Here is a 144,179-nt window from a genome sequence, read left to right on the forward strand (position 1 = left end):
TCTGATGATGTTGTCTGGATTAATCTTCCCTTGGAAATCTTGGTATGTGCAACTTTGGTTGTTTTAATAGTATATTGCTGATGTACATTGAGGGAATACAAGCTAGCTAAAAGATTTTCTGCCCATGTTGCAGAATACAGTCATGTTCGCTTAAAGATTAGACTGAATATACATGCCTTTGAAGCCCTCAAGTCACCTGCAATGGAGACCAGTCCTCTGAACTTTTGAAATTTTGTGTTTGTCAGCACTTAATAAAGACGTGAACAGGTCCACATTTTCACTGGAAGATACAGTAGACTTTGGCAAAGAATAGGCAGGAAAGGTCTCTAAAATGTCATTTAATAGAGTGATGATGGCTCATTTTCAAGGACAGATATAGTCACTCAAGGAGACGTCAAAATTCCACCAGTCCCATGATTGAAGCCAACAATATAGGCATCTCCGAAGCTTGTATGTAGAACAACGTCAGAGGGGTATAACTAATAACTTTGATGAAAATGAACAGTTTTAGGAAGGCCTATAAAGGTGCTTGTTCCCTGCATGTGAATAACAAGAAAGAGTGTAAGAACTGAAGGAGCAGAAAGAAATGCTTGCAAACTTTAGCACATAAGAGAACAGGTTGTAAATGATAAATAGACCTACTTAAAACCTCTGTCTAAACTGCCAAAGTGTGAAGAGAAGATTATATGAATGAGACAAAAGGAACCAGACTAAAACAGTAAGTCATAAAATGAAGAGCAAGAGTATCAGTCTCAAGTTAATATGAAGAAACTCATCAATACTGTTAAATGTTTCCTTTAAAAGAAACTTGAGAGAAAAAAAGAATATTTAAAAGGTTATGTGAATAAAATCAAATGTAGGAAGCACTTGTAGTTCAAGTCAAAATTCTCTAAGCAGAGTAAACACAGTGTGATAATGCACAGTTTGAAAGCTAGATTCAAAAGCTTTAGCTAAAACACCAGACACTGCTTGAACCACATCAAGAACACGAAATGCAACTTTGCAGAAAATCAATAGAGACGGGAATTAACTGCTTAGAAATAGAAACGCCCCGAGGTATATGCAAATATCTAAACATTGACTTCTACAGAATGACGGCCAAAGACTTGGAGAAACTATTGGAAAACACCATTTCCTTCATCAAAATTGAAAAAATAGCTCAAGAGAGTTGCTTGGAAACTGTCAAATGAGAGAAAGCTCAATGATCTAAGAAAATCAAATGATCACAGTAAGTAAAAATGGCTGAGTTAGAGTCTGAAATCCAGCTTTTTGCAGGTGATCTCTTAGAGCCTACTATTCTGTATGCAGCCCAGGGCAGTGGCCCTAGAGGGCCAGGGCATCCCCTGCATCCTCAAAACCCCAAGGCAGTAGGAGGGGTGAGTTGTGAGGGCTCAGGGATACAGGGAGATGTGCAGGTTTGATTTATGTATAAAGCAGCAAACCCCTGAACATGCACAGGTAGAACAGGACATCTGATGTGTTTCTCTTTAAAATAATTCTGATTCATGTCTTTTAATTAAATGTGTTACTTGATGGTGCATTTGAAATTTTATATTATTTTAATTCCTAAAATACTTTCCAAAATATAGATAGTTTTAATCTAATTTTTAACTATATATAATATTAATTCCTGGAACTTATTAGAATGATGTAAGTATTGTATTTTAATTTAATTAACAAATTTAATTATTAAATTTATTTAATTTAATAAACCCACTACTGTTTAAACCATAATTGAAGTTTTACATGACCAGGTGGAGACAACTAAAACATTAGAAACAGTTTCTATATGCCATGAATTGCAATAAGCAATCTATTAAAGTAACTTCATATTTACCTCAATATTGATTGGCTTCAAAACAATACACAACACACACAAAAATAACAAACAAAAAAAACTATAAATACATCCTCAGTTGAACTTACTAGTATTTTTATTAGATTAGCTCTAAATTCATAGGTAAATTTTGGGGAATAGACATTTTGAAAGCATTTGTTTCTTTGTTTTTTCTTTGTGACCTTTGTAATATTATTTATGATATTGTTTGATATATGAATGTTTCCAAATTTTGCAGTGACAATATTCTCTTTTGAACTTTGGACTTTATTTTATTTCTTTTTTTAAATTTAATTTTATTTATTATTTATTTTTTATTATACTTTAAGTTCTAGGGTACATGTACATAACGTGCAGGTTTGTTACATATGTATACTTGTGCCATGTTGGTGTATTTTATTTCTTTATTTTTTAGACAGGATCTCACTTTGATGTGCAGGTTGAAGTGCAGTGGCACAATCTCAGCTCACTGCAGCCCCAACTTCCCAGGCTCAAGCCATCCTCCTGCCTCACCCTCCTAAATAGCTGGAACTACAGGTGTGCACCGTCACACCTGGCTAATTTTTTGTTTTGTTTTGCTTTTTGAAGAGATGAGGTTTCACTGTGCTGCCTAGGTTGGTCTTGGAACTCCTGGCCTCAAGCAAGCTTCCCATCTCAGCCTCCTAAAGTTTTGGGATTATATGTGTGACCAACCGTGCCTGGCTCGGGCTTAATTTTTGACTTGGAAACATCTTCCAAATTTAAGAATTAAAAAAAATTTCCTTGTGTTATTTTTGTTATTTTACTTTTTTATATTTGAGGTTTTGATCTTGCTCTGTTTTGTGTAAGAAATAAATTAGAAATTCAGCATTATTTTCTTCTCAAATGTTTAGCCATTTATCCCGATGTAGTTTATGAGATAATTCATGTTTCCAATTATTTGAGAAGTTTTATTTCTTGCTTTCCAAATTCCCCTATGTATTTAAGGTTATTTACACCTAATTTTAAAGTAATTATTGCTTTATAATATAATTTGTAAGCTCATGGGAATAGCTGCCCTCCATTATTTTGAAATATTTCTTTCATACTTTTGATATATTTAACCATCTAGCATGTTCAGTACTCCCCACCCACACCATAGCAAACTTATTAAGATTTAATTAGCACAAATTTTATAGATTATAGGAAAGTGACTTTAAAATGTTGCTTTATTCCCACAAAATATCATACCTTCATATTTACTTCAACCCTTCTTCATATATTCATGTATACTTAAGCTCTAACTGAACCCTTCAGAATTAGATCATCTAGGTATTTTAATATAATTAATTTTTCCACTGCTACTGAAACCATAATTGAAGTTTTACATGACCAGGTGGTATACTGAAATAGTGCAATGCTGAGAAAATGTAGTCTGGAATAGACTACACCGTGACTTGAAACAACCAGACTCTTGAAAATGCATTTAACTATAGAAAATTTTCTATGCCTAACAGTGCCTAGAGGCAATTAGAGCCAATTTGGAAAGATCATATGTATTAACTAGATTTTCTCTTTGTTTAGTAAGTATTTGAAGGGAACAATTTAACTGAGAGGACAAAGCATTTCCGCTTTTTAGCAGGCAGTTTGGCGCCCTCATGCATCTGAAGCCAGGTCTCGCAGCTGGTGCCCCACAGGCAGCTCTGACTGCTGGAGCTCTGGCCTGGACTTTATTCCTAGCTCCCTTTTGAATCTGCTGAATAATTTTGTCCACTGAGGACACGGACATATCATTCCACATCAGTACAATTCATAGTTTTGCTAGATTCAATTAAATCAGTCAAGTTTGTGTCGAGTAACAGTGGTGTCTCAGGCACTCAGCCAACCCTGGGGATAACGTTGACTCAGAAACAGTCATCTTCACAGACCTCGCAGCTTGGGGATTAGACAGGGAAAGGGAGATTTTTAATGCAGTGGGTCAAAGAGCTGTGAGAATGTTAAGGACAGATGCTGTGAGAATCCTTCTTAGTGGGTCAAGAAAATTCTGAGGAGAACAAGATGTTATAGCTGAGACTTAAGCTTAGGTAGGAGAAAGCCAGGTAAAGATGAAGAAGAGAAATACTTGAGACCAGAGATCCAATACTGTGAGGAAATGCAGGAGGGATTGGTCAGTGTCCATAATCTCAAGCTGTTTATTGTGACTGGAGGGCTGTACTGCAGTAGGAGACTTAAAGAGAAATAAGGTTAAAGAGTAGCCAATGCTGTAGACTCCTGTAGGTTATCTGTGGAGCCACTGAAAGAGCTTCAAGAGGTGTGAGAGCACAAATGAAGAGAAGAAGGCGAGCTAGTATCCTCATCAACCTGGTGAGATGCAATAGTGATATACGATAATGTATTGTCAGAGAAGGCAAATAAGTGAATAGAATGGAGTGATATTAGGGAAAAGACACGTTTTAAAAGCTGAATGGCTACAGGGGTGAAGTAGAGAGGGCCAAAGATGTCTTCCAGGCTCCTGTTTCAGTGGAAATAAAGGAATGATCTCTCAAATAGGAAATCATGAAGAGAAATGTTGAAGTGGGTGTGTGAATGGTGTAGAAGTCCTGATGGAACACATTGGTTTCCTGAGGTTTATGAAGCAGCTGCCCAGTGAGCATTTGGCTTTATAGGTCTTGACTCAGGGTACTGGTTAGCACTGAACAAGCTTTTGCAATCACCTATATACAGACGATTATTAACCACATGTGTTTTTATAAAGTGTCCTTCTCTGTCTTCCATTTCTGAAACCTGTCATAGAGGCAGAGGAAAAGAGATCCTATGGTTGCAACATTAATATTTACTTCCTTCTACTATCTTTCCTCCCTGAGGTCTAAGGTGACAGGAGAGTGTTTTGGGGAATATGATCGCCTTCCTTGGCACATCAGCATCTGAGAATAGAAGGCAAATTACATCATGCGGCAATAATTGGTTCCCTGGTAATAGGTTTGGCTCTGTGTCCCCCCCCAATCTCATCTTGAATTGTAATCTCCACATGTCAAGGGAGGGACCTGGTGGGAGGGACCTGGTGGGAGGTTATTGGATCGTGGAGGCAGTTTTCCCCTTGCTGTTCTCGTGATAGTGAGTGCCAAAAGTGTTTGGCAGTTCCCCCTTCACTCTCTCTCTCTCCTGCCATCAGGTAAGACATGCCTTGCTTTCCTTTCACCTTCCACCACAATTGTTAGTTTCCTGAGGCCTCCCCAGCCATGTGGATCTGTGAGTCAATTAAACTTTTTTCTTTTTTTTTTTTGAGATGGAGTTTCGCTCCCGTTGCCCAGGCTACAGTGCAATGGTGCGATCTCAGCTTATTGCAACTTCCACCTCCCTGGTCCAAGCAATTCTCCTGCCTCAGCCTCCCAAGTAGCTTAGATTACAGGTGCCTGCCACCATGCCCCACTAATTTTTTGTATTTTTGGTGGAGATGGGGTTTATGTTGGCCAGGCTGATCTTGAACTCCTAACCCCAGGTGATCCACCCGCCTCGGCCTCTCAAAGTGTTGGGATTACAGGCGTGAGCCACTGTACCAGGCCCTTTTTTTCTTTATAAATTACCCAGTTTCAGGTAGTTTTTTATAGCAGTGTGAAAACAGACTAATACACATGGGAAATAAGAGACGTAGAAATCTTGTGTTCATTTTTGTTATTAATTTTAAGTTATTCTTGATTATCATATGATACATTAGCAGTATAATAAATAACTTCTTAGAAATTAATTAAGGCATACTTAAGGAAAAGCACTATAACACATATGGGGTAGACAGAGTTTCCCTTGTCAACATAAAGAGCTAAGATACCAAAAATATATTAAACCAACTTCACAGATTTGCTCAGGAACTACCAAATATATAGAAACCACATCTAGAACCTATACATAAAATCTTTTATGAGGAAAATCATCTTCAACAGATACACTAATCTCACAGTGTATCTGTGAGTGGATAACAAAGCCCACTCTATGGAGAATAATTTTGAGGTCCAAAAATTTTAGTTCTAAAGTCTATAGAAAGATTTTTTTCAGAAATAGAAATTTTCAGTAGGCCTTGATAAATTAGTAAACCCAGATGGGATATGGATGCCATATTGTTATTTGATAACTTAAGTGGAAAAATACAGTCTCAGATTTGATGATATGACATTTCATTTTATAAACTAGTTGTTACTTACAGGGTATATCTATATAGGCATACTTGTAATATTGTAGCAAAATGGATTCCTGAGGAAACTGCTGTGTTTACATTAAAATAACTTGTTCATTATCAAAACAAGGTCATCTTTAAAAATCCCATATTGCTTTGTACACTTCTTATAGAATATACAAAGAATTGGGAAAAATAGAAATTCAAATTATTTAAACTGAACTTGTATTTTGCTTTAAATGTTGGTTGAAAACTCTTCATATCAGTTTCTTCTAGATAAAATTGGCACTGAGTTTATACTAAAATGAGAAGGCTGAAAAGAGTGAGGAAGTGTTGTAGGTGAGTCTGAAAACTGAGAAATTAAGGTAGAAAAACATTTCAAAGATCTCCTAGTTTAATGGATTGTATTCTCTTCTCCTTGCTTAATATTTCTGAAAAGTGAAAGCTTATGCAGTTACTATGCATGAAAAGACCAAAATATAAATTAGAACAGGTCATTTTAAGATTTTAACTTCTGTGATTAATTATGTCTAGACACAGACCACTTTCCTCATAATTTTAGGAACTTACTGCCACCTATGGATATGACTGGAGTATTACAATTTTCAGTAGTTAATACAGTTCATCAATATTTATTATCAATATTGAATATTGAGTTAGGTACTGGGTAATCACATATGAATGGCTTATAGTATATTGGATGAGATAAACAGATAAAATTTCAGCATGATGAAATAAAAACAAATGTATTGAGACAAGAGTAAAGTTTAGATTTCATGATGCAGATGTGTAAAGCAGGAAGTATTAGGAGTGGAGGCTGAAGCTTAGACACAGCCCAGATCATGGCCAGGTGTGTAGATTACAGGTGGTATGCCATGAGTTGAATCTTGGTCATTTTGGGTTCATTTGTTGATGGTATGAATATGAAGCTCAAGAAAAAGGTCAGGACTGGAGGAGACACATACGTATGAGCTGGTGGGTATGAATAATAGATACATTTGAGAGTGAATGGAACATATGATAATATAAAGACAAAGTTTAGGTAAAGGAAAATTAGGAGAAACTGAGGAAACTGAGTTGCACTTCTTAAGTATTATAACTGTGTCGCAGAACTCTTTAAAAAAGTGTATTAAAACATATGGTATCTTGTTTTACAGCAACTTAGCAAATGCTGATTCTAGAAAAAGCCAACTTAAAAATAGCACAAAAGCTTTGCATTATTTTTACTTACCCTTGCCTCCCACCTACCCCGACTCAATGGCAGTTTTGAAGCCAGCAGCCTGCATTCTCAATAAAAGACCCTGGCTCCTGGTTCTGGAAAGGGCAGAATAATACAACTTATTCTTAAACATAAATATTATTGCTTTGTTTGGTAGTTTTGACCTGTCATGTAGCTTCCTGGAGAACAGACTCAAGGTACTCACCTTTGTTTTGTGCAACTCAGAACTCTCTTATTAGGGCAGAAAAATGGCTGAACAGAGTACATTCCTCAAAAACATTATAAATCAAATGAAAAAACTTCATGCCATCTGGGGTGAGAGAGTTCAGTTGACACAAATAATAGAGACTCTAAAAGCCTGGGGGAAAAATGTGGAAAGAGTTATTTGGAGAAAATTAGGGCATTGGAAAGTGGCAGTATACTGTGGAGTTTATAAAGCCACATACGTTCCCAGGGAAAAAGGATACTCAGAAGAGACCCGAGAAGACCTTCACCTCTGGCTGAAATTTAGTCTTAGAGCAAGCAAGAAGTAAAAGATAAGGAAGCATTGTGAAGGCCTGGCCAATCATTGAAGCATTGCCCCAACACAGAGCCAACCTATAAAGCCTGGAAGAATTTTTTCGCTTCATTTTTTTTCTTTCTTTTATCTTGTTTTGTCCTTCTTCTTCTTCTTCTTCTTTTTTTTTTTTTTTAATTCCAGGATTTCAGGAAAATGTCTTAAAAACACTAGCTAACCACAGGCAAAAGGAACAGAGATTCCTGAAACCATACATAACAAAGAATATAAACTGTACAAAAACAGTACAGAAAAGTCACTACATGAATAATCACAACTCTCAGAAAACTACACATCCAACATGAGGAATAGAAAGAAACTGATTTCTATAATTAACACATTGTAATATTCAAAATATCTAGTTTTCCACAAAAATTTATAAAGAAGACAAAGAAATAAGAATATATGGCCCACTAATTGGAGAAATTAGAAAGAACCTGATTTCTATCCCTGATGAAGCACAGACATTGGACTTACTTGACAAAAACTTTAAATAAACTGTCTTAAATATGCTAAATTTGCTAAAGAAAACCATATATAAAGAAATCAGGGTTCTGTTCCAAGGTGGCCAAATAGGAACTGCTCTGGTCTGCAACTCCCAGCATATTCAACATAGAAGACAGGTGATTTCTGCATTTCCAACTGCATTACCTGGTTCATCTCACTGGGACTGGTTGGACAGTGGGTGCAGCCCACAGAGGGTGAGCCAAAGCAGGGCAGGGTGTCACCTCACCTGGGAATCACAAATGGATGTCCTTTTCCTAGCCAAGGGAAGCCATGACAGACTGTACCTGGAAAAACGGGACACTTCTGCCCAAATGCTACACTTTTACCATGGTCTCAGCAAGCAGCAGACCAGGATTTTCTCTCCCGTGCCTGTCTTACCAAGTCCCACACCCACAGAGCCTTGCTTATTGTTAGTGCAGCAGTCTGAGATCAAACTGCAAGGCTGCAGCCTGGCTGGGGGAGGGGCCACTTTGGGAGGCCGAGGTGGGCAGATCACAAGATCAGGAGATTGAGCCCACCCTGGCTAACATGGTGAAACCCCATCTCTACTAAAAATACAAAAAATTAGCTGGGCATGGTGGCAAGTGCCTGTGGTCCCAGCTACTCGGGAGGCTGAGGCAGGAGAATGGCGTCAACCTGGGAGGCGGAGCTTGCAGTGAGCCACGATCACACCACTGCACTCCAGCCTGGGTGACAGAGCAAGACTCCATCTCAAAAAACAAAAAACAAATAAAAAAACTATACTACAAGGCTACAATAACCAAAACAGCATGGTACTGGTACCAAAACAGATATATAGACCAATGGAACAAAACAGAGGCCTCAGAAATAACACCACACATGTACAACCATCTGATCTTTGACAAACCTGACAAAAACAAGAAGTGGGGAAAGGATTCCCTGTTTAATAAATGGTACTGGGTAAACTGACCAGCCATATGTATAAAGCTGAAACTGAATTCCTTCCTTACACCTTATACAAAAATTAATTCAAGATAGATGAAAGACTTAAATGTTAGACCTAAAACCACAAAAACCCTAGAAGAAAACCTAGGCAATACCATTCAGGACATAGGCATGGGCAAGGACTTCATGACTAAAATACCAAAAGCAATGGTAACAAAAGCCAGAATAGGCACACAGGATCTAATTAAACCAAAGAGCTTCTGCATGGCAAAAGAAACTACCATCAGAGGGAACAGGTGACCTACAGAATGGGAGAAAATCTTTGCGATCTATCCATCTCACAAAGGGCTACTATCCAGAATCTACAAAGAACTCAAACAAATTTACAAGAAACAAACAACTCCATTAAAAAGTGGGTAAAGGATATGAACAGACACTTCTCAAAAGAAGACATTTATGCAGGCAACAGACACATGAAAAAATGTTCATCATCACTGGTCATCAGAGAAATGCAAATCAAAACCACAAGGAGATACCATTTCACACCAATTAGAATGGCAGTAATTAAAAAGTTAGGAAACAACAGATGCTGGTGTGGAAAAATAGGAACACTTTTACATTGTGGGTGGGAGTGTAAATTAGTTCAACCATTGTGGAAGACAGTGTGGTGATTCCTCAAGGATCTAGAACTAGAAATACCATTTGACTCAGCGATCCCATTACTGGGTGTATACCCAAAGGATTATAAATCATGCTACTATAAAGACACATGCACACATATGTTTATTGTGGCACTATTCACAATAGCAAAGACTTGGAACCAACCCACGTGTCCATCAATGATACACCGGATTAAGAAAATGTGGCACATATATGCCATGAAATACTATGCAGTCATAAAAAAGAATGAGTTCATGTCCTTTGCAGGGACATGGATGAAGCTGGAAACCATCATGCTGAGCAAACTATCACAAGGACAGAAGACCAAACACTACATGTTCTCACTCATAGGTGGGAATTGAACAATGAGGACGCTTGGACACAGGGCGGGGAACATCACACACCAGGACCTGTTGGGGGCTGGGGGGCTGGGAAAGGGATAGCATTAGGAGAAATACCTAATGTAAATGACTAGTTGATGGGTGCAACAATCCAACACAGCATATGTAACAAATCTGCATGTTGTGCACATGTACCCTAGAACTTAAATTATAATAAAAAAAATTGGAAAAATAATTTATGAAGAAAATGAGAATATTAATAAGGAGACCAAAATTTCTGAAGAAGGACCAAAGAGACATTCTGGGATGAAAATAAAATAACTGAAATAAAAAAATTCACTACAGAGCTTGAATTACAGATGTCAGTAGGCAGAACAAATAATCAGTAGACTAGAAGATAGGCAAATTAAAATTATATAGTATTAGAAATAGTTAAAAAATGAAGAAAAACTGTCGAGCCTAAGATACTTTGGGATACCATTGAATGCACCAACATAAAAATGATGGGAGTATCAGAAAGAGAGGAGAGAGAAAGAGGCAAAAATAATATTTGAAAAAATATTAGCCAAACTTTCCAAATTTGATGAAAGATACAAATCTATACATCCAAGAGGCTCAATCAACTCCAAGAAGGATGAACACAGAGATCTAAACTACAACATATTGTAATTAAATTGCCCAAAGACACAGGTAAACAATCTTGAAAGCAGCAAGACAGAAGCAATTCATCATGTACAAGGGATCCTCAATAAAGTTAATAGCCAATTTGTCAGCAGAAATTATGGAGGCCATAGGCAGTGGCAATGGAATACTTATTCAAAGTGCTGAAAGAAAAAAAAATTAACCAATAATCCTACATCCGGCAAAATACCTTTCAAAAATGATGGAAAATTCAGTCATTGCCAAATAAACAAAAGTTGGAGTATGTCAGTAGTAGACTTACCCTATAAAAATCACTAAAGGGAGTCCTTTCAGTGGAAATGGAAGAATACTAGACAGTAAAAAACCAACACAAAGAAATAAAAAACACTAGTAAAGGTAACTATATAGATAAATACCAAAGATAATGTTTTGTAATTTTGGTTTGTAACTCCCTTCTTTTTGTATGTTTTAAAATGCATAAAATAATAATTATACATTTGCAAATTGGCAGACAATCTATAAAAGTGTAATTGTAACAACTACACAAAAGAGGAGAAATGGACTGTATAGAGGCAGAATTTTGTGTACTATTGAAACTTAGTTGGTATTAATTAAGAATAGATTTTTATAAGTTTAGGAATTTAATTGTAATTTCCAGAGTAGTCACTAAGAAAATAATTTCAAAATATATAAAAAATTAACAAGAAAGTCACAACAGTATGCTAAAAAAAAAAAAAAAACAAAAACAAACGGTTAAATACAAGTAGGTGGTAATGGAGGAGTTTAGCATATTAAATAAATGGAAAACAAATAGCAAAATATCAGAATTAAGTTTCTCCTTATCAGTAATTACTTTAAAATGTAAAAAGATTAAACTCTGTTATTAAAAGCAGAGATTGATGGAGTGAATTTTAAAATTGAAGTAATTATATGTTATCTACACGTGACTCATTTTTACATTCAAAGAAACAAATAGGTTGAAAGTGAAAGTATGTTAAAAAGATGTTTCATGCAATTAGTAACCAAAAGAGATCTGGAGTGGGTATACTATTATTACAGGAATACTAAGAAATTATTTTAGGCAGCTAGAAGGGGTAAAGAGAGTCCTCGGTAAGGTTTTTTCTTTTAATAAAAAGATCTGTCCCCAAAACATTTCTTTTCTAACAGAAAGCAGCCTGGAAAAACAGGTAAATGCAAGTGGCTAAGAGCCAGGTCCATCCAATGTGGTGGTTCCGCTACTTTTTCTCTGTTGTCAAGGGTGCGAACATCATGGTGGCCAGCCAAGTAGAGGCCACGTGTATGGGTATCATGGCGACCAGCCAGGTAGCCACATTTACATATTAAAAGGTTAGAGTGGGAGGGTCGGTTTTTTTGCTGGCTAAGTGAATGACACACCTGGTCAAATCAATCCCCTGGGCCCTATGCAAATCAGACACCACCTTCTCGAGCCTCCCAATATAACCACCAGCTTTCTGCTGGCAGGCAGGGTTATTCCATTCGGAGCCCTCCTCCCTCTGTACAGGGGAGCTGTTCTTTCTTGCCTATTAAAATTTCTGCTCCTTAATCCACTCCACGTGTGTTCATATTGCTAATTTTCTTGGTGTGAAACCAAGGACCTTGAGTGTTTCCCCAGACAATGGAGCCATATCGCTATCAGACAAAACGCTTATAAAACAAAAATATGTTACAAGCTACAAAGAAAGATATTATGTATTGATTAAAATGTCAACTCATCAAGAAGAAATTTGATATTGGAATGTGTTGAAATAGAGTGGTGGTGAATCACTAAAGTTGGAGAATGAAAAGATGATGAATTCAGCAATATAAGAAATGTCATTCACAATCTATGTAAATAACTCAGAGATATTTCAGATTCAAGAATAGAAACCTATGGTCCAGATGCTGAAGTTCTCAACAAATGTAAATAGGCAGAAGGTCAGTAATGAGAGGGGGTAAAAAGTGTGTTTAGATCTCATTATCATCAGAATTGGGAATCAGGATATTTTAAAGGAAAAATGGAATAAGAGAGACATTGAAAATTCAAGAGAATGCTGACACTGTAACTTTTCAAACTTGGACTAATAAAATGTTTTCCTTCGAACTGCAACACGGAGCGCTTTCCTCATAAGCAGTGTGGCCATACAGAGACAAGACAAGAGGGTAGAGTAAGGATTCAATGAAGAGTTTGAGGGTAAATGACCTCCATTATAATATGGGGTTACTGAGGACACAGAGAACATTGCTGAGGAAAAAAAGGATTAATTATCAGAAGGAACAAAGAGACAAATGAAAAATGAAATAAGGTGGGGGCAACTGAAGGATTATTGGGTATGGCTAATATTTTGTTCTTGGGATTAGCTGGCTCCTTAACCTTGTCTTGGATATTGTCAGATGGTATTCAACTTTCATTCCCACTTCCTGTTATTCTCTTTTCTTGTACCACAGCAGCTGAAACAATGAAATACTTTGCGTCTACTACCTGGTCTAGGTAGTATTCCAGGTGCAAATTTGATTCCTACCATTTGACTTACTCATGTGGAATTTGAGAGGCACATGTGAAGTCATGTTCATCTTGTTGCTGCTTTTATGTCTCCACACAGAAAAGACTATAGAAAAGTAGGTTTTGTGTAGCAGTGCTCCATTCCAGTGCCCCTTCGTCAGTCTCATGTATGTCTAGGGGCATTTTAGTAAGGGTGGTGGCCAGATTCTGTTCCATTTTCCATTCACCAACGTTGCAGCCACTGAGAACTGTGTGAGTCAGATTCCTGACAAGGGCAGAGGTAGTAGCTCTCATATCAGGTCAGATCTTTGTGCTCTGAAATGCCTGGGACCCAGACTACATTATGTTTCTTAGCCTTTGCAATAACTTCATGATCATCCAATCATTCTATTAAATCCCTTTCTACTTATAATATCACAGTGTTTGTTTCCTGCAAGAACTTTGACTAACACTATTTTTAAGTGACTCATGCATTATCATCTCTGTCTCAGTTACAGTACTGAACAAATCATGGCCTGCATAAGTATTTAAATAAAATATAAAAAATTTCAATTTATTTGAAATTTTAATGCAATTAAGAGGGGTAAAAATTTGTGTGTCCAATTTGGCACCTACTCTATTGCTTTTAGAGATTATCATTAGAAATAGGTCATACTCATTTATAAGAGCTGATCACTGTTTGGAATTGGGGTTTAAAGAGAACTAGTAAAAAGATTTTTTTTTCTGCTAGTACTGCCAGGAATCTTCTTGTTCATATCCTGCCTCTATATAGTGTGCTATACATTTGATTTTAAGATATGAAACCTGAACATAATAATTTATATTCTTTTGAAACCTTTCTTCATTTAATTCAGATAATATCCTCTATCATCTACAAAATCTTTTTATTACAGTGTGTTAGTGACATATGCTTTTTCATGACAGCCTGGAGTTGAAACTATTATTCAATAGAAACAATTTCTGGTTCTGAAAATATAATGAACAGGAAACTCAGTTCCCTAGTGCAAGACTAGGAATTTTCTTTGGTAGTTAAAGGAGAAGCAAGAGGTCTTTTCAAAGGCTTCATTTTATTTGAAGTCTATCATTAAAGCTGTTGTTCAACATGACAATTTACAAGAACCTGCATGTTTCCTCAACATGACAATTTTGTTTGGTTTCACTTTATAGTAAATTATGTTTGTCTCTTTGCTTATTTTGAGTTATAGTTTCTTCCTCATCCAGGTTCTGTCAGAGTATTAAAGGTGAAACTGAGATACAGAATGTTTCATGCTTACCTGGCAGAGAGGTGCTCCTACATGATTTGATTTCACATGGAGAGCTACAATCTTGTCCTTGGACACTTCTACAGAAACTCATATTGTTATTTTTTCTTGATTGCAAGCTAAAAAATTTTAGAAACAGTTCTGATTTATGTAAAAATTTTTGGAGATATTTATTCTATAGACTTAGAAAGACAAAATACATATATGTGCATAGTCACACTTACCCATTGAAGCTAATTAGACCTGCATTTTTCTCCCTACCTCATATCAACACTTAATTCCAAACTAAAATTTAATAGTAGTTCTATTTATCAGGTGATTACCTTATGCCAGGAACTGGGCTAAATGCTTTTCCTTCACTATTCCATTTAATCCTTACCACTGCCCTATGAGGTTTGCATTCATTTCTCTTATGTTACAAGTGAGGAAGCTGAGACATAACAGGGTCCAGAGCTGACATTTCCAGATGAGGTCTGCCCAACGGAAAGTCAGCACCCATAATTGCTACACAATTAGCCCAGTTTTCTTCCAAAATCAAAGACGATGTGCTAGTGACAGTGCATTTCGACAGTGGGGTCAGAGATCAAATCGCAGCCTTACTCAAGAAATGACAATTTATTTGGAGACCATTATTCTAAGTGAAGTAACTCAGGAATGGAAAACCAAACATTGCATGTTCTCACTCATAAGTGGGAGCTAAGCTATGAGGACACAATGGTATAAGAATGATACAGTGGATTTTGGGGACTTGGGGGAAAGGGTGGGAGGGAATGAGAGAAAAAACACTACACGTTGGGTACAGTGTACACTCCTCAGGTGATGGGTGCACCAGCATCTCAGAAATCACCACTAGATAATTTATTCATGTAACCGAACACCACCTGTTACTCAAATACCTATTGAAATAGAAAACAACAATAACAACAGCAGAAATAAATGACAATTTGTGTTCTTTCATCTCTTATCAATAACATAAGGACTTTGATCTTGAGCAGAGGTTGCTAATTGGCAGCTGCTCCCTAGAGTTGCTTCTTAGGTCTGAACATTTCTTTTTCTTTTGTTTTGAACTAATTCACAATTGGAGTTTTTCACAAATGTGAAACATTAAAATTCAAAAAGAAAAAAATGTTTTGACTTTTATTAAAAAAAGATTATCTGGCAAAATAAACCCAAATTCTGTCAGTACAACAATCAGCAGGTGGTAGCAGCTGTTCCCTTTACATGGCCAATGCATTCTTCATGCCATAGTCCCCACCTCTCCCAGCTGCCTTGCACCAAACCATTGCCACACATTTGTCTCCCAACTTGCCTCTGAGGACATCTAAATATCCATCCTATCCTCCAGCCATTTTTCAAACTTGTTTTTGCAGAGCTGGCAAAGTCTTTGATACATACACTTTTCTTTACATAGATTATTCCTAATCTTAAAATTAATCTAGATGACTTTTCCAGCTCTAAAATAGGTAACTTGGATTCAGATACAGATTTTTTTTTCTATTTTTATTAGGCAGATTAGAAAATGCAATGTTAAGGTAGGTTTGAAATGAGTTTCAATTTAAAAAATAATATATTTGGAAATTAAGGAAGAAAATTTGCTATTGAAGGCAAGTAGATAACAATACATCTAATCTTTTAGAGATCCATGCAGGATCTGCAAACTATGGTCAAATTGACTGCTGTCTGTTTTTGAGAATAGTTTTGTTGTAACAGCCATACCCAGTCATTTATGTATTGGCTATGACTGTGTTTCCTGTACAATGACAGAGTAAAATAGTCCCAACAGAGACTATAGTGTCTACAGAGTTTAAAATATTTACTATCTGGTCCTTTGGAGGAAAAGTTTGCCAAACACAGAGAAAAAGTTGGGCAATACTCATAGATCAATGGTTCTGGCTCTGTTGGGCACTAAGTATTTAGACTTGCTAGGGCTAAATGACGACTAGCATGGTGATTATGACCATTGAGATCTCATATTCTAGTTGGTATATTTGCTCTGTCACAAACAACTGAACAGGATGTTTCAGTCACTGTGCTTGTAAATAATACAGAGACACACAGAAAGTATCTCTGTCAACCATTCAGTATTTGATAGGCATTATGCTAAATATTATACATAAATATATGTTGTATATATTTATAATTGTATTTAATTTTTACACCACACCAATCATAGGTACCAGTATATTTTTGTTTTTCAGATATTAATAGCTTTCATATCATGCTTAATGTCACATTTGTACCTGGGCATCAATGTAACAAGGTAGGGAGGCATGAGAGCATATGATAGAATGGGGGCTCTTACCTAGGCTTTGTGTTCAGGATAGTTTGCTAAAGGTGATGTATTGGCTAAATTATAAGAGGTGAGTAGGAGAAACAGGAGAGAGAGAGACAGAGATAGAGAGAGAAAAAAAAAAACAGAATGACAGCGAGAGTGAGAGAGAGAAGAGAGAGTGAGAGAGAGAATTTGTAAAGGCCATATGCCATCTCTAAGTTTCCTGAAAATTTCTTATAATTTCATTTTATTCAGGCTACAATGAAAATATATACTGAGTTAATGGGTTTTCATTGATAGGTACATGATAGATAATAACAAAAGCTTCAGCCGTGTATTCCAAAGTTCCTCGTGCTGTACACGCTACAGCTTCATGTGTGTTGTTTGGTTTAATCCACAACATACATTTATTAGACAAGTACTGTTATTAACTACTTTACACATAAATAAAGAAGTCAAACGTAAATCAAGTATCTTGTCCAGAGTTACCTGGGTGAAAAGTGACAGAGCCAGCTGTCAAAACAAAACAATATGATTTCAGGACTCATGACTGTAACTACTGCACTGAACTTCCTCACATTGTGTCCTGGGGTCAATGGGGTCCTGGAAGGTGACTTTTCATGTTGAGATTTCAAATCCTCCAAATGTGAGGACATATTGGGTTCAGAGAATAAGTATCTGTCTTAAAGCTTTTCATTGGGTAGAATTTTGATGCCAGATCCCTTCCTGTGCATCACGCAGGGTCAACAGATTCACAATATTAGATTCAAAATATTGTTACAGAGGTGAGTATGGCCATCAATTAGATAATCTTGAACACTTCTCTATTTTGGTATTAACTGGTTATGAGCCTTACATTACTAATCAAGAAGTAAATTTATGAGTTGTTAAATAACTTACCTAAAGTTACCTAGTTTTTAAAGTACTAGATCCCAATCTTGAATTCAGGTTTGCCAGTCCAGTAATTTTTTTTTATCTCATGAGAATTCACATATATGCATTAAATATTAGGAAATCCAGGAATTTAATTAAATACACTAAAGCCTTTGGTTTTCCATTTAGTGTTATAAGCAGTATGAGAAGTCTGAAAAGAGTTGCTAATAGGCAAATCATTCGTGTAGAAAAACAGAAATTTCAGCAATTTTGGCAAGATACTCAGGTGGAATATTTATGATAAGAGTTTTAGAATATTTTAGAGATTAACTTCAAAATACGTCATTCAAATTTTACACAAACAGAAATATTTAAGATATTTTACTTAACTTTATTTCATGTAATATCAAATGGAACCACAGTAGACCCCAGATAGCCAAAGCAATCCTGAACGTAAAGAACAAAGTGGGAGGCATCACACTACCTGACTTCAAAAGATACTACAAAGCTATAGTAACCAAAACAGCATGATACTGGCATTAAAACAGATACATAAACCAATGAAACAGAATGGAGAATCTAGAAAAAAAATCCATACATTTACATTACATTCCACTCATTTTTGACAAAGGCACCAAGAACATACATTGGGGAGAGGATAATCTCTTCGATAAATGGTGTTGGGAAAACTGAATAGCCATATGCAGAAGAATGAAACTAGACCCTTATCTCCTACCATATACAAAAATGAAATAAAAATGGATTAAATACTTAAATCTAAGATTTGAAACTATAAAACTACTAGCAGAAAACATTGATAAAATACTCAAGGACAATGCTCTGGGTAAATATTTTTAAAGTAAGACCTCAAAAGTCCAGGCAAGCTAAGGAAAGAGAAAAATAGAAGTAAGACCTCAAAAGCCCAGGCAAGCTAAGGAAAAACAGAAAAATAGAAAAAATGCTTGATTGCTTCAAGCTAAAAATCTTCTGCATAGCAAAGGAAACAACAAAGTGAAGAGAAAACCTACAGAATGAGAGAAAATATTTGCAAACTATCCATCTGACAAAAGGCTAATAACTAGAAAATATAAGGAACTCAACATCAAAAAAATACCAAAGTCTGATTAAAAAATGGGAAAAAAAACCCTGAGTAGACATTCTCAAGACATACAGATGGCCCACAGGAATATGAAAAAATGCTCAACAATGCTAATCATCAGAGAAATGTAAATTTAAAAAAATGAGATATCATCTCACCCCAGTAAGAATGGTTATTATCAAAGAGACAAAAAATATGAAATACTGGCAAGAATGGAGATAAAAGGAGAACTCATATACTGTTAGTGGAAATGTAAATTAGTACAATCACTATGGGAAACAGGATACAAATTCCTCAGAAAGCTAAAAGCAGAACTTCCATATGATTCAGCAAGCCCACTAGTGGATATACATACCAAAGAAAGGAAATTTATATATTGAAGAGATATTTTTACTCTCATGTTTATTGTAGCCAAAAATTCACAATAGCCAATATTTGGAATCGACCTAAAGTACCCATCACTGGATGAATAAAGAAAATGTGGTATATATACATGGTGGAGTACTATTCAGCCAGAAAAATAATAAAATCTTGTCAATTGTAGCAACATGGATAGAACTGGAGGTCATTATGTAAATGAAATAACATAAAGACAACTATCGTATTTTCTCACTAATACCTGAGAGCTAAGAAAGTGGATCTCATGAAGATAGAGGATAGTTTGGTGGTTACCAGAGGCTGAGAAAGGTTAGGGGGGCAGTGAATAAAGAGGGATTGATTAATGGATGCAAAAATGCAGGCAGACAGTGTAATCCCAGCTACTTAGGAGACTGAGACAGGATAATGGCTTGAACCTGGGAGGCAGAGGCTGCAGTGAGCTGAGTTTGTGCCACTTCACTCCAACCTGGGTGACAGAGGGAGATTCTGTCTGAAAAAAAAAAAAAACAAAACACGAACCACGCAGGCAGATAGAAGAGTGTATCTAGTGTTTGACAAATTAAATAGAGTGATTATAGTTAACAATAACCTACTCAAAATAGCTAGTAGAGAATAATACCAGTATATTCCCAGCAAAAAGACAGACTTATATTTAAGGTAATGTATACCCTAATTACCCTGATTTATTATACATTATATGACATGTCAAAATATCATATGTACTCCAAATATATACATCTATTATGTATCAATCAAACAATTAAAAAAACCAAAGAAAACAAAAAACATCAAATGGAGTGTGTTGATATTTTTGAGGTAACCAGTTTTTAAAAAAATACTTAATATAGGCCAGGCGCAGTGGCTCACGCCTGTAATCCCAGCACTTTGGGAGGCTGAGGCAGGCGGATCACGAGGTCAGGAGATCAAGACCCTCCTGGCTAACATGGTGAAACTCCGACTCTACTAAAAATACAAAAAAATTAGCTGGGCGTAGTGGTGGGCGCCTGTAGTCCCAGCGACTTGGGAGGCTGAGGCAGGAGAATGGCGTGAACCCGGGAGGCAGAGCTTGCAGTGAGCCTAGATATCATGCGACTGTACTCCAGCCTGGGAGACAGAAAGAGACTCCGTCTTAAAAAAAACAAAAACCAAAAAAACTTAATATAACATGTGGCTAACACAGTTTTGAAATCAAATCATGGGAAAAAAAACTACCTAATGTTTTAATAAAACCATTTCTGAAGAATTTTATTTTGGAAAAGAATACTTACAAGCTGAGAACAAATGTATGATATGCAAAAATTTTTTTCTATATTAAAACAAGTTTGTTTGGAGTACAGTATGGAAGTTTGTTTTTGTTTTTGTTTTTTTGAGATGGAGTCTTGCTCTGTCACCCAGGCTGGAGTGCAGTGGCGTGATCTGGGCTCACTGCAACCTCCATCACTCGGGTTCAAGTGATTCTCCTGCCTCAGCCTCCCAAGTAGCTGGAACTACAGGCATGTGCCATCATGCCTGGATAATTTTTGTGCTTTTAGTAGAGACAGGGTTTCACCATGTTGGCCAGACTGGTCTCAAGCTCCTGACCTCAAGTGATCCGCCTGCCTAGGCCTCCCAAAGTGCTGGGATAACAGGCATGAGCCACCACACCTGGCTGGAAGTTTCTTAAACAATTAAGCAAAGATTTTTCATATGACACTGCCACTTCACTTCTAGAAATCTACCCAAAATAATAAACATATAGGTTCACACAAAGACTTACATCCATGGCAGCATTATTCATAATGACCAAAAAGTAGAAAGAACCCAACATTTTCATTGACTAATGAATGAATAAACAAAATGTGATCTAACCATACAGCAAAATATTACTTACCAATAAAAAGGAATAAAGCACTAATAAATCATAGACAAACTCAAAAAGTGAACGAAGTCAGACACAAAAGAACATGTATGATTCCATCTAAAAGGAATGTCCAAAAAAAGGGCCAATATACAGAGAAAGATTATTTGTTGCCTAGGATTGGAGGTTGGAATGGAGAGTAATTACAAGTTGGCATGAGGTTTATTTTTAGTGCTGAAAATGTTCCTTTTTTTTTTTTTTTTTTTTTCTTTCGAGACAGGCTCTTGCTTTGTTGCCTGGGCTGGAGTGCAGTGGCACAATTTGGGCTTGCTGCAACCTCAGCCTCCCAAGTAGCTGGGACTACAGGCACATGGCACCATGCCTGGCTAATTTTTGTATTTTTTGTAGAAGCAGAGTTTTGTCATGTTGCCCAGGCTGATCTCGAACTCTTGGGCTCAAGCAATCTGCCCACCTCTGTCTCCCAAAGTGCTAGAATTACAGGCGTCAGCCACCAGGCCCAGCCAAAAATGTTCTAAAATTAAATTGTGGTCATGTGTGGTCAGCTCTGTAAGTATACTAAAATTCATTGAGTAATACACCAAAAACAGGTAAATTTTATTTTATGTAAACTACATCTCAACAGAACTTTTAAAAAATGAGATTGTATATTCTAAAATGTCTGACTCTTTTCAAATTGAATTAGGGTGGGTTTTTGGGTCAGCAGGACAAAATTAAATATGCTCATATTTATGAGATTGTTTTGGAACTATAACTATCCATTTCTAGTTGCAAACTATCCATTATATTACAAGTAATAATTATGAGATTCAAAACGCTTTGTGATTTAGAAAGTGATGATTACATAAATCATATAAACAAAACAGAAATGTCACATAGCTTTACCACCTGCTGCAATGTTTTATTTAAGGCTTGTAGAAGAGTAAATAACATTCAAATAAATCCATGACACTTACTAGCCAGAAACTTTGATTTCAAAGGCATTTTCTAATATATACTTCAGATGCAAACTGTGTTACTTTCTAGTATATATAGACATGGCTGTTGAAAGAGAAATATACATCTTTTCCATCAACATTCAAAGGAACTTTAGTATTCCAATCTCATTTTAAAATCACAATGTGGAAAATATTAAGTTGAAATAAGTTAATTTCTTTAAGATAGCCATTTAAAAATTGCTTTTATTAAATAAAAATGTCAAAAACAAAACATCTGAAAAGTAATTTTTTAGTCTTCTGCAAAACATTTGGTATCATCGGGTTTATTTTTCCACATTCAAATACTCCAGTTTTATAGTAATAAGAGCCTATTGCAATAATATAGTACAATTCTCTTATTTTGCTGATGTGAAAACAATGCATTAAAGGTTTCTATTAATTTTTTTCCTGATAAATAAAACTTATGTTTCTATTTTTGGGCTACCTAAATACTAGTACCTTAATGTGTTTGTGGTAGATAGCTGAGGTTTTGAAATCCCAGCTGTGGTAGACCAAATAACAACCTCCTAGCCCCCAATATGTCAAGGTGTAAATCCCAGGAGTTTGTGAATACATTATTTTACATGGTAAAGGAACTTTGCCGACGACATGAGATGGGAAGATTATCCTGGGTTATCCAAATAAGCACAGTATAAACCCAAGTTTCCTTGTAAGAGAGAGAAAGGAGGATCAGAGTCCAAGAGTGATTTAAGGAATAAAACAGAGGTCAGGGAGGAGAGAAAACACTATGTAGCTGATTTTAAAGATGAAGAAAGGGGCTATGAACCAAGGAAAGCAGGAGGCCTCTAGAAGCTGGAAAAGACAAAGAAAGGAATTTGTTCCCTGGAGCCTTCAGAAGAAATGCAAGCATGTTAACACCTTGATTTTAGCCCAGTGAAACTGACTTCAATTATTTATATTCAATATTGTATTGATAGCCAAAACAATTAAGAAAAAGAAATAAAATGCATCCAAATAAAAAAGGAAGAAGTAAAATTATCTGTTTGCAGATGACACATTTTATATAAAAAACCCAAAGCTTCTACTAAACTGTTAGAACTAATAAATGAATTCCATAAAATTGCAAGATATAAAATTAACATACAAAAATCAGTTGTGTTTCTATTCACCAACAAAGTATGAAAAAAAATTTTAAAAATCCCATTTACAATAGCATAAAAAAATACTTAGAAATAAATGTAATCAAGTATGTAATCAAGGATGTAATCAAGGAATACTTAGAAATAAATGTATGCTTAGAACTATAAAATATTGATGAAAGAAATGAAAGAAGACAGAAATAAATGTGAAGATATACCATGTTCATGAATTAGAAAAATTAATATTTAAAAAATATTCATAATATCCAAAGCAATCTACAGATTCAATGCAATCCCTATCAAAATTCCAATGGTATTTTTCACAGAAATAGAAAAAAAGCAATTCTAAAATTTATATGGAACCACAAAAAACTCCCAATAGCCAAAGGAATCTTGAGCAAGAAGAACAAAACTGGAAGCATCACACTACTTACTTTCAAAATACATTATAAAGCTTTGGTATTCAAAACAGTATGCTATTAGCATAGAAACAGACATATAGACTGTTGGAACAGAATAGACTGCCCAGAAATAAATCCACCATTTACAGTCACTGCATCTTTGACAAAGGTCTCAAGAAAACACAACGGGAAGGTGTAGTGCCTTAATAAATGATGTTGGGAAAACTGAATATCCACATGAAGAAGAATGAAATTGGACCCTTATCTCACACTACACACAAATACAACTCAAAATGAATTAAAGATTTAAGACCTTAAACTAATAGAAGAAAACATAGAGGAAAAGTTTCTTATTGTATATATTTAAGGTGTACAACACTATGTTTATATATGCATATACATAATGAAATGGTTACTATAATTAAGCAATTTAACACATTCATCATCTCAGAAGGTTACTTTTCTTTGAGACGGAGTCTCACTCTGTCTCCCAGGCTGGAGTGCAGTGGTACAGCCTCCGCTTCCTGCAACCTCTGCCTCCCAGGTTCAAGTGATTCTCCTGCCTCAGCCTCCCTAGTAGCTGGGATTACAGGTGCCTGCCACCATGCCCAGCTAATTTTTGTATTTTTAGTAAAGACGGGGTTTCACCATGTTAGCTAGGATGGTTTTGATCTCCTGACCTCATGATCCACCCACCTCAGCCTCCCAAAGTGCTGGGATTACAGACATGAGCCACCATGCCCGGCCCAAGGTTAGCTTTTTATTTTTATTTTATTTTATTTTATTTTATTTTATTTTTTTTGGCAACGGCACTTAAAATCTGGTCTTTTAACAAAAATCCTGAAGCCATCAGTATTATTAACAACAGTACTTATGTTGTACATTAGATCCATACACTTGTTCATCCTACACATCTGCAACTTTGTATTCTTTGATCTGCACATCTCCATATGCTCCCCTCTCCTCTGCCTCTAATAACAACTGTTTTATTCTCTATCTCTTTATTTTTTTAAGATATGACATATAAATGAGATCATGCAGTATTTTTCTTTTTGTGTCTGACTTATTTCACTTGGTCTGAGCAACAATTTTTTGCCTAGGACTTCAAGAAGTAATTTGCTCATTTTTGCAAAGGCATAAAAAGCAAAAACAGACAAATGAGATTGCATTGAACTAAAAAGCTTCTGTACAGCAAAGGAAACAATCGGCAAAGAATCAACCTAAAAAATAAGAGAAAATATTTGCAAGCACTCATCTGATAAGGGGTTAATATCTAAAATACATTAAACATAAGGAATTCAATAGCAATACAAGGAATAAACCAATTTAAAAAATGGGCAAAGAATCTGGATAGACATTTCTCAAACGATGACATCCAAATGGCCAATATATATATGAAAAAATGCCCAACATCAGTAATCATGAGGGAAAGGCAAATCCAATTCACAATAAGATTTGCCCTCACATCAGTTAGAAAGACTGTCATCAAAAAGACAAAACATAAAACGTGTTGGCAAGAATGCAGAGAAAAGAAAGCCCTTGTATAATATTGATTGGAATTTAAATTGGTGCAGTCATTATAAAAAACAGCATGGAGGTTCCTCAAAAAATTAAAAATAGAAATACCACATGATCCAGCAATCTCACTACTGGGTATATAACCAAAAGAAATGAAATCAGTATCTTAAAGAGATATTTGTACTCCCCTGTTAATTGCAGCATTATTCAGAAGAGTGAAGATACAGAATTAACCTGTGTCCATCAACAGAAGAATAAATTTAAAAAATATGATGTGTATATACATATATATTTACATATACATATATATATACAGTGAAATGTTATTCAGCCTTAACAAAGAAGGAAATCCTATTATTCGTGACAACATGAATGAACCCAGAAGACATTATGCTAAGTGAAATAAGCCAGGCAGAGAAAAAAATACATTGCATGATCTCACTTATATGTAGAATCTAAAAACATCAGTTAAACTCAGAAGCAGAGTGTAGAATAATCGTTGCTAGGGGTTGTTGGGGTGGAGGAAATGCGGAACTGTTAGTCAAAGGGTACAAAGCTTCAGTTACACAGGATGAATAAATTCTGGGGAGCATGGTGACTATAGTTAATATACTATAATATACTAACATACCATATTGTATACTTACAATTTGCTAAGAAAGTGGATCTTAAGTGTTCCCACCCCACACAAAGGTTCACTATGTGAGGTGATGGATATGTTAATTAATTTGATTCTGTAGTCATTTCACAATGTACATGTTTATAGAAATGTCATGTTGTACAAATGGGGAGATAGTCAAATAAACAACATAAATATAAACAATTTTTATTCATCAATTACACCTCAATGCTGAGAAAAAATAAAAGTAGGAAATAATAAAACAGAAAATAAATGACAAATAATCAAGAAAATAAAGAAAGAAGAAACCTATTTCATACTTCTGACTTCCAGACATATAAGGTAATATGATAAAATAAACAAGTAAAAAATTGTGTTGTTTGAAGCTACAAAATTTGTGGTAATTAGTTAAAATGGCAATCAGAATCTAACATAGTGTTTGAAGGACTGAGAACCACCATCTAAGATAGTAAATGTAGTCTGAATACTTATTTTTTAACCAAGTCAATTGGGGTGCTTCTGTTGAATTGATATTTAATTTAAAGTACAGTAAAATTAGAGTCAGAGTTTCATTTCTTCTTTTAATGTAGATGTTGTTAGAACGCTATCCTTAAAAATACTAATCTTAGATTCGTTCATGTCAGGGATGCTGCAAGGTGAGTAAAAGAACCATGACCACTATCTGTATGGACCTTATATTCTAGTAAAAACAACAACAACAACAAGAAGCAGATAATAAGCAAAGATACAGATTAAATATTTAGTTTAAGTTCTAAAATGGAAACAAATAGTGTAACGCTAGAGAATGACCTGGCGTAAGCAGCCAATTTAAACAGGGTGTTTGGGAGGTGAAATTCAGCTGAGACCTGTAGGATAAACAATCAGTCCTGCCAGGGGCAATGGTTGCCTTCTTTTAGGAACTTTTAGGAACGTTCACAAGGCTAGTGAGTTGAAGTATAGCACATGTGAGAGCTGAGGAGGGAGAGTGGGAATGGGAGAAAAGCAGTGCATTTGAGTTTGAACAGGTAGGCAGGGGCTAGCTGTTGCACAGTCTTCTGGTATTTTTACCCATTATCTTTGGGAGGCCAGTGAAAGGTTTTAGGGAAGGGACATGGTGTGATTTACAACTTGAAAGCTTATCCCGGTATTATATGGCAGAGATGTAGATTGGATGGGGCCTGAGTGAAGTTCAGAGAAAAAATACGGTATTTTCTGCAGTGATCCACGTGAGTTATGGGGGAGGCTTGACCAGCAGAGTAGCAGAGAAAACACAGAGCAACAGGTGAGTGTGAGATTTCTTTGGACTCCTTATTCATGGATTGAATACAAAGGAGGAGTCATGAATGAGAGAGAAAGGAGGAGCCTCATGCCTTTTTCCTAGCTGGTGATGAGGGATACTCAATAGTGTCATCTTCCCAAACAGGGAAGACTAAAAGAGGAACCAGGTTTACAGGGGCTTTCTAGGGACAACTAAATAAGTGATTTGCTTTAATTCCTTTCCTTTAAAAATTACATGTTTTCCCCTAATTCTTGATCTGTATGAAGCAGATCATTTTTCAGGTAAAACATTTCTATAATGCAGATTTTAGGGCATCCTCTTTTCAACTATCAACTGTTTTTCTTTATTACTATGTTTAATGAAACAAAATTGGTTCGCTCTTCATTCCTATTCAGCTTTTTCTTATTCATTTTCAACACTTTTAAAAAGAAGGAAATTTTCTTTCATTCTGCAATGAACACACCATACTCTTCCCTGAAACTTTTTGATTGGATAGCTTCTATCATGGTCAAATTACGAGTCCATTTCCTCCTAAACAAACCACTGTAATGTTTCAATACAAATCTCAAGTGCATTTTTCTATTTCTTCTGGCAAATGCATAAGCACAACCAAATATTTAATAATTTATACAGTTTATATTTTCAAACAGTTTTAGACAATATTTTTTGGTTGTAAACAACAACAGCAAAACAAATTCAAAGTCACTTAACCTTAATTTATAGGCAGTCTATTGGGAGTATTTCAGGGAACTCCAAGACAGGAAACATAGGCAGTACTCAAAAGATTCTGGAGCTGTTGAATGGAAAGTCATCAGGAATTAGTGTATCTCTCTTTCTGTCTCTCTGTCTGTCTCTGTCTCTGTCTCTGTCTCTTTGTGTGTGTGTGTGCGTGTGTATGGGTGCTTTTCTCTGTTTCTCTATTATTTTCGCATGTTGTTTCTCACCTCACCTTCATTTTGGTCATCCACTTTCATCTTTTTCCTCCCTCAGCTGATTAGTTTTCATTATTGTCCACATTTACAGCCACATACAGTTGAGTCCTCAACGTTGTCCACAGGTTATTGAAAACTGCGATGTAAAGTGAAACAACATACAATGAAACCAGTTTTACTACAGACGAATTGATATCAACATGAGTTAAATTACCATACCATATTTCTGGTTACAAAAACATCGCCAACTTCTAAAAAAAGACCAAAATACTTCTAATATTAAACCTTGAAATAAACTGTACATATATTGAATCAAGATTAATGAAAACAAGATAATTATTTACCTCCTTACTCCAGTTCAGTGTCACAAGTGGCCAGATCCTATCCCAGCAGCTCAGGGCATGAGGTGTAAATCAGCTCTCTACAGGAAGCCATCCCACTACAGGGCGCACTCATACACCCAACCGCAATCACTCAGACACGGCCTATGTAGACACGACACGCCAGTTCACCCAATACAGACAGCATTGAGAAGTGGAGGCAAATGGGAGTACCCAGAAAAGACCCACACAGACATGGAAAGAACGTGCCAATTCCACCTCGACACTGGCCCCTGCTAGAAATTGATTTTTTCCATCAATGTTGTAACAAAGTGACGTTAAACATAATGACCAAGGACCTGCTGTATGTTTTAGTCTCTGCTTCTGAGTGTACTTGTGTTCAGCTCAAGCAAACCCCAGAAGCAATCCTACCAATTTTACATTTCTGGAAACGGGCTCACTCATTTAGTAAAACATGGGATGAGGAATTCATATGTTACATAAATATGTATTTTCCAGGAAGTTTACTCCAAACTATGCAGACACTGTTATAGAGTAGTGCCGAGAAATGATGCACCTTTACATTATAAGATATGAAAAAGTATAATTATGTAGAATTTTACCCCTGTTCTAATAACAGTAAACTGTTACATTCAATCATAATAGCTACTGTGGATCCAACGCTATTCTGAGTGCTCTTTCTCCAGACCCTCTTCCACCCTCACACCCAGACAAAGGCATGCACACACACTTTTGATTCTTCAACTCTATCGGGTACTATTATTGTCATTTATATAGGACAGGAAAAAATGAGGTTAAGAGGAGTTGAGTGTGCTGTTCAAGCCTACACTTCTGTTAAATAGGTAGCGGATCTAGAATTACAGCCCAGGTATTTTTGACTTAGGATTTGTGAACTTAATCACTGGGCTTTTCTGCCCCCTGAATTTTTTTTTTTTCACTGAAGCCCATCATTTTGTAAATTAACCTGACAAGAACTGAGTTATTTCCTTTTCCTAGAAAATTATCATTTGAAATTTTTCTCCTGTTAATCTTTTCTTTTAATTTAAGCTATATTGTACTTATTAGCACTTGGCTTCATTTCATCTTCCCTCTGACATTCTTATTATTTGTCTCAGTGATATTTACTGCATTTTACAAGTGCTGTCAGTCTCTATAATTGGGGTACCATGTATCCATTGTTTTTAATTTTAAAAATATAAAAATATAAAAAAGAATCTTATACCAATTTTTGATTAACTTCATGAGACATAGATTAAAACATCATTTTTATTACTTTTTGTTTTTCATACAGTTCTATAACTAATTTTTTTTTTCTTTTTGAGATGGAGTCTTGCTCTGTCGCCCAGGCTAGAGTAGAGAAGCTATTTTGGCTCACTGCAACCTCCACCTGCTGGGCTCAAACGATTTTCCTGCCTCAGTCTCCCAAGTAGATGGGACTACAGGCAAATGCCACCATGCCTGTCTAATTTTTTGTATTTTTAGTACAGATAGGGTTTCACCATGTTGGCCAGGCTGGTCTTGAACTCCTGACCTCAGGTGATCCACCCACCTCGGCCTCCCAAAGTGCTGGGATTACGGGCATGATATAACTAACATTTAGTCAATACATTCCTGCAGATCCAGGCCAGGTTAGATACATTTTCTACTGAGACTTGAAAAAAATTCTTAAGTTGCTTTTATTTTTTTCCATCTTAACTCTCATGGAGGGAAGTTGTGTTTTGGTCCAAGTCTATTGTAAACTCATAAACTCATAAACAATCAAAAATGAAGAAAAAAATAAGAAACACAATACCTGAAATTGCATTTTGATGGAAGTCAGATAAGTAATGTTGTCCTCCAAGAAAGTATAAAAGTTTACTACATTTATACAGCTACGGCTAGAAAATAAATTCACAGAAGACCTGCTATGATTTGATTCCTATCAAATTACTTTGTTCCTGGTGATTTCACATACAGATTGAGAAAACTGACATTTAATTTCTTATCTCTGTTTTATTAGAATTTTATAAGCGGAAACAAAAGACATACTGTACACTAACAAATCTCTGGGTTTTCATTGTGCCTACATTATATTGCCCTTCCATATTTAGGCCTTAAGATAAAAATCACCTGCCTACCCTCCACCAAAAAGTAATATTTTATTTTTAATCCAGAAAATTGGGTGCCCTTTCTGCATTTGAAAGAGGGCTATACACAAGTGTTGTGTACCAAAAAGAAATTATTTTCCAATATGGTTAACATTTTTACTCTGGAGATGATAAGTTTTAAAATTTTAAATGTTAATTTACCTTTCAAATTAAAAATAAAGAATTATATATAATTAAAAAAATAACTTCTTTATGCATTCGGACACCTCCTGTTTCCACCACCATGCCTAGGCCAACCTTGAGCCTCCAAATTTGTGGATGGAAACTTGGTGCCCACTTGGACCCCCAAACTACCCTCTTCTGACCAGTGTCCCCTTTCCTCTCAGGTAAAGGCTCTGTGAGAACCAAGTGCAAGGTGATGGATGGGAGACTCAAGGAATGAGACAGTCAGGGAAAAACTAGGAAAGTGAGGTTTCATTTCCAGACATAAAAAGATGTAGAATCTGTTGAAAAAAGGACCCTGCTCCTCTGCGGAGGCAACAACACTTCTGAAAACCTTAGACCTGGCAGGGTGGCTCACGCCTGTAATCCCAGCATTTTGGGAGCCTGAGGGGGAAGAATGGTTGACGCCAGGAGTTCAAAGCTCCAGCGAGCTGTGACTGTGCGACTGCACTCCAGCCTGGGTGACAGAGTGAGACCCTGTCTCCAACAAAACAAAACAAAACAAAAGATAAAAACGAGGGTTGGGGGAAGACATTAGAGTCCTCTGAACTAATAACTCCCAGGTCAACCTTGGGAGCCGTGTGGCCACGTGCTAAAGGGTCCTGGGTCATCACTGGACAACTGTAAGAACTCTGGGAATCACTGGCAAATACGGGTGACAAACCTCACGGTTTGGCTAGTGTCTAAACGCAGTCCTTTCTACTTCTGAAAACCTGTCACAGAGGCAGAAGAAAGGGCATCTACTGTTGCAACGTTAGTGTCTACTCCCTCCTAGTGTCGTTCATCACTGAGATCTAAGGTGACAGGAGCATCTTCAGCGCCTTCGCCTTCGGGTGCAAACCAGCAGCGCCAATTACGCAGTTAGGAATCTGTCTGAAGATACAATCATGGGAAACTGCCTCTTCCAACGGAACCTTGTGAAGTTTCTTTTATGGGAGGTCCATCGGAGCAGTTTCTAGGATTACCAAGTTTTCATACAGTCTCTGTTAGAACAGCAAGACGCAGCACGCCGAGAGCTACATCCCGGTAGCTTGGCTCCTGGCTGTGCTACTGCACGGTGACATCCAAGGCGGCGGAGCCACTGCCAGTACACGCTGGGCTATGGGGACAGGTTGGGCGTGGCTTTCAGGTCCGCCGGCCGCCAAAATGGGAAGGGAGGAGTCGCAGAGGGACTGCGCGAAGGCTCTACCCACGAAAGGACTGGCTGCGCCGCAGAACCAGGACGCGGAGCTTCCCTGTTCCAAGCAGGAACAGACTGAGAAAATCCAAGAAAGGAAGCCCGAGGGGCTGCGGTGGCCCCATCCTCCCGTCACCCGCGGCCCAGGCTCTGCGACGCCCGTCGCCCCACCCGCGGAAGCAGCGATGCCTGGCGGAGCCTGGGTGCTGGCGACCGCGCTGATGCTCCTGGCCCCGGGGGAAGGTCGGCGAGGTAGGGCTCGCGGCGGTGGGCGCGCAGGGGCGCCGCCTGGGCGGTGGAAGGACTGGGCCAGACTTCTCCGCTGACATGGGGAGCGTCCCTGTGCGTTTTAAGACCGCATGCGATGTTTGTTCCTCACCCGCCGCCGCTCTGTCCCTCTGCTGTCCTTGAAGTGGTCAATTTCTAGCCTATTACTCTTCAGTTTTCTTTTGCGCACATGCAGTTGTTGCCTCCTCTTACTCTACGACCCTCGGTTCTGTTTTTGGTTGCTTCCTGCTGATATCCTGCTCTTTGATTTTTAATTTACTGTAAGAAACTTTGGCCGGATCTGCCAGGTATCCTAGCCGCAAGTGGACCTGAATTCTCAAAACAGAGTTGAATTCCAAACTGCACGAATTCCACCTCCAACCCGACCCTCGGAAATAATTCATTGGTGAACATTTTATCCCTACAATAAATCACCAAGTTAAGTTTGGTATATCCGTATTACACTGTATTATGGTTTGTGTATATATGTTAGAATCAGTTTTGCCTCTGCAGAAGACTTCTCTGTGGAGCGAATACTCCCCTCCCACTTCTTTAATCCGTGACCAAGCACACTTAGTTTAAAATAAGTGAAGTTAAACCAAAACTTTCATTAGCCCTTCCTGCTTGTTTTTTGTGTTCGTACAGATAGGAATATTAACGAAGGTGACTTGTTCTTATATTGCAAGTTTCCTTACGTTTTTCAGAAATAAGTCTGATCTGTGTTCAGCTATCTGCAGTTTGAAAAAAAAACACTACGTACGTTTGTAACAGTCAGGGGTATAGTTTTGTCTTATCTTTTTTTAATCTTAACCCGTTTTGCCGATGTAAGTTTGCTTTGGAAAAGGGTAATACAAACACTATCCCATGCAAAACTTAAAAATAAAATGCTAAAATCAAATGTATTATTTTCTGCAATGATTTTTTTCTGGTCCTTCTTCAGTTTGCTTACAGATTTGCTAAATCTTTATGAATAACTTTAAAAAATACTTGTAAAAACATATTTCTATTCATTACAGTTAGATAAATATTTCCAGGAAAAAAATGACCGATGTTTATAAATGAAAATGATTTCATGTTTACTATACAGCACATAACCCCTTTCTGCCCCTATATAATAGCTTTGTAATCTCTCTACTGAAGACAAATATTACCCATTACCAGGTTTTAAGTTCATAACATTGGTAACATTTATAAGTTCTTTATGTTTAATAGAGTAAAACTAGAAAACGAGGTGAATGGAAAATACATTTATTGAGACTTCTTTTTTCAAATAGCTTTATTAAGATGTTCATATACCATACAAATCACTCACTTAAAGTGTGTGACTCTATGGTTTTTCATTTTCACAGATATGTGTATATTCAGAGTATATTTACAGGTATATGCAACCATGACCACAGTCAATTTTAGAACATTTTTATCAATTCAAGAAGAAATACTGTACGCTTGGTTATCATGCCCCATACCTTCTATCACCCTCCCTTCCTCCCCAGCTATAAGGAATTACTAATCTACTTTCTGTCTCCTTGCATTTGCCTATTCTGGATATTTTATACAAACTGAATCATATAATAGGTTGTCTTTTGTGACTTGCCTACTTCACCTAGCACAACGTTTTCAACGTTCATTCATCTTGTAGCATGTACCAGTACTTGATTTCTTTTTAAGATAGAATATTGTTCCATTGTGTGGATATACTACATTTGGTATGTACATTCATTAGTTGGTGAATTAGAAGATGAACATTTGGGTTGTTTCCACATTTTGGCTATTATAAATAATGCTGCTATAAACACCGAGGTACAAATTTCGTTTGGATGTATGTTTTCATTTCTCTGAGATATATGCCTAGGAGTGGAAATACCGGGTCATAGGGTAATTCTATGATTAACTGCTTAAGGAACAGCCAAGATGTTTTCCAAAGTGGCTGTGCTGTTTTGTGTTTCTGCAACAGTGTATGAAGTTTCTAATTTCTTCATGTTTCCATCAATACTTTTTATTAACTGACATTTGGATTCTACCCATCCTCATGGTTGTAAAGTGGTATTTCATTGTAGTTTGATCGTCATTTTCCTAATGGCTAATGGTATCAAGCATTTTAGTGTCCTTATCAGACATTTAGCTTATCCTCTTCAGAGAAATACTTACTCAGATCCTTTGCCATTTAAAAAAATGGGTAGTTGACCTTTTTCTTATTGAGTTGTGTAAGTTATTTGCATATTCCAGATATAATTCTCTTATTGGATATGTGATTTACAATTGTTTTCTCCCATTCTATGGGTCCTAGAAATAATCCCCTGTGGATATTGAGGGAATACTATACTGTAGTTTTTTAAGTTGATTCCTTAGAGTTTTCTATATGGAGATAGTATTACTTATTCCTTTCCAATCTGGATATCTTTTATTTATTTATCTTGGCTAACCCCCCTGGGTAGAATTAGCTATTCTAAAGTACAATGTGGAATTGATATGATGAGAGTAGATATCCTTGTCTTGTTCCTGATTTTACAGGAAAGCACCCAGTCTTTCTTCATCACATGAAACGTAAGTTGTGGGTGTTTTGTATATATCCTTTATCAAGTTGAGGAAACTTCCTTCTATTCCTAGTTTGTTGAGTGTTTTTATTGTGAAGAGGTGTTGAATTTTTTAAAAATGCTTTTTCTGTATCTATTGAGATGAACATGTGGATTTTAACTTCTATGCTATCTGGTATATTATAGTGATTCAATTTTAGATATTAAACCAACCTTGTGTTCCTGGAATAAATCTCACTTGGTCATAATTTTTATGTATGTATATTTTATGTTTCTGGATTCAGTTTGCTGAAGATTTTTTCATCCATTTTCCAGAGATATGTTGGTTTGTAGTCATCTTTTCTTGTTATATATTTTTCTGGCTTTGGTGTCAGGGTAACCATAATAACGGGCTATGATACTGGGCTCATACAATGAGGTGGAAAGTGTTCCATCTTCTTCTATTTTTTTTTGGAAGTGTTTCAGATGAATCGGGAGTAATTCTTTTTGAAATGTTTGGTAGAATTTAGCATTATGCCATCTGGACCAAGTCTTTTCTTTGTGGGTAGTGTTTTGACTGATTTGATCTTTTTACTTGTTATAAATCTATTTGGATTTTATTTTTCTTCTTGAGTTCTTTTTGTAGTTTGTGTCTTTTTAGGAATTTGCCAATCTCATCTAAGTTATCTAATTATTGGTGTATAACAGTCATAGTATTCCTTAATAAGGTTTGCAGTGGTGTCCCCTATTTCATTCCTGCTTGTAGTAATTTGAATCTTTCTCTCTTTTTTTCTCAATAAATCTAATTACAGGTCTGTCAGTTTTGTTGATTCTTTCAAAGAACCAGCTTTTGGTTTCACTGATTTTTCTCTATTATTTTTCTATACTCAGTTTCATCAATTTTCCTTCCAGTCTTAAAAATTTCCTTCCTTCTCCTTCCTTTAGGTTTAGTATACTCCTATTTTTCCAGTGTCTTAAGGTGCAAGGTTAACTTGTTATGTTCATATCTTTTTCTCCTATACTATAGGCGTATTCCTGTCTATACATGTCCTTCTATGCATTACTGTAGCAGCATTCCATACATTTTGGTATGTTGTATCCTCATTTTAACATTTCTCCAAGTATTTTTTAGTTTTCTTTTTCTTTTATTCTTTAACTCAGTGATTATTTTGGTTGTTTAATTTCCACGTATTTGTAAAGTTTCTTAAATTTCATTGTTATTGAGTTCTAATTTCATTCCATTGTGATTAGAGAACATACTTTGTATGAATTTCATCTTTTTGAATTATGTTTTAATTTTATGTTATTTTATTTTTAAAAGTAGGCTCTTACTATGTTGCCTAGGCTGGATTTGAACTCCTGGACTGAAGCAATTCTCCCACCTCAACCTCCCAAGTAGCTGGGTTTATAGGAACGTACCACCATGCCCATCTTTCTGTTTAAATTTATCAAGGTTTGTTTTATGGTCTGGCAGATTGTCTATTTTGGTGAATATTCCATGTGTACTTGGGAAAAAATTATATTCTAATATTTTTAGGAATAGTGTTTATAGATGTCTGCTAGGTCAAGTTGGTTTATATTGTTGTTCTGATTTTTATTTATTTATTATGCTACCTGTTTTTAAAATTGATATTGAAAGTGGGATATTAAAGACTCCAATTGTTATTGTTAAAATATGTATTTTTTTTCCCTCAGTTTCTGCTGGATTTTGCTTCATATATTTCAGTGCTCTGTTATTAGGTTCAATTATGTTACAATTGCTTTATCTTCCTCATGGATTGACTCTTTTATCATTATAAAGTGTCCCTCATCTCTGGTAAGACTTTTATGTTTTAAGTTCTTCTTTGTTTGATAGTAGTACAACCACATCACCTTTCTTTTGGTTGCTAGTTGCAGGATATATTATTTTCTGTCCTTTTGCTTTCAATCTAATTGTATTCAAAAGAGGCCCTCAGTTTGTCTTTTGATATGTAAAGAAGGCCAATGTAAAGTGATTTAGCAAACTAGCCACTCTCTATTTTCTCTTGCTTTTTAACCATCTGCGTTGCTGAAGAACCTAAAATTCTATTTTTTTAAAAAAATCTCAACTTTTATTTTAGATTCAAGGAGTACATGTGCAGGTTTGTTACAAAGGTACATCGCACGATGCTGAGGTTTGAGGTACAAATGATATTGTCACCCAGATAGTGAGCATGGTACCCAATAGGTAGTTTTTCAATCCTTACCCTCTTCTTTCCTTCCCCCTTCAGTAGTCCCTAGTGCCTATTTTTCCCATCTTTATGTCTGTGGGTACCCAGTGTTTAGCTTGTCCTTATAAGTAAGAACATGCAGTATTTGGTTTTCTGTTTCTGCATTAGTTTGTTTAGGATAATGGCCTCCATTTGCATCCATGTTCCTGCCAAGGACATGATTTTAGTCTTTTATATGGCTGCATAGTGTTGCATGTTGTATATGTATTACTGAAATACCAGGAGTTCAGAAAAAAGCCAATCATATCTTTTTCTCCTATACTATAGGCATATTCCTGCACAAAAAGCCAATCACTGAGACAATGAGTATTGCTAGGGAAGAGGGCTTTAATAGGGTGCTCCAACTGAGGAGATGGAAGATCAGTCTCAAATCCATCTCTCTGACTGATTAAAATTGGGTTTATATAGCAGAGAAGAGCTATAGCTACATGTAGGAATACAGGAATTAGGGAGGAATAAGGGAGATGAGTTGGTCAACAGGAAGCTGATGGTCAGTTAAGCAATCACGATTGGTAGGGGTCTGGAATCTCGTTTTCCAGATGTGGTAATCTGGTAAGTTTCAGTTCCTTGATACCATCTGGGAGGCCTGATGGTTGGTTTCCTGAGAAAGGAACTCAGATAAGACAGTTGTAACTTTCTGAAGTTTTAAGACTGGCAGGGTCAATTTCTATGTTTATTCAAAAGAAACCATAAACATCAGTTCTGTGGGACAATTGGACCAGTTTCAGGTATACTACATTTTCTTTATCCAATTCACTGCTGATGGGCACCATGGCTGATTCCATGTCTTTGCTACTGTGAATGTGCTGGGATGAACATACCAGTACACGTGTCTTCTTTTTGGTAGAATAATTTATTTTCCATGGGTGTATACCCAAAATGGGATTGCTGGGTTGAATGATAGTTCTTTTTTCAGTTCTTCGAGATTAGTTCTTTTTTCATTTCTTTGACGGCTTTTCATAGTGACTGATTTGATTTATATTCCCACCAACAGTGTATAAATGTTCCCTTTCCCTACAGCCTCACTGACATCTGTTGTTTATTGATTTTTTAATAGTAGTAATTCTGACTGATGTAAGATAATATCTCATTGTGGTTTTGATTTGCGTTTCCTTGATGATTAGTGATGTTGAGCATTTTTTCATATGCTTGTTGGCCATTTGTATGGCATCTTTGGAGAAGCATCTTTTCATGTCTTTTGCCCACTTTTCCATGGGGTTGTTTTTTGCTTGTTGAATTATTTAAAATCCTTATAGATTCTGGATATTAGACATTTTTCAGATGCATAGTTTGTGAATATTTTTTCCCATTCTGTAGGTTGTCTGTTTACTCTATTGATAGTGGAGAAACTCTTTAATGAGGTCCAACTTGTTAATTTTAGGGTTTTTTTTTTTTTTTTTTTGCAGTTGCTTTTGAGGACTTTGTCATAAGTTCTTTGCCAAGGCCCATGTGCAGAAAAGTATTTCCTAGGGTTTTTTTCTAGGACTTTTTACAGTTTGAGGTCTTATATTTAAATCTTTAATACATCTTAAGTTAATTTTTGCATATGGTGAAAAGTTTCATTATTCTTCCTATGGCTAGCCAGTTATCCAAGGACCATTTATTGAATACGGAGTGCTTTTTCCATTGCTTATTTTTGTTGACTTTGTCAAAGATCAGATGGCTGTAGGTGTGTGGTTTTATTTGTGGGTTCTCTATTCTGTTTCATTGGTCTATGTGTCCGTTTTTGATGACTGCTATGATGTTTGGTTACTGTAGCCTTATAATATTGTATGAAGTCGGGTAATGTAATGCCTCAGACTTTATTCTTTTTGCTGAAGATTGCTTTTGCTATTGGGACACTTTTTTTTGGCTCCATATGAATTTTAGAATAGCTTTTTTCTAATTTTGTAAAAAATAACATTGGTAGTTTCATAGAAATAGTCTTGACTCTTTAGATTGTTTAGGGTAGTACGGCCATTTTTATGACATTGATTTTTTTTTTTTTGAGACGGAGTTTCACTCTTGTTGCCCAGGCTGGAGTGCAGTGGCGTGATCTTGGCTAACTGCAACCTCCACCTCCTGGATTCAAGTGATTCTCCTGCCTCAGCCTCCCGAGTAGCTGGAATTACAGGCGTGCACCACTATGCCTGGCTAATTTTGTATTTTTGTATTTATATATATTTTGTGTGTGTATATATATACTATATATTTTTTTGTGTATATATATACACATATTATATATATACACAATATATATATATATTTTTAGTAGAGATGGCTTTCTCCATGTTGGTCAGGCTGGTTTCCAATTCCTGAGGTTTTGGTGATCCACCTGCCTTGGCCTCTTGACCTCCCAAAGTGCTGGAATTACAGATGTGAGCTACTGCATCCAGCAGACATTGGATTCTTCTAAAACATGGGAATGATTTTCCAAGAAAATTCTATTTTGAATGTCAGAAACTAAATTATTTTTTATTTCTCATTATGTTTGGGCATAAAAAATGGCTTTTCCCTTTCTCAAATCTTTGAAGAAGTTATAAGATTTTGAAGACTTGAAATTTTCAAAATACTTGAAATTCCTGTAGGAATTCCTGTAGGATAATATACAGAAGATTTTATAACTACAAATTCAGTTATTATGAAGTACCTGTCACCAAGAGTTACGCATGTTTATCTCTTAAAAATAAAATGATTTATTTGGCTTCTTAATATATTGTGTATCAACCAGTTCTGAATTTTGTAGAATTCTAGTCTTGGTCATTACATTAAACTGGAAAATAATCTAATACAGGTTGCCTCGTATGTAGAAACAGGAAAAGGAAATCATTTGCATATGCTATCACTATGGCTCTATTATTTATAACTTGACACATTCTTCCAAAATACTTGAAATTCAAGTACTGTAAATTCTATTATATATTACCCAACTTTCTTAAATCATATCAGGAAGTAGTCAGGATGAATAGAAGTATAAATTTAATGTATATTTTATGTCTACTTTTTTTTTAGGGGAAAAGTTATATTGTCAGTTTGCCAGAAAGCTCTGTATATCATGCCATGAACTTGACTGATGAATGAGATGGGCTTGTAGAGCTATTCTTTTAGTATTTGTTGCGCAGAGTCCTCAGATCCTCAAATGAGAGCCCAAGCCATCAATATAATCCTCACTCAACTATATCATGCATTCTAGAGCTAAGATTGGAATAAAGCTTTGAAATTGTGGCTTGATTACTGCTAATAAGATTTCTAAACTTTCTATATAGTCCTTGAACAGTGTAAATAAGTAGATTTTTAGAAAAAAGTTATGAAATAATAGATACAAAATATATGAATTTAAAATTATCCTATAACATAAATGTTGAGTAAAAGTAAATAAATAAAATTTTGAGTTAAATATTACACAATTCTCTAGTGTTGTTGATGGCAAGCAGTGATTTCTTTTATACATCTTATATTTTCGGCTTTGTATTAGGAAACAAAGCAGCTAAACCAGAAGAAATGCAAGAACTACAAAGGTGCTGAGTAAGGAGGAATACTACACACAAAAAAGATGGAGTTATTGATTTTTTCCCAAGACAAAATTCTATTGTAGAAAAGAGATCAGAGAAAACATTTTAATAGTTTATGCACACCTTACTAGGGATCTCTTTCAAAATCTCTTTTTTAAAAGATTGTAACCAGGTGCAATGTCCTTGTTTTGAAGGGTATTAGAGATATTTCAAGATTAGATGAAATAATAGCACATCCCTTGACGTCTATCTTTTATTTTATAAAATAAGTATTTTATAAAATACTTATTTCGTGCTGACATTGGAGCCTTTTGGGAAATTAACAACTATGGAGGATTTATAGACAAAAGAAAGAGGAGCCCTTTGTGTTGACTTCCAATATCTTGTACTAAAAAAAATTATGTAGAGATATCTTTTGGAAAATAATATCTTTATATCGTTTAATTGCCATAACTATAAACAAAATAAAAAGCAGAAACATAATTCTAATTATAATGACTTATTTTTCATAGGCTACACTTGTGAGATCCACTTGTAAATTAGTATCTCTGATTTTTTGTTCTCCTTATTAAAGTTGAGAAATTGATTTTGATTTATAAACACTTCTGTAATTTAAAATTATATAATAAGTATTTGATAACTTTTTTAGTTAGATAAGCTTTTTCCACAATCAGGTATTTTTAGTAGTGACTGAATTGTTTCTTTCACCTTTCTAATTTCATAGATGCCATCTTTATTACAGTGTTTTCCATCAATAAATATAATATATAGTATTTGAAGATTTTCTATCACCTGTGCCAACAAGATACTCTAGTATTCAAATACAGACAGTTCCTTGTGGTGCTTATTATTTCAGCAATTTGTGAACACAGGAGCCTCAAACAAGAGCTGCATTTTAGGATAACTGTTTCACTGCCTGCTCTTCTCTCCACTTTCAGTGCTGGAAAGTGGAGCTTTTTGTTTGGCCTCTGTGGATTTCATGAAATAAGTATATTCCAGGCCAAAGACTACTCAGATAAAAGGTTTCCTAAAAAAGACTAAAGAATTCTCCCTTTCGCCATGGGCTTTTCTTGTTTCCCCTTCAAACCTGCTCCCCTCCATCCCATTCGTTTTTCTGTGCTTAGTAGGCAAAAAGATACTTCCAAAATTTTGAAAAACAACTTTAAAAATTTTTAATGTTTTTCTGCATTCAAGAATGCAGGAAACTTTAGTTTGAAAGCACTTTACACATATTGAGTTAGCATTGAAATATTAGTTCAGTTTGTTGCATTCCAGCATTTGGCAGAAATAGAACTTTTGAGGCATGTGGCTACTTTGGGAGAAACTGGTTGTAGAGAAACAATAGCGATATTAAAATCCAGAGTACCAGGCCCAAGAGAAATCCTTGTAGGTCCTGTGACTTGACATCCTAACTCAAGAGCAAGCAACTCTATTGGTTGTTTGAATTAAATGAAAATAAAGGTTTTAAAGCTTACATCTTTCAAAAGTACATTCTAAAGAGTTTTGTTGATTTGTTTATTGCATTTATGAAACATGCAAATTAGTTAAGTCACTTATGACTTATTAACAGACCCTGACATTTCAGAGCGTCTTTATGTGCAAAGTAAGTTAATTTGCTTTATTTTTTGTTATGAGAATCAATTTTAATTGAGGACTGAACTGTGTCAACAAACAAAATGCATTACATAAAAACACCTGTCTTTCCATACTAGCTCAGGAGTGCTCTCCTGGGGGACATCAGTTTCTTCAGAGTCCTTATAGAAGTGTCCATTTTGACTCGTGGCACCTCCAGCAGTCAGCTGTTCAAGACCTAATATGTGACCATTCCCTCTCCCCCGGATGGTATAGATTTCTCATCTTTGACAGACCTGCTGAGATGCCAACCAAATGTGTTGAGGTATGTCAACTCCCTAAGTACTACATATGATTTTCCTTATGTGTTTTTCATATGAGATTTGTATCTTCTTACAGCCAGCTTATTTCTCATGCTAAAATATTGTTTTAATTTTGTATAAGATTGAGTTGATCTGAAAGACTATTCCCACATTACCTAGTCTAATAATAATAGTAATAGTTAACGTTATGTTCCATGCAGTCCAGAAACACTTTTACCGACATTATCTTGTATGAGTTTACAACTCTAGGATACAATGTATCATCATTATTTCCATCAAACAGTGCAGAAAACATATGTTCTTAGGCATAGTGCTCCTACAGTCACAGCTAGCAAGTCAAAAGGCTGAGTTTTGAATACAGGCAGTTGTTCTCTAGGGCTCAGGTGTATTACCTGCAAACAGTAAAATACTGTTTATCTAAAGTGCTTCAGTTTTGTCAGTTGTTGCCTCTCACTGCCTTTCTTAACTGATGGAGTAAAACTTACAGGCTCGGCACCTCCTATTCTAAGACTAAGAAGAACTCAGTCTGGCAGTGAAATCTTCAGGTATTTCCTGATCACAGTTGGAAGACAGTATACCTGTAGCATATTCCATACTCTGGAGGCATATGGCCTTATCTCACTTAAGCTCCCTCCTCAAACCCAAAATTTGGGCAGCCAACATACCCTTTTTTTCTTTATAGTTGTGAACATGTAAGCATATGTCTTTCAAACACATCAGGTTTAAATGGACAAAATTAAAAAGGTTTTATACATGAACTCACATCGGATGTGTTTAATTTGCAACTTAACTTTTCATAAACTTTACTTTTTTTACAACATGATATGATTCTGATCATAGCATTGTCCTTTATAGCATTGTGTAGCATTGACTTGTCTAGCCCAGGTGACTTCTTTCATTCTTATTTCATTTGACAATTACATTTTCTTCCAAAATGCTTCAAAAAATAAGCAGAAGAATAAACATAAAGTGTGATTTCTTGGGTAATCCCTCAGCTAACTTGTATTACTTATCCAAGCCATTCTGAATTTCTATTGACAATTCTACTTATCCTTAGCATGATTTTCAAATGCAAGTTCCCCTAATTCATTTGTAGTCCCCATTCATCTGATGATACTGTCATGAAAGAGACATTATTTCTACTTATCATACTCTGACCAGTTATTCTTTCAGTTCAACTCTTATTATTGCGACCACATTTTTATCCACATCATCTAAAGAATGAGACTAATTCTAAATCTGTCAAAACACTAAGCCCATTAACTCAGCATCCTAACTTATATGATCAAAGTGGAAGAAGGATTTTAATCTGACATTTATTTTGCAACTTATAAATTCCCTGCACTTGTGGACCTTATTGCATATGTAAACTCACTAGTTCTCTCAGTGATGCTTTGAGGTAGCTAGTGTTACCTCATTATAAAGATGTGGACACAGACACTAAGCATGAGTCACATGACCAAAGCCATGTACCTGATCTTCTCCCTTATCACAGTCTTTCTCAGCTAACTGGTTTCCCAAGTGAATTCTGCATAAATAGGTGTTCAGCTGTGATAGGTAGCTAATAAAGGCATGATATTATTGAAGACATATGTCTGTGTAATGCTTCTCAAATTACTAAAGGGTTCATCATCACTCACAATTTTACCCTATATAATTATACACTTATTGGGTGTGATTTCATTCTTAAAGGTGACTTTCTTTTAACTTAGAGGTCATGCAGCTACTATTGGCCCCTGGAGAGAGATCGCATCACATAAGATTTTGTCTTAGCAAAAGGCTTGTTTTCCTTATTGTTATTCACATTTTATAAATACTGCAGAAGCAGGAATCATTTTCCTTTTTAAGCACTAATGTAAAAAGATCTCTGGAAAGACATTGAAATTTTAACAATGTTTAATTTTAAAGCGTGGCATTGTGGTTAAGTCTCATTATCCCTTTTTTGTTTATTTGCTCATTAGTCACTTTTGTGACACTTCATTTGTAAGGGACTAAAAAACAATTAGAATTTAAAAGTAAAGTTTGAGAAAATTGGAGGAACTTCACCACATTTAAAAATATTTGTGTTTTTTTCTTAAGGTTGATTTAGCTACAAGTGTTTCTAGAACCTCACACAAATGTAAAGGTGAACCAGTTTCCCTGGCTGTTTTCCTGGAGATCAGCTAAACTGAGCAGTCTGTGCTCCACGAGGAAGTGCTCTCTATCCCCACCCTTTCATTCCCTTTTTGTGCTAAGACTTTAAAGCATTCAACCGGAAACTCAATGATTTTTTTTTCTCTACTGCTTAATACATGTTGACTTACATAAATTACTATTTGTAATGTTTTAAATAAGAAATGTGCATTACATAAAGCTTAGGAAATAAAGAACAGGAGTGGAACAACATTTCTTCATAATCTATCCACACAGTCATAACTACCGTTATTAACATTTTGCTATTGTTTTATCTTATTTATATTGTTTTGTAATGTTCATGTTATATGTTCAATTGAAAAACATGCTATTCTTTTTCAGTTACAGTTATAGTATTATCATTTTCCTGTTATTATAAATTCATTTTTATAATTTTTGAAAATAATATTATGCCATACATGTATCATATTTATTTAAACCATCACCATATGTGTGGACGTTCAGGATTTTGCTATAATAAGTAATTCTGCAATTAGCAAATGCACATGTAATCATTTTAATTTTAGTGTCTTTAGTAAGATTGATTTTTATAAGTTAGATAAGTAATGGTTAAAGTCTTTTTGAGGCTTTTGATACATATAATTGTTCATTTAAAACATAGTGATAATTTTTAGTTCCAATAGCAGTACATGAAAATACCTTTTGCAATACTGAATATTCTCATGTATGTATTAGGCATTTGTGTTTCTTTTGTGAATTACCTGTTTGTACATTTTGTCCATTTGTAGTCTTAGAGTTTTAAATGGATAATATTACAAGGTTAAAATAAAATAGCAAATATAGTATGATTATAAATAAACATAACAAAATATAGGACTACTTACATATAATTTTATTATTTAATTTTAATCTTATATTTTTAAAATTATAATTCATTCATATATATCAATATTTCCTTTATGTTTTTCCTTTGCTTTTAAGCATAGAAATAATAATAAGAATTATAACCTGGCTAATGATTTTTGAGCCATTGCTATGTAGAAGCTGTATTATATATATTACTTTATCCATACCTCATTATGATACTTTGAGGTGGGTACTACTTCCACCTAATATGAAAGAGAAGGATGTTGAGTGCCTTGTCCAAGATCATGCATTTAGTAAGGGTCCTGGTTCTTCCTGAGTCGTGCATAGTTTCTTCTTATTTTTCCTGGGTTATTTTGCTATTTAATTCTATTTTTCATCTGAAAAATGATTTTGATGACTTCAAGTGAGGTTGAAACGTTATTATTTATTTATTTATTTGTTTTGAGATGCAGTCTCGCTCTGTCACCCAGGATGGAGTGCAGTGATGCGATCTTGGCTCACGGTAGACCCCATCTCCCTGGTTTAAGCAATTCCCCTGCCTCAGCCTCCCGAGTAGCTGGGGTTACAGGTGCACTTCACCACACCCGGCTAATTTTTTTTGTATTTTTGGTAGAGACGGGGTTTCACCATGTTAGCCAGGATGGTCACGATCTCCTGACCTCAGGCAGTCTGCCCACCTCGGCGTCCCAAAGTGCTGGGATTACAGGCGTGAGCTACTGCTCCCTGCCAAATTTATTATTTCTAAATTACTAAACAATTTTCCATCATCAGATTTTGAGTAATACCTTCCTTCTCGCTGATTTTATTGCCTCCTGAACTATGTATTAACTTCTTGTACATACTATTTCAAGCAGTTTTCCAAGAGCTTTCCAAGATCAGTTTATCTTTGTGTTATGTGTTAAGATAACTTTAGATTGACTTGTCTTATTTTAGAATTTATCAGCTATTTTAGTAAGGTATCTGAGATTTAATTTCCCTTGTTTACAATACAAGTGTAATGCATGGAATAAATTTATTAATATTTACAATGAATTTGTGAATGAGTATATTAACTATGAGATTTCTACCCTTAAATTTAGTATTCCTTAAAACTACTTTTTATTGTATAGAACAGGTGCAAGTTATAATATTTTTAATGATTAATAATATTTTAAGGGTTGTTTAGAAGGAAATGCAAAGTTGATATATCTACAATGGATGAAAATAAATTGAATTTTCAACTTTTGTTTTCTGTGCTGCAAAAGATGAACCACTGTGGAACTCAGGCCCCCATCTGGCTGTCTCTGAGAGATTCAGAAACACTGCCATCTCCTGGGGAGATCAAGCAATTGACAGCTTGTGCAACATGGCAGTTTTTGTTTAGCACTACAAAAGACTGCTGTCTCTTTCAAATCCCAGTGTCTGTAAGAAACTGTGGGAACTTTTTTGTATACTTACTACAGCCAACTCAGGGATGTATGGGCTATTGTGCGGAAGGTAAGAAAACATCAGTAATTCACATGACTGTTACTCATGAACCCTGCCATTTGTACCATTCTCTGGATAGGTTGCACGGAGTCAGTGCAAATCTCAGTAAGACTCGTTCTATCATTATTGTTAGATTGAAGCTAAATTTCTGTTTACGTTGGTCAGATTTCTTTAGGATTCTTTGCCAAGATTGCAAAGTACCCCCAAACATTTGATGTGAAAGCATCAAAGCAGACATCTCACATTTTTTCCCCTGGACATAATGATCGAGTGTGTTAAAAATTCTTTGGTTTCCTCAAGTCCATTCCTCTTTTAATTAAAGGATGAAGAAGGGTGAGTAAAAGTTATCATAAAAATATACATTTTATATTATTTCATCTTTCATTCACCAATATTTATTGAATGTTTATCCTGTGCCAGCAATTATTTAAGGCCTCAAGAGTTAGAGTGATGAGCAAGATAAATGAGATCTCTGCCTTCATGAAACTTGCATTCTAGTGGAATGCTTCAGACAATATCTAAGAAGAAACAGAATATTATTTAAAGATTAAAGTAAATATCCCTAAGTCCTTACTATATAAATATACGAGTAGATAATTAAATAGAAGCAAGGAAACAAAGCTTCTTTAAAGAATTACAAATATTTGTTGCTACTACTTCACCTAAAAGATTTTGAATAACTTCCCTCATTTTGCTTGTTGGCTGCATTTGAGTTGTTTCCAAATAATTGGGTATGACAAGGAAAAAAAAATCTACCGGTTTTACAGTGGAGAAACTTGGCAGACATTACATTAATCAAGTGATTGCAGTTAATTTTACTAGTGGTAACACATGTTGATGTCACATGTCTCCTGATAACGTGTAATAATAAGAGTACTTCTGTTTTGTGGTACTCTTCCCCCAAAAGCATAATCCTAGTCCAATCATGACAAAGTTTATATAAACCCAAATTAAATAACACACTAACAAAATACCTGAATAGTATTTTTCAAAAACGTCAAAATTATGAAGAACCAGGAAAGAATAGAAAACAGTCACAGATTAGAAAATGATGAATAACGCAATCGGATATCCTGATTGGGAAAACTGAAAAATTCAGATTGGTAAAATCTGACTACAGCCTTCAGTTTATTTGAGGGTGCAGTCCTAAGGTAAATTTCCTAGTTTTGACAAATATATCATGGCTTTGTAATATGTTAACATTTGTGGAAGATGGATAAGTGCAAATTCTCTATTATTTTTGCAACCTTTATGTGAATCTAAAATCATTCTAAACTAAGATGCTAATATTTGAGAAATTAATATACCACAAATTAAAGAAAATTGGTCAATACAATAGGAATGAACTGGCACAAAGATGCTGTCTTACAAAGGGCATCTGAGGAGTTCTCTTTGAATAAGTGACAAATTTGAGTTGAGCACTGAATGTGGAGAATGAGGCAGTCATGAAAATATGTGGGGAAAAAGAGCTCCAGCAGAAGAATAGACAATGCAGATGTCCTTAAATACACATGAAGAAGGCAGTTCAAGGAGCTGAAGGAGAAACAATGTGGTGGGAACAGAGAAAATGAATAAATCTTGGGGGATGAGGTTAGAGAAGTAAGAAAAGGTCAGCGTCTGTAGGGTCTGAAGTTCCTGGTAAGAACTTAGCTTCAGTCTTTAAAAATCCTGTAAGATTTTTAAAGAGATGAATAATATGATCTAAGGAGTGTATTTGAAAGGTCATTATCCCTGCAGCAAGACTCCAGAGACTGTTGCATTAATTCAATAGAGAGATGGTAGTGGCTTAAAGGAGAGAGGAGTGGAAATGACTAGGACTAGTGGCAAAGAAAAGAGGATATTAAGCTAAGATGTCTTTGGAAACAGAGCTCATGCAATGGATATGAGAAAGATGCAAAGAGAGAAATCAAGGACAAAATCTACGGTTTTTGCTTGAGCAACTAAAGAGGGAGAGACTAGGGTACAAACACATCAGGTTGGGAAGAGAAATCAAGAATTCTGTTTTGGGCTGTTATCTAAGAAGGGGCATGACATATAGATATACACTACGTCTCAGACTCGTAAGCTTGACACTAGTGGTGTTGACTAAGGATGTTGTGGCATGAGAGTCCTGGCTGAGAGCTCCCATAACCCACCATTCTAGAGCTCACCATAGATAGTTGGACCTAATAATTTTTTTTTCTTTTTCTCTGTGCTCCACTATGACTATGAACTCTTTGAAAATAAAGTGCCCTTTACATCAGCGTCTCATGTCCTAGTGTCCTGAACATAATAGAGATTCAACAAATGCATATTCACTAGCGATGTTTAATGGAACTAGTGGCCCAATTCCTAAGATACAAAAAGCTCTAAACAGAAAGAAACTACAGAGTGGCAATTTTTACTTGGACTGTTTAGACAATGGTGAAGCTGATAAATGAGGGATTTATTCTATAGATAGGTGAGTGTGCTCATATATAACCAGTTATAGAAGTAAAACGAACCCCAATTTAGTTACCTGGGTTCAGTCATATATAGAAAGAACACTGAAAGTTCTGGGAGACACTCTTGTAGACAGTGTTCTCAAAGCAGATGAACACTTGATTCAGCAACAATGATGATTCTATGGGTAACACGCATGAACATTTTACTACTGAGGTTGTTAGACTCCCCAAGCTAGCCAACCCCAAATAACACAATTATAGCATAACAAGTAAAATCACTTAGTTGGTTATTATAGTAGTTAAAAGGAAACATAGTTTTAGGTTTAAATAACCCAATATATTTATAAATGTGGGTGTGTATATATACACATATATATATACACATAAATATTTATATAAACACATATATATACACATATGTATAAAATATCCAATCTAAAAAATTATTTTGCTCATCATAGTTTTGGAATTGAAACCAGTATTATTAGAAAAATTGATTCCGTTAAGTTTCTAGCATTCTTATTCTCAGAAATCTGTCCCTTAATGTCAGCAAAAATAATAATACAATAAGTTTTCTCCTATGGTTAATTATTTCTTTGAGTTGAAAATATTAAAATAAAAAATTTAATATTTTGATGAGTTTGTAATGCAGTCTTTTTTCTTTTTTTTTTCCTTTTTTTTTTTTTTTTTTTTGAGACGGAGTCTCACGCTGTTGCCCAGGCTGGAGTGCAGTGGCGCGATCTCGGCTCACTGCAAGCTCCGCCTCCCGGGTTCCCGCCATTCTCCTGCCTCAGCCTCCTGAGTAACTGGGACTACAGGCGCCCGCCACCGCGCCCGGCTAATTTTTTTGTATTTTTAGTAGAGACGGGGTTTCACTGTGGTCTCGATCTCCTGACCTTGTGATCCGCCCGCCTCGGCCTCCCAAAGTGCTGGGATTACAGGCTTGAGCCACCGCGCCCGGCCTCAGTCTTTTTTCTTAAAAACAATGACACATACTCCAATTTCACGTTCTGTTTTTAACTACTGTTTTATTTCCAAATGACCTCTAAAGTTGATGTAAATATATCGTTATTGGCCATAATCCCTAAGCAAATAATGCATTATTGTCTACTTTACATGATAATAGAAACTAAGAAAGATAATGTTCTCAACATATAATTTTATTTCACTGTTCTGAAATACATACTACATTTATAGAAAATTGAATTGTTTAGATTTACTTTATCATTAATTGCAAGGCAGTAGTTCTATCTTTAAAAAAAGGCAAAATTATTGTTTATTATTATAATAAGATCGAAATAATAAACTTATAAAATGTATTAATTCAAATAGGTATTTATTGGCGGTATTCCACAAGTATAATAATAACACACTAATTATTTCACACATATGTACTGCTGGAGTCATGCTTATTTTCTAACCAACACAGCATCTCCTTAGTATAGAGGGGTGACCAAAACAAATGTGGTCCCTGCCCTCCTGGCATAGAGTATTTCTGCAATTATAAATTGCAACTGATGAATGAAAAGATTAAAAATTGCTGTAGAAGAGAATACTGAAGGTGAGAGAGGATGAAATACATAATGAAGAGTCGACCAGTGAAACGTCTAACAAAAGGGCATTGATGCTGAGAGCTGGAGGTTAAATGGTCCTTGGTCAGACAGAAAGCAAGGGGAAGAACAGCTCAAACAGCGGCTGCAACAAGCGACAGGCCCTAAGGCAATAAGAGTATGCTGTACTCAGAAGAGTGAAAGCCGGACAGAAGTATTAGATCTCAACGAGTGAGGGAGAACATAACAAGACGGGGGTTTGAAAGGGCAGCAAGGCCTGATCGTTTAGGGAGCTCTGCATTTTGTTCTGTGTGATTGAGAAGCCTATGGAGAATTATCCTGAGGGAGTGAGCTGGTAAACCTTCACATTCCGTACACAGCTGCTGTCCAGCTAAAACTGGCAGTCTGTTTACTAAGAAAGGGCAGCATCTGCTCAGTTTAGTACAGCTAGTGCCATTCATTAGGAAGGACAAAATCCAGAGAGATGCATCAATCTCATTGGGTGGCCAAGATAAGAGTTTTTGAAAAATCTTAAGAATTTTTTTTGGCACTCTTGTCATAAAAAATATTTAATTTTTATAAATCTTCCTATAGTATTACCAAATATTTGTGGAAAATTCTGTGTTTCATGGAAAAACCATTGATTTATCTATATTAGTTTAAGAAACATTGACAACTACTAAAAAAGAAAACAAAACTTTCACACCAGGCAATACCATAAAATACAAATAATCACTTCATCAGAAATATTTTTTACACTGAATTTAAAAACATAATATTAAAAATTTGTATTTTATGATATCCCTTCCAAATTTAAAATATTTTCTGTTTTGTTAATGTCACTACCATCCACTTAATTTCCTAACCCAGAACACTCAAAAGTATCTTATAATCTCCACATTCAAGTCCTCTAAGCATTTAGGGAGAAGGAATTCTGGGAGACAATTGTTATTTTTTATTCTTAATGTCTGTTAACCAGACATATGCATGAATTATTCTTCCTGATTTGCTGATAGAAGCTTGCCTTGGAATATCATTTAGAACTTAAATTAGACTGCATAGATAGCAAACAAAAATGACAGTCACTTAATCTACTTAAGAGTTTCTTTTTCTTGCTGAACAAATATCTGGAGCAGGTGTTCTCTGCTGATGGCGATTTGGCCACTTTACAATGTCAGGCTGAGGTCTCTGAAAGTCACTAATCTTTTCCTTCATGGTGACAGAATGAAGCTCAAGTTTTAGCTTCTTTATCTGCATTTAGACAGGATAAAAGAGAAAGTTCAAAAGGTGAAAGAGAGCTTCTGCTAACTGAAATTTACTCCCCTTTAAGGAGCTTATTTGGAAAAAGCCTTCTTATCGTAACTACTTTAGAAGAATTCCCAGGATCATCTCTATCTTCGAAGGCAGTCTATTAAATGTCTTTTTTTACTTGGATGTATTGCTGTCTACAACCAATAGCCCCTATCTAGCTAGGAGTCAATATATTTAATTTTAAAATCACCAAAACAGCAAATAGTAGAGAGTAAAATTTCACTTTAATATCATAGTCTCATGAAGACGTTTTGATCCTCACAGAATTCATATGTATGTGTATACACACAATATATCTATCCCTAGAGCCTTCTAGAGGTCAAATAAGAAAAAATACTAATTACAATTAATTGTAATCGAAGCCATTCTAAAAAGGTTATATATTTGAAATATTATTTATTTAGAAGACTCTATGAAAATATACATCTTTGTTATATTTTTTGTATTTCCACTTAGCAAGGTAGTTAGGTCCTTATACTACATGTGAAGTGGCATCATATCAATTAAAGTTAGCCTATGTAGACTATGAGAAGTTAAAGATGTATACAATATCCCCTAAAGCTTCTACTAAAATAAAACAAAACATTATAACTAATTAGCCAACAAGGGGTATAAAATGGAATCATAAAATATATTCCATATTTTTCAATGCAGATAAAAATAAAAAATGGAACAAAGCACTAACAGAATAAATAGAACACGGATAGTAACATGGTAGACTTAAACCTCACAATATTGTTAAATAATTGTGGATATTATAAGGTTTAAGTCCACCATGTTGCTATATATATTTATATATGATTTATATATATATATATATAAAAGGTTGGTACAAAAGTAATATATATAAATATATATAATATATATGATATAAACACCCCAACTGAAAAGCATAAATTGCCAAATTGAGCAAAAAAGCAAGACCCAACTATAGGCTGCCTAGAAAACTCATTTAAAAAGTAAGGAAAATGAGTTCAAAAGTATAAGGATAGAAGAAGATATACGTAGGTAACATTAATCACAAGAAATGTAGAGTGGGTATATTAATATTAAGCATAGTAGACTCAAAAGCAAAACATATTCCTAGGAAAAACAAAGGTCATTTCCTAATAATAAAATGTTCAGTTCAGTAAAAGAATATGACAGTTCCAAATGATGAAACACCTAATAACAAATTCAAAATACATAAACAAAACTGAGAGACCTGCAAGGAGAAATAAACAAATTTGTGATTATTACTGGAGATCAACACGTCATCTGTCAATAATTGATCAAGCATGTAGACACTAAAACAGCAAAAATGGAGGAGACCATAACACTCTTTCAACCAGTTTGATCTAAATGACATGCAGAAAAGACTTCACAAAATAGCAGCATAGATGTTCAAGTACATAGGAAAATATTACCATGAAAAACCATATTCTGGGCCCTAAATTAAGAAAATTAGAATATCACAAAAAATTGAAGTTCATTAAAATTAAAACCCACTAAGTGTCTATATTGAACAACAAGAAAAGTCACAAATTAAAGACCCTAGTTTGTACATTAACTGATTAGAAAAAGAAGCACAAATGAGACTGAAAGTAAGCAGATGAAAGGAAACAGAGTAAAAATAAATGCAATAGAATATATAAAAACAACAGAGAAAATTCAATAGTATAAAAAACTGGTTATTTCAGAGATTCAATAAAATGAATAATTATCTAGCCAGTCTGATCAGTAAAAAAGAAAAAAAAAAAGACAGACATTACCAATATCAGGAATAAGAGCAGTGATACAACCACAGATTCTGTATGTAATAAAAAATAGTTATTATAAACAACTCTATGCCAATACAGTTGAAAACCAATGACATAGACAAATTTCTTAAAATATACAGACTACACATATTCATATAACAAAACTTGCACTTATAACTTCTAATTATATAAAAATAAAATAAAATACACAGTCAACCAATGTTCACTCAAAAGTAAACAGGTAACTTCAGTGGCCCTATATCTATTAAAGAAATTATATTTCTAGTTAAAAATCTATCTCACAATGAAAACAGCATGCCCAGATGACTTCAGTTGGGAATTTTTCCAAACATTTAATGTAGAATTAATACCAATTTTACACAAACTCTTTTCTAAACTTCTGTCGGGCCAGCATTACTCTAACACTATAACTAGACATAGACATTAAAAGAAAACTATATAACAATATCCCTCATGAATAATAAATGCAGATGACCTGATCACCTATTTTGCAAACCTGATGGAATCTATAAAATAGCTACTGGAGCTGTTAAGTGGGTTTAGCAATGTTGAATGAAAAAAAGATCAATGTTTAAAAATCATTTGTATTTTTTCATGCTAGCAATTAACAATCAGAAATTTTATCTAAAAATACCAATTATAGTACCAAAAATATAAGACACTCAGTAATAAGTATGGCAAAGGATGTGTAAGACCTTTACAGTGAAAACTATAAAACTTTGTTGAGAAAAATTATATAAACCTAAGAAAATGGACAGATAAACCTTGTTTGTGGATCAAAAGACATGATATTAAGATGTCACTTCTCCTCCAATTGACTACAGTTCCAAAATTGTCCTAACGAATATCACAACAAACTTTCATGTAGAAATTTACAAACTCATTCTAAAACTCATATAGAAATACGAAGAACCTATAATACCTAAAACTATTTTGATAAAGAAAACAGTTGGACAACTTATATTATCTGACTTCAAACTTACCCTAAAGTTACAATAATGTAGACAATGTGGTAATTGCATGAGGATAGATAAATAAGTCAATGGAAAAGAATAGAGAGCCCAGGAAAACACCGACACACACAGTAAACTGATCTTAAACACAAGAATAGATCCAATTCTATACAAAAAAGAGTTGTGTTTTTAGTAAATTGAATATTCATATGCAAAAATAACTTTGATTCATATCATCAAAATACAGTAAAAAGAAAAACCCACCTCACAATCATCAAAGACTCAAATCTCAATTATAAAAGCTAAAAATACAAAGCTTGAGAGAATACTTTCACTTTCAGGTGAAAATATTTGTGATCTTAGATTAGACAAATATTTTAAAAATATAATACTAAAATTGTGATCCATTAGAAAATATAAATTGGACTCGATCAAAATTGTGAATTTCTACTCTTCTGCTCATTGAAAGACACTGAAGGAAAATGAAGAGAGAAGCCATAGTTTGGGAAAAAATATTTGCAATTCATATATCTGATGAAGAATTGGATCCAAAATATATGAGTAACTCTCAAAACCCAATAATAAGAAAACAATTTTGTAATAAGATTTGAGCAGACACTTCTCCAAAGAAGACATAATAATGGAAAATGGGCACATAAAAATATGCTTAACATCATTAGTCATTAGTTAAATGGATTTATATCCACAATGAGATACCATTATATTATATATAAAATTTAAAAAGATTGACCATACTACAGATGGCAAGGCCACGGAACAACCAGAATTGCTGTATTGTGCTACTGGGAGTGTAAAATGGTACATTCAAACATTAGGAAATAATTTGGCAGTTTCTTAAAGAGTAAACATATACTTCCATATGACACAGCCACTCCATTCTTATATATTTGCCACGAGTAATGAATGCAAATGTTTTTAAAAGGTTTTCTACATGAATGTTCAAAGCAGCTGTATTCAAAATAGTGAAAAACCTGGGGAAAAAACACAAATATCTATCAATGGGTTACTGGATAATCAAATTATGATAAGCCTGTACAATGAAATACTACTTTTTCAATAAAAGGGAAAGAACTATATTTGTAGGATGGCTTCACTGTAAGAAAAAAAGAAGAAACTATTGATAAGCCAAAAACATAGATGAATCTCAAACATATATGAGGAATGAAATTTTCTAGACATAAAGTCCATAGTGTACAATTATATTTATATAAAGTTCTTGAAAATATAATCTAAACTGTATAACAGAGCAGATAAGTTGCTGTCTACGAATGTGGAGGAGTGGCAGGCAGAAGGATTAGAAAAGGACAGAGAAGCTTCTGGAGGTGATGTTATCTTGATTACTGTTAGATTTTAGTGGGTGTATTCATATGTCAAAACATGTCATTAATTACACTTTAAATACGTTCAATCAATTATACCTCAATAACGCTATTAAAAAAGAGAGAAGGAAAGTCCCAAAGTTAAGCAAGCCACGTAGCCATCATGTCAGAGTAAAGCAAGAGCAAAGACCCCTAGGAAAGAGTTTTTCTAGCATGTTGGAAGGATGTAGATGAGACCATTGTGTCAGAATAGGATGCATGCAATAAATATCCCTATTCTATGGACAAAAAGAATTGCTCAGAGAAAACAGGCACTTGACCAACATCACAGGTAGTGACTAGTAAAGCTAGGTTGATCTCAGGACGCTTGCATGCTCAACGAGGATATTCTACAACCCGTTATTGATGTCTCATCATTGCAGTTTTCTGCTCTGTCCTCTTCTCCATATCTTATGCTTGTTCCTCCCTCTGCTTGGATCTCTTACAAATCTTTACTGCTTCATGACACAGGTCAGGCATCTCTTTTCTTTACAATGTTCATTGTGCTAACCCAAGTTAGTTGTGCAGCCCAACAGTGTTCCACTACTGTGCACAGGATATCAAATATTGCACATTTTACATGCTTTGAAACTAGATTTCCACTTGTTTGCTTCCTTTCTTGACAACTACTACTTTATTATAGTTTAATTATTGGTGTATGGTTGAATCAGGAAGAAACAGAAGGTTTTAAGCAAAATGGTTTATTTTCTTCCTTGCTAATGTTTCTAGAGATTCTTAATTGTCTAATCCTAATACTAAATATTTGAGCCAGGGTGCTGGCTGTATTCTATGAAAGAAATCTGGGAAAAGCAAATAGAAGAAAGAAGAAAAAATGATAAACCCCCCAAACACAGATGGGGCACAATTCTTGGGAGTCCTTGAGCAAGAATAGTATTTTGGCCCCATGTTTTATAGGAATATTGCATTCTTTTATATATAAATGTACATGTCTAGTAGTTAAGGTTATTTCAAATCTGTTTGGCTTGCACATAACAAGAAAACAACTGAAAATAACATAAAAGATAATCACATCTAAGGGTTTTAGGATATATCATTGGATCTGAAGAAGAGTTATGTAGGAAAGTCTCAGAAAGTGTGAGAAATAGGTCAGCTTCCAGATATTAGCAACAATAGTAGTCTAGACATTCATATAGAGCTCCGTCATTAACTTGACTCTGCTTCCAACTTCTTGTTTTTTAGTTTAAATACTAAATTCTTTCAAGAAGCAATCTGATGAGTCTACCTTTGTTTAGATAGTTGCTCTTGTATCAATTAACTGTATTCAGCACATTGGGTTGTAAGTATTACCACCTCTGTCCTTGGCTCATTGGTGGTGTAATCCTGTAAACGAGTATAGGGGAATCAATTACCAAGGAACTGGCATAAAACCAACTGTAGTATACGTTTCTGGAGATTATAGTGTGTTTCACTATTATTTTAGATTTCACATATACCCTGTAAATCCCCCACATGCATAGTCCTCCATCCCATTGTCCAAGTCCCCCACCAGAGTGCTACCTTTGTTATAATTGATGACCTACATTGACACACCATTATCACCTAGTCTATAGTTTACATTAAGATTCACTTTTGGTGTTGTAAATTCTACGGGTCTGGGCTGGGCACGGTGGCTCATGCCTGTAATCCCAGCACTTTGGGAGGCCGAGGCGGGTGGATCACGAGGTCAGGAGATCGAGACCATCCTAGCTAACAAGGTGAAACCTCGTCTCTACTAAAAATACAAAAAAAAAAAAAAAAAAAAAAAAAATTAGCCGGGCGTGGTGGCGGGCGCCTGTAGTCCCAGCTACTCGGGAGGCTGAGGCAGGAGAATGGTGTGAACCCGGGAGGCAGAGCTTGCAGTGAGCCGAGATGGCGCCACTGCACTGCAGCCTGGGTGACAGAGCGAGACTCCGTCTCAAAAACAAAAAACAAACAAACAAACAAAATTCTATGGGTTTGGACAAATTTCTCATAACATGTATCCACTATTATAGTGACCTACAGACTAGTTTCACTACCCTAAAAATTCCCTATGCTCTGCCTGTTCATCCCTCCCTTTGCTCAACCCCAGACAACCACATCTCTTTTTACTGTCTCCATAGTGTGGTCTTTTCCTGGATTTTAAATAGTTGGAATCACTTAGTAGGTAGCCTTTTCAGATTAGCTTCTTTCACTTAATATTCATTTAAGTTTCCTACATGTCTTTTTGTGGCTTGATAGCTCAATTCTTTGTAAGGCTGAATAATAGTCCATGCTGTCTATATGTACAACAGCATATCCATCTACCTACTGAAGAACATCATGGTTGCTTCCAAGTTTGGGCAATTATGAATAAAGTTGCTATAAACTTCCATATGCAGGTTTTTGTATGGAAATAAGTTTTCAGCTCCTTTGGGTAAACATAGAGGAGCATGATTTCTGTGGCGTGTGGTAAAAATATGTTTAGTTTTGTAAGAAACTACTAAACTGTTCTCCAAAATAGCTGTACCATTTTGCATTCTCACCAGCACATGCTGCTCCACATCTTCGCCAGCATTTGATATTGTCAGTGTTTCATTATTTAAAAATGCAGATTCATACTTAGAAAATAAGATATTAAAGCTTTGATTGTTTTGAGATATGATTCCTTATCTTTCCATTTGATCTCACCCTTAAAAGGAAAAAATATGTTATGAAATAAGAGAAAATTACGAAAATCTTAGTCTGTATTGAAACATCCTCCAATAAATTGTCATCTTGGATATATGTAGATTTATATCTTCATGCCCAGCTGAATAATTATACAAACCTTAACCTTTGGCAGCTATTTCTGATGCACAATTACACCCATGTGGCTCTGATGAAACTAAAATAGGAGGTGATTGTGTTCGTAAGTATTATATTTTGCTTTTTAATAATGTTTTTAGAAACTAGACTATTTCAACAGATAATTATATTCTGCAGCTTTGGATGTTGAATTATACTGATATTTGACATAACCAAAGTCTGGTAGTTATCAAAAATAAAAATAACTTTATTGTGCCTTTAAGAAGTAGTCCTCGAGTTGGCAGAGGTACAGAGAGTTAGACAAATGTGTGTGTATTAGTAGAATCTTTCATAAGAAAATTTGGCAGTTCATATCAACATTCTTAAAACTCCATATGTGTTTGTACCTAATAATTCTACTTTCAAAAATATGTCTTAGAGAACTATTTAGGGAAGTGTGCGAGCACAATATTTGTAACAGAATTTGTCTAATAATGTTTTAAAAAACCTGCAAACATCCAGTAACTGCTGATTGGCTGATTGATTCAATATTTCTGATACATAAACACTGACAAAATATTTTGTAAACACCATTAAAATATAGAAGTACATTATACAATACAACAGTACCTTTTTTTTTTTAAGGGAATGATTGTATTTGTGTCAAATAAATCTTGAAAGATAAACATCAATGATGTTAATAGTGATCAAAATTTTTCTCTTCCTTTCAATATATATCTTTTATTTTCTATTTTTTAAATGTTTTAAAGGTTTTTCAAGTATTAAGAAATCCTCTTACTATAATATGCCTTAAAATAAATTAAGTACATTATCTAAGTGATAAAATGTATGTCATCTACCTATATTATGGGCAGAAATTGAAATTATTTATTGAAATATTAACCTTTTATGGGATTATTAGCCTTATCATATTTTCTGTTAGCTAAATATGATATTTGAAATGCATGAGAGACTGTTGATATATAATTAATTTAATTAACAGAGGTGTTTTATATGGTGGAACAAGCCATAAATAAATAAAATAATTCAGGATAGATCATATGATGTTCAAATATCAGGCCTAGAAATTATTATGCTTGGTATTTTAAAAAGAGTTTTATAATAATCCTCAAAATTTATCACTCTGAATTGGTTTTTTATGCTCTATTTCATGCCCTATTCCAAATGGTTTTTCTAGCCCCTTTTTTCTGTATATTTTGACAACCTATTATTGTATGTGGAGGTCAGTTTAATTAAGCCCTGTGATTTGAGTTCATAAAGTAATAAAACAATATTCATAATAGCAGCATTAAATATAAAATGTAATTATTTGACTACTCTGCATAATAGATGTAAATTCTCTTTACAAAATATATGTATTATAGCAAAATCACATTTTCCTCTTGAATAAATAATAAATTTCACCTACTTATGCTCTTTAGAACATTTATGCAATTAATTAAAAAAACTCTGCTATATAAATTGTACACAGTTTGAGGAAGTAACACTAAATAAAAGTATTGAGTCGAAAGTCAATAGATAGAGCTTCATGATAAAATGGAAAATGTATTAATATATTTAATACATACTAATATTAGAATTGACAAAGGAATACTAATTTTTATTTTCTAAGCAGAAATAATTTATTTGTTGTTTCTAAACCTTTTCCTTTAAATATAACAAGTTTTCTTTGATATATGCTGTTGAAAGCAATGATCAATCTGCCCAGATAGTTCTCTATTTAAAGTGTTGATTCAAACATTTTAATTGTCATGAATTATTTTTTTCAGTCATTTGTCTTCTCTTATTCTTAATAATCATTTCCATACATAGCTTTTCCCTGTTTTAAAATAAATGTCCTTTTCCTAGTATATTTAAGGATAACTTTTTACTTAGCTATAAGATATTTAAAGATCAAATATATTTTCAAAAATAATTTATTATTTCCTTCAAGTTTGAATATACTGCTTTGGTCTAATGTTTAAAATGTTTAGTAAAATATTCATTTACTAGATAAATTTGAAAATAATTCATTTGTCAATGGGACTATAACAAAATAACACTGTAAAATATCTAAAAGTACATTTTCTCCACAGAAAAGATTTTAAGGTCTTTCCAGAATTTTCCAAAATCTACATGGCAAGGCTGAAAGATTATTTTGTGATTGTCCTGAAATTAGCATATTTATAAAATAGAAAAATTATACATTTTAGAACATTTTAAAATCTTCTTTTACAAATTTACCACTCAGATATTTTTCTCCTTTCTAAAACAGAACAAAACTAAACAAAAAACGTATCCAGAAAACTTTCAGATCCGCAGATTTGATTTTGCAAATGCCCAGAGTTGAAAACTATATAAAATCTTCCTGTGAGTTCCTAGAGGAAACTTCAAATTTCTTTAACCTCAGAAAAATGAAAGGATTAAGATATTTCACTAAGATAGTATAATCACCTCTGCAATGAACAACTCTTTCAGCCCAGAGTAATGATGAGTTGAGTTATAAGAGAAAACTATAAAAGAGAAAGTCATTTTATTGTACATTCTTGTGACTATTTCTCATTATAACAAGGAATTATAATGTACTGAACCTTAATTTTGTTTGTTCTATCTTTTAGAAAAGATAATTGCTTCAAATAACACAAATTTCTTTTCAAGAGCTCGACTTTTCAAAGGCAGATATTCAGCCTGCATTAATATAAGCTTGAGCTCCTAAGTTGCTTGCCTATCAATATTTGTGTGATTATGGGTCAGAATATGAATGTATTACTTTGTTGATTGTTAGAAATAATCATTTTTCTAAATTTAGTTTGCTTTTTCTTAAGATAAAGCCCAGAGTTACAGTCTTTGAGTGCTTTTTCCATAAGCCAGTCTCCATTGTCTAAGATTCCCAGTTACAAGTTATGCATTTTCTCCCCAGGTCAGCTGACTGTCTCATTGCCACCTCCACCTGCAGGAAGGCCAGAGGTTCTGGTGGAGTTGATTGAGTCCAGGCTTTTCTGTAGGTGTTCTTTTGATGTTCCCCCTACAAACAACTCCGTGGGATTTCACATAGCTTGGTCTAGGCTTTCTTCTCAAGAAGTCAAAGAGGAGCTGAAACAAGAGACCACAGTTCAGGCACGCTCTCTTTTAGAACTTGATGGCATAAATCTCAGACTTGGAGACAGGGTATGTTAAAAAACAGTTGGATTTTATTTTCATAAATATACTGATTTTCAAACACAATTTTTAAACATCATATCCTAAAAATAGATTTTGTCCCCAGAGTATAAAGCACTAACATTTTTTTTGTTTGTTTTTTTTCCTTGCAGTTGTGCTAATTCTAGTGTCAACTGGATGAGTCAGTGATCTTAGTGACTGTATATGAATATATCATTTTAGTAATTTGCTGATTATTATTGATTAATCCTTATACATATATGTCTCTCTCAGGTTTTAAAATTATATACATTTATTCTAGAAAAAAAGTTTTAATTTTTTAAATGATAATATCACTTTTTAAGTACTTTTCTTTTTTATTGAGATGGAGTCTCGCTCTGTCACCAGACTGGAGTGCAGTGGCGTGATCTTGATTCACTGCAACCTCTGCCTCCCAGGTTCAAGCGATTCTCCTGCCTCAGCCTCCTGAGTAGCTGGGACTACAGGCGTGTGCCACAATGCCCGGCTAATTTTTGTATTTTTAGTAGAGATGAGGTTTCATTATGTTGGTCAGATGGTCTTGATCTCTTGACCTCATGATCTGCACTCCTCGGTCTCCCAAAGTGCTGGGATTACAGGCATGAGCCACTGTGCCCGCCCTTAAGTACTTTTTAAAACATCCTAAATAAAAAGCCTGCTATACTTTTTGTTGAGGTTTGAATAAGTAATATTTTGTAATGATGGGATTTTTCTCAAATATCAAGTAAGCTTTTAAATTATTTAATTCTTTTATTACCTCTATATACTATCTACGAAGAATTAAAATTAGGATTTTAAAAATGATAATTTACACATGTTTTCTCCAAAATTGAATTGCTAAGTGATTATTTTTTCATTATATCCCTAGATATTCTGTAGCGCTTCTGTCTTTTTCTTGGAGAATCCACATGTACAAAGTATAGCCATAGAAAGCCAAGAATTTTTTGCAGGCATTAAGGTACGTAGCAGTGGGGATGCATCAGAAAGATTATTCCTCTGGAACTATGTTTCCCAAACTGTAATCTGTCCGTGCTGGTTTCTGTACCTCATCACAGACTGAATCAGAATATTGAGACCCATGAGTCCCTGTATTTGAAGAAAAGCCCGAATAATTCTAATGGACAACAAAGTTTGAGGGGTCCTGTTAACTAAAGTTGAGATGTACTTTCAATTTTTAAAGAAATATCTCAAATTAGAGTAAAGCAAAAGGTCTGGTCTTCTAATTCATTCCATCATGTAACTAAAGTTAGCCTAGTGATATTTAGTTATCATGCATTTTGGAAGACAGATCCCAGGCCAAGTAGCAGAGTCTCTGACTGGAGTAGAACTGACCCAGAGCTATGAGTTTTATGGACTGCAAAGATTGAGCTAACTAAACAGAGAAGGAGATTTGGTTGTTGCTGGTAGCACCAGACCCAAGAACTGAAGAGCTATTCTAACAGATGAGCAGAGGTGACAGGGAATTAATAAGCAGTGGAAGATGTGGGGGCAATATCAAAAGGCAGGCAAGCACTGTGAACCTGGAAGGTCTCACACACAGGACTCAAGTTTGATCTAGATTCATTTCTAGTTCAACGACAAGATGAGATAAATGATAAAATTGTGACAATTGGACTTAGGACGAGGATAAACCCTGTTTATGAATAAAGTCCATGTACACACAGTAGGAACCAGGAAAAGAAGTGAGAAGAGTGGACATTGTCAGAATTGCATAACTACAGTGTGAGGGGAAGCAGAGGTCAAGCCTTGGGAATACAGGAACATTTTAGTTTACATTGGTTAGCATTCAGCAGACAGTGACAGGGGCCAAAGGTCAGCACCCCCACCCTTGTACCGTTTCTGATTAGGCTAACAGGGAGAATATTCAGTACTAAGAAACATCTGTTTTGAGAGCTAGCCAAGACTCGAGACGGCACGAAAATATTCCTGCCTCAAAAAAGAATTGGCCTGTGAATGAGAATAGGGCCAATCCTGGGTTGCAGCAGTTCTCAGGAAGTCCAACTCTGGAAATCAGATGCTGAGAAATAGGCTAAGTGTTGAGATATTTCAAGTGACAACAATAATTTGATTTATGTATTAAAAGTACTTAAGTTTCTAATTGAGATAGTGAGTATTAATCCTTAAGGAAAAACAGAGTCTTCTGTTGGTGTGTCAGTAAACATTAGCAATAAAATGGAAGAAAACAGAAATATTTCTTTCATCTTCACTTTCCAGTGTTCACCACAGAACCAGAATCATTGAAGCAGGCTTGGATACGATTTGCCAAATGTGTTGGGGAACCAAAGTGAGTCAAACTCAGAGTAGTGCAGCAGCTCCATGTACTCCTGTGTGTGCTGCTTGTATTTTCGTAGGTTTGATTTTAATGGTCTTGCTTAGTTAAAACATTGTAGGGCTTAAGTTATTACCAGCTCATTTAGCAAAATATGTGCTGTTGAGAAAAATGCCCTTTCAAAATTGTGCCTTAGAAATAAATTATATTTTAACATAATTTTTCTACATATTTTCTCATACCAGCTACAGCCTGAATTGAGCACTATATCAGAGGATGGGAAAGAATACTACCTGAGGATAGAAAGCACAATTCCTATTATTTGTTCTGAATTTAGTGAGCTTGATCAAGAATGCAAAATCTCATTAAAACTGCAAACTATTGATCAAGGTAATATACTAACTTTATTTAATCTTATTATTAGATTGCAAACAATAATGCTTTTTTTCCTGTAGGAAAAGTCACTGGAGTGTACTCATATAATAAATCATGTTGCATGTTGACCTCAAATTGTAGCCCAATCATATTACTAATACTGGGCCAAATTGATGATTGCCAAAGCAATTCGCATTTCTTCTTCTTGGCTGAAAGCATACATTTAAAAAAAAAAAAAGAATTGCGAATAATTTCCTCTTCATTATCATCTTTCTCCTCTCACTCCTCTTTTTTCTCCTATTTTTTTCTCAGTCTCCTGTTTATTCTTCTCTTTGCTTAGTTTACAGAAATCGAGGGAAAACTGCTCTTTAAGATTTTTCAAATAATCCCCAATGAGGGACATTTGATAAGTTACATTAAAAGTTCAAGCTTATGAAATATAGATCTCATAATGCATCCTTCAAGCTTCTCTCCCTAATGTACATTTATGTTTGGGATATCATGTCTTAAAATTCTTTTATTTCAATGACTAATTGTATGGATGCTGTGATACATGGCCACATATGTGTCGACGGGTAGAGTGAGGAAATCCTCCCACATAACAAGATAGAATATGTGAGGACAAACCATGCATAGCCGTGATTGGCTTGACTATGTTCTTTTTCCCACTGAGCCTCTGATGTAGAGATCAAAGCAAGTTGCAGATACATAAATTAAAATGTAACCTTTAAGAGACATTACAATTTCATCGGTATACCACATACATTTTCACCATAGAACATACATTGTCTTTAGTAAATATACCAAACACAAGGTATCTATAGACCTTCATGTCTATATTATAAATAATTAAATCAGAGAAACAAGAGGATTAAAAAAAGCCAGGAGAGAGAGAGAGAATCATTTGGAATGATGCACTCAAGAAAAGAGATGGCTAAAGAGATAGAGGAATTAAGAGAGGTCATCTTAGGATTGTTGACAGTAAACAGGCTCAGATAATACCCACCTACTCACTCAGGTTTCAGAAGCACCACGAGCAACACTATATTTTTAATTACAGCCCAGACATATTAAATTATACCCTCTCTCTTGGACTATTTGACACAATTCTACTTCAAGTTAGCTCTGCAAAGCATATTATGCAAATATTACTACAGTTTATGGAGAGAACAGAAAGAGGATGATGTTAATTGATGTTTTCCAAAATCATGTCAGTCAAAGATTTCCTTCAGTTACAGGTGTACTTTAAAATATATTTTCATGCTTTCAATTCTTTCAACAAGGCATGCATTGCTAAAATAATATAATAATAGCCTAAAAATATTTCTACATTTTAGAAGTTTGCGTGCCTGTTCTTTTTCTCTGAGAATTAAAAATGGCTTTTGTTTTCTGAAGAAAAAATTCTGGATTTCATTCTGGATACTCCTCATTTTGTCCTCTTTAAGTACAGTAGCATTAAATCTTTACTTTAACAGGGAACCAGTTGGTGTCTGAGTGTATTTCTAAACAGACTATGCTGCTATTCACAGGCTTAAAGAGAACAACCCCTCATGTGTTGACTTGGGGAATTGATGTTATGGGCTATATCTAAGCTAGAATTATTCTGTATTCACCTTAGAGAGTTGGTTAAGAGTTTGAATGTTTCTGTTATTTTGTATGTGCATGGGGAAAGTATATATTTCTAAAAAATAGTTCAGTGTGCTTATATCTGATTAACATATTTCATACCTTAAAAATCTGTATGGAAGAAAAGAAGATAGAACATTTTTTAACAACTTTTTTCCTTTTTGATTCTTAGGAGGACTTTGGAATCATTAATTGGATATGATAGTATAATTCCTCTTTGGCCAATTTTGGGGGCAAATCTGTTCTTTTTGTTTAGTTATACAAATTCCTGCAGTTCTTTTCTCTTTTTTTGCTACAATTTCCTTTCCAAATTATCTTTTATTCTTTATTATCGAAGTGAGGGAGCATCTCAAGCTTGTGAATATATTGGGACATTTGGGAGGTGAAAGAAGACAGCTTGTTATCATTATGAGATCATCTTCATTTGTTTTGATTTTTCTATTTTTTGAGATGATAAGCCCCTTATCAATAATTAAAAGCCATTGCTACTATTCAACAATGGATGGAACATGAACACATATGCTAAGAAATATTGCAGAAGTATCTGGGCCCAAGGTGCAAATCTTAGACAGAAAAAATCATATTAGTATATATAATATTGTAATATATGTAATATGTAAAAGAATAAATGTTATTTATTCTTTTCGAATTTCCTTCAGTTGCATACAGGTTTATAACCTAATTGAAAATCGTAATATGTATTTATGTGTACATATGTATACATTATAGTTGATTAATTCTTTGTAAAAATCAGGTAGGTTCAATAGCTTTGACTTAATTTAGACAAAATTTGGAATATGCTTTAAGAAAGAGAAAATAATTTGAGAATAATCTTTCAATTCAGTGCTTCATGTTAATTAATTTATTACATGCTTTGGTTAGTATATTCTCTTGGAAATTTTTAAACCTATTTTTTCATTATATAGGTAGAGAGCACCTAGGCTTAAATTTGGCACTGTCTTCCTGTCATGTGGACCTTCACCAGACATCTTCCTGTGCTAATGGAACCTGTAGCCACACTTTTGTGTACTACACTGCTGTCACAGATTTTTCTCGAGATGGAGATAGAGTTACAAACATTGTAGTGCAACCAATAGTTAATGAGGATTTCCTGTGGAACAACTACATTCCAGACAGCATTCAGGTTTACAAATTACAAAACTATTATTGTAATTGAAGCTTTAAGAAGAAATGTGCATTTTATCATTATGTCTCATAAACTTTTTATGTAAAACATTTTTTGGTAAATTAGTTTTTAAATGATTCAATTTTAATAATTTTGATAAAAACAATACTTAAAAATTTGTTGAGATTGCTAAGCAATTTTATGTATCACTAAGTATAATTAATGATAATATTTACCAAAAATATCTTTGCTTTTAAGATCAAAGTAAAGGATGTCCCAACTGCTTACTGCTATTCATTTACTGACCCACATATAATTACATTTGATGGCAGGTAATTTCCTGAAAGTTTCTTCTTTTAGTAGTTTTGTTTGCTTTGATTTTGTTGTTTTATTTTAAACAGCATATTGTTTTATAATTTTTTAGTTCTAGTCACTGAAATTAGACAGAAAGGCATTACTGACTTGTTTCAAAATACTAGTTTATGTAGATTTTTTTGCCTTAAAATCTAATTCTTAGTAAAAAATATCCATTATTTGCAAGGCTGAACTTGTAAATATTATTACAAACGCAGAGAATCTTTTTTGCTAGACGCTTTTTAAATTTTTAATAATGATTAAATTATTTGCTCTAAAGATGTTTAGAACATTTCCATATGATATTAAAACAATGTTTAAGTTTAGGCAAAATGATTAAACATATTAGAATTATTTTTAAAACTAATTACTCCTAAGCCTTGACAAGAATATTCACGAAAAAAAACTACTATAACTATTATAGATACCTGGATATTTGCCTCTGGAATTTAAAGTAAAATGGGAAAAAGAATAAAAAGTAATCTAAACTATTTTGTTATTAATATCTGCATAGAAAGATTTAAACTCAGTTATATTCTTCTGGGAGATTCATAATTCTGAGATGTCTGTAAGGAAAATGATAAGAATGTCTTAGTGTTGCATCAACATTTTTTTCAAGATGTGGTTTGCCTAAAAAAGTGTAATATGATCATTGTCAGTAAAATTGTTCAATATGTAGAAACTGTTTTATAAAAAAATTGTACTCCAATGGTGTCAACAGGTGTTAAGAACCTGAAGGAACTGATCTCATAGGCAAAAATCCTTTATGGCTATAAGTAAAGGCTTAGACATTTTAGTGGAAAAACTTCAAGAAAGCGTAGTAGTGATGAATTTATTCTGACAATTCAACAAGATTAATTATGCGACAAGTAGGTGAAAAGCCAAGTTCTAAGGACTGGGAGTATTGAACAAAACGAACATTCTCTATCCTCATGGAGCTGGCCTTTGCAAAGGTGAAGAGAGATAGAAACACATTTAATAAGTAAAATACGAAGTGTGTCTGAGGAAGATACTTGCTGTGAAGAAAACTAAATTGGGTGGAAAGGGAAGGCTGAAAAGAGGGGTTGCAATTTATATTACAATAGAGTAGTTATGAAAAGCCATTTGGTGAGGGTGACATTTAACAAGTATTCAAAGATAAGGGAGATAGTCACGTGGGTACATATATGGCGAGAAGACCATTGAGCCAGCCTGCCCTGCTCAAGGACAGCAGCTTGACTGGAGTGGTGAAAGGGAAGAAAGGAGTAGTGGGAGAGATTGAGGCATTTACAGCTACTTTGTTTCCTTCAGTGCACACAACAAAATGCTCATGATACATAAAGCTATTGCAAATCAATAACATACTACTGTGATATTTTACACGATTTTTTAATGCAATTGCCTTTTGTTAATGATAGGGTATATGATAATTTCAAGACTGGAACATTTGTGCTTTATAAGAGTATGTCACGTGATTTTGAAGTCCATGTACGTCAGTGGGACTGCGGAAGTCTTCACTATCCAGTGTCATGTAATTGTGGGTTTGTTGCCCATGAAGGAGGTGATATAGTCACTTTTGATATGTGCAGTGGTCAGCTACGTGAATCACAACCATATTTATTTGTAAAAAGCCAAGATGTAACCAGGAATATCAAGATAAGTGAATCTTACTTAGGAAGAAAAGTCACAGTATGTATGATTCTTTAACATTAAAAGTATTTTTCCTTTCTCTCCTTTCAGATAAACATCTCTATTAAATTAGGAGCTATCATTTTTCAACATTAGTTTGTTTAACAAAATAGCATTTATATTAACCATCATCTTAGAGGGAATACTTTTTTTTTCACTTACCACACACAAATACACACAACATAGTTAAAACCATGTAAAATTTAAACTGCCATATTTAAGATTTTAGTATGACAACTTGGTGGATTATTTAATAAAATTATTTTTGACAATGTGTAATAAGTAGTATATTAGACAGAGATGACAGACATAATTAAGAATGAATATTTAGGAATAATTAACCAGTTTTTGAAATGAATATTGTGTGGTACTACCTAAGGAATGGGCTGGTAGATAAGTGTAATAGAACATGAAGTCAGGAAACAAACCTAAGCTTATATATTCACTAATATTTTTAATTCTTTTTCCTTTACTCCTGGCAAGCTAATACTTTTTTAAAGATTATACTTCATATCTGTGAGTAAACTATTTGTATTTTCAGGTCATAGCCACCTTCCACTCATCTTTCAAACAAGTAATTCCAAGTCAGTGAAATTTAAATTTAAATAAAAGCATTAAAAATTTAAGTTTATGTTTGTATAATATTTACTGAAGTGAAAAATCATTTTTGAAAATACATTATGTATTTGAATTCCATCACTGAAAACCAAAATGCAAATCAAAAATTGGGAAAATATTTGCTACATATAAAACATAGGTCAGATAGAAAAAACTCATGCATCACTAATGTATAATCCGCATTCTGATTAAAATGAGCAAATAATATAAAAAACCTTTTCACAAAAGAAATAAAACTGATATGTTCAAAAGTACAAAAACCAATAAAAATACGAAAAATTTAACCTTATTAGTAGTCAAATAGATGAATAAATAAATAAAGATTGAACATCTCTCATACAATATCAAGAAGAGTAGAGATAGTACATTTAGTAACAGTCTTTCCAGGGAACAGATATATCATATATAACCTGCACCTATGTGTGCTATTTTGCCAAGAAATTTTACTCCTGGAAATTTATTGTAAAATAATAGTTAAGGATGTGCATACCCCCAGTGATGTTTATTGTATCTTTCCTTATAAGAGGAAAAAGTTATGGTTAAGTAGTGATCAATAAACAGGTTTAACTAAAACTCTAAATATAGTGATGTCATATAGTAGAACACTTTGTAGTCATGAAAATGATGGAGTAGGTGAGTGGGTTTATTGACAGGCAAAGATATGCCCAAAATATAAAAGAGGCTTTTGAAGAATTTGCATCAAAATCTTAATTTTAGCTACCTTAAGTTGGTTTGGAATGTAAAATTTGTTTGTTTTTTAAATAATTTAATGTAACTAGCACAGACCATTTTTGTAAAAAGAGAAAAAAGAGCTATTTTTAAATTTTAAGAAAATTAAAAGGGGAAAAACAACCAGAAGAGCAAACACAGTGGTGTATCTTCAGTGATTTTAGAAGAGAGAGCTTCTCCACGTATACAGTACATCAAAGTGGCCAGTCTGGAAGAGGTGATATTCCTGTGATGGGAGAGGTGGTTCACAGTTAGATTTCACAGGCTACTAGGGTCATTCAGCAAACTCTCCTTGCTCAGATTGCCAACTTCAAGCTACCTTCTAGTTATAATTTAGCTTCTGATTCTGTTTGTCTACTGGCAGCTAGAGAATGCTAATTAGCTGTAGGAACATGTAGTCCTCTAAAATTATATTCATCTGTGTAAATTAATTACTTGTCAATCTAATTCTGTGTTAAATAATTATTATCAGAAACATTACTTGGTAAACATCTTCCTCAATATCTGTAATGTATTAATTATATAAATTATCTCATTTTAGTTTAAATTATTTAAAGAAAGAAGTTGCAAGCAATATATTTCAATAAAAAGATCAGTATGGTCCTCAAATTTCAGGTCAGCAATATGCAAAAACTCCTATTTTGGCTTAGAATGTTAAGAGGAAAGTTGTAGTTAAGAAAATCAGTATTTTATTCTCTTTTTATATTGAGGGAATAACTATTTCTTACTTTTTAAATAATAGATTTTTCTTAATCCGGATTGAATATTGCTCAATATCTTTTATTTCTGTATTGTTTATTTCTGTTTTTCAGATCTGGTTTGCTTCTGGGGCTTTCATCCGTGCTGATGTTGGTGAATGGGGCATGAGTCTAACGATCAGAGCCCCTGGTGTAGATTACAGAAACACTCTGGGACTTTGTGGAACCTTTGATGAAAATCCAGAGAATGATTTCCATGACAAAAATGGGATCCAAATTGATCAAAATTTTAACAATTATGTTGCTTTTATTAATGAATGGAGGTAAGACACTATTTTTCCACTTGCGATTGTATTAATATTAGACTTAAAACGGGTGGTGGCTCAACATTCTGCTTTTTTGCAACACATATTAGGAAAAAATGTCTATGTAGAAATTACTATTCTTTCCTATTTTCCATCTGGAAGGATTTTACCAGGAAAAAGCATGTTTGACACACTGCCAATTTCTTTGACGTCACCTGGAAAGCCATCCTATTGTAGCTGTTCAGTGGACACTGCAGCGTATCCGTCTTCCAATGATCTGGGCAGTGTTTCTCAATCAGAAATTGTCTCGGGTTGCAAAGACCTCAGTCATGTCAGCTTACCTTCTTTGATACCAGAACTAGATGTCACTTCTGAATATATTAATTCAGGCACTCTTGTCAGAGAGATAAACAAGCATACATCTCAAGAAGAATATAATCTAAATTTCTTTCCACAAGAAAACAACCACATAAACCTGACTAAACTAGGCTTAAATGTACAAAAACATCCTGGAAATGAGAAAGAAGATGCACTAAAATATTTGGACACTAAGAAATATACACAAGGCCAGGAAAGCCCCAGCCAAGAAATGAGGTACAATCGACAAAACAGACGGAAACGGCAAAACTTTTATGAGTTCCTTCCTTTGTTTGCTTTCCCGAGTCTCAGCCAAACGGATCTGGAGGAACTTACTTATTTTTTCCCAGAGGACCACACTGAGGATGTACAGCAAGAGTTTGTCCCCTCTTGGCCCACACCCTCTGGCCTCACCGAGTACAGCACCTTGACGGTCTGTCAGCAGACTCTAGCCAACTCCAGCATAGGAAGGCTCTGTCTTGCTTTTCTCGGCAAGAGAATAGACAGTGTTATAGATATGTGTGTGAAGGATGTTCTGTTAAAAGATGATCTTAGCTGGGCAGAAGCAGGTGTGGCCCTTTTAGAAAATGAATGTGAAAGGAGGATTGTGGAGGAGGGGAAATATAACACAGAAGAGTATGGAACGTCAATTGAAGACATTCTCTTAGTATTAAAATGTCCCAATTTATGCAGCGGCAATGGGCAGTGTATGGAATGGGGGTGTGCATGTTCCCCAAGCTTTACTTCCTATGATTGCAGTGATTCCTATGGTAAGTAAATACTCTCAAAGTTTGATACTGCATATGATATTTCATTATAAAAATGTATTTGATCTTTATTTCACCCTCAGTATCCTAACAGTGTTTATTCAGATTTTATAGAGAAAACCTCCAAATCATATTAATTAATACACTACTAATTTTCTAACAGCATCTCATCTTATTTGGAGTAAAAGCCAAAGTAACTTATAACAGCCTAGAAGGCACAGTGTGATCTGGCACTCAGTGTCTCTCTAAACTCATTCCCTACTACTGTCACCCTGTCGTTCCACTCCAGCCCCTTTGGTCTCTAAGCTGTCCCTTGAAAATGCCAAGTTCATTTAACCTCAGGGCCTTTACACACAAGTGGGCCCTCTACCTTATAGAGAATCATTATTTTCCCAGAACTCAGATTTAGTATTTTTAAAGCACTGTGTTTATATTGTTTTGCTAATTATACTAATTTGCTTAAAACTATTTTTTTCTCTAACGCATCTATCTATACAGTACAAACTATTTTGTCTTAATATTTTAGACAAAGAAACTAAAAAAACTAATATTTTAGACAAAGCTTTGTTTCCTTTAATAAGTAAACCAGTAACTCCTGATTTCCCTCCCATTATTACCATCTTGCTCTTTTCCACCTACGGCCTTTTCCTTCTTAATAAATGCAAACGTCATTCCTATTTGCTCACATTAAAAACTTGCAGGCATTTTTGCCTGTCCTTTTCCTTCATGCCTCAGGTTTAATTCATTAGCAGCAAATCCAGCTCCAGCTTCAAAGCATTTCATTCCTTTCCCTGCTACAACCATAGTCCAAGCCACCATTATTTCCTCCTCGGATTATCATGGATTCTCTCAAAACTAATTTTCTGTACAGCAGCAACTAAAGTGACCCCACTGAAATGTGAGTGAGATCATATTGCTCCTGTGTTTATATAGCCCGAATGGCTCTCCATCTCCTTCAGAGTAAAGTCCACAATCCCTCCCATGGCGTAGAAGACCCTAGGTAGTCTGAGGTTCCTCTCTCACTGAATTCATCTAGCATTCCTCCCCCAGCTCACTGCTCTTCAGCCACACTGGCAGCTTTGCTGCTCCTCAAAGGAGCCAGGCCTGCTCCCACCTCAGGGTCTTTGCACTCACTGCTCCCTCTCACCGGAGGATTCTCCCACCACAGATCTTTATGATTTACGTTCTTTACTTCTCTGTTCAAATGTCATATTATCAAAAAATCCTCTGTGGTCATTCAAAACAGACTTGTTTTTCTTACATAATTTCATGGTCTTAATCTCCCTTAATATAGTTAATATAATTATTTTTCTATATTCCTGAAAACAATTATGTAATATAATTTATATTTATCTTTTTATTAGTTTTTTTTTATCCTCCCATCTCCATCTAGAATGTAAATTACATGAAGGCAGAAACTTTTGTTTTGTTCATTACTACATCCCCAGTACCTAGAATAATAACAGATAGATAAAAATTACTAAACATTTGTTGAATTTGTGAAAGTATGGACTGAAGTAACCCAAGCTTTAAAAAAAAATTTCATCAAGATTTTTAGGGTTCTGAATACACATGATTTTCTACCCTACCGCTAGTAGAGTTGCATTCACTTAGGTTTTCCCAGTACATAGGCAAAGGGTTTAATAACTTTTACGCACTGCATTTATCCGTTTTGACAACCAGATGTTGCTGATACAGATGACATTTTGAAATTTTAATACATTGCATTACTAACTACTATATTTTATTACGGAAGTATTTTTTTCTATAACCCAGCTATGTGGCACAAGCCAAAATGGCAAAACCAAAATGTGCTTTATTATAGTGGTAATTTCTTAATATTTGTCCTTAATTGATATAAAATAATATTAAACATTAGTGAAACCTGTGTTTTTAGGACTGGTAGTGTCTGTAATATTATTATTGGTTTAATGGTAGATACCTCTTCTAATACCAGATTACTCTTAATATTTAATGGCTTAATTAGTGTTGTAAGTAGCATTTTAGGTATACTTTAAAACATTATTTTCCATATGCTTTTAATTTGGGGCTTGGAAATATTTTTTTTTCTGAAATTAAAGAAATTATGTAGCATTTGTTATATTTTTTTCCAAAGACAAAGCTCCTGAAATTACAGAGCTTGGGAATGCTGGATTCTGTGATGTTCGAAAATCTAATTGTATGATGGTGAGAGTTTTTGGCAAAGGCTTCAAAGAATTACCTTCAATTAAATGTGAAGTTACTAAGCTACAGGTATGTTAATTATAGAGTTGAGAAACAATAGAGTGTATGAGATACTCAGATTAATATTATCTTGGATTAATTTGGTCTATCAATTAGCAACAAAAATCCAAATGATGTTACATCTAGAGAGCTTAACAGGAAAATGATTAAGTTACATAATGTTGACGCTTCTTTGTTAACTTTATTAAAATATCTTATAAACATTTTATTGAAGTATCAGCTCACTATTTTCACTGATATTAAAAAGCTAAAAGAATAATCAGGCTTGATTTATGTAAGCCTCTGTATTTCTTGACATGTAAAAACATAAAGAAGAGACATTGTTTTTAGCCAAGACGTCTTGCATAAACTGGATATGAACGTTTCCCTTTTACAAACCAAAAAATGAGGACTAATTGCATTTATTCTTTATATTTTCCTTACTACGGATTTTAGACAGAAAATACCCACCTCTAAAAAATTAGTATTTATCTTTCTGAAGGCCACAGAAACAGACATGATCAGTATGAACATTAGTATATCAAATTATACCTTATTTTCGATTATTTAAATGGTCTTCCTTGTCTTTGTTCAAATGGAAATTTTATTTTAAGGATAATTCTATGAATTTCAAAAGTATATGTGGATAAGCTGAAAACTTAAGACAGCAAAACATATTATAGCATTCTTCTTACTTTTTCTCTAAATTGATGAAGCCAAATGTGACTCTGAGATTGAGAATTTACAGGAGGTAATAGGTTTGTATGTGTCTTTATCAAGTAATTAAACACAAGTATGCTAACTTCAGGATTTTATGGGTAGAGCCTTTCTAAATAAGCCATGAAATATTTTAATCCCAATGAAGTAATAAGACAACATAGAAAGGTACATGTCAGTAATTTTAATATCACTTAAGTGACTAGACATTATATTAGTCTTGGCAAAATAAATCATATGACATCACATGAAGATTAAGTGATTTGCCAGGAAAGAATTTTGTAGATTTATATTCTCTTGGAAAGCACATTTCGTACTTACCTTCAGATGCATTGTTTGTTGTGATTTACTCTCATACTACCTCCCACTTCCTCCGAACTTCTATAATACAGAGTAAAAACTGGAATCCTCTAACACACTATACACAACTGTATTAGTCTATTTTCACAGTGCTATAAAGATACTACCTGAGACTGGGTAATTTATAAAGAAAACAGGTTTAATTGGCTCACAGTTCCACATGGCTGGAAAGACCCCAGGAAACATAAAATCATGGCAGAAGGCAGAGGCATGCACCTTCTTCACAAGGCGGCAGGTGAGAGGGAGTTAAGAGGGAAGCTGCCACTTTTAAACCATCAAGATCTCATGAGAATTTCCTTACTCTCACGAGAGCAGCATGGGAGAAACTGCCCTCATGATCCAGTCAACTCCCACTATGTCCCTCCCTCGATCCTTGGGGATTACAATTCGAGATGAGATTTAGATGGAGACACAGAGCCAAACTGAATCAAGAACTACGGAAAGAAACATGTTCACTTGCCCAAACTAAAATTAGAATGCATATCTGCCTATTTCACATTATGCTGAAGTTAAGTCTGTCTCTCCTAGCCCCAGTCTTGCCCAGTGCTGGGTTTTAAAGGCTTTTCTAACCTTTCATTCATACCTCCAGTCAAGCCTGTTTAATGTGCCACTATTTTAGGATCCCCAACCCTACCAACATGGGCCCTGCTCAAAGCCTTGCATTCACTTTGTATGGAATGTGCTTGCGCTGCCACTAAGCTAATGTCTTCTCCCAGCTCCCCTGTTACATGTTCAGTCAACATGAATCGATTCCTGCTCACTTTTTAAGTTCAAATTTCAGTTCCCTTTGAAGATTGGGTTCCTCTTGAAAATCTAGCATTTTGGAAATTAGGTCATGCAAAATCCTTAATGACTTCCCATTTTATGAAGTAATTTTTAAAAACTTTTATTTTGGAATAACTTAAGACTCACAGAAAAATTGTAAAAATAATGCAGTTTCCAATAATTCTTCACCCAGTTTCTCCTAAAGTTAATATCTTATATATAAACCATATCCGTAAAACAATTGTTCAAACCAGAAAGTTCACCTCGACACAATACTATTAATGAATTTACAGACCTTGTTCAGATTCTGCCAGTCGTCCCACTAATAATGGTCCTTTTTCTGATTCAGGATCCAATCTAAGATTTTGTATTGCTTTTTGTCATGTTTCTTCAGTCTCTTTCATATTGTGACAGTGCTGCATCTTTCTTTATCTTTTGCACACTTGGTTCTTTTGAATATTGTGACCGTGCTCCATCTTTCTTCATCTTTTGCACACTTGGTTCTTTCGAAGAGCACTGGCCATTTATTTTGTGGAATGTTCCTTTTTTATGGTTAGACTGAAGTCATGCCATGTTGTACAATTCTTAGTGCATCCTTTCATGATGTGATGTATCTAATCACGGGCAATGTAGATTTTGATCACTTACTTAAGGGGCTTTTTGCTATGTGTCTTAACTGTAAGCTTCCTGTTTTTCCCATTGTAACTAATAAACGTGTTGTGGGGAGACACTTTTAGATTATGGAAATATATGATAGCTCCTCAAACTTCCTTTTTCCTAATTTTAGCATCCAACTGTAATTTTTGCTTGTAGCAATTATTACTGTGGTATTTACCAGTGGTGATTTTCTATTTCCATCATTTCTTCTACACATATTATTTGGAATTCTACTGAAAAGAAGAGCTGTTCCTTGTTTCCAACTTATTTATTCATTTATTTACTCATGCCAGTATAGACTAATGGAAACTTATTTCATGAATTATAACTCAATGCTATCATTCTTTATTTGACTGTTTTAATTATTCCAGCTTTGACCATTGGGAGCTATTACAGATTGATTCTCATGTCCTTTTAACTTGCTCCCATAATTTTTTGAACAATTTATCATGTTCTGGCATCATATGATATTCCAGACTCATATTTTTCCTACCCAAACTCTATAATCAACCATTTCTCTAAAGACTGTAGTTCCATTTATCAAAGAGGGTCATTTAAAATCCAAGACTTGGGTGCAAGGTGTGCTTCTTGTTACAGGGTAGTTATTGCTTCTTGGCCCTTTTAAAGGATATAGTTAGAAAATCTATGTATGGACACTTATACACACACGTAACTACCTATCTATCTGTTTATCTATTTGTCTATCATCTCTATGAGTTGATACTGATACTCCTGATTTCAATGCAGTGCCATAAGGTTCATTCTAGCGTTCTCCTTTCTTTATTTGTAACTCTTTTCTTTACAAGTGAAAACTGGCTCTCATCATCCACAATATATTTACCCGGTTTCTTAATCTAAGTGTATATGTAAGTCATTTTCAGAAATTCTAACCCCTTCCTCCGTGAAAAACAAATTCATGAAACAAGGCCACAATATAAAGGCAAATACTAGTTTCCAAAATGAGTTAGATTAACTATTTTCCACTCTGTTTAGAGTGGTTATCTGTTTTATTTATAATACAATTAGGTTTTAGAAATATTTGTCTTCCATTTTGAGTTTCTTCCACACTCTGTTTGATTTTAGTTAATTAATTATTTGGAGGGAATATGAAATATTATCATAGTTCCAAGAGTTGAAGCTATACAAAGGCATACACATAGAATTGTTACTCTCTTGTCGTCCCTGTCATCTGCTTTCCATCCCTCCTTCTTTTCATTAAAGTATGTTTCTACTGTCATTATTTTCTGGTTAATCCTTACTATATTTCTTTGGTACAAAAAATGGATAGATAACTCTTTTTTATATATAAAGTGTAACATGTTTTACATACTTTTTTCTACTTTTGTATTAGTAGTTTTAGGCAAGTTTTTAGCTAGAGATTCAACCACTTAAGCATTTCTTTCACTTCCTCTCTTAAAGCAGTCAAGACTCTACAAAATCCTATTTTAAAGTTGCTAATTTATAGGATTAAATACAAGATGTTATCCAAGAAATGGATGGCACATTATGATTTAGCTCTTGTCGACATTTGTAGGCTTGAACTTCTTGTTTATGCTACTACATACATCCCCGTCTTTTTCATACACTATTCTCTCCATTCGTGTGAATTGCACTCTCTCCACCTCTGCTCCCAGTGTCCAAATAGCAGTCTCCTTTTTTATTTTCAGGAAGAGAAGTATTTGCTTTTTTGAAGCGTTCTTTGACTCTGCTTGTTAGACTTAATAACTCCATTTGTATTATATCCTATTTGAGTCTCTTTTAATGCAGTCATAAAATTATATGTTGTCTGTCATTTTCTTTGTGATCTTTTTGCACTGAGATATTTTCAGCACACGATATATACTCACAAAATGTTGATGAATGAAAAGGAAATAGAACACTGTATATTCCTCATTTTGGGTAGGCCCCTCGAAACAGAAAGTTGGAAATAATCTCTATATTGCCAGTCATTGGCTGCAGTCTTCTTTCCACACAAGAAACCAAGACCCTTCATTCACCTAAGTGTAGATAATCATGACTACTCTGAGAAATCATTGCCATTCTTTCTCTACACGAGGGAAACCACTGATAGATCTGCTAGGCTAGACTCTGCACACACCCTTAAATATGAAGATTTGCAACTCACTCTTTCAATCATCAAATCTTCAAAAGTGTAATTTCTATTAGCGGCAGATTAGAGTGATCATGTTTTCCTTTCCTTTTCCTGCTGGCCCACAATATTGAAGCATCAGCATGCTCTATGACAAATTCTGAGTGGTTGAAAACATTTTACAATAATAAATTTCAAAGAAAAATCTAAATCTAAATTTTGACAGCAAAATACAGCTTTTGGTTTCCTACACAGTTACCAGTACCTGGAACATTATTCTGGCTTCTCCTCTTTTGGCACCAATGCATTTTCAATACTGAAAAATAATGCTAAAAGTGTAGCTTAAGCATAATATGTCACTGAGTTATTAAGTAGGGTGAACTAGATAGAGTTTATTTAGTTTCAAATTACTAATAAACTAACGAGCAAAAATATTTATTATAAGGATGGTATATTTCTTAGCGAATCAAGAACAAGAAAGTAGCTGAATTCTCAAGAAAAATCTTGAACTTGGGACTTGAACACCATGAAGACTCAGTATGTGTGCATTTGTGTGTGTGTGTGTGTGTGTGTGTGTGTGTGTGTGTCTCAATTCGGCTTTTGTTTGTGGGCTTCATTTTCCCATTTCACTATATACTGGCTTTCTCTCCATAGTGAAAAAATGGCCACTCCATAGTTTTGTGTCCTGCAACTCAAGCCATCAGAGGCCAACTGACATGACATCTCCATTGGCACAAAGTTAAAATATCCTGAGTAGTTGAAATATTGGCCTAGCTTAGGTCCGCCCCTGCACCAGTCAGGCATAGTCAGGGAGATTGGTCATATAGGAATATGAGAGACCCTGGGAGCTGTGTAGGGGGCAGAAAGGACAGTTTCAAGTAGATGAGGTGTTGGAAGCTTTTGCAGGAGAAATGAAGGAATTTCTGGGCAGAAAATCAATCCACTGTGTGCTATCTATATATCAAGTGTTTCCTCTTGTTACAAAAGTCATGACATGGTGATCCATTGTAGATGACCAATATTGGTAACTTCTTTGACTTGAACTGCCACGAAATGCATGATTCTTTGGGAGCAATTTGCATCACGTTATCATATATATGTTTTCCATTTTTTCTGAATAAAACTCACTCCCAATATGACTTTAGTTTCCCTGTTATATATTACATAATATGACTTTAGTTTCCCTGTTATATATTACATTATACTAGGCATATATCTTAAATTTATGTTTGATTATATGTAATTTACTAACAAAATATTTCCATAATTTAACAGAAGTTAATTGCTTTCTCACTATGTCTTCAGTATAATAGCAGTGAATGGAGGCCTGGAGAACCCATCTATACACAGACTGTTTTCCAAAATAGCAGAGCTGTTGATTGTCAGCTGCCCAATGATGTTCAGCAGTTTGATACCATGGATCTGGTGGGTGGGAAACCAATTAGGAAGTGGCAGTTGAAGGTAAAAAATAAAAAAGACATCTTCGTATTTATAAACAAAGTGAATACTTATATATAACATTTCATAATGAATTTAGAACACTTAGAACAAATCATCTCAACATGGAACTATTATGTTACAGGTATCTAATGATGGTTATAAATTCAGTAATCACAAAATAATGGTCATATATGATGGTGCTTGTCAATTTTGTGGTCTCTATAAAAATGACTCATGTACTGTAAAGGTATGTATTTTTTTTCATTTATTTTCACATTTACATCGTAGATATTTTCTTTTCCTACGCTCTTGGCACATTAATTGTAGTTTTTTCACTTTCACACCAGAAAAACTAATAGAGAAAAGCCTTCCTCAAGTTTATATAAGGGTAACTGAAATTGTTACTCTGCCTGCTAGGAAGAGGTTCCTGCCTTTAACATTTTGAAATGTCAGATTACTTCTAAACAATTGTAAGAGGAAGTCCAGACTAAATTATTTACTACTTCATTCGTACCTACACTGTTTTTTCAGTAGTAATAATGACTTTCCAATAAGAGATCTCATGTTGTTACCTAGTCTTCTTTGCATCAAATGACGTACATTTGGTTAAAATTTGTAGAATGTATAAAGTTAATATTTTTATGGGGAGTATTTCCTGGCAACTAAGTTTATTGGAGCATGTAAATACCTGCCACTTGATGGATTACAGAACAGCAGCGCAGCCTGAGCTGCGTTGCAATCATAACTTCTTTTCAATCTATATCCAGCCTACCGTATTTATCAGAAGGGCTGTCTCATGTGTGAACTGCTGACTCAACAGACTCCATGGGTAAAATTTCACTTGACTCTTCAAAGCTGAGGTGCATCCAAATAATATTTATGTACATGAAAATTTTAAAGTATTATTTTTTCTAAGTTTAAAATTTATTTTCTTGAGATTAGTCATCAGATCAAATCTCTGGTTTTGAGAAATGGTTTGATTTTTATTTTTTCCCAAATATTTCATTTCTGTATATCCATAAGTACTTTGAAAATATTATTATTCAAGATTGTTTTCTCCTCCTGGAGCTATTTTGCTCTAACTTTTGTGCAATTTTCCAAGTGATGTTAAAGGAGATTTCGTAAAATGAGCTAAGTTTATATCTCCTGAATAAAATTTAGTCTTCTCCTCAAGAATACTTGCTACATTTAATGTTCTTTCTGTGCTTATCAGCATCTCTTTCACATGTTTGGTGTAATGATATCCATTATCAAGTGTGGATAATTATGCCAAGGATCCGGTCTAGTTGACTGTGTTCACAGACCATAGTGGGCTGCTAGGGAAATGGAAGATAACTATAATCGAATGTGATTTTATAAATTGTGGAGGAAAAAAAAAGAAGTTGCTTTTATTTCTTTATGAATAAAGTACTCCCAGAATGAGTTCAGCGGTGAAAAATACCAAAAGAGAGATTTTCTCTCATGTTATTTATAAATTATAAGCTATAACTTTGTAAAGGTAAAAGTTATATATACTTTTATTACCTCCAAATTGATCAGTTTTATAGACATTCAGGTAATTTGTTTTCTTATATTCACTTATGATTATGAAGTAACAACATAGATGTATGTGCTTTCTTTGGAATCATCAGTACATGTATTGCCATCCTTCCTTGCACAGTTTTTTTCTATATGCTAACTAAAGGTGTACTTTATTGATGTTTTCTTTTTAAAAATTTTCCATTAGGAAAATGTTTGCATTATTAATGGACTCTGCTATGTTGAAGGAGACAAAAATCCAACCAGCGCTTGTTTGATTTGTAGACCCCAAATTTCAAGATTTACTTGGTCATTTTTAGAAAGTAAGTTATTCTTTATTAATCCAAATATTTCCTATATGAGACATTTTAAAAGTGGTTTTCAGCCAGAAGTTACATAAATGTGTTTAAAATGAATGACCTCTGTGTTTAATTTAGCATCTCTCCTAACTGCAAAATTTACTTTGAGGATATAGGATATTTATTTTAATATTTGATTAGGAAAGCATATGTGATGTATTAATGCAAGAAATGGGAATTATTAACTCATTTACACACAATTTCCTATGCTTAGCTTTACCTCTGTTCAGTTTTGTGATGTTATTAACCATTTAAGCTCAAAGGCCATGGATTCAGCGCCTGTTAAACAAGGTATCTGGACTCAGTAATCTATAAAGTGCCTTCCAGCACTACTGTTGTGTGATGTGATGAGTATAATATTGGGTACAGATAATGTTGAGATACTTTGTTTCAAATAATACCCCAAACTGCAGTCACGTACCATATAACTTCCTCACTTTCATAAATAGAGTTATGTTGGTTCCATGTAGGTGTCCAAGTTCTCTTTCCTCATGGGGAGATCAGACATTATTAGAGACAATAGGACACAATTATTTCCTGGCCCCATGTAATTTTATTTAAGGGAGTCATACAACTTTATATTTATACTATGCTTTGTAATATCATTATAATTGTATGTGCATATTTCATTACTGTGTTTCATTACATTTACTAGATGATTCACTGTTTAGGTTTAAGACTCATGGAATGCTGTGGAAAGACAATGGAAATTTGAAGAAAAATATAGTACAAGAGATGAAAAATACAATACAACTTCTGAACTGGTGCCTCTGTTTTTTCAATGGCTATTGTTTGACTGACTGATTCATTATAGTCTCATGGTGTTCAAAGTCATAAAGGGCCATAAAAATATCATGTCCTTTAAATCTCTCATACTGAGGATGAGGAAATTAAAATCAATAAATTAGGCTGCTAGTGTAAGGATATGCAGGGGCAGAACAGGAGCCAGAGCTACAACCTCGGGGCATTAGTGCTTTGTGGATGCAAGCAGGGTGTTTGTGCACAATAGAATGTAATGGGGCTATTTGTTCCAACTGTTAAGCCAGTGGGCTGAAAAGGTAGACTTTTTTTTAATATAACACAATATAAAAACAAGTTTTCAGTTGTTTCATGAGTGTAAAGGGAATTCTGCCTGTCCTCTAAAATAGCCTTTTTTTTTTTTTTTTTTTTTTTTTGAGACAGAATCTCATTCTGTCTCCCAGGCTGGAGCACAGCGGCACAATCTCAGCTCACTGCAACCTCCACGTCCCAGGTTCAAGCAATTATTCTGCCTCAGCCTCTGGAGTGGCTGGGATTACAGGTACCCACCACCATGCCTGCTAATTTTTATTTTTAGTAGAGGTAAGGTTTCACCATGTTGGTCAGGCTGGTCTGGAACTCCTGATTTCAGGTGATCCACCCGCCTTGGCCTCCCAAAGTGCTGGGATTACAGGTGTGAGCCACCATGCCCATCCTGAAATAGCTTCTGTTTTAGTGTGTGCACTCAGCCACTGGAAGAATATCTGAGGAGCAGAAGATGAGTATGACTAATGGCTTCCACGTATTATAGTTGGGGAGGCAAGTACAGCGAGAAACGTTCAGAGGAGCCAAAGAAACGGAGCAGTCATGGACAGTGAGGGAGGAATAGAGAAAGGGAGTAGAGGGAGAAAGTGAGGCTGAAAGAAACAGAGTGCAAAGGATCCGCAGCCAGAGAGAGAGAGAGAGAGTAGTGAGGCAGTCAACACCAAGAAGTAAGTTAAGACAGAAGAGGCGCAGCATCCAGTGTGGACAGTGCATGTGTATTTATATATTCTGTGCTATATCCAAAGTGCTTTCACACTTTCATAATAATGCCTGAGGTCTTGCACCTGTCAATTACTTTCAGATGTCTAAGAATGGAATTGAACTTACTCAGAATGTTAAAAAAAAAAAAATGAAAACAGCTAATAGACCTTTTAACAGAGTTCAGTCTTTATCAAAATTCATATCTCTGTGGGAGCTCTCAGAAGTACACTTCATTCCTTTTTCTCACGGGTATAAAGTTAAGTGTTTCCTCTATTACAGACAACCAGCCCCCGGTAATTCAAGTATTGCAAGACAAATTACAGACATTTTATGGTGAAAACTTTGAGTATCAGTTCGTGGCCTTCGATCCGGAAGGTTCTGACATCCACTTTACGTTGGACTCTGGTCCTGAAGGAGCAAGTGTTTCCTCTGCAGGGCTTTTTATGTGGAAAACAGAGTTACTAACTCCCCAGCAATTTACTCTACGCCTTAATGATGACTGCGATGCTGAAACTAGAGTCACAATTGAGGTAATCTTTATAATTACATAAGTGTCACTGGATTCTTTTGCAATTTTAACAACTTTATTTGAATTTAAAATAGCCATATTCCTAGTTGTAAAGAGCAACAAAGTTATTAAACATCGTATGGAAAATTAAACTGCCAAAACTTTTGACTATTCTTTGTAAGAATTTAAAACCTTAGAGAGTCTCAAGCCCAGAAGCACAGATATAAATTAATAATTTCTTTACTGTTTTATTTTGCACTTCCCTGTAACAAGGAGAAACTCCATCTTCATGAAAGATGTGTGATTAATCTAAGATTGATAATTATACCCTCTTCCATCACGTGAAAGGGCCTGAGATGTTGAATTAGAAGTCAAGATTATAAATACGACTTGAGATAACTAATTGGCAACTATAATTCCTGTCTTTATTGGGTTTTCTTTTTATTATGTCAGTCATGAGCACTTAATACTTACAAACCCTTTATGTGTCCATTGTTTGTTTGAAACGTGGAACACACTTTTACACGGAAGTAATATTGTGAAGCGCAGCTGCATTCTATGCCATATTAACCCAGTAATTCAGGAGATCATTTGCTCTCTACGTTTGTGAATAACCCAGGTGATTAACTGCCGTCCACTTTAATGATTTTTTTTTACGTTGTTCTACTTGCATGCAGAAATTGATCATCTTGTAACTTTTTTTTTTTAAGACAAGTTATCCTTAGTATTATATTGTGGTTTTGCACCTGAGAGTGGGCGTAATTGCCTTATTAAACTATTTTTAATATAATTTTATATTACATTTGTGTGTGTGTGTGTGTGTGTGTGTATCAAACATAAGTGATTTGGTCATACTTGTACATAAACACACATGCCTGTCATGATTTCTGCGGCATAAACGGAAGATAATTTTATTGAAAAATAAGACATTTCCTTTTTTTTTCTTTTGTAGGTGACTGTGAAGTCTTGTGATTGCTTGAATGGTGGATCGTGTGTGTCTGATAGGAACTTTCCTCCAGGGAGTGGTGTGTACCGGTGTGTCTGCTTGCCTGGCTTCCATGGTAGCCTTTGCGAAGTCAACACTAGTGGGTGCCAGTCCAACCCTTGTGGTCTTGGCAGCTGTATTAGTGGTTTTCACAATTATTCCTGTGATTGTCCACCTGAGCTCAAAGGTAAGATTTTGCTCCTCATAACAAATTAGAAAGAAAAACTCATTGAAACACACATCTACAGATCACTCAAGCAAATGTGTGGTCCTAAAGATTTTAGTACACATCTTTACAATTTTAATAAAAGTTATTACAAATATGATTACTATCCATATCCCTTGTTCTTGTAAATTGTAAATTCCATACACTATTACAATTTTGCTAATTTTTATAACTGTTATAGCAATGTAGGAACCTGTTTTGCAGGTTTCTAAACATTCCTACCTATATTTGGTAGTGAGAAGTATATTAAAATGTATTACTATTAAGATATAATACGGAAAAATAAAGGAGTTATGCCAGAGAAAATACAAAAGTTACCACTTAAGAGAGATTTTACTGATAATTCATTGACTTAGAAATATCATGGTAAAAAGTTGAAATCAAATGAAATGTTAGCATATTTACTAACTCATTAATTGTCCTAAAATGTGTGATTACAGAAATATATGACTGCCAACCTTTAATTTCCCATGGCTTCTTAAAAACTCGTATGAATACTTTCTTTATGTTTAATAGATGTAAATATTAAGTAAGTAAATATATAGTTAATGAGCTGATATTTTTCTTGAAGACACCTATTTTAACAATACAGTAGAACTGAGCAGAATATTTATGTGTCTTCTAATTTTCTTCAGCACTTTTTTTTTTTTTTTTTTGAGGCGGAGTCTCGCTCTGTCACCCAGGCTGGAGTGCAATGGCATGGTCTCAACTCACTGCAAGTTCTGCCTCCTGGGTTCACGCCATTCTCCTGCCTCAGCCTCCCGAGCAGCTGGGATTACAGGCACCTGCCACCATGCCTGACTAATTTTTTTTGTATTTTTAGTAGAGATGGGATTTCACCATGTAGGCCTGGATGGTCTCGATCTCCTGACCTCGTGATCTGCCCGTCTCAGCCTCCCAAAGTGCTGGGATTACAGGTGTGAGCTGCCACGCCCCACCTCTTCAGCATTTTAAAACAAAAATTTTATCATTTGGAACTATGAATATTGGTCTCTTTTCTACTCCACTGTAGACTATATTTGAAAGAATTCAAATGTTGATTGCCTCATAAATTTTAGTATAATAAGTGCTACCATCCATATATGACTGAATTTATTCATTCAGATGAGCTGTTAAGCATTTCAGAGTACCACATCAACTCAAAAACTTTGACTAAGGACAGACTGACTTTCCTAACATAAACAATTTTCGTAACTAGACTAAACAATTTGGCCTTAAGTTGAACAACCATCCTAAATAACTTTTAAAAATTACTGACTTTTTAAACAAAATTCAAATTATTGCTGTAATATGAAACTTTTTGCCTCAAATATTAATGGAAATCTTAACTCATCTTATTTACAAAACAAAATTGTATGTACTTGAAAGGTCTGGTTTAATATTAAATTGAATATAATTAGTGACTCTATATTTGAGTATACAGTAAGTTTTAAAAATAGCATACTTCTATCCTCATAATGCATAGCAGCCCTTTTGGGGTTAGAAGGACAGATATGAAAAGTAGAAGTTATATAATAAGCCAATTGGACATACAATGTTTATCAAATTAAATAATTTGAGCTCTTAACCTATATTTTGTACAGGCAAAAATTGCCAGGAGGATGTTGATGAGTGTGACTCCAAGCCTTGCTTTCAGGGAGTAGAATGCCTGAATACCTTTGGCTCCTATCATTGTGGTTCATGTCCAAAAGGATTTTATGGGGATGGAAAAATATGCCATGGTAAAAGTTCTTATTTTCTGCTATGAGATTTTTTTTTTGCTGCATTTAATTATTTTTTAATAGCATAGTTTCTGTTTTTGACTCATGTATTTATTCAGTGTAAAAGAATTAAGTGTCATGCATTGAACTAGATACAAAGGATGCAAAAATATGTAAGACATGTCCTCTGACTTAATAAGTAAAGTGTAACACCAGGGAATATGACTAGTAATTACACAGTACAATAAAGTGTTCTGTGTCTTTTGATAGAAATCACAAAAGGGCTAGTAGGAATACTACAAAGGGAATCTTATCTACCTGGAGAAATAGTGAAAAACTTTTAAAAAAGGAAGTGACTAGACTATACTAGACACATGAGAACTGAATCTGATAGATCAAGAGAGAGAAAGGCATTCCAGGCAAAAGCAACAGCAGGAGCAAAGGGACAGAAGCAGGTAACATCACAGCACTCTGGGCAACCATTGTGAATAGTCAGTGTGCCTGGAATATAGGAAGAAAGGGGGGCTGCTACAAGAGTTAGAGCTAGAGAGGTAAGCAGTAGCAAGACCACATAAAAACCATGGAGACTCCCTTAAAATTTTGAAGTAGGAGAGAAACACGATACAGTTTACCATGTGAGATAGTTTAAGAAGTAGTGTGTAGGATGGACCACTTGTGGGTAAGGAACTGTGTAAATCTGAAGGTGGGAAGAGTTAAGAAAATATTTCAAATATATAGGAAAAAGATGAAGATATACTAACCTAAGATGAGGTAATGATGAAAGGGATACTAAAGAAGCAAGTTGATTGTACTTGGTCAGTGACTGGGATTAGTATGATGAGAGAAAGAGATTCATTAAGTTTTAAGTGTTTGATTTTAGTGAATGGGTGTGTACAATTTGCATTTACATTGCTATGGATGAAACTGCGTCCCCCCAAAATTTATGTGTTGAAGCCCTAACTCCAGGTGTGGCTATATTTGGAGAAAGGAAGTAATTAAGGTTAAATGCAGTTATAAGGGTGGAGCCCTGATCCCATAGAATTAGTATCCTTATGTGAAGAGACACCAGAGAGCTTGTGATATATGGACAGATCAAGAAAGCAGCCGTCTTCAAGCCAGGAAGAGAGCCTTCACCAAAAACTCAACCAGCCAGTCTGATCACTTTGATCTTGGATCATTGAACCTCCAGAATGGCAAGATAATTTCTGTTGTTTAAGCCTCCCAGTCTGTGGTATTTTCTTATGGCAGCTCAAGCTGACTAAGACATGCAAGCAATGTATTGGAAGAACAAGTTGTTTTGGAGGGGAATTATAATGAATTCAGTTTGGATGCACAGAAACTTTTACTATGGAATATCCATGTGAGCTCAGAAAGGAGGATTAACTTGAAAATATAATTCTTAGAATCATCAGCTATGTCATAGAATTGTTCAGGGAAAACCCTTAGATTTAGAGGAAAGTGGACAAAAAAAAAATTGGTGAGCATCGACATTTTAAAAGATTAAAAGAGAAAAAACTAAGTTACAGAAGACAGTGTTGAAGATCCATACCTTGGGTTTAATTAAGTGAATGGGACCCTCTTTGATGACATTATGTACTAAGGAAGCAGCAGCATCTTGTGCTTCAAATTGGGCTGAGCCTGCCTAGCCCCACAGATATGAGCAACACAGTATAGGATGGTAAGGGGAATTCTCTACTTCTGCTTCTCACATTTACTCCTGAATATCCCATCCCTAATATTCACACCTTCCACTCTAATAAGTGATCTAGCAGTATTCTTTCCCAGACAGGCCCATTTCTTCAATAAAAACTTCATTCAGTGGCATTTAAAAGAAAAACAAGTTGAACCAAATCCCTTTACACATGAGTGACTAAATATGTTTCTTAACATTGTCAGCGTCATTTGTGTATTGTAGGAAGGGGCTTATTAATACAAAAGGATTTTTGGTTGTTGGTTGTGTTTTCTTAGTTTTATGATAGGCACCAGAGTCAATGAATATCAACATGAATAAAGTACAGTGATTCTTGAGGTTATTGCTAACTAGTGGGGCACATAAGAATCAATAGCGTGAAGGACAAAGTTCTGTCGGCGAACCCAAACGGGCAAAATTGATTGGGTGGGTGAATGCAACTGAAGGAAAGTACATTAGCTTGGGCTGCCATAACAGACTGGGGGGCTTAAACAACAGAAATTTATTTTCTCACATTTCTGAATGTTGAAAGTTCAAGATTAAGGTGCGAGTAGGGTTGATTTGTGGTGAGATGTCTCCGGTTTGCAGACTGGCCACGTTCTTACCAGGTCTTTCCTGCATGTGTGGTATCTCTTCCTCTTTTTGTAAGGACACCAGGATTAGGGTGCCCCTCTTATGATCTCATTTAATCTTTTACCCCCTTAAAGACTCTGTCTCCAAACACATTCACATTTAGGAGTAGGGATTTAACATATGAATTTTGGGGGGACACAATTCAGTACATACCAGAAAAGTGGGCAGAAGAGATGACATTTAAGCTACTTATTTAATCTAATTTGCAGATTTCCATCCAAGTGGCATTCGTATTGTATGTTCTTATTTGTGGTGCTTTGGTTGTATAATAGTTTTAGTCTCATCTGTTTTTCTTGTTCTCATTTACAGTTGAAACACAGTTTTTAAATAAATTTACTACACACACTGTGGTTCTCACAAGATCTGATAAAAGTATAAATAAGGAAGAGGATGATAAAGATGCCCAAGGGAGAAAGAGGCATGTTAAGCCAACAAACAGAAATGCCCTTAGTAAGTAATGGTCATAGTTAAAATCTAATGACAAGTAATTCCTCTTGTTTGTTTTCTAAAAGACCAACATATTTATTCGTTCAGGTATTTTTATTTTTAGAAAGATCACCTAAAGGTTATATAATGCGGTTTAAAATTTATTCCTTCTCTTGCTAATCTATTCAATCATCTGGGTTATATTTTAGAAAAAAAATGCATTTATGTCCTCTAATGGACAAAGCATCGTTTAAAGTGATTTCGGAGAAGCTAATGGTTGGAAGTGACTATTTCAAACTTATATTTTATAAATCCCTGGAAATTGGTCATCCAGTATCTGCTCAAACCCTAAAAGTGAGAAGAAGTTCACTGTTTTACAAGGCCTTACCTGTGTCATAGTGCTTTCTTAATAGCCCTCATTTGGTTCAATCATTCTGTGATTGTCTTCATAAAGTTCTTGTACATTTCACATTGACTTTCTTTACACCTTTGCATTCTGTATTATCAAATGTTATTGTGAATGGATTATCTCTCAAGATATTTTTGATTCCTGGAACCTAGGAAATGTGTCTTGATTTTCATATTATTCCTGTGTTGTCATGTTACTGAATACTCTGATGGTTTATAGTGGATTCTCTTTCTTGATTTTATTGACAGACAATAATTGTTTTTTGCAAATAGGGAGTTTTGTCTGCTATTCTTATTTACTTTCTAGTCTCAATAGTGAGATTTAATTTATACTTATAATGTGCCAGCACTAGGCAGACATTTTTTGTATCTTACCTCATTAAATCCTCATAATAGCTATTTACAGTAACTGTTATTACTTCTATTTTACAGATGACTAAACAGAAACATAGAAGGGTTAAGTAATGTGTTCAGATTATGGAGTTTTAAACTACAGAAGAGAGTTGAGCCTGAGCAATCTAACTGAAGAGACCAGGGTCTCAAACTTACACTCTTATTGCAGTGTAGTGTACCTCTAGTACAAAGCCTGTAGGGAAGGGAGGGCTTTGTTAATGGTATGGGAATTCTTCTCTGGTTTCACTATTGACTATGATATCACTGTAGTTTCTGCTTGATACCCTTTATCCAGTTAATGAATTTTCCTTTTATTAGTTGCTTTTCCAGAATTCCTAGTTTTAAATGTTATCAAATGCTTTTTCAGCATCATTTATTACTTGCTATAATTGCAGTTAACAAAGTTTCTTTAGACTAATTTTCTCACAATATTTAAAACCAATAATTAATACGTATTATATTTCAACATCATTATATATTTTCCATATTGTCTTTATGCAATTATATCATATAATTATGTTAATAGATACAAGTCTAATCCTGATATATTTTCCCATAAATGTACTGCTACTTTTGATTTGCTAATATTTCATTTGAATTTTTTATATAATGTCACAAATATATTGACTATATGATTATTCCACTTTAATAAAGTGTTTATAAAACTTTTCATCTTTTTTTGTACATTGCAGCAGTTTTGAAAACACTGTTCCCTTAACTGTTTGGTAAAATTTTTTCATTAGATTATCTGTCCTCGCATCATTTTGGGTAGTAAGTTTAGATTGTTTTCCTATTTCCATCAATGTTTGTACCTCCTCTTTAGTCAATTTAATCATTTGTATTTTGCCAGAAAATCATTTGTCACATTTAGATTTCAAATTCTTGTATACAATTACATGTAATATTCTTGTATAATTAAAATTGTCTTCTTATATGTAGCTTTTTCACTTTCCTCATCTCCAAAGTTGTTTAGTTATATTTTTCCACTGTTACGGTTTTTGATTTTTCCTAGACAGAAGTTGCCAAACGTTATCTATTTAATTGGGATTAATTTTTTCAAATAATCATTTAGATTTGTCTTTCTGCTAATTGCTATCCTTTTGCTCTCCTTTTTTATTGATTTGTAGGGTTACTTTATATATTCTGGCCACCTTGTATATTCAGATCCCATACATAATCTGTACTTGAAATTATTGTGTTTATCTCTGTGGTTTGCCTTTATCTGTGTTCTGTTTTTTATGAAAGCATTAAATTTTATGTAATCAAGTAAATATATTTTTAAATATTTTATTTATAGCTTTTTAAATAGATACAAGTCTAATCCTGATATGTTTTTCCATAAATGTACTGCTACTTTTGATTTGCTGGTATTTCATTTAAATTTTTTATATAATGTCACAAATATATTAAGGATCTCTCAAAGTTTAAGTTATAAATATGAACTCTTAAATTATCTTTTAGAGCATTTATTATTTTTTATTTTACATTTAGTTTTTAATTCCTTTGAAACTTGTTACTTTATGATATGAAGTAGAGGTCCAATACTTTTTTTCTTCCAGGTGAATAACAATTATGTAGTACCATATATAAAATAAGCCACATTGAATTTAAATATCATATTTTTATTTAAAATCCCTTATATGTTGAGCTATATTTCTGAGTTTTCTATTATGTTATTTTCTAATAGTCTTTTTCTATACCAATAATACATTGTTTTGATTAGTGTGGCTTTATACTATGTTTTAATATCTGTAAGGCCAGTATCTTCTCATGATTCTTGTAGTCTGTAATTTTTTTTCTATCTCTGATATATACCTTCACAGGAACATCAAATCATTACATTTCAAAAAAAAAATGTACTTTACTAACAGGCATTGGCTAACATATGCTCTTTTCTTACTTTCTTCAATGGTAATTTTTGCAATCTGCAGTTTCAATTCTTCTCTGCTTCTTTGTCCAATTCTCACAATAAACAGATAATAAAAACTCACCTAAGGAGAAGGTTCACGTAAAGCAATTTGGTTCTGGAAGGAGTCCCTTCTGTGTACAGAGGCTGAGGGAAGGGGACACTGACTTGGCCCAGATCATCTAAAGCAGGTCTTCTGGGGAGTGCTAGTCCAGGACCTTTTCTGTATTTTTTTTTTTTTGACACTTAATTGTGCTTACCTTATTGCCCTTATTTATTTTTGGGGCTATATTTGGTGCACTCTTGTTTCTGTTAGTCTGAACCCACATACTTTTTATGTTTCAGGAAGTCCTCACATTTTAAAAAAATCTTTTATTGCACTTGTTGCCAACTATGTTAAGGATTATTTTTGTTGTTTCTTGGTTCATTTTCTTCTATCTTTTTCTGGTTTTGATTTGATTTGGCTTGGCTTTCTCTGTTTTTATATTTTAACACCTTTGAGAATTGCTTTGCATGAAAACAGTGCAAAATTAAACCCTAAATTTGCAGTAGAAAGTATAACTAGAAAAACATACCTAATCACTGCTTAAAATGTGTCCTTACTCTAAAACTCATTAGACTTTTCGATACCAAATAAGTAAAAATGTGTTATAAGGAAATGAAGTATTTTGGCAGGGAGAAATAAACAATGACACAGTCTCCCCCCAAAAAAAAGACATGTAAAAATATTTTAATTTCTAGTTGAGCAATCAAGAAATATAGGGGCATAAAATCTCATTTTATCACATTGGGAACATTATTAGAACCGTGGTTCCTTGCCTCTCATATATAATAGCATTTATATAATTTTCCGATTTTTACTTATACATTTAGCTTCGTCTTATTTACAGGCAAAATTACTTACTCCTCTGTGTTTCTGTAGGTTTCATTTTATTTTTGTCACTCTTGTAGTAGTTCTCAATGATTGTTTCATAGTGAATGGCTCACATGTCTGTATCCTTTACAATATTCTAAATTGCTCAGGGATAGGGGCTGTGCTTTCCTTTGTCGTGAGGCTCATGTGTATGAGGTGATCAACAGGTGTTTGTTAGCCATTTCAAAATCTTAATAAAATAAATTATCGTACTTTGACTTTTATACTATTTAACATTCTGGGTTATTTTGTGTATCCCAAAAGATTATAAGCTCCTTGAAGGCAGAAACAGTGTCATGATTTCTTATTAATACACAGCTCCTACTACAGTGTTCAACAGTGTAGATACTAAATGAAGGAATGAATGAATTAATGTAAAATATTTCATGTAGCGAAGACTATTTATAAATGCTATTGACTCACATTTTTTATTTTTTGGTTGTGTAGGTATAAATTTTCAGCCACCATCAACAGAATATTCACTAATTGGTACAAGATTTACTCCCACTCCCGCTACTGTCAAAAAGTTATTGAGCATGACTAATAACATCTCCCGCTCATCACTAAAATTAATTACAGCCCAAATGGATAATTCAGTAAAGGCCATTTCCCATCAGATATCAGATTTTGAGCATGTGGATCGTAGTCTCAGTACAAATCTCAGTCTGGGTGAGCTGGAAGTTTCTATGAAGAAAAGCAGCTCTTTAAGCATGAACCCAAACAGCACCCATGGCAAAGCAAAGGATGATATCCAGAACAACATCCAAACAGAGATGGGAGGGTATAATTCTCAAATTAGCAGGTCTTCCCAAGATTACACACAGTATGAAGATGAGTTTGTGTCGTCTATTACAAAAGCAATCACTATTTTGCCAGAAAAGTTTGGATCAAACAAAATATCACCTTGTGCTGACTCGCCTTGTTTTGTTGGTGTTTCCTGTGTGCCAAGCTCAGATGGTCACTTCAAATGTGGACGCTGCCCCTTTGGGTATTATGGAGATGGTGTCAATTGCAGAGGTAGTATGAAACTCTTCAGAAGATACAAAGAAAAGTATCTAATTCAAGTTTAAGTTATTACAAAGATATGCTTTTCTATTTACTAATTTCTATTTATTCCGCTTTGTTCATTTGTTTCCATTTATTTTATTTATTAATCATTTATACTGTATTCTTACCACATTTTGAAAGAACAAAGGTGGGTTTTCTGAGTTATTTATTAAAATCATGTTAATATTATAGAGTATTACAACTATATAATATATATTACAAATATATTGGAGTACTTTCTGTGTTCCAGGGTCTGTGGAAACATTTTGTATCAACTGTGTCATGTAATCCACATGAACCCACATATTGGGCATTATTTTTCCCATTACACAGATGAGGAAACAGAGCTTTGGAGTGCCCACTGAATTTCCTAGCATTAACCAGCTAAGCAGATAAAAGATGTCAATATAGATCTGATTAACACTGTGGTCTGTGTTCTTTTCAGCTCACAGTGGGCATTTAGCACTTCAAATTCTAATTCTGGTATATTTGCTTATTTGCATGAAGTAGGTTTCTCTGTAATCTTTCCAGCTCTTTTGAGATTACAGCAAGTCATATATCACTTTAATTTTAAAGGCATTATTTCTATCTTCTCACAATTATTAACATTGCTTTCTCTGATGAAAATCAACTTTTTGGCTTTGACAACATAAAAGCTGTCTTGTGTTATTGTTTTGCTTTGTGTTTTGGCTTGTTTGAGACTAAACTTAAGCAAGAGAGTTCTTGTGTTCTTGTGTTCTTGTGTTCTCAGTATTATCTAGAGGGGCTATTAGTTAACTATTCAAATTTCAGAGACTTTTGCTTCTATTATAACTAAGTCTGTGGCAATATGTATGTTCTGTTTTAGTAATCAACCTTTTTTTCTTTGATTTTTTTTTTTAGCCATTTGTAGATATCCATGTGGAAAAAGTAGGGAGTGTGTTGCCCCAAACATCTGCAAATGTAAACCTGGTTACATTGGTTCTAACTGCCAAACTGGTAGGTAACATCATTCATTAGTTTGCATGATACATTTTATTTGGTAATTGATATGTCTAAAACCTGGGCTTTATTTTATACAGCTCTTTGTGACCCTGATTGCAAAAATCATGGAAAATGTATTAAGCCTAACATTTGTCAGTGTCTTCCAGGACATCGTGGAGCAACCTGTGATGAAGGTGATAATTCAAATTAAAAATCAAATATAAGCCTAAAATATAGCATAATTTTCTTTAAAAATCGTTTTACAAGACAATTCAGTTTTACTGTGTATATACTAAAATATTCTTATCAAAGCTGGTATAGGACTCTATATTTTAAAATACTTATGAAACATAATTTACTCAAAGATTCTAAAGAATTAAATTTCTTAAATCAGAGACTGAAGGAGCAATAGATTATTTGTGATTAGTAAAATTATCCTCTGAAATGATTTGAGGTTTAGTTATAAGGTACTATATATCTACAAATATTTTAGCTTCAAGCAAAAGACAGCTATTGAATGACCTACCAAATATGGTTCAAAGAAAGTGTTAAATGCCAAATAACTAGAAAATGTAAAGTAGTAAGAAATCTAAAATGTGAATTTTTAAAAATGCATCTATAGTCACATAATTGCATTGCTTTGGTTTAAATCTCAAGTGGAAAATGTATGAAATAGCGTTCCTAAAGTGGATGATACTTTAAAGAAATAAGTTGTTTATTTTAAAATAATATGTGAAAAGATAGTTTGGTAGATGGTGCATATAATTATGAAGAAGCTGAGAGCCATGTTAAATGTTTTTATGGCAAGGCAAACTATAAATTAACAAAGTAAATTTAGGGTGAAATAACAGAAACAGTCAATATAAATAGCATACGAAAATAACTATAGAACTATAGGAAACCTCTGTTTGTAAGGCAGGAATACGTAAGTTCAGATCTCACTTTTCAGAAGAGGGCTAAGGTCCTGTATTTCCTTCCAGTTAACAAAAAGTTTTATTAATCAAAGCATGCTGCTGATTTGTAAGTGTTTCCAGTGTGAATTAATATGGCCGGTCCCACAGACCTAAATTTTGTAGTAAAAGAGAACTTAATGTATTATAAATTGCTATTACAACAAGATTTTATTGTGACAGTGCTTTATAAATATAAACTGACTTTTTAAAAATTAAGAACTGACTTAATAACATAATCTGTTTCTGCAGAACATTGTAACCCACCTTGTCAACATGGTGGCACATGCTTGGCTGGGAATCTCTGCACTTGTCCTTATGGTTTTGTAGGACCAAGGTGTGAAACAAGTAAGCAAAACTCTCCTGCTGTCTGATATAGTGAAACTGCTTCTTTGAATAGTTGGTGGCCTTAATGCTACATGAAATGAACCCAAACTCTAAGTAAAGAACACACATTGATGATTGATGACAACAGTTACCGTCCTGCATAGCACTGGCATCAACCACAGTGGCCATTACTAAGATAAAGAAGTTTGTTTTGGGAAGTAACGTCACTCTGATGCTCTTCATGACCTTTCTTTGAGAAAACAGGAATTCAAATTTGTTAAATTGCATGTCAATTTCTTTTTAAATTTATGTCTATGACTGCTTTCATCAATAACTAATACTTTTCCCAAATAGTCAAGTCTTGTTTACCACTTGGCTCAATGGTTTTCTATTTTTTCCATCTCTATTAACCAAAAATGAAATAAAATAAAATAACTGAAAGTGAGAATCAGAAAGCATTTTAAACCCAAATATAAATTATATTTTACTTTTCTCTGTGATCTTATTAATTAGCAGATGTGATTGGCAGTTATGAGCTAGCTAGATAAAAACCAACAATATGACTACTCCAAGCCTAATCTTTCTTTTTTTTTTTTTATTCTATGATCTCAGTGGTTTGTAACAGGCACTGTGAAAATGGAGGCCAGTGTCTTACACCAGATATTTGCCAGTGCAAACCTGGCTGGTATGGACCCACCTGTAGTACAGGTAAAATGGGAAATATTTTCAATGAACATGTCAATTAAAAGTTACAATATGCCAGTGTCCTGAAGACGTGCACCTAAGAAACGTAAAACTGACCTGACAAGACAGGAATGAAGTTGTTATTTCAGACAGATTTTTAAAACTCTTTCATCTTCATTCCCTTTGTTTTTGTGTTGAACCATATGGTGTCTTACAGCTTTACTGTTATCTTATCCAACCAATACTGTTTTTGCTTTTATATTTCCCTCATTCACCTACCTTGTGGTGAAGAGAAATGTGTTGAACCTTCTAGGTCTCTTTTAAGTTTTTCATCACAATACAAACACCCTATTTCATTAAATATCTAAGCAATTCTGAATTAAGTGCAGACTTGTTTTTTTTTTTTTTTTTTTTTTTTTTTTGAGACAGAGTCTTGCTCTGTCACCCAGGCTGGAGTGCAGTGGCGTGATCTTGGCTCACTGTAACCTCTGCCTCCCAGGTTCAAGCGATTCTCCTGCCTCAACCTCCCGAGTGGCTGGTATTACAGGAGTGTGCCACCATCCCCAGCTAATTTTCATAATTTTAGTAGAGATGGGGTTTCACCATGTTGGTCAGGCTGGTCTCGAACTCCTGACCTTGTGATCCGCCCACCTTAGCCTCCCAAAGTACTGGGATTACAGGCGTGAGCCACTGTGCCCAGCCTAAGCTTGTTTCTTTGGCAGCAATGTTTGCAATTACCTATGTTTGATCTAATTCATTATAATCTAATGACTTTTTCTCAATGAAAGTGTAATTCAATGTTTATAGCTGGCCAGTTATCTGTGAAGCATGATGCAAATGGAAACAAGGATCCATTTGGTTTTTGCCCTGATTTCAAGTCACATACTGTTAGTGACAGAGACATGGGATACAATTATGAAAGAAACTATGATACAAGTTGAGTTATGATAAGTAATGTTATTGAAACACAGTTCCTTAGAAGCAGAGAAGGAAGAAATTAATTTTGGCAAGTGGAGTGAGGAAGAAAATAGTATTTATAGTAGATGTTGGTGAATGGGTAGGATCTAGGGTGAAAAATAAAACTGGGGATGTCTTTCAAAGCCAAACAAAAATAAAGAAACAAAAGCAAAGAATGTTTTTGAGTGTGCTAGGACTTGAGTGCCATGTCCCCATTTTAATTGGGAAGACGATAAAGAGGTGTGCATGGCTACATGTATTTGAGCAGATTACAAACCATCCTGTTGACACTGTTGAATTGTCTTCTCTTAACTTGCAATTATTTCTTCTAGCTTACTGATGGCATTCTGAATTCTAATGATAGCCTCTACATTCTTGATAGAGCAGGAGCACTGTCATCTTGGACAAACACCGCCACTTTAAATTCCAGCTCCCTTTCTAGCTTTTCTAAGCTTAGTGTTATTTGTAAACTTAATGAACATACTTTCAAAGCGATTATCCAGTAATTTCATTCCTCTTATGTTTGGCAAAGTCTAATTAATTATACATTATGGGTTTTACTTGCAGTAAAAATAAAATATTTCATTATGCACCATTTTGTACTTCTGTGCAGCTTTCATTTTTTAAATAATAAAACTTTTATGGTCTCTTTTCCTCCTGCTGTTTATTAGCTTTGTGTGACCCTGTTTGTCTCAATGGTGGTTCGTGTAATAAGCCAAACACTTGCCTCTGTCCAAATGGATTCTTTGGTGAACAGTGTCAGAATGGTAATTAATCTTTCTTTGTATGTAAAAAGGGCAAATGGAAAGTTAGACATCAACAGAGCTCTGAGTAAACATGAGACAAGTTTCAAAGGGAAAGATGCAATTTTCCCCCAGAATTCTTGTAATGTTTCAAGTATGCCCACCAAATTACTAGCTTACAAAACTATATCAAAGTTATTATGTAAAATGGTTATATTTACTCAAAATATTGAAGCTCATACCTTGGCACCTCTCTGTGCAGTTTTGTAGTACCAAGGTGTGAAACAAATAAGCAAAGTCCTCTTGTAGTCTATTATAATGAAATTGTGTCATTTCTGTGATACAGCAAAAATGTTTGATTTATAGTCAATCTACTGTCCACTATTATCCCATAATCTCTTTTCACCTTAGTTTCATTAAACATTTATGAAGAATCACCTATACACAGCACTATGCAAGAAGATACAGAGACATAAAAATGCATTGTTTTTCTCTTTCACGACTTATTATTTTAACACTTTCCCTCATATAGTTAATGTTACAGGTTATTTTCAGAATAATGGGGATGTTTTGAGGGTATGAATTAATGTCAACCAATAATATGTAATGTGTATTTTCTGCATCTTCATATTTTCGAGTTTATAAAAAATGTAGAGTAGATTTTTACTATAGAACATGTCAGAGTATTTCCATAATTTAATTCCTAAAATTCAGATGTTCCTTGCCACAATGCACTTTGATTTGCAATTCTATTTATTTTATTTTGGATGTTGGCTAGGATTCTTAGGATGGAAATAAAGCAGAAAAGAAGCCATCACGCTAACACAGGATATACGGGCGTAGCAAATGAGTTCCTGTAATTCATATTCTTTTGAAGAAGCAGTTGGAGAAACAGAAATAAGTGAAGACTAAGTTAAGGGAAATCTTGAAAACTAGAAGACTATGGCTAAATCCATGCTGAAGAGTTATATATGTAGTTTTGAATGGAGAATGTAAGGAAGGAAATGAAAACTTTACATCTTTCATGCTACTTGAAGTAGATGTAAGATATAGTAAGAAAATTTGTCTAAAATGTATATGCTAGTTGTATAAGTGGATAAAAGAAGAAATCTCTCAATTATTAAACTGAATTAAAAATTATCTGTTGAACATATTCCATGATTTAAGGGCCAGAAAACAGATTATCATTGTGTGAAGAGAGTAGGTTTTACAATTAGCTTGCCTCCACGACTTTCTTGCTGGTATGGAAATTTACTTAAAGGCTCCATGGCTCAGACTTCCTGGCTTTCAAGTATGATCTAGACAGTTGCTATGACATGTAATTCTTATTAGATCTCATCTTCTTGTGAGCCTAAATGGTGGGAAGGGAAGATGGCACACACATTGAAAGTGATTGAATAAAATTAGGTGGAATATAAAGTCATAGGAAAAACATATACTGTGTGCACTATAGAATTTTAAAAAAGGAAGATAGAAATTGAGCTAGAAACATCACAAAACAGTTAAACTACTAAACTAGTAAGCAAGGCTTAGGATGTATGGCTGGAGAGATGTTTAAATACACCTTCCAATTTGCTTCACCTCTTGGATTTCACATGGAGAGTGAATCCAATTACTTAGCCCACTTTAGGGTTTGGTGACAGAATGAGGCCTATAGATCTCATAAATAAATGTGGAGAGTGGATTTTCTCATAAACCTCCTTTTCCTAATGTGGGATAATGGGTAGACATGGCCAGGCTTAAATTGTATGCCCTTTGTATGTATTATTTTAATTATATATACTTTTTTGCATAAATAATTTATTTCTACACTCAAGTTTTTGTGGATAATTAATTACAGCAAGATTACCCATCATAAACAATTTGAGGAGCTTTTTTAACTTTTAAATTCCTAACCACAGGCATTTCCTATGGAGTTTTCATAGTAGAAAGAATATACGTTTTCTAATAAATAATAATCTTAAATTGTATGAAGGATAGGGAGTGGAAAATGTAAGAACATTTCTCTACCAATAAAAAGTATCAATAAAATGTCAGAGAAATAACAGTAGACTCAAACATGAGCCAAAAAAAGTTCAACCTAAAATACTGGAAACTGTTTGCTAAAAACTTGCAGTTATATTGTTACTATGAAGATCTATATTATTTCTATTCAAAAATCTATTTGAAAACAGTAGAATTTTTCTTACAGTTTTTGGAAATAAAGAAAGCAACTATTAATTCAAACTGGGAGTCAGTCCACACTAGTCTTATTAATACCAGTTAATTTGAAATTTATTTTTAAAATACAAACTAACATTTATTTACTTATTATTTAGGAAGAAATTAAATTTTAAATTTTCTAGACAGGTTTTCCTGTGTATTACTTAAAAGAAATGCCTGCATTTAATTTTCATGCCTGGAAGAAACATGAAGTAATCATAACCCTCTCATAAAATTAATACATATTAACCTCTGCATTTCATAAAACAGAATTAAACACATAGGAGCTACCAGTAAGATATATTCAAAATTATCTAACAAATATTCTGAATAAAGCGAAGGATTTATTGTTAAAAAGATTTTTAGCAAGCATTCACAGGAATAAGTCACATATAAAGCTCTGCCTTCATAATCTCAGTAAGTACTCAAAAGTTAATTTAAAAATGCTTTCTAAGTGTGTGGAAAAGTGTTGAGATTTGTCTATTTTCCACAAGAACAGGCACATTCTTATTTTGAGCTAAGTTTTGACTTATTTTCTGGGTTTTGTCTAGACCATTCCATGCTTTATTATATAGTGAAACATAAGTTAAAGTTTATAATATATTCATTGTAATATGAAAGACTCAATTTGTTATGAACACTTAACCAATATATTCCAAATTGTGCTAACCCACTAGCAGCTTATAGATATAAGCATTGCATTTCATGATTTAGAAAGGACAGGTTTAATGCGTGATCTTTTATTTTAATAGCACATTTCTCTGCCTTATGGCCACATTGATGAAAAGCACATGATGCAATGTATCATATGTAATAATTGAATATGTAATATTCACAGATTGCTGCCATGTGTTCTTTTAGCTTTCTGTCACCCTCCCTGTAAGAATGGTGGCCACTGCATGAGAAATAATGTGTGCATCTGTCGTGAAGGATACACTGGTAGGAGATGCCAAAAAAGTAAGACATCATTAAATATATTTGTCAACTACAGGTAAAGCAAAGACAAAACTATTGAATTTAAGGGCTGACTTTTCATGCTTTTACCTTAAGGCATCTGTGATCCTATGTGCATGAATGGAGGAAAATGTGTGGGACCGAACACTTGCTCTTGTCCTTCTGGTTGGAGTGGGAAACGATGCAACACACGTAAGAGGAATATTCTTAAAACGCTGAAACTTTCGTCTTTCATGGGAATGTAAAACAGAATTTAAAACAAAGAGCATTTTTTTTTCACGTTTGCTTGCTTGGTCTTTTTAAAATTTTTGCATATTTATTCCTGCTTTAGGAGATACCTTTTTGAAACAGAAAGAGTTTTTACTCTTCTGAACTCATTCTTTCAGGTTAGCAGAAGAGGATATATTGTATTTTTCAGTTTTTCTACTGCACTTGCCAAGATAAATAACAAGACAAATAAGTCCTGAAGTCGGAGTCAGGGAAAGGTTTTAAAAAATTACTGACTTCTTGGCCCCACCTCAAACCATCCAGTTCTGAGTTTTCCAAGAGGAGGTAACAGTGCCACTCAGACTGGTTAGCTCCTGAGGGTGGCCGTCTTTATTCAAATGTTTCATTTTTTCCTTTCTATAAATTATTTTAAATTAGCCACTACTAGAATGTTTTGATCAAAGTGAAAAAATGAGAAGCAACATAGATGTCCAGCAATTGGAGAAAAGTTAAATCACGACACATTCAAACAGTGGAACATTTTGCAATTGTTAAGGTCACATTTTCCAAGAATATGTAGTGACATTCAAAAGTGTTCTTGATAAAATATTAGGGAAAAAATTCTTCAATCACTTACCTGTAACTATTTCTTTTTTTTTCCTCTAATGAAAAGTTTCGTGGGTTATGGATAGGATTTGACTAGTAATTTAAAATTTTAACTTGTTTATATTTTGATTGGCAGCTATCTGCTTGCAGAAATGTAGAAACGGTGGTGAATGCATTGCTCCCAGCATATGCCATTGTCCTTCCTCCTGGGAAGGAGTGCAGTGTCAAATACGTAAGCCCACAGGATGCTTTTCCTACTATATGTTCTGAATTGGAATCTGTTATAATAATTAAAGTATAGCTATAGGACAAATCCATAGGGGGACAAAAACTCCAACATGCTGATCCTTTTTAAAAAATGATTTTAGAAATAAAACAAAAACTTACTAAATTTTATATCCGTTTAAAAGAAGAAAGTGTAGTATAACATATTAATAGTTTGTGTGACAGAGATAATTTCAAATTGTGGTCTGTGCGTTACCAATAAAGTTTCCCCAGGTAGGTCAAAGAAGGTGTTGATATATAGAAGTTTAAATATTATTTCATATTATAAGATAAATACATATTTATCATGGATACCTTAGAAAATATGGAAATGTATTAAAAATTAATCACTCTAGGCCAGGCGCGGTGGTTCACGCCTGTAATCCCAACACTTTGGGAGGCCGAGGCAGGCAGATCACGAGGTCAGGAGATTGAGACCATCCTGGCTAACATGATGAAACCCCGTCTCTACTAAAAATACAAAAAATTAGCCAGGCATGGTGGCGGGCGCCTGTAGTCCCAGCTACTCGGGAGGCTGAGGCAGGAGAATGGCCTGAACCCAGGAGGCAGAGCTGGCAGTGAGCTGAGATTGCGCCACTGCACTCCAGCCTGGGCGACAGAGAGAGACTCTGTCTCAAAAATAAATAAATAAATAATAATTTTTAAAAAAATCACTCTAAATTTCACCATCCAGAATTACTTTTGGTTTCTTTTTTAGAGTTTTAGTATATTTCCATCCAATATTAGTCATGAATTTCTACATAGGTGAAATCTTAAGACATAGAGGAAGATCAAATTTTATGCAATTTTGAAATATTTTGTGGAAACTTGCAATAACATGTTAAAATATCACCTATTATTAACTTAATGGGAAAAACTTGAAATTCCTCAAAATATTTCCAAATGGTTAATAATTATATAATTGAAAAATTGATGGCCAAGTGTATTGTAAACTGAAATTACACAGTTTTATTATGATATGCCTTTTTACTAGAAATAACGTACCCTCCATTTCAATGTCTTATGAACCACACCCTTGTTTCCATGCACCAAAAATTTTGCATGTAATTTTTGTGACTCTTAGACCCTATTTTATTAGTAATTGCTATTGTAATTTATACATTTCTTATCCTAGAAAAATATACCAAAGTACTATCAAGTGCTGGTATTTACAAAAAAAATGTGTGCTCAAATATTGATAATCCAAATTGGAATTTAGATGTGATAAAATGCTAGAAAAAAAGAGTTAGCAACCTTGACTTGGGCTGCTTGTTCTGGAGTAAGTTCTATATGGACCATAAGAGAGAAGGATGAGAAGATGTTAAAAGCACATTAATGAGGAAATATGCTTCAGTGGTTGCAGATTGAGATTGTCTGAGCACAGCCTAAAGCTGTGCACCCTGTTTCTGCATCCTGCAGCATTTTTATGTGAATTTAAAAGTCATCCTACTTCAAATTCTTTATTTCGAACTATTGAGAAACTGTCTTAATATATTGATATTTCTTAAACAAAATATGTTACTACCATCTGTTGGAAAATTGTTGTAATAAAAATTCAAATCTATGATATCTATCATGTGAATGCTGTTTTCTTAGCTGTGGAGCCCTCATGGATTATACAACCTGCCCAATTGTATACAGCAGCCCTGATGAAAAGATACCCCGTCAATGTTGCATTTATCCTAAAGGACATATTATTCTTGAATGTGTAAGCTTCAAGTATGTGATATTGAAGCAGTATTTCTCCTATAAAAATAACTAGTATTATAATTTTATGGTATGCTCATTTTCACTCAATATTACTTGAAAGAATTTATGTCGTTTAAAAACAAAATTTAAAGCAATATATTAAGCTCCATAATTTAAATACTACAAAAATTCCTTTTACCTCCCTGCTTATGTTTAACATTTTAGTTATTTACAAGTTATCATTAAGTATTATAAGTACTTTCTTTCTACAGGTAGATGATAACTAGATTGAGATATTGAGATAATTGAGATAGATGTAGGTATTTTTAATTGCCTTGGGAAAGACTTCAAGGAAGAAATGTATGATATAGACAGTATGAGTATCTTTCAGGAATTTTCAGTCGAGTTATTTCACATTAAACTTCCAATGATAGTATAAAAATTGTCAAATTCTCCATACACTACCCGGTACTGGATTGTCTCTTTTAAATTTTTGCTTAATGTTAAAAAACAGATGATAGATGCTATCTTCTGTTAATGACTTGAGCTCCTCTAGAAAAAAAAAGATATATTTCAAATATTTTAAAATGTAGTCAATGAAATTTTTGTTTCTTTTAATAATATCTTTATAGAATTCCTAAAGTGTTGTTTGAGTTTTGGGTGCTTTGTTTTTGATGTGTACGTGTGCTCTGAAAGATGGGAGTGCATAGAACAGATCCATTCATTGATGGTTCATTAACAGATTCTTATGACTGCATTAGTGTCCAATCACCATATAGCCTCAGACCACTAGGATAGAATATGTCACAAGCATTTCATGTCAAAAGATGGTCATTCTAAAAATTTGTGTATTGCAGCAATTTGCAACCCAAAATGTCTTTATGGGGGCAGATGCATATTTCCCAATGTGTGTTCCTGCCGCACTGAATACTCTGGAGTCACATGTGAGAAGAAAATACAGGTATTTCAAAGTTTAAAGAGAAAATAAATTTTAGACATTGACATTTGCATATCTCTTCTACTTAGTAATTGCTACTAATCAATGTTTTATTTTCTCTTATTTCCAAAATAAAAAATAAAAGCATTTATTTGCCTCTAAAATTAAAAATTGTATCATTTTTGTGTTATGGTAGAGTTATTATCTAAAACTTTGATGTGTTTTTAAGGAATTTCAATGTATAGATATAACTGTCCAATGTAATGCAGTATTTCATGACACTGTAGTTGAGACAGCAAATATTCCACAAAATAGATTCAAGACACTTATCTGTAGAGCCATTGCTATAAAACACATATTTAAAAAGTTTCTGCAACCCTATTTCTTCACAGAGGATTAAACTGCATTTTGTTTGGTCTCTAATCTTAGATTTCCAAATATCAATAGCCGAAATATTATTTTCAGTCCTAATTCCTATACACACAAGGGTAGCTCTAATAATCTCTCTCCCTCTCATATAAACACACAGACACACAAATGCAGCAAACCTCTCAAAAATGTCTTAAAGTTAATCTGTAGGAGTTGTAATTTAAAAAGTCATTATATGCTATTTAGTACTTCAAAATGCCCCAGGGTCATGAATATAAAAGTATGCTGGAGTACTAGAATTTGACAAATGATTAGAAATTTTCTTCTTGAAGCTCGATCTGGCTTGGAGACAATATGGATATATGTATAGTTTTCTCCGAGCACTGGTGTCATCCTGTAGGATTGGCTCCCATTATGAAAATAACCAGACCATAACAGGGCTGTGGTCTGAAAACTGGAAAGCAAAAGTTATTGAGTACTTATTTGATTAAATATTGTTTGAGAAAAATAAAAATAAAAGCTTCAGCTTCCTTGGGTTTGAAGGCAGCCTAAATACATATTATTTGATTTGATTTGATGTGAGATTTTTATGGCACAGAAAACCCTAGGACCTCTAAAGCTTTTTAACTCCACTTTGACAGTACTAAACTAGTGGCTGCTCTATATTCTATTTTATGTATGTATTTGCCATCTGAATCCTTCCTTATATGATCAATAGCAAATCATCTTTATCCCCATTAATGTTGCTTCTGAGAATGCATTTGAAATCACACTAAGGGGAAAAAATGCCAGAAGGCCATGGGGAAGGAAAAGGGGAGAAAAGGCTAAGCATGAGCACAATACGTCCTGTTCTACTGTAACCTGCTCTCCCAAGCTTCTAACTTCAATCTCATTCTGGCTTTCTTCTGTTGATCACTGGTGTCATTTTTTTTTTTTTCACTTGCTCTCGATATTTCTTTGGCTCCCACACATAGGTTAAAAGGTAAATTTCTCTTTAGTGGGGAAAAAAGCAACCACCATCCACGGGTATCCACAGAACCTCCAACTCCATCCTTTGCTCCCGTCTTCCCCACCTTCCCCAAAGGAGGTTTCCGGCTGGCTAACTACCTCCTGGCTCTTCCTCGGGCAACCTGAGATAGTGGATAAAAAAAAAGAAAAGGAGCTTACTGATTGGATTGCTAGAATTTCAATGAAAAAGAATTACTGGCTAGAGACAAGAAACACAGAGAAAGGGAAAATAAGCAAAGGAAGAAAAAGGTGCTAAAGAGGGTGGGTTGATAAAAGGCTTTGGGAAGCATCATAACCTCCTGCTTGTGGCTCAGTGCACTCACTCTGAGCCTGCCACTTAATTTGCTCTGTGATTTTAGTCAAGTTTAATCCCCTGAGTCTCAGTTTTCTCATCTGCAGTATGGCATTAATAGTAGCACCTAATCATAGGCTTATTGTAAGGATTAAATATGTTAATATATGTGAAATACCTAGAATGGTGCCTGGGACATAGCAAGCACTATGTAAGAGTTTGTAACTAATTACGTCGAATAGAGGAATAGAAAGAGGTGGAGAAAGAAAAGGATGGGCAATGCATTATGAGTATCAATGGTTTTTTCTTGAGGGATATTAAAACATTAATTCGTTTTATTGGGCATGGATGTTTCTAAAGTGTAACATTTTGCCAAGATGGAGTCACCTAGTATGCAAGCTCCATTTGATTATGACTGCTTGGACCTTAAATATAATCTTGATTAGATTTCAATTTTATGAAAACAGTATCGAACCTAGTGGCAAACAGAACCAAAAGAACTTTATGTATCATGTCAGAGGGAAGGAGGCAACAAATAATGAGTATGCGTTAAATGATTTTATACTATTCATTGAAACACAATTTCCTTCTTCCTACTACAGATAAGACACCATTGAGTAGCATCAAGTATATGAATTACAAGCCTGTATCTTAAGAATGGAAATGTTTTGTTCAGAAAAAGTTGGAGATAACTTGAAGTTTATTTGAACATCATTCAAAAAATATCTTAAAGACTGAAGAAACTAATAAAATACATAATGATCTCAGTTGTAATCATTAGAGAAAAGCAAAGAAGAAATCCAGGTAATCTAAATTTGATGTTGAGATGGAATAGGATATTTACATATTAAGATGATGTATCTGATATTCCATCCATTCACAATATTTAATAAACTGAGTATTTTCTCAGCCCTGTGACTACGTCTGCATCATTAGTAGTCAGTCAACCTAATGGAAACCACTTGATATCATCCTGATAGATGATGTTTAATTCAGAACAAGGGGCTCACAGGACTATTTGAGGGATGGTGAATGAGGGTTGGGAGCTAAAGATTAGGAAAGCCACCGCTGATCAGAGTGGGTAATAATGAAGATGTTAGGCCAAAGCTCCAAGCAGGTTCTTTTCAGAGGCTTTCCTGGAACTGCTACAATACTTGAGAATCTTTAAAAACTACCACCAACTGTCTCAGGCAAAGTGGATTATTCTCAAATTTTTGCTAGAAAGCCACTGTGAATTTCATCTTTCCAAGCATCAAGCTGCAAACACCTCTGAAAAGACCAACAACTTCCTCTTCATTTCCATCTTCCTACTCTCCAGCAAATTTTTCTCATTGGCAAACTGTGACCCAGAACCACACAGACAAGTGGATTCTGAAAAATGTAATTCCCAGCCTTACAAAAAAGTGGCAGTGGTGTCCTGGGCCCAAAAGTGAGAAAACAGACACCAGACATGCTAAAAGGTCTGCATCTGGTTGCTCTTTCATCTTTCCATTTTTTTCTGTACCATGATCCATTTTGGTATATGAATCGAGAGAGATGATCACAAAACCAAATCCTTCTACAGATATCACAAGAAAAGTGTATGTGGATGCTTAATAAAAGCAAAGTTAAATTACAATACATGAATAGTTGGGGAAGTGGGTAACAACAGGGAATACACATATAATTAAAGGATTTGCCTCAGAGATGCAAATAATTGCAAGTTACCTGGGGTTATAAAGTTTCCTTTTTCCTGCTATCTCATATTTTGCCTCAAACATTTCATTTGACTTTCAGAAAACATGTTATTTTAATTTGAACATGACCATCTTAAATCATATACATTTACAAAGGCTCATTTTTCTTTTCTTTTAAGTAGAAAGTTTGAGCATTCCTAAGCCATATCTAACCTGTAAGATAAAGTAAGACACGATCAGAATAAAAGTATTGCTACATTTGCTAAGGACCCTTTAAGTATTAACATCCAATGTCAGAATTAAAGAGTTTTTAATTTATCATTTTGTATTTACTAAAAGGCAGTTTTAATAGATTGCTTAGGAGACCATAATATAAACCAAAAATAAAACTCAAAGCCTCCCAACCAATGGAAAGAACTCTTCTCAAGTAATGGAATTCCAAAGTAAACCTGAAACGTTGGTTCAGGACGTCATGGGAATGGATGATCAGACGTGCCTCATTATACCCTCATCCCTTTGGAATTCAGGCACAACCCGCCAGCGTTAACATCAAAAGAGAGACCTTAAAAATAACAAAGCAGACTTTTTGTAGCAATAAGATACCAACATGACAGATAACAGGCCCTGAAATAAAGTATTTTACACTAAAATGTATTTTTTGACATATTTGGAAATGTCCTTGCAAAGCTATCTCTTTTGGGGAAAATCTACATTCTATAGAGAATCCCACCCCTTTCCGGGTTTTTTCCCTGATCCAGGAGAGAATAAACTAAGAGTTTGACACCTTTTTAAGCCTGATAAGAAACATTTGCAATCTCATCTCTCTGAAGCCTCCTACCTGGAAGCCTGATCTGCGTAATAAGAACCCCTTGGTCTCCACAACCCCTTATTTTAACCCACACACCCCCTTCTGTTGATTCTGGGTGTTTAGATAAACTCTTTCAACCAATTGCCAATGAGAAAATTCTTGAATCCACCTAGTATGTCTCCCTAAAATATATAAAACCCAGCTGTAGCCTGACCTCCTTGGGCACATGTTCTCAGCATCTCCTGGGGCCATGTCACAGGCCATGATGACTCATATTTTGCTCTGAATAAATCTCTTCAAATATTTTACACAGTTTGATTCTTTTCATCAACAATAACATACTTCACTATGTTTTATATTACCAGAAATACTTAAATTCTTCAGCTTTTGTGAAAATAAGAGTATTGTACTAATATTCTTCAGCTTTTGTGAAAATAGGAGTATTGTAGATAAAAGTGAATGCTTTTTAATTAGTAATTAGAATTAAAATACTATGAAATAGATACATTTTTGTAATACTTTGACAACTTTGCTCAGGATACAATTGTATGAGTAGAAAACAAATTCAGTTTCTTCCCAGTATACTCTCACAACACAACAATCAACACAGAAGGCTTCTGTGACCTCTGGTCAGCAAGAAGTTTGTGGGGGAGTTCTCCCCAATAATTAACCAATTCTGCAGCAGACACTAGCTGGATGTCATCTTAATTCAATGCAATTCTGACACTATCTACCTGTAGTAGCATCAGATGCCACAGGTTGAGGGCTCCGTCCCCAATTCCTCAGACTTCCCACCTTCAGATGCCAGTCACATGCCCGAGGTTGTTTTACCTGTGCTTCTGACTGCCAGCTATAAATTGGAGTTCCCACAATCTCCTCCTCTCAGGTTTGATTAGTTGGCTAGAATGGCTCACAGAACACAGTGAAACACATTTACTGCTTTATTATAAAGGATGTTACAAAGGACACAGGTGAAGAGATGTGTTGGGCAAAGCATGTGGGAAGGGGTGCAGAGCTTCCACGCCCTCTCTGGGCTCCTCCAGGAACCTCTGTGTATTCAGCTATCTGAAAGCTCATTTGAACTTTGTCCTTGGGCTTTTATGGTGACTTCATTACATAGGCATGAGTGATTGAATCATTGTCCATTGGTGATTGACTTAACCTTCAGCCTCTATCCCCTCCCTGGACGGCTGGGCTGAAATGCCTAAAGGTGTCTCGGTCTTTCCTATGACCGTCCTCGGGGCTATCCAGGAGTCCCCAGCCATCGGTCAACTCATTAGCATACAAAAAGACACTTATCACTTTGGAGATTATAAGGATTTTAGGAGCTATATATCAGGAATGGGATGAAGACCAAATATATATTTCACAATGTCACAACCACATAGCAATTTTATCAATAGCAATTTTATCAATAGTCTTATTAAATTGATTTTCAAGGTAAACTTTTTATGGTTTAAAAGTTATAATCGCTTAAAGACTTATTCTGAGATACCTAAACTAATGCAGTCATGCACCACATAATGAATGACGTTTCAGCTAATCACAGAATATATATATATATATACACACACACACACACACATATATATATGTATATGATGGTGGTCCCCTGAGACTATATTACAATATTTTTCTGTACCTTTTCTATGTTTAGATCTACAAATACTTACCATTGTGCTACAATTACCTACAGTATTCAAATACAGTAACATGTTGTAAAGATTTGTAGCCTAGGAGCAGTAGGCTATACCATACAGCATATGTGTAGTAGGCTATACTACCTAAGTTTGTGTAAGTACATTCTACAGTGTTAGTACAAATACAGAATTGCCTTATCATGCATTTCTCAGAACATATACCCTTCATTAAGTGACGCATGAATGTACATTAAATTTTTCATAAACATTGTTTAGATCTACGTCAAGAATCTCAATAAAATTAAAATATTATTCATCAATACACTATCCATTTATAATAGATTTAATGGACCTGCATATGTTAATAATGAAGAAATGCTGTGGTTTACAAATTTTATGTAAAATCATCCTTATGAAAGCTAATGACTCATGGAAATGAAAGTAATGTTTAGAATATAATGCGAGTTTAGAAAAGCAAGTAATTTGATAAATTTATGGCAAAAGATTTAATTTTTGGCTTATATCTTGATGATATTTTGCAGCAACTAATTTCAACGTATTTTATTCACAGTCTATTTGGAAAATACTTTGAAAATAGTGAGTGTTTAAAAATTAAGCAAAAGTAATTGAAAATACGTAACTTTCAATATTTATCTTATAATTTTATTTATTTATTTATTAGGAATAAGGTCTTGCTATGTTGCCCAGGCTAGAGTGTAGTGTTTATTCTTGCTGAATTCTTATAAAGAATTCAGACTATAGACTTTGCTTAGTTAATATGTTTGACTGTTTTGTGCTTATTCTTGCTAACACTGAAATGAAATACATGATAAAATTTAAAATTTCAGGTTAAAACTATTTGGGGATATTTGGAACCCATAATGACAATATAGACATATTGTATGTATTTTTTCAATTTTATTAAAAATCCACCACAATTATGTAATTTTTGATGGACTTACATGCTGGGGTTTAAACCAAGCATATTTATATTCATCAAATTAATATAGTATTTTGCCTTTATGCCACTTAATAATTTTTTGTGACTTATAATATGCATACCAGTTACTTCTAAAATGAGCTGCAGTGGCCTAAATATTAAACAACATGTTAAATAGGGGGAGAAATACAATACAGAAAACCTGAAAGAAGATATACTGTACTGCATATCTAAAATGTTATTAACTATAAATAAGAAGTAAATAATAAACAACATTATAAGATTCTGTTTTTTTAAAAAAGAGGAGAATGGCTATTTGTTCACAGAAAGCAAAGTAGGGAATCTAAGTGGAGCTTGTTAATCAATGTTTATATAGTGGATATTGGGTAGCACTGCCGTTGATGCTTCCTCAATCACCGTTTGCAAAAGATACTGAAAATATCAACTCAATTCCTGTTTGTAGAAAAAAAAGTCTGGCAAAATTCCTAAAGATTGCATAAGTCAGGTGGTGGCAGTTTTCTGTATCTATAATCCCAGCTACTTGGGAGGCTGAGGCAAGAGGATCACTTGAGTCTGTGAATACTGTGAATCGCTACTGCATTCTAGCCTGGGCAACGTAGACCCCAAATCTTAAAAAAAATTGCTTAAGTCTTAATACATTTTCCTTCTCTGATGAAGTAGATATTTGTAAACAGCAGTAAAGCAAGTGTGCTAAAATCACTAATATTTAATGTTGAATAAGAAGACTTATTCCCAGGTGACTTATATTTTTCACCTAACTCAGCCCTTAATTTCAGAAAACAGGCTGCACAAACTGACCTGTTGACAATTCTTGTCAAGTTTATTTCCTCCAGTTTTCAATTTGCCTCACAAGGACCTTATCACATAACACTTAAACTCTTTGATGATGTTGAAAACTATGGGCAGCATCCTTGACACTCTGTTTCCTTTAAACGGTCATTCTTGTAATGGCCGGGACAAGTTTGCAGCAGACAGATACATTGGATTGCTACCTATCCCTGGCAATGAAGAGTAGGAAACTACCCTCAGTTTTCCTAATTTTCTATCTTTTTCCTAACAGCCCCACTTTAATGAAAACTGCCTTCCCTTTTCCAGGTGGGAGCCATCGAGTTAAGGGTTTTTTTTCTTTGATTCAACTCAATAAACATGGTGGTTGATTAAAACGATACAGCATTCAAGACAAGAAGTGAGGCTGGGTTTCATGGGAGCCAGGAAGCAATCAAAAGACTCATTCTTTTCTCTTCTGGAGCTGCATGGATTGTCTCTTGTTGGCTTCCCTGTAAATCTTTAATTCTCTTTGCCCATTGCTGTTCTTTATTGATTTTCCTCAGGATTCAATGTGGCCACCAGATCAATGTGATGATCTTTCTGTTCCAATTACTGCCACCCATTGACTAGAAAACATGTCATTTAGTTCAAAAGTCTTGAATGAGAAAAATCTCAGAGAAATTGGTAGCACTGGATGGGCGTGAACCAGTGACCATCCCTAGGTAATCAGCCCAGATCAGGGCCAGCAGAGTCATGGAAGATGGAACTGGTTGTTTGCTAAGTTGTGGGGAAGTTCATCATATTAGTTCATTTTCACACTGCTGATAAAGACACACCTGTGACTGGGCAATTTACAAAAGAAAGAGGTTTAATGGACTCAGTTCCACGTGTCAAAGATTTTCAAATTTTGCTTTATTTTATTTATCGAAGGCAGGTAAACTAAAACTACTGTGGACAAATACTTCTGTCAAAAGACTGCTAGGTATGATAACCTCTTCACTCAGCATCCACTTTATTTTTGTAATTATTCAATAGCACACCATAAAAATCAGAAGTGCTCTCCTGAGTGGAAGTAGACCAATTATGTGATTATCAATTAAATAAATTAAGTGGGGATAATTAGAAGAAAGAAAACCAAAATGTATTGAGCACGATAGTAGGGACTTTAATTAATATTAATCTTTCAGACACTCAAGTTTTTGAGAGAAAAGATTTCTCTCTGTTTTACAAATGACAACACCAAAGCCTAGAGAACTCCAATTGTTTCTTAAATACCCTGCAGCTTACACTTTGCGTGATTGTATTTGAATGCATATCTGACACCAAGTCCTATTAACTACATAATATCATCTATTTTTAGGAAAAGCCAAGAATGTTTAATGACTCAAGATCACTTGATAATTTATTAAAGATATTTCCACTTTTCAATCCACAGTATGGATTGATAAAAATATGACTGTTAAAATGAGGTATTTAATTTATTAATTTATTGGACAAAAATATTTTGAAAAAAACACACTTCAAGAAGAATTTGTGAATTACCAGTTCGTTTTGTTCTAGCTGTGGATATACATTTGTCTGTGGAGAGGTGTCTGTCTGCTAAGAGCACCATGTAGAAATAGAACTGGCGGCAGGAGAGCAGCAGGACACATTGCTCTGAGGCTTCAGAGTCGGGTGCATCTGGACTTTAATTCAATCCCAAATTTTGGCTCTACCTCACCACAGTTGTGGACTTGCACAGAGAGCTTTACCACCTTCTATACATGAATTCCCTCATTTGTAAAATAGGGATAAAAATATTTATGTCATAAGAATACTGTGTAATTTTAAATTTAAAATGAGATTATTATTGATATGCTGTGGCTCTGCGTGTGTCCCTACCCAAATCTCATCTCAAATTATTATCCCCATGTGTCGAGGGAGGGACTTGGTAGGAGGTGCTTGGATCATGAAGGTGGTTTCCCCCATGATGTTCTCGTGATAGTGAGTGAGTTCTCACGAGATCTAATGGTTTAAAAGTGTGGTACTTCCCCCCCCCCCCGCCCGCCCTCTCCTGCTGCCTTGTGAAGAATGTGCTTGCTTTTCCTCCACCTTTCGTCATGATTGTAAGTTTCCTGAGGCCTCCCAGCCATATGGAACTGTGAGTCAGTTAAACCTCTTTTCTTTATAAATTAGCATCTCAGGTAGTTCTTTAGAGTGGTATGAAAATGGACTAATACAATTGTAAATAATTTTTCACAATGGTTGTTATAAATCCCTAACACATGCGTTTTATTATTTTTTGTTGTTGCTAAAAATGAATCAGTCATACCAGCTGAAGAAATGACAGGAAGACTCCTCTGTTTGGATTTTAGAGTTTTCCAATGATTACTATATATTGGTAATTTTGTTCACTGATTAACTTTAAAAAGCACTAATTAAACAAGATGTGAGATTAAAAACAAAATAAAATATGCAAACATAAACTTTAAATCAACTCTGGCATATAAGTAGTAAGAACCAGACTAAGACGGCTAAAGACAGCTGGCATATAATGACTGAAATTGAGAGTTGAATGTGTGCCAACCTGTGTTCTAAGTTGTTTACCAGGGTTAAGTTGATTACCCTCCGTATTCACCTGTGTAGTTCTTTAGACTCTAGCAATCAGCCTCCAAAAAAACCCCTTTTGACCTTAGTGGGCTCTAGGCACTTTTGTCTTCACAGATCCCTCTTTCCATTTAAAAATATCAAAAAGTATATTTTATAACTGGGCTGATTTAAAGATGAATATGTTAATATCATATATTAAAATAGTTTATTTGACCTAAAAGTTTTTTAATACTGATTTTAAAAGACAGGAAACATTTTTGTAGGTCTTTAAAAATACCGTGGGCCATAGTTGATGTACCTCCCTCACTGACCAAAATGGAGCCCTTCCTGGCAAGAGTATTGTAGTCTTAAGCATACCAGTTCAGAGACTACAGTACTCTATCAACGGCCACCGCAGATGCTTTGAGAGAATAAAAGAAAGGGAGGACAAAGCAGGTAGCATTCCGATTTATTTTTTTATTGTAAGGACAGACTTATACATCATTGTTGAAAGAATTTTAACCTGTTTTAAACCTCTGTAAAATTGTTTCTACTGCCAGGTGAAATTAGCTTATTTTGCCTGCAGATGGTGCTAGATCCTCAGTTCCTAAGTAACTCATTTTGATAAGAGAACATATTAAATATTTAAGGCAAACATGACATTTTTCAAAAATAAAATTCTTCATAATTAACATGACATCAGTTTTTCCTGTGAGCCTAGAGTCTTAGTTATACCTGATAATCTCCAATAATTATAGCCACTTGTCTGAGAGCAGTTAAAAATTCTCATTGTGCTTGTAAAAGATACCACTTTCCTTAGAAGATTTGGTGACTTTCTGAATTTGTCTGAGATTAAAATTTTTCTAAGTAGTATTAGGTTGGGCAGAAAACATTTTTTACTTCCTGTATACACTGAACATGGAAAAGTCAAACTGTGAAGATAGCCAGCACTTTCAAATATTTTAAGATTATACCTTTTCCACTGTCACTGAGAAATAATAAGTCAATATGTAGCACTCCCTGACAGAAAATAAAGTCTTTTTAAGGAATAATGTTTTCTTAAATATGCTTCTTCTTGACACCATAATTTTGTCTGAAGTAAGTGGGTTTCTCCCAACTATGTATCTGTACATGACTGTATCTAGTCTTTGATTTGAGACACTATGAGCTTGAGAACAATAATAAAACTTAACCGACATACACATTATAGTGAGAATTATCCAAATTTATTTTCTAATTTCATAGATAGATGATATATAGGTGATGATAGATTAGATATACAGGTGATGATAGATCACACATATAGGTATAGATGCAATGTATATAAAGTAGATTCTATTATCAAACTTTAATCTTCCTCACCAACGAACTGGTTATAATCCTTGTTAACATGGTCAAGTGATATTGTTAGGGTTTAGTTTGGTTTCTTCTTCTAAGATCTCAAGATAATCATCTGTACTTTCTTTACTGTTTTGTTTTAATGCTACCCGAGCTAAGAGGTTCCTTTCTTAGTTGAGGGCTCTGATTACTAAATGAAGGGAAATTGTTAGGGCTTGCTTATTTCATGGCTCAAAGTTGTATCTTTAGGCACCAAGACCTGTCAATTATTTTTTGTGGACAACTTTGATGCTTCCTCCTATGTTAGTTAATGGAGATGGTGACTGCGTGATACTTCATCCCCCTAATCTGTCTGCCTATTACATCAGCATTCTCTGATGATGCATTCTCACTGCTGGTTGATATTTTCTGAGGACTGTAGGAGGGTGAGGATATTATTTTTCAACCCTCTTCTTGTGAAAATAGTCAATTATTTCTTGGGTTTTGACCTGAGATCTATCTCCCCATATCATGGAGTCAAGCCATTTCCAGTTTAATGCCGTAAAATACCCCGGCTGCAGCATTACAGATGGAATAAATTAAACATTACAGACAAATATATTCTGACCACTCATTTCTAATAGTGGCCTACACAGAAGACTTGAAGGAGACCAGCTGGTTCAATCCAAGAAAATATCGCAAGGCAGCAATAGAGTTTGGTGTAACATGTGGGTATTTTCACAAAGAAAGTTACATAAATTATAGGCAAATATTTTGAAAAATATACTTTTGTTTTATTTTTATTTCCATAAAAAAAATAACTAGAGGAAACGGAATTTTGTATTACCAGAACAAAACCTAATTTATTCACTTTGAGGGTCGTCACTGGGCTGTCTGCCTTGCTCTGTGTGTAGAGCAAGGGTGGGATTTTTCTAGATTCAAGAGGGGCAATGGACTAGAGAGGACAGAAGGTAGTTTCCAGTTAATGATCAAGTCCTGATGCATAATATGCTCAAAAAAAGCTTCCAATCTTAGATTTGCACTAGAAAGGAAGAGGGTGTCAAGGAATTTGTTTTTTTCTTCTCAGATGAGAGAACAGAGATCTCAGAGTAATGCCTGTCAGCACTGCTTGGGTGACTTACCTTCCAACCACTGTCAGACAATTAAGAGGAAATATATATATCTCATTGTTTTGAGCACTATTATTGTCTTCCAAGTGGGTAACTATTGAGTTTCCACCAAAATGCCAAAATTCATTTCTAACCTTTGTGGGCAGGCGGATTACAGGCTCTGCCAGTACCTATTAGTAAGCAGCAGTAAGACAACTTGCTGGAAAAAGAACGTTAGATTTCCCCACCATCAGGGAATACTAAAATGATGAGCATGGTTGAAAAATAAATGAGTAACCAGTTTTTAGCTTCTAATAGAACTCATGCTGAAAATACACATGTAAGATTTTAACTAATTAGGCCTCAAGCTCTTTTTAAAAGCCACATTGCAATTAATTAAAATGACTGCTACTCATTTTTTTAAAAAACAGGGTAAATTTTTTATTATACCTACCAAACTGTCAGAGAAAGTAAACATGCTTAAACTCCCATATTACAGTTTTTGTGCTGAAATAGATAAACTACACCATCAACTTTCTTTTTTCTCAAATTTATTTTTTCATTGACATAAAAGTATAGGTATTTGCCATGTACAACACGATTTGTAGTATACATACATTGTGAAATGGTTAAATCCAGCTGGTGAATGCATTACTTCATATAGTTGTATTTATGGTGAGAACACATAACATCCGCCTTCTTAGCGTTTTTCTTATTTTTAAGCTACTTATTTGAGTTGAAGTTGTCCTGAATACTTCAGCTAATATTTAACAATAATTTAATTATTTATTTAATTAGATTAACAAATACAAATTAAAATCAAGATGTGTAACCTTTCATTGAGGACCAAACTTAGAGTTATTTCCCCTTTAAGAGCAGTGCTATAAAAGGAGTCCAATCAGTGGAAATTTAGAAATACCCATTTAAGAGAGACAATGCTTAATTAGAGCAAAATTCTATCACCAAAAACATTTATTGTAGCATGGTTTTTAATACTAAAATGTAAAAATAAATAAAATTATAGAATGATTGTGATAAATTATAACAATTATAAAATAATTAAATATTAAGTGACTATTAATAGGAAAATAGTTACATCATTATATTTCAAGTCATGAGATTTCTATATAGCCAATAAAGCAATCGTTAATGTAGAGTTATATCTCATATTGTATGAAAATGACTTTGTTAGAGGAAAAGATGAGAAATATTTCAGACAATAAATATAGTATACTCCAGTTTGAAAATGCATATGTTTGCATATGATGGGGCTCAGAAAAGAGTATCTTAAAATGAAGGCCTCCACAGCAGCCTCAGAGCAGTTTTTTTCTGACCTTTTCCTGTTCCCCTGTCTCTCAGTCCTGTTCTCCCTGGAGGATAGCCATAAAAACTAGAATCCCTCTTCCCCAAGGCAGGTCACAGAAACCAGAGCCCCCTTTCTCCAAAGCCAGTCATAAAACCTCATAATATTACTCTAATTTTCCCTTGCCTTTCTGTGTAAAAACTGGCCGTAAAGAAATTATCTGACACACCTTGTTTGACTGTAGATCATGAGACCCCCATTCTAGAGAGGGCTCTTCCTCACACCAAGGAAGGAATGCATGCTCAGAAGAATCTAGACAGCCAGTTTCCCCACTCAGCCCATTTTCATTACATCTTGCCCTTTTTGTCCAATCATGTTTCTACATGGCTATCCATAACCTAAACATAAGCATGGACAATTTCTTCTGTATCCTTGAGTCTTCTGAAAGCTCCCATGTATACGTGTTAAATAAATTTGTATGCCTTTTCTTCTATAAATCTGCCTTTTGTGAGTTGATTTTTCAGAGAATCTTCCAAGAGCCTTTGGCCCCTACATATATATGTAAATACACATACGTTTTTAGTATTATAGAAAATGTCTAAAAAGACTGGTACCAAACACTTAAAACTGGTTACCTCAGGGGAGTAGGATTGGGAGGTAAGGGGTGATTGAAGTAGATTTTATGTATTACTTTATATGTATTTGTACTGCTTAAAATTTTTACAGTTATCTTAAATGAGTTTCATAATGTATCTTTTGCAGAATCTTCAATTAGCCTTAAACAATGCAGCTTTTTGGAAATACCCATTTAGAGACATTAAGAATAACATGAATTGAAAATTAAAGAATCATTGCATTCTTTTTCTTAATTCAAAAGGGGCAATAAAATTAATGTTATTTATATAAAATTTTAGTTGTAGTATTTGTAGTTATACTCTTTTCAGAGTAAACGATTTTGACATTTCATTATTGCAGATGTATTAAAGTTGGAAATTATGTATTTAAATTAAGGGAAATGGTCTACAGTCCCACCAGTGTTATTGTAAGATTAAAATTAATTACACAGAATTTTTGTATCAGGCCAAACTGGACAGGTAATCAGTCATAAGCTAATGTTATTAGCTTGATTCATGTTATCAAACTGTATTTCTGATAACACCAGACAAGGGGGTGGTGGGAGAGAGACATACTACACATTAAAATTATAAAACCAAGTTCTTTTGTTTGCATTAGTTTAAATATTTACAGGTCACATTTATGGCAGAGAGTTTAGAATTGAATAATTTAAGCAAAAAGCTCACATTTGCCTAAATTTGTGGAAGCAAATATACCATAAAATAATGTTTCCTACTTAGAAGTTTGTAGAGTGCCTTTTATGTAAAAATTCTGAAACTTTTAAAGGACTGAGTTTATGAGAGTTCAAATTGAATTAATGAACATTTTATTTTAAAGATAGAATTAAAATGCACTGTTCAGTTCGTATAGGTAATTTGAGGTGCACAGGGAATGATGCAACTTTCCAAACAACTCAAATCAGATGAAATGCAATGGTTAATTTTCAGTCAAAACTGGAATTATCGAGAGGTCAGTCTCATATAGGTAGCGGTTTGTTTTATTTTAGAAGATGATGACTACCTTTTTTTTTTTTTTTTGAAAATAGTGACATTTTATATATACAAAAGAAAAGAGCACTACATCTGTAAACTGATAAAGCAAAACAAAATGGACACCCACAATTCAATCATCCAACTCAGAAATATGCCAAAGTCAATACAATTGTACTGATGACTTCTTTGCTTCTATTAAAATCCTGCTGTATTTTGTGTTAATCACCTGAGCTAGGCAACCTCTAAGATGGTCCTAAATAACCCCTCCTTTCCAGTATTGACACCCTTATGTAATCTCTTTCCCTACGTAGTGAACTACACTTGTTAGAAGTGACTCACTACTAACAAATACAATGAAAAAAAAGTAGTGAATGCCACTACTGATATTAGGTTATAAAATAACTATAGCTTTCATCTCTCTCTTTCTTCCTCTCTCTCTCCTTCTCACTTTCACTCCCTTTTTCTCTTGCTTGCTCTAAGGAAAACCAGTTGCCATGATGTGAGTTTGAAGTTGTCCTATAAAAGGCCGACAAGGCAAGGGACTGAGGGAGCCCTCTAGCCAACAGGCAGGAGAAATGAGGCCCTCAGTCAAAACAGCCCTGAGAGAATAAAATCAGGTCAAGAACCACATGAGTAACTTTGCAGTGGATCATACCCAGGGCTTGTCTTAGATAAGACCACAGCCAACACCCTCACTGCAACCTCATGAGAGATCTTGAGCCAGAGGCACTCAGTTAAACCAACCCTGAATTCCTGACCCAGAGGAATTGTGAGATAATAAATATGTGTTGTTCTAAGCTACTACATTCTGCAGTAATTTGTTCATCAGTACATAGCCAATACATTATCCTTGCCTTTTATAAAGTTTTGTTAAAGGATGCACAATGTATTAATTTCTGTTATATTAGAACTTTAAATTGTCAATCAATTCTTTTGTTTTTATTTTTAATTTTTGTGGGTACATAGTAGATGTATATATTTATGGGGTACATGAGAGACTTTTATACAGGCATGTAATGTGTAATAATCACATCAGCATAAATGGGGTATCCATCACCTCAAGTTTATATCCTTTCTTTGTGTTATAAACAATTCAATTATATTATTTTAGTTATTTTTAAGTGCATGATAAATTGCTGACTGTACTCTTGTGCTATCAAATACTAGATCTTATTCATGCTGTCTAACTATATTTTTGTACTCATAACCGTCCCTGCCTACCCACCTCCCCCATTACCTTCCCCAGTTTCTGGTAACCATCATTCTACTCTCTGTCTCCATAAGTTTAATTGTTTTGAATTTTAGCTCCCACAACTAAGTGAGAACATGCAAAGTTTATCTTTCTGTGCCTAGCTTACTTCACTTAACATAATGACCTCCAGTTCCATCCACGCTGTTGTAAATGATGGGATCTCATTCGTTAAGACCGAATAGTACTCCATTGTGTACATGTGCCACATTTTATTCATTCATTCATTTGTTAATGGAGACTTAGGTTGCTTCTTAATCTTGGCTCTTATGAATAGTGTTGCAATAATAAACATAGGAGTGGTTATTCTGCTTAAACTGTTCTCCATAGTGGTTGTATTAATTTACATTCCTACCAACAGTATACAAAGGTTCCTTTTTCTCTACCTTGTCATCTTTATTCATTGTCGACTGTCTTTTGGATAAAAGCCATTTTAACTGGGGTGAGATGATATTTCATTGTAGTTTTGATTTGCATTTCTCTGATGCTCGATGATGCTGATCACATTTTCATACACCTGTTTGCCAATTGCTTTGGCTATTCTGGGTCTATCGTGGTCCCATATACATTTTAGGATTATTTTTTCTATGTTTTAAGAATGCCATTGGTATTTTGATGGGGATTGCATTGAATCTATAAATTGTTTGTGGTAGTATGGACATTTTAACAGTATTGATTCTTCTAATCCATGGAATATCTTTCCCCTTTTTTGGTGTTCTCTTTGTTTTTGTTCATCAGTGTATAGTTTTCAATATAGAGAGCTTTCACTTCTTTGGTTGTTTATTTCTAGGTATTTTATTTATAGCATTGTAAATACAACTATCTTAATTTCTGCTTCAGATTGTTCACTGTTGGTGTATAGAAGTACTACTGATTTTTATGTTAATTTTTGTATCCTGCAACATTACTGAATTTGTTTAACAGTTCTAATAGTATTTTTTTAGTGGATTCTTTAGGGTTTTTTAACAATATAAGATCATATCTGCAAAAAAAGATAATTTGACTTCTTTCTAATTTGCATGCTCTTTCTTTCTCTTGTCGGATTCCTCTAGTTAGGAATTCTTTAATTCTTTATCTTGCTAATTTTTTGCTTTCCTAAGCTTTTATTAATTTAAAATGTATTGAAACATGTCTTTATTATTTTATATTTGTCTACGTTTCCCTGTAGTTTTATCAAATTTTTCTTTCTATGCTTGAGGCCATTAAATTGGGTGCATACAAGTTTATAGTTTGCTAACTAAGCCTCTTAGACAGCATTGCATAGTGATTAAGTTCAAGGACCCTGGAGCCAGATTGTTTTCTGGATTGAATCCAGACTTCTCTCCTTGTTAACTATGTGACTGAGCAAATTGCTTAAGCTTCCTTCATCCATTGCCTTGCTTGAAAAGATGGAAAGGTAAATAGAAACAATACCTACCTAATAAAATTGAAATGAGAATTAAATAAGTTAATACTTATAAGCCTGCTTGTATGCCTACAACAATGGTTGGCATGCATTTAACATTATATAAGCTGTTTCTAAATAAAAGCTCTTTATTCCTAATAATACTTTTGCTTACAGGTTATTTTGATTGATATTGCTATAGCTATCCTGTTTTTTAAATAAAATATTTTTCTAATTAATCTTTTTCTACTATACTTGCAAACTATCTTAGGTTTTATGTGTACCACTTAAATTTAATTTCAAACTGAAATTCCTTTGTAAATACTAGGGTGGAAAGATATAATACATATCCTCACCAATCATAAAAGTCACAGCCAATATTCCTATAACAGAAGACAGGTTAATGAGAGAAAATCATAATAACGTTATTTAATCACAAGAGGCTTCAGAAATGAAGACCCAAAGACCCAAGGAAAACTCTCTCTTTTTATACTTAGGTTCCATGAAAAATGAACAGCCACGTAGGAATGTAACTGGATAAGTGTTTCACCTAATATAAAAGCATATAATCTAATGGTAACTGAAGGGGGAAACTCACAAGTCCTATCTGTTCTGATTCTTAAGCTCTCTGTGTAGCATTTCTTCCAAGTATTGGATGGCACTCCTCTGAAATGAGGATCTTCAAGGGAGAAATGAGAAGTGTGAGTGACGCTTCTGGGTTTTATGGTATGTGTGTGGGGAGAAGAGTTCTGGTTTCTATGACTCACTTTGAAGAAAAGGAACTCTGGTTTCTATGAATTGCTTAGGTGAATGAAGATGGGCTGGAGACAGGAGGGTGGGACAAAGTCAGAGAGACCTTCCTTCTGAGGTCCTTCCAAAGCCTTTCTGTTCAGTGTGCTTAGCACACCAACACGCCTTACTTTGGGTTAGTGTGCTCTGAGCATTCTGTATTTCAACTGAAAATAATTAAATTATTGTGGTTAAAAATACGTTTTGACTTATTTGCAACATTTGTTTTGTGTTGCTTTTCTTTCTTTTGGTATTTTTTTCTCCTTTCTTGCTTTATTTTGGATTGATAGAGATGTTACATTTGTTTGATTCACGGTTCATCTTTTTTCTTTAACTGACTTTTGGTTATTACCCTTGAAATTCTCATAACTAAGAAACTAAATTAAATCACTGCTATCTTCATTTCAAAAATATGACTCACCAGTTTAACTCAACCCTCTTCTAAGTTGCATGCTATTGTTGTAAAGTATTTTATACCCTAAATTAGAAATTATTGCTATTACTTTATACAGACAATATTTGCTTAAATTTAGTTAAGTGTTGTCCAATTTTCTCACCATTCTTTCCTGACCCTTGACTTTTTGGAATTACTTATCTTCCTCCTTATTTAGAAGCTCCTTTAGTTAAAGTTTATTGATGATAATAATTTTGTTTTATCTTAAAATCTTACTATTAATCCTTCATATTTGAAAATAGTTTTGCTGGATACCTAATTCTAGGTCAATGGTTCTTTATTCCTATACATCCAAGTGATTACTCCATTGTCTACAGTTGAAAATTTCTGTTATCAGTGTTGTTACTACCTTTTATTGTAGCTATTTTTTCCTTGTTTCATTTTCTGTAGTTTGACTTCAAGGTATCTGGATATCAATTATTTACATGCTCTATAATTATTGTGTTTCCTGTATCTGTGGATTCATGCCATACCTATTCATAGGTTTGTTATAAAGATTAAATTCGTTAATGTCCAGTGCCATGGCACATCGTAAATACTATGTATGTGTTTACCATTATTATTGAATAATCATTACTTTTATTTTACTCTCCTTTAATATTGCCCCACCACCCCCATTATTTGTATTCTTTCCTCTAGAATGCGCGTTAGAAATATAAAACATTTTTTTTCTTGTAAATTTGTTTGAGTTCTTTGTAGGTTCTGGATATTAGCCCTTTGTCAGATGAGTAGATTGCAAAAATTTTCTCCCATTCTGTAGGTTGCCTGTTCACTCTGATGGTAGTTCCTTTTGCTGTGCAGAAGCTCTTTAGTTTAATGAGATCACATTTGTCAATTTTGGCTTTTGCTGCTGTTGCTTTTGGTGTTTTAGACATGAAGTCTTTGCCCATGCCTATGTCCTGAATGGTACTACCTAGGTTTTCCTCTAGGGTTTTTATGGTATTAGGTCTAACATTTAAGTCTCTAATCCATCTTGAATTAATTTTCGTATAAGGAGTAAGGAAAGGATCCAGTTTCAGCTTTCTACTTATGGCTAGCCAATTTTCCCAGCACCATTTATTAAATAGGGAATCCTTTCCCCATTTCTTGTTTCTCTCAGGTTTGTCAAAGATCAGATGGCTGTAGATGTGTGGTATTATTTCTGAGGACTCCGTTCTGTTCCATTGGTCTATATCTCTGTTTTGGTACCATTACCATGCTGTTTTGGTTACTGTAGCCTTGTAGTATAGTTTGAAGTCAGGTAGCGTGATGTGTCCAGCTTTGTTCTTTTGACTTAGGATTGTCTTGGCAATGTGGGGTCTTTTTTGGTTCCATATGAACTTTAAAGCAGTTTTTTCCAATTCTGTGAAGAAAGTCATTGGTAGCTTGATGGGGATGGCATTGAATCTATAAATAACCTTGGGCAGTATGGCCATTTTCACGATATTGATTCTTCCTATCCATAAGCATGGTATGTTCTTCCATTTGTTTGTGTCCTCTTTTATTTCACTGAGCAGTGGTTTGTAGTTCTCAAAAAGTGGGCAAAGGATATGAACAGACATTTCTCAAAAGAAGACATTCATACAGCCAACAGACACATGAAAAAATGCTCATCATCACTGGCCATCAGAGAAATGCAAATCAAAACCACAATGAGATACCATCTCACACCAGTTAGAATGGCGATCATTAAAAAGTCAGGAAACAACAGCTGCTGGAGAGGATGTGGAGAAATAGGAACACTTTTACACTGTTGGTGGGATTGTAAACTAGTTCAACCATTATGGAAAACAGTATGGCGATTCCTCAAGGATCTAGAACTAGATGTACCATATGACCCAGCCATCCCATTACTGGGTATATACCCAAAGGATTATAAATCATGCTGCTATAAAGACACATGCACACATATGTTTATTGTGGCACTATTCACAATAGCAAAGACTTGGAATCAACCCAAATGTCCCTCAGTGACAGACTGGATTAAGAAAATGTGGCACATACACACCATGGAATACTATGCAGCCATAAAAAAGGATGAGTTTGTGTCCTTTGTAGGGACATGGATGCAGCTGGAAACCATCATTCTTAGCAAACTATCACAAGAACAGAAAACCAAACACCGCATGTTCTCACTCATAGGTGGGAACTGAACAATGAGATCACTTGGACTCGGGAAGGGGAACATCACACACCGGGGCCTGTCATGGGGAGGGGGGAGGGGGGAGGGATTGCATTGGGAGTTATACCTGATGTAAATGACGAGTTGATGGGTGCTGACGAGTTGATGGGTGCAGCACAGCAACATGGCACAAGTATACATATGTAACAAATCTGCACGTTATGCACATGTACCCTAGAACTTAATAATAATAAAAAATAAATAAAAATAAATAAGTAAATAAAAAGACATATACCTATTAAAAAAAAAAAAGAAATATAAAACATTTGTTCATTCCAATCTTTGTGTCAATTCACTAATCTTTTATTTTCTAAATCCTTGTCTCTGTGCTGCTGGGCAATTTCTTCAGACACTAATTATCTTTCTAAGTTGTGTCTAATCTGCTGTTTAACCTGTCTGTGCTGGTGGTTAGCACATGCCCACTTTCTCCCTGACACTGTCCCCTGCATATTGATCTCTATAGAGTGCCTCTTCTAGACTCTCTAATGGGGACAGTACAAAAGGAGTCAGCAGCAGCAAATCTAGGGTCAGGGGAGAAAGGTGTCAGGATGTTTAGTCCCTTCTCTCTCCCTGTGTTAGCAGAACACTTGCATTTTAATAGAGTTAGCATTTATTTGTGAAGCTCGGATTTATTCTTTGATATATGAAAGAAACAAAGGATATTTTACTTTAACCAAGATGAAATAGAATTCTGAAGAATCAAGACCAATTCCTAAATAAATTTTGTTTCTTCTGAATATTGCCATGCTCATCATCACTGAGTATTCTATGTGAAATTGCTTCAAAAGTGTTAAAGATTAATAAATGAATTCTTTTCTATTCTAAGAGAGGCTGAACAATTCTCTTTAGATGTAGCACATCTGGTAACAGAATGGGTATTGTTGATTGAAGATGTGGAATCTGATTACAAAAAGGAAAAAAGTTTATAGATTGACATACTGTGATCAAAAGCTTTCGGAAAAGGAAAAAATACAGAAAAAAGTGAATTTTTGAGTGAATGTGTTAATTTCCCTTACTCACATAGAGTTAGATAATAATCACAAAAAAGCATTGCTACTTAATATGGTTTGAATCTATATCCCCACCCAAATCTCATACTGAAATGTAATCCCCAGTGCTGGAAGTGGGGTCTGGTGGGAGGTGATTGCACCATGGGGGCGGCTTCTAATGGTTTAGCACCATCCCCCTAGTGCTGTTCTTATAATAGAGATCTGGTTGTTTAAAAGTGTATAGCACCTCCCTGCTTTCTGTCTTCCTCTTGCTCTCGCCATGCGAAGTGCTGGCTCTCGCTTGCCTTTCGCTGTGACTGAAAGTTTCTTGAGACCTTCCCAGAAGGTGCTGTGCTTCCTGTACAGCCTGTGGAACTGGGGAGCCAATTAAACTTTTTTTTTTTTTTTTGAGATGCAGTCTTGCTCTGTCACCCAGACTGGAGTGCAGTGGCGTGATCTCAGCTCACTGCAAGCTCTGCCTCCCGGGTTTACACCATTCTCCTGCCTCAGCCTCCGGGTAGCTGGGACTACAGGCGCCCGCCACCTCGCCCCGCTAGTTTTTCGTATTTTTTAGTAGAGACGGGGTTTCACCATGTTAGCCAGGATGCTCTCGATCTCCCGACCCCGTGATCCGCTCGTCTTGGCCTCGCAAAGTGCTGGGATTATGGGATTACAGGCTTGAGCCACCGTGCCCGGCCCTAAATCTCTTTTTTAAATAAATTATCCAGTCTCAGGTATAGCAGTAGCAATGTGAAAACAGATGAATACACTACTTTTCCATACAGTTTAATTGTTTACTTATATACAATTACTATAACATTAATATGTATGTAAGTATGGTTGAAAGAGCAGAGAGGTTGGCTTTATAGACAGAAAGATGAGGAGGAAAGCAGAAACAGAACAAAAAGTCATTGGTCATTTCAAATCTATTTTCCTTATAAAGGTTAAGTAGAGGGACTTTCTTATATCACAGCTAAAACTGGCTTGTTTGTGGATTTGGCTATTATCTCTCACTCTCCTGTTTTCTTGAAAGGTCAGATGAACAACTTAGTTTTGGCTTGGTGGAACTTCAGCATAAGAGACTAGTGTAGAAGCTCAGTCCAAACCAAATGGCCTTCTGTAATTTTATTTTATTCTATTTTATTTATTTATTTTTATAGAGATAGGATCTCCTTCTGTTGCCCAGACTAAAATGCAGTGGTGTGATCATAGCTCATTGCAGCCTTGAACTCCTGGGCTTAAGCAATCCTCTTGCCTCAGTTTCCTGATAAGCTGGGACCACAGATAAAAGCCACAATGCCTGGCTAATTTTTTATTTTTTGTAGAGACGAGGCCTCCCTATGTTGCCTAGGCTGGTTTTGAACTCTTGGGCTCAAGCAGTCCTCCCAGCTCAGCTTCCCAAAGTGCTGGGGTTACAGGTGTGAGCCACTGCACCCAATCTACCTTCCATAAATTTTGCTTAAAACTTCCTCCCTTTTTGTCACACCCTCACTGAGAGTGTGATTGAAACTTAAATCATCAATGCTGCTCTCAGTCACCATCGTTTTGGGTTTTGGTCTCAGCATGTCTTGGGAAACCTATCCACAACATGAAGTCATCAACTTCTTATCCTGGTTTGCAGGTTGAATGTCTCTGGTTATTTTTAAATTCTCTGTGTAACTCACACATCAAACACGAGATCTGTCCTTGAAATTTACATCAAGTTGTCCAACTCCAATTTATAGGGCTTCAGGAACAGAGCGAGTTCTTGTAGAGTTGAAGCCAGATATTGGAGGAAATATAGTCAGATATTGGATGTAGCTAGATATTGGAGGAAAATAGAATCCAGGATCCAGTCTAGTCCACAGGTAGATAACAAAAACTCAAAAACAATAAGCAGGGCTACAGTCTAATAACAGGTACACTATAGTTTTTCTTCATCAATATAATTTTTCTCTGAACAGTGACTCCCCCACTTACACCAAAGATAATCAGAGTTAGACTAATTTTGTTTGCAAAATAAGTCTAGTCTCATGAAAATTGGCCTAATTATTTATTTAAGTGCACCAAGAACAGTAATTGAAAACATAGCCCTTTTTGTCCAAGTTTGCTTTGCTAAACTTTTGATAAGCAATATCAGGTTGGACTTCTAAAGACCTCTTGAGGCTAGAAAGCCAAACCAATGCATACTTGAGACTTTTCCTGCAGTACCTATAGACTCATTCTATGTACATTCTGAAATATGGCATCCCAGTCCAAGGCTTGGAAATACAGTCAATATTACCAATTATATTTTCTTCTAAAGAAAGCATATTTTTATTGAATTTATGAACATATATTGCCATAAAAGAATACTCATGAATAGTTTCTGGATTTTGGAGGGATTAGATAGGAAAAAGTAAATATTTCGATTTTTGATCACAAAGGTATACCTTAGCAAATTGCTATAAGCTATAGATAGCTTTTTAAAAAGTTTCTTTAAATCTGAAAAACAAAATGTTAACCAGCAATATTTCAAATTTTAAAAGCCATAAAAATTCGTATTTTCCTTATAAGTTTTTCATGTTTTCAAACTGAAACATATTTAGCTTCTCTACATCACATAAAAGCAAGATGCCAAAAAATGTATACTTTAAACTTAGATTCAGCAATTAATATTTCAGTTTAATTTAGAAATGACTTGGGTATTTCATGAATATCTATTACGTATATTAGCATAACATTAAGAATTCAAGTTATTGTATTGAATTCTTATTGAAAAAGATATGACAACTTCATTTATAAGTTTTTTTCCCCATTTACATTAACCTAATTTACTTGTTCTTAACAATTATGCTTGAATTGCTTCTTCAACAAAACTAGCCATTGAAGAAATTTGGAAAATGCTATGCAAAATATGTTGTTTTGGTAGATCGATTTTTGGGCCTACCTCATTTTATCATACTTTGCAAAACTTTACAAATACTGTGTTTTTTACAAATTGAAGGTTTGTGGTAACCCTGAATCAAATCTATCAGCAACAGTTTTTCCAACAACATATGCCTCATGTTTCTGTGTCACATTTTGGTAATTCTTGCAATATTTAAAACAATTATATTTGTTATGTTGATCTGCAGTGATCTTTGATGTTACTATTGTAGTTCTTTTGAAGTTCCACAAACTGCACTCATATAAGATGGCAAATTTATATGGCAAACTTATATGGCAAATCCATAAATATTGTCAGTTCGAACTCCTGCAACAACAGGCAGTTCGCTCATCTCCTCCTTTTCTCAGGCCTCCCTCTTCCATAAGACACAGTAATACTGAAATTAGGCCAATTCATAACCCTACGATGGCCTCTAATGTTCAATGAAAGAAAGAGTTGCACATATCTTACCTTAAATCAAAAGCTAGAAATGATTAAGCTTAGTAAGAAAGCCACGTTGAAAGCTGGGATAGACCAAAAGCTAGACCTCTTGTGCCAAACAGTTAAGCTATGAATGCACAGGACGTTTTTAAAGAATATTATAAGTGCCACTCCAGTAAACACATATAAAAAGAAAATTACATAACCTTATTTACTGATGTGAAGAAAGTTTTAGTAGTCTAGATAGAAGATGAAACCTGCTACAACATTCCCTTAAGCCAAAGCTTAATCCAGAGCAATACCCTAACTTTCATTCTGTGAAGGGTGAGAGAGGTGAGGAAGCTGAAAATGAGATGTTCCAAGATAGCAGGGGTTGGTTCATGATGTTGAAGAAAAGAAGCTGTTTCCATAGCATAAAAGTACAAGGTTAAGCAGCAAGCCCTGATATAGAAGCTGTATCTAGTTATCTAGAAGATCTAGTTAAGTTCATTCATGAAGGTGGCTACACTAAACAAGATATTTTCAATGTTGATTAAACAGTCTTTTATTAAAAATAGATGCCATCTAGGACTTTCATAGCTAGAGAGGAGAAGTCAGTGCCTGGCTTCACAGCTTCAGAGGATAGGATTACTCTCTTAGGAGCTAATGCAGCTGATGACTTTAAGTTGAAACCAATGCTCCTTATCCTTTCTTAAAATACTAGGGCTCTTAAGAATTGTGCTAAATCCACTCAAGATAACTAGAATTAGAAGTGGAACCTGAAGATGTGACTAACTTGCAGCAATTTCATGATAAAACTTAAAAAAAAAACCAAAGGAGTTGGCCGGGCGCAGTGGCTCACGCCTGTAATTCCAACACTTTGGGAGGCCGAGGTGGGTGGATCACGAGGTCAGGAGTTTGAGACCAGCCTGACCAACATAGTGAAACCTCGCCTCTACTAAAAATACAAAAATTAGCTGGGCGTGGTTGTGCATGCCTGTAATCCCAGCTATTGGGAGGCTGAAGCAGGAGAATCGTTTGAACCTGGGAGGTGGAGGTTTGGGGGTTGCAGTGAGCCGAGACTGTGACACTGCACTCCAGCCTGGGTGACAGAGTGAGAGTCCGTCTCAAAAAAAAAAAAAAAGAGTTGCTTTTTAAGGACGAGCAAATAAAGTGGCTTCTTGGGAGGGAATTTACTCCTGGTAAAAATGGTGTAAACATTGTTGAAATAACAAAGATACAGAATATTACAACACCTTCATTAATAAAGCAGAAGCAGAGTTTGAGAGACTTCAATTTGGGAAGAAGTTCTGCTATAGGTAAAATGCTGTCAAACAGAAGCATATGCTACAGAGAATTATTGCATGAAATGGTCAATCGAAGTGGCAAACTTCATTGTTGCCTTATTTCCACAGCCACACCAATCTTGGTTATTGAACTGAACTCGTGTTTGCTGCCTGGCACCAGAAAGCCAAATGATTCCAAAGTTTGCAGCTAGAGAAAGATGGGCATTTATTGCAGGGTGCCAAGCAAGAAGGACAGGCAGCTAATGCTGAAGAAGAACTCTCTGATGGCTTACAAGCAAGAGTTTATTAGGCAGGTGTACATTTCAGGAGAGCAGAAGTAATAGGCAAAATCGTAATTCAATACGTGAAGGTTATACATTGGTTTGTTCCCAAAAAGTAGGATATCTTGAAGCAGGGGCTTACAGATTATAGGAAGATTCAGAAGATTCAGAGATTCAGAGATTCTTTGATTTGCAATTGATTAAGGAAGCAAGGCTTTGTTCAAAAACATAGAAATGTTAAAGTTTGGCCTTAACACAGGTTAGTTAAGATAAGGGAAACTGTTAATCATTATAGAGTGCCAAGCCAGAGTCAGGCCATGAGAACAAGCCATAATTTACTGGGTCAGAGCAACCAGGTTAGTAAGAATAATGGCTTGAAGGTGTGACTCTCCAGGTCCCTCAAGAAGAAACTCAGAACGAAGAATGGCAGCCAGAGTTCAGTCCTCAGTTCTCTCTTATCTGAGGTCTAGGTGACAGCAGTCAGCATTTTCCATCTGGTGAACATCCTGGTTTCTGAAAAATAAGAATGAATGTATCTTTTAGTTCCTCTAGAGAACCAAAACACTCTGAGACTTTGACTTGCTTGGGTGACTTGTTTAAGCTACTTACTTTGTATTTTAAATAATAGCTCTTCCCAAAAGCTATAAACAAATTTTAAACTAAATAGCTTGTTTAAGCTATTAATATCTTTTTCCTTAGTGGGTGCTTTAATTCTCAAGGCTAGCTGGAATTTCCTTTGAAAGAATTCAAGAATTTTCCTTTATATTCATGCTTGGGGTTGGTGGGGGGCTGGCAAACCCCTAAACGGGGTCTCTGCTCTTACCTTCAGCTACTACCACCCTGATCAGTCAGCATCCATCAACATCAAGCCAAGACCCTCTAACAGCAAAATGATTGACTCTCTGAAGGCTCAGATGATAGCTGACACTTTTTAGCAATAAAGTTATTTTTAAATTAAGGAATGTACATTGTATTTCTAGAAATAATGATATTGCATAATTAATAGACTATACTATAGTGTAAATATAACTAATATACACTGTGTAACCAAAAAATTGTGGAGCTCATGCTATTGTGATACTTGCTTTATTTCTAGAGCATAGAACTGAGTTCACAATGTCTCTGAGGTATGCTTGTACTTTGAACTAAAGGAACTTGAAAAATAGTAAAACGCAGGGTGGGGCTTTCTGAATTTCTCTCATCTGCAAAAGACAAATCCTCCAAAAGAAACTCTACTGTCATTAATTCTCTCCCCAGGGAATTCCAGTAACCGGGGAAGATTAACTTTATCATGGGAGAGGAGACTTCAGCATACTCAGAAAGACCTTGTCAGAAACCATTCTTTTAAGAATCTATTCAGTCTTTTCAAAAATTATTTACTCTAAGAATTTCTTTCATCCTTGACTGTATCACCCAATAGGTTCTCCTTGCCTGCTGCCTAGACAGAGCCGATTAATTGAGACAGGGGAATTGCAATAAAGAGCTCAATTCACACAGAGTCAGCTGTATGGGAGACTGGAGTTTTATTATTACTCAGATCAGTCTCTCTGAGAGATTAGAGTTTTTAAGAATAATTTGGTGGGTAGGGAGCCAGTGAGTTGGGAGTGCTGACTGGTTGGCTTGGGGATGAAATCACAGGGAGTCAAAGCTGTCCTCCTATGCTGAGTCTGTTCCTGGCTGGGGGGCACAGGACTGGTTGGCAGGTCCAGGTGGGGCCATCTTGTTGTCAGAATTGCAAAAATCTGAAGAGACATCTCAAAAGGCCAATCTTAGGTTCTGTAATAGTGATGTTATCTTCAAGAGTAACTGGGAAAGTTGAAAATCTTATGACCTCTAGAATAATGGCTGGAAATTATTTAGAATTAAAGCCCCTCTCATCGTAACTTGGTGGCCTTTCATTAGTTTTACAAGAAGAGTTTTGGTTTTCAAAAGGGCTGTTATTTCAACTATAAACTGAATTACTTCTAAAGTTAGTTTGGCCCATCCCAAGGAATGAGCAAAGACGGCCAACATATGAGACTAGAGACAAGTTAGAGTGGAGCATGTCATATTTCTCTCACTGTCGTAATTTCCTCAGGTATAGTTTTTGCAACAGGTATAATGACTGTTAAATCCATTACAGATGAGGAGTTAAGGAATATGTTTCCCTTTCTTGAATGAACTACTTGATTGTTGCCCTAAGCAATTCTTATCTAGGTTGCTCACTGTAATCTCTGCCCTTTGGCTTTGTAAATTTCTCCAAGCTGGTATAAAGAGAGTAGACTGGTTTGGGAAGTGTGATTTCAGGGGACAAGCTGGGGGTCCCTCTGTTCCACACAATCTTTAGTAGATTCGACCTTTGTTTTAACCCCATCACTGTCCATTATATTCATTCCGTTTTTAATAACCATGTAAAAAGTTTCCTAAATTTGCATTATTACAGATAAAGATCTTATATAGAACAAAGTAGAAAATTTACATCTCAAAGGCACATAACTTAAATTTCCCGCCTAAATGCCATTATTTGCCCTAGACAAAGAAAAGTATAGGTAGGAAGCACAGTTAAAATGGTCAAAGGTGAGGTTTGCTTAAACCAATGCTCTCCCCCATTGTAAGAATTTCTGATCATTTTCCTTTATAGATATATATATATATATTTTTTACAAAAGAGTTTCAAAATAGCTAAATGTTAAAAAGTTACATTTTTGAGCCTAATTTAGTTCATAGGTGGTCTCTTTAACTTGGTTTAGTTAGCAGTGGTGCATCCATACGGGTCTGCAGCAACTTGATTCTTGCCGCCTTAGAGAAAAGAATTCTACCCAGGTGCATAAGGTAGAGCGAGAAATGGCAAATTTTAGAGCAGGAGTGAAAATTTATTAAAAAGTTTCAGAGCAGGGACAAAAGGAAGTAAAGTATACTTGGAAGAGGGTCAAGTGGGCAACTTGAGCCATCCAAGTGCCTTGTCCAGTCTTTGACTTGGGGTTTTATACATTGTCATGTTTCTGTGATTTTTCTTTTCCCATGATTCTTCCTTGGAGTGGGCTGTTTGCATGTGCAGTGGTCTGCCAGCACTTGGGAGGGGACACAGGTGCAGTGGCCTGCCAGCACTTGAGAGGGGACACATGTACAGTGTGTTTACTGAGGTTGTGTGCGTGTTCATTTAAGAAGTCTTTTTCCCTTACAAGTCAAGTGTTGAGAAAGGTGTGGAGGTAATTAGAGGAATGGAGGAAAATTTGTATTTGAGGTTCCAGGTCCTCCTGGAGTAATATGCAGAAAACACATGCTTAAACAGACAGGACAATTCTTTTGCTGCAGGAGGAAGTGGGAGAAAGCAAGAAGAATACTCATGGAAAGTCTCCATATGTTCACAAAAACAACAGCCCTTGGATTTGAGAGGGCAATGTTGATTTGCCCTGTTGACATATAGACGGAAATTCTGAAGGATTTGGGGCTTGGGATAAGGGCTTGCAAATGGCAAAGGAATAATTATTCCTCCTCCCAAAGGGGTGCTGGCTCAAAAAAAAAATCAAGTAGGTGGGGTCCTTAAATGGCCACAGACTGAGATCCTATGAAGGCAGACAAATTTCATCAAAAGCCAAAAAAATCTTGGCCCTGAAGAATAACAGGGACAAAAGGTATATGTTGAATCATAAGGAGTTGGCAGAGCCAGGGTCCCAATTAATATCTTTCCTGGCAATGAGCCAAAAGACATCCTCAAGAGATCCTGTTTCTTTGCTGCTGCAAAAACACAGCAAGAGCCACACCATGAATAACAGTGTGTGTTTCAGGCAGAGAAGGAAGTCATTAGGCATGCAAAGTGAAAGCACAGAATAGGCAGACTTCACAGAAGGTGAATAGTCTTGTGGGTTTTCAAGGCAATTTCAGAATACACACAGAGAAAACAGGAGAATAGGCAGTGCAGATTTTTTGGAAAAAGTTTATTTTAGTTGATAAATCAGAGGAAACCCCAGACATTGCACAGTGTTAGACTTTAGCCCTACCATTCTCATGAGCCTGCTGTGGAGCAGGGCCATGAGTGTCTCAGGTCTACTCATTGCAGACTCCAGGTTTCTTTCCACTCCTGGGAAAGAAACCACCATCAGGGTGAGCTGAGAGATCAGCCGGGGGAAGTAGAGCCACTGTGGCTGACAAATCATCCTGAGGATTGGTTAATAAGCAGGAGAGCAAAAGGGGAGAAGGAAACCTCATATGAAGATTGAATAACTCCAGCCAAAGAAGGCAAGGCAGAGAGATATCTTACAACTAGGTAATGTATCTGAGTCACAGCACCAAAGTAGGTTAGCAGCAGCAAATTCATATGAGTGTGTAGCAGCTGGATTCTTGCCTCCTTGGAGGAAAGAATTCAACTGAGGAGCCTGAGGTAGAGGAAGAAACCAAGACAAGTTTTGGAGCAGGAATGAAAGTTTACTAAAAAGTTTTAGAGCAGGAGCAAAAGGAAATAAAGTACCCTTGGAAGAGGGCCAAGCAGTCAACTTGAGCGGTCCAAGTGCCTTGTCCAACCCTTGACTTGGGGTTTTATACACTGGCATGGTTCCAGGGTTTATTTCTTCTCTCTTGATTCTTCCTCGGGGCGGGCTGTCCATGTGCACAGTGGCCTGCCATCACTTGGGAGGGGCAGTATGCACAGTGTTTCCTGAAATTGTGCATATGCCCATTTGAGGTGGTTTTCCTTTACCAGTTGAAGGTTCCTAGAGGAAGGTCATGTACCAGTTATACTCTACCCTTTTGTCTCTTAGTGTGGATGCTTGAGCCCACTTGCCCAACTCCTAAGATCTTATCAGGAAGCTGCTTATCACCAGCTTCAGGTGTTTTCTATTGAGACTGCCTTTTTTTCCTGGCACCAGGTGAGACCAATTATTATTTTAGAAATACAGCTGGACAAACTGTCTGATCACCTGATGGCCCCCTGACATTCCTCTCAGGGAAAGGCCTCTCTTGCCCTGCACATGTCTGCCTAGCTACCTACTCTAACAGTTTCTATTTTAAGAAACAGAATCTTCTGCTTTTAAAACAGAATTCTAAATTCTAGATTCAGTAATCTAGAACTTAGATACTAGATTACTCAGTTTATTTAGGGTGGGCTCCATTAATGAATAGGGCAAATAAGCATTTTCTATGCCTGGACTCCACATGGGTAACTCTGAAAAGGAAGCAAACCTTCTTTACAGGAGGGCCAAAATTACTTTTTATTTAGCTTTCTTTATGCCTTTAGGGAGGAATAGTAATTAGGCTAAAGGTTGGCAGATTCAATTTTTTAAATCAATTAGTCTCTTAAGCTTTTTAATTGCCTTTTGTAAACAAGTCTTTTAAAAGATGCAATAAAAATTTTACTGAAATCTTTCTAGAGGCTTCCACACATCAGTGGGAATCCTTGGGTAAGCCTAATTTGGTACTTCTCATTTTTAAATGCACTTTTTAAAGTACAGTACTGTTCATCTGGGAGGTTCTATATAATGGCCAATGTAATTCTCAATTATCTTAAAAAAGATTTTGCCTTTTATAAAAAGCATCTGCAGTTACCAGTGCCTAATATTTATACATATAAAAAGCAAGCACAGCTGGAAAGTGGAGTGGTCAGTTCTTTAGGAATTAAGGATCTTGTTTTTATTCTGGCCCTTGGGTCAATCAGAGTAGAGATAAAAGCCTAAGATGAAAACACCAGAGCATTGTGTATTCTAATACTTTCACAGAGTACCTCATTGCACAAAGTTTTCTTGAAGCTGATGGGTGACCTACATCAACTAACCCATTTTGTGACCATAGGAGTTTTATTTTTGGTGGTGACTGCTCCAATACCTCTTAAGTGCCTATTCCATGCCTGTTACTGGTAATTAGTCAGGCATGAGCATGGCAGAAGAGAACTCCACCCACCACCACCCCTACCCCCACCAGGAATGTCAGGCAATCATCAGGTGATGGTTCTGCAGCTGTCACACTAGCTCTCTAAAAATAATTGGCAGCCAGTGCCAGGGAGAAGCAACTTCCTGATGGTTGACAGTTTTCAAACCAAAGTGATAATTAATTGCAGGCAGCAGGGAGAAACAATTTCTCAAACAGATAAAAAACACTTGACATTGGTAATCAGCTTCCAATAAAATCTCAGGAATTGGCCAAGTGAGCTCAGGCATACACATTGAGGGACAAAATAGCAGAGTATGACTTCCTGGGGGCATTCCATAAAAAAAGGGAAGAAAACCCAGGTGGGCATGCATATAACTTCCTAAACACACGGTGCATGCTCACCTCCCAAACATAAGGAGGGCACTGCACATGTGGGCAGCTCACCTTTCAGGAAGAATGAATGGAAAGGGATGCAAGAGGTCAGAAGTGGGCCCTCACATAAAAGTCCTAAGATCAAGGTTAAATGGGGCACTTTTAACATCGCCTTCACACTGCCCAGTTGGGTCTCTTCCAAATGTACTTTCCTTTCTTTCCTGCTCTAAAACTTTTTAATAAACTTCCACTCCTGCTCTGAAACTTGCCTCACTCTTTTTCTGCCTTATGCCCCTTCAGTTGAATTCTTTCTTCTGACGAGGCAAGAATTGAGGTTGCTCCAGACCTGCACAAATTTGCTGCCACTAACATGCCCACCAGTCAAGTTTGTGTCTTTGGCTCTGAGATTGCCTTGACCAACATGGCTAATAATTATTCTCCACCTAAGTATGCAAGAAAAAAAGAACAAATTTCTGAAAACTTTCAAAAGCCAAACTTCACACTTCCTGCGGTAATTGCCATTTACTGCTAGTTTCTGTCTTAGTCAAACACCTGAGCCCTCCCTACAGAACCCAATCCTGTTTCTGTTGCGACTTTCACTCTTGTCAGTGACATGTCAACCATAAACCCCAACGTTAGTACTCTTTTACAGCACAATTTAACCCTGGATTAAAAAGCCAAAAAGATCTGGGTAGGGGGGACACTCAATGCAAACAGAGTCGAGTCTGACCCAAAATGAAGTTGCAACATGTAGCGCTCCATAAGGAAGAAAGGGGATCCGTGAAGGGGTCAATGGTGCCTCTCCTGTGTTCCTAAATAAGTCTCATAAATTTTCAGCAGTGCTTTGGGTCTCCTTCTGGGAACTGGATACTGTCAAAAGACAAAATTACAACAAACTTAGTTTAAATATCCTAATTGGCTTTTATTTGCTATTTTAGTATCAGACAACACATTATTCGGTAAAATAAAATGAATATCCTGATGAGCTGAGCAATTATTTGGCTTTAAAGACAGAAAAGTGCTAAAGATAGCAGAAACAGAACAAAAAGACAATTGGTGTTTTGAAGTTGCTTTCCTTGTAAAGGTTACTTCCTTTTGCTGGCTGAAACTGACCAGTTTGGAGATTCTGCTATGAAGGAAATAAAAATATTTTACCTCAAAATAGATTTCTTTGACATATTTTGAGATGGCTGTTCAGAGAGACAGCAAACTGAAATAACTCTGAAGGGCTATCTTTTGTACGAGAGATTTGCATCTGTAGAATATCTACATTGGTGAATCCAGGTTTTCTCTGAGCCCTCTCCTTGTCTGGATCTAGGAAAAATTAACTGAGAGTTCAACACCTTTAAAGGTTTTTAAAAGCATTTACTATCTATTCTCTCTGAGGGCTGATATCCTCAGAGGGTAGGTTTCATTTACACAACAAGACTATCCTTGCTAGCCAGGCCTCCTCTTCTCCCCCTCTCATAACCTGCTTTACCACCTGTACTAGTCAGTTTTCATGCAGATGTTAAAGACATATCTGAGACTGGGAAGAAAAAAATTTAAATCATCTTACAGTTCCACATGGCTGAGGAGGCCTCACAATAATGGCAGAAGGCAAGGAGAGGAGCAAGTCACATCTTACATGGATGGCAGCAGGCAAAGAGAAAGCGAGCTTGTGCAGGAAAGCTCCCATTTTTAAAACCATCAGATCTCGTGAGATTTATCCACTATTATGAGAATAGCATGGGAAAGACCTACCCTCACGATTCAATTATCTCCCACCAAGTCCTTCCCACAACACATGGGAATAATGGAAGCTACATGATGAGATTTGGGTGGGGACACAGAGCCAAGCTGTATCACCACCTTAACCTGTTTTGCCAGCAATCCAAGCCATTATTCTTTCTGTAACCTCAGGATGATATGAAAATGTCTGAACACCATTCCAGGGTAGGGTAATTACATTGTAGTTCTCCCTTGTATGATTGGTAACAAATCTGTATGCTTCCTCTTCAATTTGTCTTTTGTAAGTTGATTTTTCAGTGAAACTTCAGAGGGTGAAGGGAAAGTTTTCCTCTGGCCCCTGCAGCTATAATCTCTCTCCTGATTTCTTGAAAGATCAGATAAACAACTTAGTTTTGGCTTGGTGGCTTGGAACTTCGACATAAGTAACTTCATTTTGGTTTGGCCTGTTGGGCATAGTGTAGAAGCCCAGTTCAAAGAATAGCTTTCTATCATTTTGATGAGAAATTACAAATAACTAGGTCAATTTGTCCAACTGCAGGGCCCAAGGGGAACCCTTGTAGCCACTCAACAGGTTCACTTTGCCCAGAGCCCAGACAGAGCTGATTTATCAAGACAGGGGAATTGCAATGGAGAAAGAGTAATTTATGCAGAGCTGGCTGTGTGGGAGACCAGAGTTTTATTATTACTCAAATTGGTCTCCCCATGCACTAGGAAATCAGAATTTTTAATGATAATTTGGTGGGTAGGGGCTCAGGAAGTGGGGCATGCCAACTGGTCGGGTTGGAGATAGAATTATAGGGGTTGAAGTGAGTTTTCCTTGCTGTCTTCTGTCCCTGGGTGGGATCGTTGAACTAGATTGACCTTCTGGGTGGTGTCAGGTGATCCATCAAGTTGCAGGGCCTGTAAAATATCTCAAGCACTGATCTTGGGATTTACAATAGTGATGTTATTCCTAGGGGCAATTTGGGGATGTTCAGGCTGTTGCAGCTGGAGGCTGTGTGATCCCTAAACCTTACTTTCTAATCTTGTAGCTAATTTGTTAGTCCGACAAAGGCAGACTGGTCCTTAGACAAGAAGGTGTTTTGTGTTTTGTTTTGTTTTGTTTTGTTTTAAGAAAGGGCTATTTTTGTTTCAGAGTTAAACTATAATTTAAATTCATTTCCAAGGTTAGTTCAGCCTATGCCCAGGAACAAACAAGGACAGCTTAAAGGTTTGAAGCAAGATGGAGCTGGTTAGGTCTGATCTCTTTCATTGCCATTTTTTCCTCAGTTATAATTTTTGTAAAGATGATTTCACCCTTGGCCCACTGAAGTTTTGCTGAAAAACCAACTTGCAAAGGGCAGATTAATAAAAAAAGGCATATAAATTTATGTAATATGTATGCATAGGAGGCTTCAAAATGAAGACCTTAGCCCCAGTGTGGTACAGATGCTTATGTATCATCCTGAGGTTGCAGAAAGAATGTGGGTTCAGAACCTGGCCCAAAACAGGTTATGCTGGTAAATCAGGTCTTAGTGGCAAGACAGATTCTGGGAGGGAGGGAAGAAGACGCTTAGCTAGTAAAGATGGTGGTGTTATATAGATGAGGCTTCACAGGCAGCAGCCCTTGGAGAGAATACATGGTAAAAGTCTTTTTTCAGACTTTTGAATGTGTCAGACTGTCAGTTAATCTTTCTCAGTTAATCTGGATAAGAGAAGGGCTGGCTGCATTAATGTAAAGTCTCTTGCAAATGCAAATTTCCCCCACAGAAGACAGCTCTGAAGGGCCACTTAAAAATATGCCAAATTAATATCTTTTGGGGTAAAATATTTTTATTTCCTTCACACTCCAAAATCCACTGTACCCGGCTCCCCATTCTCGAGCTTTCCTTCTGACCTCATTGTGCTTTTAAATAAATGACCAGAAATAAAATTATAATAAATGCTGATGTAACAATTGTT

The 144,179-nt window shown here is 35.1% G+C and overlaps 1 protein-coding gene across 1 annotated transcript; it reads left to right on the forward strand.

The window, feature by feature from the left end:
• The first annotated feature begins 31,555 nt into the window (after window positions 1–31,555).
• On the forward strand, window positions 31,556–109,424 carry VWDE (von Willebrand factor D and EGF domains). Its single transcript, XM_015447689.4, has 31 exons — window positions 31,556–31,938; window positions 41,919–42,103; window positions 46,346–46,577; window positions 58,748–58,813; window positions 61,610–61,857; window positions 62,735–62,824; window positions 64,381–64,525; window positions 67,063–67,280; window positions 67,521–67,594; window positions 69,014–69,284; window positions 71,444–71,652; window positions 71,797–72,761; window positions 74,875–75,011; window positions 80,875–81,030; window positions 81,152–81,256; window positions 82,736–82,850; window positions 84,930–85,180; window positions 86,111–86,330; window positions 87,953–88,090; window positions 90,702–90,842; window positions 94,886–95,455; window positions 96,368–96,463; window positions 96,547–96,642; window positions 97,651–97,746; window positions 98,338–98,433; window positions 100,038–100,133; window positions 103,173–103,268; window positions 103,362–103,457; window positions 104,215–104,310; window positions 106,889–106,992; window positions 109,240–109,424. The coding sequence occupies exons 1-31, from the start codon at window positions 31,611–31,613 to the stop codon at window positions 109,252–109,254; spliced, it is 5,751 nt and encodes a 1,916-aa protein (XP_015303175.3). The 5' UTR covers window positions 31,556–31,610; the 3' UTR covers window positions 109,255–109,424.
• Window positions 109,425–144,179: the final 34,755 nt, after the last annotated feature.

Source organism: Macaca fascicularis, chromosome 3 (assembly GCF_037993035.2).
Source record: "Macaca fascicularis isolate 582-1 chromosome 3, T2T-MFA8v1.1".
Classification (NCBI taxonomy): domain Eukaryota; kingdom Metazoa; phylum Chordata; class Mammalia; order Primates; family Cercopithecidae; genus Macaca; species Macaca fascicularis.

Coding starts and splice junctions, on each gene's coding strand:
- VWDE (XM_015447689.4), top strand. CDS start 31,611: ATGGGGACAGGTTGGGCGTGGCTTTCAGGTCCGCCGGCCGCCAAAATG. Junction 46,578..58,747: donor TATGGGCTATTGTGCGGAAG/GTAAGAAAACAT, acceptor AACCTTTGGCAG/CTATTTCTGATGCACAATTA. Junction 98,434..100,037: donor TGGACCCACCTGTAGTACAG/GTAAAATGGGAA, acceptor GCTGTTTATTAG/CTTTGTGTGACCCTGTTTGT.